This window comes from Tamandua tetradactyla, chromosome 2, assembly GCF_023851605.1.
Source record: "Tamandua tetradactyla isolate mTamTet1 chromosome 2, mTamTet1.pri, whole genome shotgun sequence".
NCBI classification, from domain to species: Eukaryota; Metazoa; Chordata; class Mammalia; order Pilosa; family Myrmecophagidae; genus Tamandua; species Tamandua tetradactyla.
In genome coordinates, this window is record NC_135328.1 from 204,452,637 (window position 1) to 204,593,305 (window position 140,669).

Sequence of the window (140,669 nt, forward strand, 5' to 3'; positions counted from 1 at the left end):
CTCCAGGCCGGGTTTGGCGGGGAGCCGGGCTGGGCCGGGGCCCACCGGGAGGGGGCTGGGGGCCCAGACAAAGGCCCAGTGGGCTGAGCAGCCCGCTGGAGCGATCGGAGCCGGCGGTCCGGGGGCGGGGCCTGGCGTTCGCGGGCGGGGGGAGTGGGCGGGGTCTGGCGCTGCGGGGGCGGGCCGGCTGGCCTCGGGGGCGGGGCGAGGGCGGAGCGGGGGCGATGGGGCGCGGGCCTCGCCGTCCGGGACCCAGCAGGCCAGCGAGCGGGCCGCTGCGGGCGGGCGGGCGCTGAGCGAGCGAGTGAGCCGGGCCGGCCGGGCCATGGGGCTGCAGGCGGCGGGCGCGCGGCTGCTGGTGCTGCTTCTACTGCACGGGCGGCTGCTCGCGGTGAGTGCGCGGGGCGGAGGGGCCGGCGGGGTGGGGTCCTGGCCCGGATCGCCGCGCCCGCCAACTTGGCCGGGCCGCCCTAGACTGCGCGGCCGGGATTTCAGCCTGGGACGGCGGCGCCCGCTAGGGACCCCTAGCCAACTCATGCCGGCGCCACCCTGTACCATGGGGCTCACCCGGGGGGTACTCGGGGGACCCTCTGTGGGGCTAGGGCTGGCCCGCGTGGGAGCCCGTGGGTGGCCCGGCCACGTTGCCGAGTCTCTGTTTGGCGCCGGGCATGGCCTGGTCTGCCATTCCTGGGGACCAGGCGGAGAAACTTACAGCAGGGTGGGAACTTGGCAAAACCGGGACACCCTTTTCTGTGCCGACTTGGCAGAAGGGACTCTCAATGGCAATGGGGACCCTATCAGTCCTCAATGGAACTTTACAGCCGACTGTCTCCTTGGAGAGCTTGTAACAGGGCAGAAGCAGTTTACCTACATTTTAGAACAGAACTACTAGTCATAAGCCCAGGAATTGAATCACTGCCTTCGCTGAATATCTGTGTGACTTCAGGCAAGCTAGTTAACTTCTCTGAAGCCAGCCCTGCCTGTCTCCCGTGTAGACAGAACTCAGGGCGCGTAGCCTCAGAGCACAGAGCCGTGGGGTGGTTGGGAGAATCGGATGGAATGCCTGTGAAGGTGCCTATTGGGGGCCTGTTGTGCACTCGTGGATCTGAGTTTTCCCAGCTTTGCTCTTTCCAGATCTGCCACGTGCAGAGGGAGGCCTGTCTCTATGGCCCAGGCCCCTGCTAGAGCTTGGATTGGCTCATTTGGAGGCAAAGGATTCTTGTAACCAGGAATCCCAAGGCCTGCCTAAAAGGCACGTGGCCTGGAGAGGCCCAGGGACCTGAGTGAACTCCAGGAGGGTGGGGTGGGGTCAGTGGACAGGGAGCTGGTGGCAACTGTGGGTGGGGACACAACTGGGGATCTGGGCCTGTCCTTCATGGTGAGCCACAGAGCTTTCCCCAACCTTTGAGGTGGTCCTGGGTGGGCCCTGCTGCTACCCTGCTGTTCTCAAAGCCAAGAAAGGAACTTTTCTAACCAGGTCAGTGTTCACTTAGTGACTGAGGCGATCCCCACCATTCACTCCCTGTCCTTGCCTTGCTGGCTCCCTTTCACCTCTGCCCTGCAGAGTCCCTCTTTAAGCCCCCAAGCCCCTCACCCTCCTTGCCCCACTCACTCAGCACCTCTCCTCCCCTACTCCCCATCTGGGCAGCCACCTTAATCCTCTGTCTCAGCCTCACACCTGACAAGTCGGTCCTGCAGCTTCCATCCAGTTGCTTCCCACTCTGGATCTGAACTTGCAGCTCCCAACGCTGATTTTCACTTTTAACCAAGGTCCCCGACGTGCCCTCAACCCACCAAGCACGCGGAATGTCCTTAGCAGCCCTCCCTTCCTCCTATCCCGACTTTTCCCTGGCACTCTGCCCCCAATGAGAGACTCCTGGTGGAATGGGCTTTATGAGGGTGGGCGTAGGGAGTGGGGGTAGGGTGGGGGGTGCTGTTTGCTGTATGCCTTAGGAATTCCCCCAGAAATTCCCAGACTTTAGCCCATCATCGTAGTCACTTGTTCATTCAACAAATATTCATTGAGCCACATTCCAGACACGCCATGGAAATACAGTCGTTCATTCATTTGGCAGATGTTTGCCAGGTACCTACTGCGCACCAGGCACCGTGCTAGGGGCTGGACTTGTGCCGGTGAGCAAGGACAGGCCCTGGTCTGTGCTTTCCCAGAACTCACAGGTTTGCGGGCCATAATTCAGACAGGGGTGGGAGGTGAGGGAGGTACGTAGGCAGCTCCCATCCTGTGGGATTACAGACCCTCCTTGGTTCCACACTGCAGGAGGCACTTTCTCCCGCCCTGGGCTGCTGGTGCTGGACTGGGAAGAGCTCGGCCTCTGGAGTCTAAGAGACCTGAGTTGGTATCCCCACTCTGCCATTTACCAACCATGTCACCTGAGGCAAGTCTCTCTCTCTGGGCCTCAGTTTCCTCATCTGTAAAGTGGGGGTGAGTCTTAAATAAATCTTAAATAAGATCGAGTTCCTATTCCTGTGCTGCAGGCCTCAGGCTTCTCTTTGTCTGCTGCAGTCCTCCAGTTCAGTTCACGGCCAGCAGCCAGGGGTGAGTGGGGGAGGGTAGGACGCGAGAAGAGGGTCGGGTGGTCCTTAGGGAGCTCAGGACCTCACTGGGGGCAGGAGGCAGGACTGCAGGAAATGGTGGTCTGTGATTAAGTGTGGGAGTGATTCCAAGTCAGAGGAGATGGGGAGGGTTGCTGGGGGAGAGGGCCATTGGCCTCAGTGACTCAGGGCCTGCCTTGGCCTGCTGACCCCTTTTCTTCCGGCTGGGGCCTTAGCCCTTCCTTTCTTGGGGCCAGCCCTGCCAGGAGACAGGAATCTTGAGGGGCCACTGTGATTACAGTATTTTCCAGGACTAAGGAGGGAAGTCCGTGAGATACCTGTTTCCTGCCTGGGCCAGGGCTCCTAATTGGGGAGGCTGTGGACAGGAACTGGAGGACCCTCCCCTTCCTGGCTGCCCCTCCAGGCGTTATTATCTCAGCCCTCCCCTCCACATAGCTGGCTGCCCTAGTCCTCCCCCCTACACAAGCCGTTGCCCCCCCCCCCCCCCTTGCTCCAGATCTGCCACTGGTCCCACTTCTGAGCGTGTCTTGGGGATTCCCAGAGTCCAGTCCACAGAGGGAGGCAGAGGCTGGAAGGGGCAGAGATAGAGCCCCCTCCCTCTCCACATCTTTTAGCCGAGCTCCCCGTGTTTGGGGAGTCATAGCCCCTGCCTGGCTTGGCCTGGGCCTGTTCTCACTCTGAGCACAGGCAAGTTGTGACCTGTGGGTCTGAGGCCTGCCCCAAAAGGGGGTGGAAGGAGGGTGGCAGGTGACTGGGTTCAGCTGTGTGAACAGGATGGTGGGGAAGGAGGTTTAGGGTTCAGGGATCAGATACTGACAAAGAAATATGGGAAATCACATTTATCCAGTAGCCACAGCGTGCCAGGTACCAAGCTTCTCCGTGAATCCTCACATGAACCTCATCGTTCTGCAGGTTCTGTAGAACCTCATGTGCTCCCCACGTTGCTCAGAATCAGACCCAACCCCCTGACTTTATGTGTCCACAGGGCCTGCGGGAGCCCCCTTCCCCACCTCCCGCCCAGATCGCGCCTCGGGCCAGTTTCCCCACTGATCATTTTGCTCCAGCCACACTGATCTTTTGTTTCTTGAACCAGTTCCACCTTAGGGCCTTTGCACGAGCTGTTCCTTCTGCCTGGAATGCTTGTCCCCCAAATATCTACATGACCCGCTGCCTCATTGACTCCTCTGAGCATCACTCTCTCTCCCCTTATGCTGCTTTGTTTTCCTTCTTGTCACTCTCTGACATGTATCTGTTTACTTGCTTGTTATCCCCCCGCCCCCTTTTAAGCTCCATGAAAGCAGGGCCTTATCTGTTCTTGTTCATTGCTGTATCCCTAATTCCTGGCCCGTAGTAAGTGCTCAATAAATATATTTATTGGCTGTATGAAGCTGTAGCTATTTGTATGGTCCCCATTCTGTACACTTAGGAAATTGAGACACAGAGAACTTAGGTAATTTGCCCAGTTACTTGCATTCGCATGTGGTCAGTGGTGCCGCAGGCTCAGTTTTGAAGCCAGATTAGGATCTTGCTTGGAGCGGGCTGTCAATGGAGGTAAGCTGCTGTCACTGATGTTGATAAGAGTGAGAACTCAGATCCCAGGTAACATAGGGGCTGCCTCGGGCAGGGAATCCAGGAACGGGCTACAGGGACGGGCACAAAGATGGGTGTCCCAGGCATCCTTGGGCTTCCTGGAGAGGCACGAACTCTTAGGCAGTCATTTGTGGGATTACCCATTCATTTGTAGGTTTGTTGCTTTCCCCCTCAAATATTTTCTGAATCTTTATAGACAGTTAAGTTAACGAAGCAAGGGGCCCTGTGCCCTGCCGTGCTGCTGTGGGAAGAAGGAGCTGCCCAGCTAAGGTCAAGCTGCCCTGCTCTGTAAGGAGCCCTCACTGGTCTTCCCTGGCTGTTCCCTGGGGGCTCCGAGGTTTAGGATGAGGGCTGCTGGCCTTGGGTGGGGAGGGGTGGGGGTGGGGGTACTCTCAGGAGGGAGGGTTGGAGGGGCCGGCCAGACTGGAAAGATCTGAGGCCGATGATTCAGAGGCTGCCTGGAGGCCAGACTTGTGGGTTCTGGACCCTAGGCCCCTCGGGGTGAGTTCCTCGGCCTGGCCTGTTACCAGCCTCCCCAGCACAGTCTCGCTGTGAGGGGTGAGGCTGGGGGAAGAGAGGAGTGAGCCTGGCCTGATCTCCTAGCAGCCATCCAAGGATCTGCTGATGCTGAGCTCACTACCCCCTCCTTCCAGGGTCCCCTCTGCACCCCCCCTCTCCCCCCTCCCACCCCCCGGTCTTCCTCCTACCAGGAGGCTGGGCTGAGGGTCCCGGCCCTGCTGGAATGTGGCTACAACCCAGGTCTTGGCCTCTTTGGTCCTGCCACCCCCTCCTGCTCCCAGGGCCTGGCTGGGGCCGGCCGGCGCCCCACCGCCCAGAGCTGGCTGACTGAAACCCAGAAGTATGCGTGGAACTCGGGTTTGCGGGACCGTGTCAATAGCGGCCTTGAGAGGGGAGTGGCTCACCACTCCCGGGGTGGGGGGGGGTGGCTGGGCCGGGGGCAGCAGCATGAAAGCCCTGCAAACAAGGCGGCTCTTTGAGGCTGGGAATGTGGGGCCTTCACATCTTGGCCTTCCCAGAACCCACCCTTCCCTCCTCTCCACGCTCTGGTCTGGGCCAGGTCTCAGGGCCTCAGAGCCTCCCTGGGGCAGCCGTGGCACCCCTGGGATGCCCTTTGCACCAGCTCCCCACTGCTGACCAGAGTCTTGTCCTAGGTATAGAGGAAGGTGCCCTGTTTCGCTGTTGCTCTGGATTTTAGGGAATTGCCTTGTGCACAGAAGCTTGCAGTATGTGCTGAATGAATAAATGATCTGTGTGATTCTGTAAACTGTATTCTGTAAACTTAAGTCCCCTACAGTTGTGTTGTGTTCAACTTAAAATTCATTTAACAAGTATTTGTCAAGCAGCTCCTGAGTATCTGACCCTGTGCTAGCTGCCGAGGTTACAACAGAGAGCAAAAAAGTCCCATTTCCTCTGCTTAAGGAGTTTGCGTTATATCTAGGGCAGGAAGACAGGCAATAAATATAATTTGTCATGTAGTGATAAGTACTAGGAAGAAGAAATAAAGCAGGGAAGAGGATGGAGAATAATGAAGTGGGATGGAGGGGTCAAGAAAAGCCTCTAATAACATTTGGACGGAAGGAGAGCTGAAGTAAGTGTTGGTGTGAACCCTGCAGATGTCTAGGGAAAGGCTGTTCCAGGTAGAGGGAACAGCCAGTGCAAAGGCCCTGAGGTGGGGGTGTGCTTGGTCTGTTTGCAGAAAAGCAAGGAGGCCACTGTGGCTGGAGCAGCCTGAGTAAGGGGGAGCATGGTGGAGGATGTGGCTGGGGTTGGGTCAGGGTAGATCAGACAGAGCCTTGGCCTTGGATAGGACTTTGCATTTGATTCTAGTGAGTTAAGTTGTTGAAAGGGCCCAACCTTTAACAGTCTCACTGTAGCTGCTGTGTGGCGAAGAGAACATGGGGTCAAGGGCACACAAGCAAGGAGGTCATCATCCAGGCCTAGCAGATGAGGGCTCTGATCAGAGATGGAGGTGGGGAGAAGTGTTGGGATCTCTAATATATTTTGCAGTTCAGGCCCGTTGGATTTCCTGATGGATTGGGTGGGACAGAAAGAGGGACTCAGACATACCTCCTTGACTTCTGGGTTGAGCATCCAGAAGGATGGAGCTTCCACGGAGATTGGAAAACTCGAGGAGGAGCAGACAGGAAGGTCAGAATGGCAGGCGTAGAGTTGGGAGCCAAGGTTGTTGAAGCCCCGGACCTTCTTCAGCCAGCAGCCCTCCCCCCACCCATGCTGGGGCCTCTACACTGGCCTGTGCCAGGGTAGGGGGTGGAACTTGCTGAGTGGACATTTATAGAGCTACAAACACTGGTCTGTCAGAAACCCACGGCCTGTGCTCATGCTTACATATTTCTGTGTTGTTTGGAACAGGCTGTCTTCCTCCCAGCTAGAATGGAAGCCCCATGAGAACAGGGGCTTAGTTTTGCTGACTCGTTTCTTTTGTACTTGGCAGATAGTAGGTGCGCTGTGAATATTTGTCCAGTGAATAATCAATGGCCTCTAGGAAACCAGCGGGCCAAGAAGGCCAAGGCTCCTTGATGAGGATTGGGGAGGGACTCTTTGGCCCCTGGTCTCACGGGAGCTGTCCTTTCCGACTATTGCACAGCCAACAAGTGGGACAAGCTTTGATGCCTAATCTCCTGTCTTCCATTTGTCTGCTTTCTAACTGGACTCAGAGTCCATTTCCCTAGGCAGTGTGGTCAAGTAAAAGATATGAGCTCGGAGGGCCCTGACTTCAAATGTTGGTTTGGCTCCAGTGGGCTGTGTGACCTTAGGAAAGTTGCTTTATCTCTCTGAGCCTCAGGTTCACTGTGAAAAGGGGATTATGAGGTGGCCAAGTGCATGCACCTTGCTCAGTGCCTGGGCTGTGATAGGTGTTGGATTATCAGTAGCTGCCTTGTTAGTCCTGTTCCTGCTGAGGCAGGGCCAGTGTGGTATTGACTCTGGGCTCCCAGTGCCTGGCCTGGCTTCCCACTGTTGCTCAGCAAATGCTTGTTGAATGAACGCCCAAGTAAAGGTATCTTCCCTGCTCCCTTTTTCACAGTTTGGAAACCTTGATGTAACTACATCTGATCCGTCACAGCTCCCCTCCCCCCGCTGAAGGCCACAGCTGCAGGACAGAGTCCACTCTTCCACCCTGCTCCGCTTCTTCCTGGAGGAGGAGAAGGAGGGGGGCACACCCCAGGGTGTGGTCTGGGAAAGGCTGGAGCCTGGAAGCATTGTCCCCTTCCCAGATGTGTGCAGTTGGTGGGTTCTGAGCAATGAGAGGTGTGGCCAAGTGATTCCCATGAGTGCAGAGAGGCTGTTCATGCATCTTAAGGGGAGCAGAGGAGAGGAAGGGGGGCTTCCTAAGGCCCCATCCCAGCCCCATCCTCCCTTGGGCCCACACTGGAGGTGGCAAGGCCTTGCCCAGGGAAAACCCTGTTGCAGGTCCAAGTTTGCCGGGCTGGTGGGGCTACCCTGCACTCATGTGGCACCCACAGGCTCTCGGAGAAACAGCAGGACCAAAAAGAAAGAGACCACGCATCCCTCTCACTCTGTCCCATGCCCATTCCCCACTAGGGTCATAGCAGGTGTTTTATTTTTGACATTTGGCATTCTTTCCCTATCTCTCCCCTGTTCCTGTTGGAGACTGGGGGTGGGGGAGGGAGGAGAGGGAGTGTAGCCTTGGATTGAGCAGGGGGAGAACTTCAGAGGTAGCCCCAAGTGACCCCACAGATGCTTCTCCTGGGGTGGAGCTAGGAATTCCCAGCTGTCTCTGGCCTCTTCCTAGCCCACCTCGGGGTCCCTTCCCCCGGCTCTCCCTTTCCTGCCTCCCCATGCCTCTCCCCTAAGGAGCCAGCTTTGGTCCTGGCCTCCCCTCCTCACCCCAGCTGACTCATCCCTCTCCTTGTTTGGCGTTTCCAACTTTCAAATAGCTGGGAACTGGGATCATGCCTCTCTTGGATTCCTCACTGGGCTGGCTGGATTGAAATTCTGGCCTCATAAATCCTGGCCCTCGTGGCCTCTAAATCACTCTAGCAGTTCCCCCCCTCCCCCGCCTTTGACTTCCTGTGACCCTTGGGCCAGAAGATCGGAGACCTAGGCGCTTCCTGAGGACAGACCAGGCTCTTTTCTGCCCCAGGACCTCCAGGGTCCCCTCCCACTTTCCTCAGTCAGGCAGGTCAGCAGCCAGTGCTCAGCAAGTGCTCACACCATCTCCTGATCAAAACCGCCCCCATCTCTCGAGCCAAGCACTGGAGTCTTTTTGGGCATTATCTCATGCAGTGTCTGACACGGTCTTGTGACGTTGGCATTACTATCTCCATTTTACAGAGGGGGGATCTGAGGCACAGCAAAGGAGAATGGCCAGCCCAAATTACCCATCCAGTATACTGCACAGCTGGGAGGGAAACTGAGGTTATCTGACTCCAAAATTGTTCCTTCCCTAGTGGGCCTAGGCCGTTGGATCCAGAGAGAGGATGACCTGGGAGGGCTGGTGAAGTCATGGCAGGCTACCTGGAGAAGGTGCTCGTGGGCTGGCTTTGGCAGAGGGTTACAGCAAGCTGCTTATCTGCCACATGGGCCTGTGGCAGTTCCTGGTTCTCAGACTTGGGTGCCTTTTGCCCCTTGGTTTCCTTTCCAACTAGTGATAGTGTCTCCCAGGGAGATGGATATGGCTTTCCCTGGGACTGAGAACTTTAGGAACCTGGAACCCTCTTGGGCAGGTCTCAGGCTCCCTATGGTTCCTGCAGGTTTTGCCCTGTGGGAGTGCAGTGAGTTTTAACTGAACAGGGTCTTCTCTGAGCCCACCCCGTGCCCACCTGGATATAGAAGCACATGGCCCAACTGAGGGGTAGAATTCACATGCGATTCCCAAACTGTCATTTAAACGTCCCTGTGCAGTGAAATTCAAGAATCCGTCCAGCCATCCAGCCATCCATTTATTCATTCATTCTGCTAACATTGCCTGAGAACCTACTATGTGCCAGACATGGTGCTAATTTTTTTTTATCTGCATTACCAACTTTCCTGAGAGGTTGGGAATATGCCTCCATTTCCAGATGGGACACAGTTCAGAAGAGAGCAGTGCCTTTCCCTAGATCACACAGCTGGATGCAAAGGCAGGTGGGAGCCAAATCCAGCTCTACTGGTCTTGGAAGAAATTCGAGCCATGGTCCTTCCTGTTTGGAAGGGTTGGCTCTTGTGGGGGAGGCAGGACCCATGAATCATAAATACCCGCACAACTCAAAATCCAGACAATAACAGATTGTCAGGGAAGGAAAAGATCAATTTGGCTTGAGTTACCTGGAAAGGCTTTTTAAAGGAAGTGGGGCTTAAAGAGTAAGGAGGGTTTGCTTGTGGAGGGGGGAGGTGTTCAGGGGCCGAGGTCAAGGAATTGTCCCCATTGTCTCTGGATTCCTCTCGTCTTATCCACATTGTTGTCTGGTGTGTGAGCAGGAAGGCCCTTGCCAGCTGCTGGAATCATTAACACTGGGGAAAGAATGCAAGGAAATCCCCAACGTAGCTGAGATGACATCCATCCCGCCACCCTCCACCCCCCCATACCTGGCCATACCAAGGAGGCAAGAGGTCAAGGCTTGGGCCTCCACTTGAGTGCTAACCAACTGCTGACCTTGGGCCTTACCTTTCCCATCAACAGAATGGGTTCCTTTTTTGCTCTTTGGCCACTTGCCAGTGAGAGGGAAGGGATTCTGAATTATTGGAGAGAATTGCTCGCTTCCGTTCAACAGCTGATTACATGCCATTCTTTGGGGTGGGCATAGAGCGGTATCCACCTTGAGCCCGCTATATTACCAGTCACATATCTTCCTTCATTGATGCCACCTGCCCACCTTTATCAAGTGCCAGGCCCTGAGCTAGGAAAACAGATGGAGATTGCTCTCTGCTCCCCTAGATCACCTTAAGGTCTGTCCTGTCCTCCCGTGTGGTCCTGGGATGACCTCTGTAGTGGTCTGCTCACACTTTCACCTTTGTGTGCCTGCTGCTGAGCTAACTTCCAGGGGCCCTGCAAACGTCCCTTTAGCATATGAGCACTGGACTGAGAGCCATGCCATTCATATTCTCCTCTTAACTATGTGGTCCAGGGCAAGTCCTTTAACTTCTCTGAGGTCGGTTTTCTCCAGATGCAAAATGAGATCATTCATACATTCATTCAGCAAACATATTCTGAATGCATTGAGTGCCAGCTCAATTCATACCCTGTGTTGGGTGTGAACACCAGCCCTGGCATGAAGGAGCTCAGGGTCTGATGGGGATGACAAACTCCGTGGTGGACTAGTCAATTTAAGACCGGGGACAGGGAGGAAGAAGGAGGCTGCATAAAAGGAAGAGACTGAGGCCTGCAGAACAGGTTTTCTTTCAGGGCCACAAAAAAGATAACCCGGAGATATCTTTAGGCTTTGTGGCTTTGTCCATTAGTTGTAATAGTCACTGCACAGTGTGTTTCCCTCAGCAATTAGTTTGTGGGAAGAGGGGAGCCAAGGAGACAGCTCCTTCCAGGCCATGTCCCTGGCGGAGTGGACCCACCCAGGTAGAGAGCAAAGCAGACTGGTTTTATTGTGAGTCTCAGATGAGCTCATGGATGTAAAAAATAGCAAGGGCTGTTTGTACTGAGTCTGGTTGTTTTAATTTAGGAGAGATGGAAGCTGACCGCAGAGCTCAGGTTTGGGGTTCAGTGGCATTGAATGAGTTAAAGGCACTGAGCTCCTGCTTTCTACTCTCCTTCCTCCTCTCCCCATCTTCATGGGGTGGGGTGGGGGAGGGGAGCAGGGCAGGACTAAGGGAGCTCAAGCCCGGACTTTGGCTTTAGGAAATGGGAGGAATGGGTTAAGTCGGCCAGGTTTCCCCCTCCCCCTCCCTGGTATGGGGAGAGAGAACTGGGATGCTGGGGAAGGAATGTGTGATAAGATCAAAGCTTTCAGCCTGCCTGGGCCTCACCTAGGTTTCACCTGAGTAATTGAGGGGAATTCTCTAAGCAGCTGGGAGATGGTGGCCTCCTGGGAAGCAGGAGTGTGGGTCCCACCTCCTCCCTTCAACGCTCCAAGAACCCCAGCTCACTCAGGCCTCGGTCACCCCTTTTCTCCCCTCCCGTCTCCCAGAAGGCCTATCAGGTGCTAGAAGCCCCAGGAGCCACTTTTGCTTGACGCTTGGAGATCAGCAACATCTCCCTCGCAAGCTCTCTGGCCTTCAGGAGCGCCAAGCCCAGGACATTTTTGTATGTAGAAAGACCAGGGCTCAGACTGCAGAGCCAAAGGGCTACAAGGCCGCCCAGAAGAGAGCTCAGAGGTTTCTCTGTGTGGCCTGTTAGTCCCCCAGCATTAATTGTGCAGGTTGACCTTTGAGACAGTGTCCTGGACGGAAGGCACAGCCCTGAGTCCTGTCCCAGCTCCGTCGCTTATTGCTGTGTAACATTGGGTTGGAAGCTTACCCTCACTGAGCCTTATCTGTCAGCTTGGAATGATAATACTTTGCAGGGTTCTGGTGAAGATTAGATACCACATAGCTTTTCTACATCCAGGGTAGGAGGTTGATTATTAAGAACTATTATTTTGTGATTTTCTTTTTCCCGTTTTAAGGCTGCTTCTGGTACTTGGTCCTAGATAAACCTGGGGAGTCTTGTGTTTGCTTTCACACACCCCCACTTTATCCTCCCCTCACCCCAATTTTGGGAAAACCCATAAGCCCAAAGGTCCAGTCCCCTGTCCAGCCCTTCTCACTGATGATGTCTCCATAATGTTGGGAGGAGAGCAAGGCAGGAAAGGTTGAGAGTGAAGATTCCAGGTGCTCAGAAAATACCTCTGGGCATCTGCTGGGCCACCTGTCCTTGTGACACCAGGTGGAGGCCAGGTGGTTAGAGCCACCCGTCTCTAGTACCAGGGGGCTCTCTGTCCCAGCTGTGGGAAGGTGGCCTTAGGATGCCCCAACTGGGGAGGGTCCTGGCAGGTGCCACAGCCTGGGTTCCTGCTTCAGCTCTCCACCGTGGCTCTGCCCTGGTTAATGATTACTGGAGAGCAGGGGAGGGGGCCCTTCCACCCAAGTCCTTAACCACTGGTTGCACTGGAGGTATGTCAACGGTCTGGGTGTTCCCTGCTTTAATGTGGCAGCCTTGCCCTGGGGTACATGGGGTGGGGGTGTGGGGAGCAAGAGCTTGGAGTCACAGATTGACAGGCAGCCTGGGTTCCTGGGGACAGACATAGGTGAAATGTGAGCTATGGTATAATAATAGTCCCTTATGCTGTGGCGCCAGCCGTGTGACTAGACCCCACAATAAACGGAACAAGCCTCTTCTAGGGCGAAAGAACCTCCTGCAGGTGGGAGGAGGAGCAGTGGTTAGGGCTTTGGAGCATCTGGGCTAGGCTTCCGGGACTCATCCCATCAATTCCTGGCTGTGTGACTTTGGGCAGGTCACTTAATCTTTCTGAGCATGTCATCTGAAACAAGGGACTATTATTTACAGGTATCGGTTAACCAAGGTGTGGGAAGTAAATTTAGCTCATAATTAATACCTGGGGAATGAAAACAATTATTATATTAATGTTGCCATTTTTTTTTATTAGGAGAAAGTGAAAGTTGAAGACTACTGTTGGGTAACCGGGGCAACAGTGGCCCCTGGAGACCAGCTGGAGGATTTGGGGAGTGGAGGGGGCCTGGAGAGATCTCAGGAATATGAGTGAGGGGGCGTGTATGAAAGGGCAGAAAGAATGGAAGGCACTGGGATCTGGGGTCTCCCAGGCACCCCAGGCCCATCTCATCCCTCCTGTCCCCACTTCCTCCTCGGCTCCTGAGGCTGGTGCAGGCCCGAGAGAGGGGGAGGGGGAGAATGATTCATTTTGATAACAGGGCATTTTCCCCCACTGGCAGCTGCTATTTTGAGAGCTCGGGAGAGCAGGGGCTATGGTTAAATTAGGTAATGTTGCTCCAGCAGGAATGTGTGAAGGCCGAGGCTGCAGGGAGAGGACAGTCGGTTCGCTCCATATAAAATTAAACTCCAACTTGGAAAAGAGCGGTTCGGGGCCGCTTTATAAGGCGATGGAGGGGGAGGCCGCTGGAAGCCACCTCTGGGGGAGTGGAGGTGAGGGCCCAAGGCTGGGAGGCTGAGGCCCCTCTGGGGAAGCCTGGGCCCCTGCCAGAGGCCGGGCTGGCCCAGCAAGGGGCCGGTGATGGGGCTGAGGACCGGGTCTGGTGTGTCCTCAGCCCTGCGCCTCCGACTTCTGCTCTGGGCGGGTGGGGCTTGGGGTGGTATGATGTAAGGGAAGGGTGGCTCTGCAGACTCGGCCTTGAAGCCTGCTTCTGCCTCTTTCTAGCCTGTGCTGGAGCAAGTCTTACTCAACCTCACTAGACCTCCGCGCTGTCAGTGAAACAGGGGTAATGGTCCCAGCCCCTTAGGGGAAGTTTCTTAAGAATTAAATCATGAGAAGTAAAAGCATAGCTTTTATTGCCTACTGTGGGGAAGTTGTGTCCTAATCCCTCTTTGTCCTTACAACTCAAAGGGTGTTCCACGCAGCAGCAGCAGCTTGGGCATCACCTGGGAGCATGTTAGAAATGCAGAGTCCCAGGCCCCACCTACCCCACTGAATCCCCACAGATCCCCAGCTGATTTGTGTGTGCATTAAGCCTTGAGACCATGCTTTCTATACACTGTCTCATTTTCTCTTGGAAACACCCCATGATGGAGGTATTCACTATCCTCACTTGATGGTTGTGAAAGTGCCATCAGTGTTGATTCTCTACCCAAATTCTTCCCCTTCCTGCCTCTTTTAGTCTGGGCCAGAGTTGGGGAGGTATCGAAGGCCATGGAGAAATTGGAGAAAGTCGAGAGTGTGCCCTTCTTCCCGCCACTTACCCATGGGGCCAGCACCGCTGGGTGGAGGTTGTCATCTCCCCAGAGTCTTTTCCTCAAATACCTCCGGGCCCATTCACGTCCCATATTTGGGGCAGGATGGGGCAGGTTCACAGCTGCAGGTCAGAGGGGAAAGAGAGGGGGTCAGAGTGGGGGTCAGAGCCCCAGGGCTCAGTTGAACTCACAGCAAATTTGAGGAACACCTACTGCATTCCCAGAATGTGGAAGTATCCTAAATTTCTTCCAATTTTGTAGGCTTCTCATTAGAAGGAGGAAAAAAACTAATTATAATTTACATAACATTTTACCATGTGTCAGACACTGGGCAAAGCCCTTGATTTGATCTATTTAATCCCACCCTCAGTTTTCTCTATAAAATGGGGATGATAATAATAATGATCTCTACCTCATAAGGTTGCTATGAAGGTAACTTAATATTCATCAAGTGTCTGGCACACAGTGTTTGTTAAATAAATATAATAAATGCAAACTGTTTCCCAACAAGGCAGGCACTACTATTGCCCCCACTTTACAGACGTACCGATTGAGGTTCAGAGCGGGAAGGGATTTGCCCTCTGGGATCATGGGAAATCGGGGCATTCCAGCTTTAGCACTTAGGTCCCCAAACTTCTGAGCCACTGCAGTTCAATTCAAGTTAGTAATACTTGTGTATTCACCACTAGGTGCTGGGCATCGGGAGGACTCCAAATATTTAAAATATATATAACAAAAAGATTTTAAAAACAGCAACAAGGAGCTTTGGTTCTAGCAGGAGAGTAGAGACATTGTCCTCAAGTGATTGTAATTACAGCTGGATCTGTGGTGTTAGAAGAGGGAGATGTTACGTCCTGCAGATGTGGAGGGGGGGAAGGGGGCTTTGTAGGGGAGCCCAGGAAGACTTCAGAGTGGAGGTGGGGGTTGAGCGAGGCAGTGAAGGATGAGTAGATTGGATTGGGAGACGGGAAGGCTGTTCCGGGAGGAGGGAACAGCACGCACAAGGAAGACCTGGAGGCAGGCCAGTTGCCCCGTGTTCCCTGAGAGGGATTGGTCTGGTTCTCAGGAACTCGGGGGTGAGCTGGGGAGTGGGGGTATGCATGGCGGGGGTGATGAGATGGGAAAGGCCAGGGCCAGTTTTCTTGCTATTGAGGATTTTCAGTATTCTCAAGGACTTGGCACCTCAGCCGGCTGGGACTGTTCCATCCGCGTGCTGCCCTTTCTTCATGTCAGGAAATCAAAGACTTTTATAAATGGCCAGTCAGAGCTTCTGGTCAGCGTGTGAACTGGTGTAGCTGACAGAATTCAGGCCCGAAGCAAAGAGACTCAATATCTTGATTCATGGGGCAGCCTTATCGCTTACACATGTGTGATTTCCGCTAATCTCTTCCAGCCTTGCCAATAACAGGGGTGGGAGCACAGTGGCAGGCCTGGGTTCCCATTTCACCGCTGTGGCTTACCTCGCCTGCGTGGCCTTTGTAAAATGGAGCTAGCTCTACCTCCAGGCTTGGCTTAGGGCTCAGTGACGGGGTCATCTGTACTGTCCAATATGGTAGTTGCTAGCCACATTTAAATTTAAAATGCAATTAATGAAAATTAAATACAGATTCTTTTTAAATGAGAAATTCCATTTCTCAGTTGCGCTAGCCACACGTCAAGCACTGACTAGCTGCATGCGGTCGAAGCCTCCCTTATTGGGCAGTGCAGATAGAGAGCATTTCCACCCCTTCAGAAAGTTCTGTTGGGTGGTTCTGGTGTGTGTAAAGTGTTGGGTGCAAGCTGCTTGGCTCAGTGAGTAGGTGCTGGTGTCGCCATGACGTTTCCCCTGTTCTGGTTTGGAACCACTGGGCTGTGAGAGCCTAGGAGACCCCGGGGCCTCGATGAAGGCAGATAAGATTGCCCCCTCGCCACACTGCACAAGCCCTGCTTCCTCCCCAGCAGCTGGCGAGAAGAACTCACTGTCCCGTCCCTGTGGCGCCTCCCGTAACATTAAAAAATCCATGACTTTGCTGCATTTCCCCCCTTGATTTTCCCACCCACTCCTCTCCGCCTGGCTCTGCTTATCTCACCGCTCAGCTGCTGGCATCTGGAATCTCCATGTCCACCCTCTGCGGTTCCCACTGCCTGTCCCTGGCGGTGGGGGTGGGGAGCCGGCCTCCCCTCACAGTCCCCAGCTCCCAGCGGTGGTGATAGTTTGTTGTGACGGGGTTAGTGGGCAGCCTGCCCGCTCGAACGTGTCCGTATCTGGGTGCCAGGCGTGCCGTTGGCACTTGGCTCTGGCCTCCGAGTCTGGCCCGGTGCCCGTGAGGGCCAGCCTACTCTGGCACCCCTGCTAACCAAGGCTGGTTGTGGGCCTCGTCCTGGACACGGACACAAGGAGCTGTTCCTGGGCTGGGTCCTAGGTCTTGGGGGCACAACCTGTCCCTGGAGCCCAAGAGCTGGACAGATCCCCTGGCTACGGTTGGGCCTTGGGTGCTGAGTGTGGCTGAGCTAGGCATAAGCAGGGCACAGAACTCTCAGGGGCCAGGCAGGGGTGGCCCTGGTTTCATCAGGTTGGTGGGGTCTACACTCAGCTCTCATACCTGTCTGGTTCTCCCACCTGTCCAGAGGAGGAGCCCATGGGGGAGGGTTGGGGAGAGCATCGAGTCTGAGGCTCCCCTCCCCGCGTCACACCCACCCCAGCCCTCCTTTCAGCCTCCCCCTCATCACCTGGGAAGTAGGCCGAGCAGGCCTCGCGGGTCTGCTGGCAGATGATACAGCCCCAGTGAGGCGATGTCGCTTGTCCCCATCAGGTGGCCAATATCTGTGGAGGAATCTGATGCCGGAAGGCTGGAGGTGCTTTCCTCCCTCTGCCCCTCCCCACCAGGAGCTGTTGAGAACCAGAGCGGTGAGAAGCAGAGCCCCCGGGCACCCTGATGGGCTCCTGTGCACTTGGGCAAGTTCCTTCCCCTCTCAGATCCTCATCTGGGGAATGGGGATAATTATACCTTGCTCTCAGGGCCATTGTGAGTGTGAGATAACACACTTCCAGAACATTCCAAGAATGCTCTTGCCTCAGGGCCTTCACAGTTGCCTTGCCTCGTACTTCCTCCCTGCCTGGTCTCATGTCAGCTTCCCTAACTACCCTGCACAAAACAGCAGTCCCCTACTCTGCCTCTCCCCGACCCCTCACCCTGCAGATTTTTCCTGTTAGCACTCCGTCCATTTGATGTATCTGTATTGAGCGCCTGGCTCCCGTTAGAACACCACCTCCATGGGGGCAGAGAACACTGCCTGGCTCACAGTATGCACTTGTAAAGCAAGGATTGGTTGTTCTCCCTTTTCCTTCCCAACACTCCCCAGAACCTGATAGCCACCATTTGCCGGGCCCTTACCACATGCCAGACCCCTGTGCTAAGTGGCTCACACGTGCAGATCTGTGCATTGCACAGGACCTCCATGTCAGGGGCCCATGGTCACCTCCGTCTCAGAGATGAGGCTGGGAGGTGCTGCGGGGACTTGTCCCAGGCCCTCCAGCTGGCAAGTGGCAGAACTGGGCTTCCAGCCAGTTTAGTCCTACCCAGAGGTCACGCTGGGCTGCCTTCTGCATTAGGTTAATGAGATCAGAGCCTTTACAAACTTGGGGCTCAGAAGCCGCGTTTAACAGTTGAGTGTATCAGATTTAAGGGGGGCTCTCTATTTTTTCGGGTTCCAGCCCTCTCCTCCTGTGATTGATCAGTTATGTCCATGCCCACTGCCCCAGAATAACTGGCATTCTATGGCTCGGAGACCCAGAGGGCCATCCAAGGCCCCCGGGGAGGGATTGGGAGCAGAGGTTAGGCCCAGAGCCCCGGCTGTCCCTGGGCTCTCTGGTGCAACGGACAGGATGTCCCCTCAGGCAGCAGACATTCCTGGTCCGAGGTGACAGGCAATGGGAGATTTACCATTTCCGGTAACCCGAGGCCCCAGGAGGTTGCATTGCATATTCCCTGCCAAGGACACGCACCCTTCTCTTGCCAGCCCTTCCTGCCGTTTTCTCGGCTTTGGCGACTGTCTGTCACTTGAGGGCAGGCAGGAGGGGCCGGCTGTAACCCCTAGAGGCTGAGACTGGGGTCTCTGGCTCTGAAATGCCCCCTGGCCTGAACCCTCGTCTGGGCTGCCATGTGCCCCAGCTTTGGGAGTACCTGTCTTCAAGGAGGGGAAGGAGGAGACTTTGTGGAAGGTGGGGGACCCTGTGTTAGGGGCCTGGAGACCTGGGTTCTGGGCCCGCCTCCACCACCAAGCTGCAGGGACTCTTCCCCCTCCCGTCTTCCTGGAGCCGCCATAGCCGAGCCCTTCCGTGGTGCTGACACGCTCTAGGCACGCTGCCCACATCGTCCCTGTCTCCTTAAGCTCTGCGGCGGGCCCTGCCCAGCAGCCAGTAAGCCTGAGAGATGGGGTGGAACCCAGGCCCCCCAACACTGGTTTATGTCCTTCCATCCTTTCTCTGGGCCTCAGCTTCCTTTTCTGATGACTGAGGGTGTTGGGCTAGGCGATCCCTCCAGCCCTGGATCCGGGATCCGGGAATCTGTTGGAGCCTTTTCTGTGCAAGGCTCTGCTGAACCTGACCTAGCCTGTGAGGGAACAGAGAGGAATTGTTTTCCATGTGCGTGTTGAGGGAGTGGGTGTTGGGGAGCATACTTGGGAGTGGGAGGGAAGGAAGGGGAAGTAGTGACACTTACTTTAAACCTGGTAAGTAGCAGGCACTGGGCTCAGCTCTTAGGCAGTGCTGTGGAATCCTCACAGAAGCCTCCTGAGATGCCATTTTTATCTTCAGTTCACAGATGAGAAAACAGGCTCAGAGAAGTTAAGTGACTTGCCCAAGGCCATATAATTAGGAAGTCACTGGGCTAGGGTTCAGACCCCGATCTGATTGGCCCCAAGCCGGGTCCTGAACTTTTCCCTGCAGCCCATGCACCTCTGCCTCACACAGGAAGTGGACGAGATCATACTGTCCTGTCCGCTCTAGATGGTATGGGGCGGTGGGTGGCCAATACCTATTTCCTAGGAAGCCCTTGATTTATTAAGAAAATAGTCCACACCATTGCCATGTCACCTCAGCATCCAAACTTCATCTCCCAGGCTGCCTCTGATAACGAAAGTGGCCCGTAAATCGTTTGTTCAACTGTTTCTTTTTTTTTTTTTTTGCTTTGGGAAATCTGGTCAATCGTAATTATGGGTGCGGGAGAGTTCAGAGAAGAAAGAGAGCAGCGTGGGCTGGAACGCGCTGGAAAGGTTTGGCATGGAGCTGGGACTGGCGCCAGGTCCGCCAAGATCTGAGGGGGCCGAGAGAGGCCCGGGGTGGGGCAGGGCGAGGCCGGGTTCACAGCCTCCCTTCTGAAGGGTCTGCACTGGGCCAGAAAAGTCACCAGGACCCCAGCCCACCCATTCCTGTCCACTCACCTCCCCACCAGGGCCTCAGAGGCAGTCCACGTTCTAGGCTCTCGCATGCTCAGCCCACAGACCTTTACTCCAGCCCTGCGGCTCCTTCACCTCTCCACCCCATCCCAGACTTCCCAGGAAACTAGGCAAAGTGCTGTGGGGTGGGGCAGTGAGGCCTGTGTCCCGGCCAGTGGGCCAGGTGGGGCCGGGGCACCCCGGGACTGGAGTGGCTGGTATCACATCAACTGAGATAACCCCAGACTAGCCTGCTGGCACCTGCTGTGGGGCCTCAGGCCCTGTGACCACAGTCCCAGCTGTCAGCAGGGACGGGTGAGAGAATAGGCCAGAGGTGACTTCCCAGCTTCCCGTGCCACTGCTCCCCCCCACTTTGGCCGGGCCCAGAGCTCTCATCCGCCTCTCCTTGTCAGCAGCTGCTGAGCTTCATTCCAGAGCCAGCGCAGGGGGGCCCCCCTTCCTTCCTCCCCAGCAGCACATCTTCCCACCATCCTCGCAGCCGCTGCCCCTGGGGAGGGTTTGAGGCTAATATGGGGGAACGTGGTCATATCCCTTAGTTTTTTTGATATACTAACAACCCTGAGAAGAGGGAGTTAGTGCCGCTGTTTTTGCAATAAACAAATTCAGAGAGTCTAGGTGATTTGCTCAGTCACACAGCTACTTCGTGGCTGAACTCAGACTTCTGGCTTCCAGCTCAGCGTTTTTCCCGCTGCCTTCCTTCCAGGTGTTAGGTAGGTGATAGAGATGTTGGGGTTTGAGTCCCAGCTTGGCCGTTTACTAGTTTTAAGACCTCAGGCAAGCTTTTTAAACACTTCAAACGCCCATGTTCTTGCTTGTAAGATAGGGTAATTTTATCTCTTGGGACTTTTGAGCAAATTAAGTGAGCTATTCAACATAAAGTACTTAGATTTGGTGTGTTCTGAGTGCTTGAAAATGAGAGCTGGCAATATTATCATCAAAGATACGAACCACCTGTGTGCCCAGCCCTGTGGGTGGCTCTGTGGGGGCTACAGACTCACTCTGCAAATATTTATATCAGTCAGCAAATATTTATTTGGCACCTACTGTGTGCCTGGTGCTAGAAAGAGCAGTGACAAAACAGACAAGTTCCATGTCTGCTTACATTCTACCCTACATTGTGGCTGGGGAGACATGACTTCATCTTCATTACAGAAATTTTGCATGTCTAAACCCTCCAAAGCACTTTAAGATATGCTAGTATTCTCCTTATTTGCAGATGAGACTAGGTCTAGAAAAGGTAAGTGGCATAGCAGGGACCAAGACCTAGCTCTTCTGATTCCCAGGGATTATATCTAAGTGAGGGTCTTAGGCAGTTCTTCCCAGCCTGAAGAGCTCATTAGGGGGCAGCCCTTTGGGCTTCCTGGAGGAGGAAGCACTCTTGCTGATTGCTCAGAGACTGGCAAGGGAGGTTGGAAAGAGTATGGGACCCAGCCACCACCACAGTCTGGGCAGCAACAATTTCAGGAAGGTCTTGAGGAGGCAGGAGTCTCTTGTTCCCCAGGGAGGAGGCCCAGCCAGAGCTTTAAATACCCCATGCATCCCAAAATAGCCCCCATTGTCTTGGCCTGCAGCTGGGGGACCCAGGGAGGAGTCAGCACCGGTGTGGGACAGAATGGAGGATCTTGAGAGAGGCTGAGCCTGGAGGTGGGGAGCAGGGATGAGGTCTTTGGGCACTTCCCTATATGGCGTGGTGGTGCTTCTGTGAAGACTTTTCCATTTGCCTCTCCAAGCAGGCCCGCCTCCTAGAAAGGGTGGAGCACAGCCTGGGTCCTGCGTGTGCAACGTGTGGCTGAGGGGAAGCCTGCTGGCTGGGGGGCCCGAGGGAGGGCTGTGCCTGTGTGAAGGTGCCCCTTTGTGCACCAGGGGTGTATGTGCGCTGGCCCACTGGCCCCCCACCGTGGGCAGGCCTAGCTAGGGCCCCCACCCTGGGCCTCCTGGCACCCTCTCCTGGTCTGGCTATTTTGGGAACTGGCTGTGTTCAGGCTTGGAGAGGGATGGATAATCCTGCCCAGACCAAAGATGCTGTGGTGAGGTTTGTTGGGGCGCTCCCTGGAGCTGCCTCTCTGGATCTTTGATCACTATAATCTGTGCCTCTGGCCCCAGCCAGTGGACTCCGAGGGAATGCTGGCCCCACTGATAAGGCCAGAGAAGGGCTTTAGACAGACCTTGTCCTTCGGGACATTTCCTGCTTTCAGGGTCAGAAATAGTTGTTGTTCTTCTAAGCAACGGTTTGTTTTCACCTTCTGGGACACAGGATCCATGGATAGTCAGGTTTCCTTCTTCCCATTGGCCACTGGAAAGCTTAGAGCCAAATGAGTGGCCCCTTTCCCAGATCTCTGGGATTTGACCCGTGCTTTCTGTGTAATCGTCTCACTCTGGGCTCTGTCTGCTTTTTTTCTTACATATATTTCATTTTCTTTTGCTGAGATATGCACATCTTTGTAAACTGCCCTGAATTTTTTTGGAGCAGGGTGGGAAGGGGAGGTATCAATAAATAAAAGATGATAACAGTTTGCTGGGCAGTTCCCCACAGTCTCACTACTTGTGGTTTAGTTCAGACCTTGTAATTCCCTTCTATTGCCCCACTTCCTTTGCTGGTGGGATTCACAGCCTAGAATTTTAGAATCCTAACATTTCAGGGTTTCAGTGTTCAAAAATGTCAAAGCCAAGGAACCTTTGGGACCATCTAAATTGATAGCTTTCAGACATTATTATTATTATTGAACGGTGAAATCCTTATTTCACTCAGAATAACAGTAACAATCACAGCAAAGGCTTACAGAGCATTTATTGTGTGCTAGGTATCACTTATAGCATTTTGTATTTTCATTTAATCCTCACAACAACCCTATGATGTAAATATTATTACTATTAAGTTTTGTGCCCATTTTACAGATGAAGAAACAGGCTCAGAGAGGCAAAGTGGCTTATACATGCCCTCATAGCCATTAAGTGGCTGAATCAGACATATTTTGTAGAGGAATAGGATACAAGGTGGGAAAAGGCAGGTAAGTTTTGTGAAGTGTTAGGGGAGGCGGTCCCAAACTCTCCCTTTCTCCCTCTTCCACCTCACCCACCCTCCGAAGTGGCCCCCGAGGTTGCTGAGGACAGGCTGGAAACCACTGACCTAGGCCTGTGTTGTCATTTGACATAGGGCCCTGAGGCTCAGAGAGGAGAAGGGATTTGCCCAGGAGAATTGGGTGAACTAGAAATCCACGGCCCACGTGCTGTTTGGAAGAGCTCCTGCCCCGGGGTCAACCCTTCCTCCAGCAAGCCCTGGACCCATTCTCTATACTCAACAGCTGAACCCTCCTGAGAACACTCGGCTCCTCCCCGTCTGGCATCTTTGGCCCTCCGGATGGTCCTTAGGGACCAGGAGTGACCAGGGATTGGGTCACCCTCTCTGGCCTCTCCAACATGACTCGCCACCCAAGAGGACAGGCTGATGGCCAGAGTGGTGAAAGGGGAGGTCCCGGCTGGGGTTGCTCAGCTGATAGAGTCTCAGAACAGAGGTGGCCTCCCCAAGGAGAAGCTATCCCCTGCCGCCACCAGCTGGCCTGTCATCTAGCCTGATTTTTTTCCTCCACTAGCACTTGGCTCCGTGAGGTCTTGTGGCTTTTCCGTTTTTAAGAACCCCTGGTGATGGGGAGGTGAGGGTGGGGAGTGGCCATAGCTTACATCTAAAGCCTACTTAGGGAGAACTAATTGGCAGCTAGCTGGGGGAAAGGCAGTATGTGCCAGGGCGGGTATTCCCAAAGGATATTCTGTGGCACCCTGGTCCCATGAGCTCTGCATAAGGAAAGTGTTCAAAATTAAGCAAGTTTGGGAAACATTTAATAGTTGCTGCTGTATGCTGTACCCACCCCCCACCCCCGCTTTCCCCATCATGGTGTTCAAGATATTTAAGACTTAGGAAACCTTTCCCGGATGTGTTTATCTATAGGGCCCCCCCCCCACCACCAAGTTAGTGAACCCTAGAATAGATATTAGCCACAAGGGAAGGAAACAGGGATCACTTCACAGGGAAGGGACCCTTCCTCCTATTTCCAGCTCTGTTGCCCACAGGCCTGTCTTCAACCAGGAGCTCGGTCCTTCCTGCCCCTCCAGGAGACAGAAGAGGAAAGCCCTGGGGGGCGGGGGGTAGGGGGAGCTGAGCTGGCCTGCTTAGCTGCAGCTGTTGGGCTGCTGTTCCAGCCTGTTTTTTCCTTTTGCCGATACCCACGGGAACAAGCCTGAGTGGAGTCACCAAGGCCTAACTTGGCTGCTTGCTTCTGTGCTCTTGCTTCTGAGGCCCCCACCCACCCCTGGGATGCTGGACTTGGCAGGTGGACAGTTCTCTCCTCAGCGACAAGGGGCAGCTTCTTGTCCCTCCAGAGACAGGCCTCCTAGCAGGAAAGCTCTGGGTGTCAGGGGACAAAGAGATGGGAGGAAGGGGGATGGGGAGGGATTGGGTCATGCAGAGTTCTGGGTGTGGAATCTTGGGTTCCAGCCCTGGCTCTTCCATCTCTATGCCCATGAGCAAGTCACTTCTGTGAGCCTGTGTTTCCTCATTTGAAAACCTTGTTCATTAATCAATTCTACAAATATTATGGAGTGTCTACTATGTGCCAGGCACTTTTAGGTACTGGGGATACAAACATAAGCAAAATGGACAAATTTCCTGCCTTTGTGGAGCTTATATTCTAATGGAGGAGGCAGTTAATAAACAGGTAAACACATAAATATAGACTAAAATGTCAGTGATGAGTTGCTGTGAAGAACGGTCAAGTGGGCTAAGGGAATAGGGAGTGATGGATGGTTCAAGGTAAGCCTCTGCAGAGATGACACTTGAGCAGGAACCAGAGGAAGTGAAGGTGTGAGCCATCAAGCATTTGGGACAGAGTATCCCAGACAGAGAGCAAAGCAAGTGCAAAGGCCCTGAGGTTGGAAGGGGCTTGATGTATTTGAGGACTAGCAAAGAGATGGATATGCCTAGAAGGTAGGAATTAGGGAGCTTGTGGTAGGAAATTAAGTTGGACAGGTGTGTGTTTGGGGTTGGGGAGTGGAAGGACATATGCCAGATGATATAGAGTCTTGTTGCTCAGAATAAAAACTTTTCTTCTAACCCTTTGAGGATTGAGAGCAAGGGAAAAGTCTCGCCTGGTGGGTTCAGAAAGTTAGCGACACCTCATTTTAATAGAAAGTTGTGGAACATTCCCCCATTGTCCCCTCGGGCCTGGTGCCGTGCTTGGGTCTTCATTCATGACGTGTGTGGGGTGACCCAGGAGGGCACAAGCAGGCCCAACCAGGCTGGCCCACCTTGAGTTTGATGTGGCCTTGAAGCTGGACAGACCTGCTGGTGCTTCACAGCAGCAGAGCCACCCCAGGAGCCAGAAAACCTGAGAACCAGGCCAGGCTGCAAGGCAGGAGGCAGGCACGTGAATGCCGCAGGCACCATTGGCACTGACAATGCTTGCCAGATAATGTTCAACCCCCAGAGACCTTCTTGTTGATTGGACCTGCCCAGAAGCAGCTCCCTTGTGGGCCCTGCATCGCCTTGGCTACACCTGGCACATGGGTGGGGTGGGAACATTTCCCAGTGGCTGCTTCCCTTTAAGCTGGCAGGCAACTCACTCAGCTTTGGGGAGACACTTCCTTGGGGTGTCTGTGGGGCAAGGGGAGAGTGCAGGGACTCTGGAGAGGGACTGAGAAGAGTGGTCCACAACTAGCACCCTGTCAGTAATACAAGCAATTGGCACAGCACTTTAGGTGGAAGAGCACGTTTGGGGGTGCTCCCTCCTGGCTGCCCGGCCGCCTTGCACACCACATCCCACTGCACACAACTTCTTCCAGTCCCTGCAACATGCTGTGAACTCTTCCCCCTCTAGGCCTTGGTTGTGCCGTTCTTTCTGCCTGCTACACGCTCTCTTCCCTTCTCCTCCTGACTTGGGTGAATTCATCTCCCACACCCCGCTGGGAAGCCTTCCCTGACTCCTCCCTGTCCCCCAGTGAGGGACCCTCCTCTGGGCTCTCATAGCTCCCTGTCCTTCCTCGTCGGAGCTCCCTCCCCACTGTGCTGTCATCACTGGGTTTCATGGTACGTCACCCCCAGGAACATGGAGCCCCATGTTCGTCTATGTCATTATTTCATTCTAAGACCCAACCCATAAATAGAGGCTGAAGTGACTTGCATTGGGCCTTCTGGGCAAGTATGGTGGCTTCTCCCATTTTTGCAGCTAGGGAGCTGAGGCTGCACAGCGAGGCAGTGGTGGAGGGACCTGGAAGCAGAAGCGTTCAGGGCCGAAGTCTGGCCCTCTCCACACTGCCGGCCGGCCATCCCTGAGACTCAGAGATAAAGTGGTCTTGCTCAGCCCCGCATAGTGGCAGCCCCAACTAAGTCTTGGGGATCTCCGCAGCAGAGGCCTTGGCAGGTACACCTGAGAAAGGACTGGACGGATTCGGGGTTCAGGAAAGAGTTCGTGCATGTAAAAACAGCCACCACGTGAGTGTCGCCAGCCTTGCATCCCGAAGCAGGCCCACCCCCTCGTTCCACTCGCTTCTCCCTCCAGCCCTGGGAAGGAGCAAAGCCGAGAGGTCTGCTACCATTTTATAACTGAGGAAACTGAGGCCCCGAGGGATTGCAAGGGCAGAAGATATCTAAGAATGACCTTCAGGGATCATGTGATTCAACCCCCTCCTTTCCTGGGGATGAGGTCTTATGGCCGCTGTTTTATCCACGGGGAACTCAGGCCCAGAGATAGCAGTGGCACTTTCTAGCTGTGTGATTTGGGTCAAGTCCTTACTTTTTCTGAACTTTGCTTTCTTCTTCTATAAAATGGACTCATTCCTACCTCAGTATTGTTGGGCAAGTCATTATTCAATTATTCAGTTTGTCAGATATTTACTGAGCACCTACTATGTGCTAGGCACTATATTCAGTTCCTGAGACACAGCAGTGATCAAGACAGGTAAAAGTCATGGCGCATACTTTCATATTGGCTGAGATGACCTTCGTGGAGCCTGGCACATAGGGACTCACTGTAGTTGGCTGAAAGGGACTGTCCAAGGCTGCAGGGTGAGTTAAGCACAAGAGTATGAGCCCAGCAGAGGGGACCCTGAGGTTAAACCCAACTCTTACTGCCTTGGCTGTGTGACCTTGGGCAGTTGACTTCACTTCTCTGAGCCTAGTGTTTGACTCACGATAGTGGGATGCCACCAGTATCTACCTCATGGGGTTGTTGTGGGTTTAAGTGAGATAATCCTTGTAAAGACCTTAGCTCAGCACCTGGCATGCAGTGAGCACCTGATGAGCACCCGCTGTTCTCCTTACTTTGGGGATCCTTATTCTTCCTGACTGACCGGCTGATGAAGGTCCTGCCACCATGGGACCTGGATGTGGGAAGCTGGCAGTCCTCCTGAGTGGCACGGGCAGTACAGGCATGCCAGAGGAGGCTGTGGCCCCCTCCTTTCCGGCTCGGCTCCCCTCTCAGACCGCAGGGGATTAAAGGCCTTGTGGCCTTTGTGTGGGGCTCACCCACCCTTGACAGTTTACACAACAAAGTGCTGTCCCGACAGATTCCTTCCCCTTAGCCGTCTGCTGCCCGTGGACAGGATACTAGCAGGCGGCCTGGAGGGCTGGGGCAGGGGCACCTTGACCCTGTCTCTGGGGCCTGGGTTGCAGCAGAGTACGGGGAGTGGCCTGCATCGTGGCACAGTGGGAGGGGGCAGCAAGCCCAGGTCCTTGTCCTTCCTTGGCAATCTGGGGGCCAAGGGTTGCGTTGTCTGCTGGTTCCCCCACTGTGGGCATGGAGGCAGAGCCTGTGCTGAGGGATCGGCACGGGGGTGGGATGGGGAGGCAGGTGGGCGGGCAGGGGCCCATTTGTCTCCCACCCCCACACTGTCTCTGGATTTTGATGGGGTGAGCTCACTCCGGCCCAGATGCCTGGAGTCTTGCCCTGGGCAGCTGCAGCACCCCCCCTGGGGCCATGCTGTGCTCAGACCTTCCTGACCAGCTGCGGGGGCGGTGGGGGGCTCAGCCCCAGGCCGGGCCACGGGGAGGGAGGGAGTGGGCTGGCTGCCCAAGGCATGTGAAGAATGTCTTTGGGGCTGAGCCCGCGTAGGAAGCCCGCAGCCCTGGGGTCTGTCCCAGAGTCAGCCTCAAAGCCATCAGATAACTTGAGCCAAGCCCTGTTGTCCATCCCCAGCCAGGGCTCTGCCTACCCAGCCAACCCAGGGCCTCCCCTCATCCCAACCCCACAGGCTGACCCCAGCCCTGAGCCTGTACCTCTCACGGCCCCCACCCCTGCCATTTATCAGCCCTCTGCACCCACCCCACCCTGCTACCTTGCACCACCCTCGCCCCACGGTACTAATTCTGTTGTTTATTGAGCCCTTACTATATACAAGATACTGCACTGGATGTCTACATACTTGATCCCACTTACTCAAATGACCCTCTCTGGGCCTCAGTTTCCTCATCTATAAAATGGAAACAGTAATTACACAAGTTCACAGTCCCTTAACAGAACCCCTTGGGGTTGGATGCATTTTGAAATAAAGACATTTTCGTATTGAGAGAGGCGATGCAGAGCAAGTCAAGCTGAGATGTGACACCCTCAGAGGAGTCTGAGACAACATGCCATAATCAAAAATATTAATGTTTCTGCAGCAAACCGTACGATTCTCCCTCCCAAGTGAGGTGCATAAGCTATTAATAGCTTCATGGGTTCGGATCAGGAGTTAGTACCAAATAAGTTTGCTATAAATGTATTTTTTAAAACTCTTGGTTTTCAGAGCTCTTTAGTTTTCCTTATTGCACTGAAGGCTAGTTGGCTCTGATCACCAGCCCTCCCAGGTTACAGCAAGGAGTGACTGAGATGGTCTGTGTACGGTGTTAGGACAGAGCCGGGCATGGAGAAAGCCCCCCATGGATCTTGCCTGCCCCAGTGAATGTCATCTCTTCACTGGACTCCTGGCTTTCTACGGCTTTGGTTTTAGCCATACCAGAAACTCTCATCTTCATGCCTTTGCAAGGCCCACAGTCTTCACTTAAAAATACCTTTAAAAACTCTAAACCCTATATTCTATACCCTATATCTGTATCTGTGCCTCTTCCCCTACCCCAAATCTTCTCTACCTTCTGTACCCCTCTCTTACAGCCTGACCCTTCACCCCTACGCTAAGTCCTTTCCAGCCAGCCTTGGCTCTCTCTGCATCCTCACTCCAGCCAAGAGAGGAGGGTCCAGACTCTCTCTCTTGTCCCCGGGGGCCTGAGCACAACCTAGCCTCGGGGGTGGGTGCCTCCCAGGAGTCCCTTGCCTGTCGGGGCCCTGTCTATCTGTCCCGCCTGTATTCAGGGAGTGCCTGCCTACTTGGGGGCCACCCTGCCCCCCACTTCCGCCCCAAACAATTGTTCCCAGCATGCTAGAACAGTCCTCTGGCCTTGACCTGGGTGAGTCAGCCCCCCACGCTGCCTTTTCCCCGACTAGAAAACCCCCTTCTCTGCCTGGCTCCTTCCTCTGTGGCCCAGGCCTGCCTCTGGACCCCTGCTCTCCAGCCCCACCATCCTGCTTCCTCTGAGAGGAAGCTGGGCACCCTCCCGGCTGGAGACAGACTGGGGCTCAGGAAGCCTGGGATCTATTTCTGCCTCTAGCCGTGGAGCCACTGGTGGGCTTCTTTGGGACTTCAGGCACAGCCTGCACGGGTCCAGACCACCAGCTTGGACATCCTGTGGGGCGTCCTAGGAGCTGCCAGGCAGGTGTGGGGAGCAGCCAAGCCTGGGCTTCCTGGCACTGCCCCTCTGCCTAAGCCTTAGGGCCAGCTTGGAGGTCCAGCCCAGCCCTCCACCCTCCCTCGGCAGAGGACTTGGGGTGGGCAGCTGGGAGGTCCTGGGCCAGTCCTGGCTCTACCAGCCACTCCTGTGATCTTGGGGAGTCACTTCTCCCGGGCCTTAGTCCCCTCCGCTGTAAGGGGGATGCATTCACACCGACCTCAGAGGGTTGTTGTCCCTGGGGCTGCGGAGAGGCTTTGGAAGCTGTGATGTACAGCGAGGTGGGATAGCGTAGGGGTAAGAACTCGGGCATTGGAGCCAGATCACCAGGGTTCAAATCCCAGCTCCACCACATGCTGTCATTATCTTCCAACCTGACTCTTTTTCTTTCATTTCCCATCTTTACAGTGGGGCTGTTAATAGTGCTGAGCTGGGTTTTAAAAAATTTTAATTTTAATGCAATTTTATTGATGCATATTATATGCTCACATACTGGGTAATCAACCAAAGTGTGCAATCAGTGGTTCACAGTATCATCATATAGCTGTGCTGGTTTTAACATCTATAAAAGTACGTACAGTAGCGCCTGCTGCCTAGTAAGGATTCGGTAAATGTTAGCTCTTCTTATTCCCTGAGTAGATTCCAGACTTTCCAGGTCTAGATCCAAGTTCCCTTCTATGGTCAGGTCTCAGGCTCCTTTTGGCTCTTTTCTGGCTGGCTCCATCTCTCTTCCCAGATGTAGAGTACAGCTGCTGGAACCTTTTGATCTTCTGCTTTTTGCAAATGCGGTCTCTGCTCTTGCTGACTTGTCCTCTGCTAAAGACCTTGATCCAACCCTGGGGCCTTGGACCCTGGGGAGGGAGTTGTAAACAAAAAGACTGGCATAGGGAGAGCTCCCATTTCCTGGGGTCCCCAGAAGAGGGGAGCTTCTTTCCAAGGCTGGGACATGCTCTGGATTCTCTTTCCCTTCTCACTGCAGATGTTGTGTTCCTGAAATTTTTTCCAAGTCGAATCTCACTTTGCTATTTCCTGTCCGGTCCCAAGCTCCCTGCACCGTACCGCCCCCCCCCCCCCACCAGCCCCATCCCCAGCTCCTCCCTCCCTGGGAGAAGCTCTGCATCTGTTCTCTGCAACAAGATGTTCCATTTCAGGCAGTAATGTCCAGAGGTTCCAGAAACCTCTGTGCCCCATGTATGCCCTCCAAAGCTTCTCTTACGTGGGTGGTGAAGGTGGGAGGGGGTGGCAGTGACCGAGAGAGTCTTCCCCAGGTGGGGTGGATCCAAGCCTATCCCCTGTAACCTTCCCTGCCTGGACTGCCTCCTCTGCTCAGTGTCAGTGTCCCTGCACCAGCCCTAGCCTCATACTCCCCTTGGTTCGGTCAGGGCCTGCCCGGGACTTGAACCTCACCCCATGGGAACATTGCTCTCTGTCCCTGGCCTGGGAAGAAGGCAGATCCCCTGGTGGGGGGCTGAGCCTGAGGCTCTTAACCAATCTCTGTCAGGGTCCCTTGGGCATATGAAATTGTAACTCTCTCACCTGCTGTGGAGAGAGCCTGACTCAGTAGCTCTGAGAAGGGGCCCAGGAATCTGTATTTCTGACAAACTCCTGGAAGTCTAAAGCATACCTCTGAACGTCAACCCCATGGACACGACCCAGAAGACGTACCTATCGCCTCCAACCCTCCCTAGCTGGGCTCATCGATCGTGCCCATGGGATTGACGGGTGGCCAACCAGGACAGGGATGGACACTTGTCCAGAGGGAGAGGGGAGGGGATTAGAAGAAGAAGCAGGAGAGAGGATGTGCCCATGGGTTACAGAGGGGAAGGGGTCTTAGGCCGTAGCAGGAGATGAGATGTGGGCAGCACGGTCCTTGAGCAGGGCAGGCAGAACTGGGAACACAAGGATGACCATGTGGTCCCTAGACTCACCCTCCAGGAGCTCACGGCCTAAGAAGGAAGGTGCAGTAGGCCATGTGGGGATGGGTAGCACCTCCAAAGAAAGTCGTCTTCAGGAAGCAGCTGAAATTAATAGGCAAATGACATTTTTGTCCATCTGTCCATCCATCCAGTCACCCACCCATGCAAGTGTTTATTGAACATGAGGTGCTGAGAAGGGAGAGATTAATCCATTACCATCCCTGCCTCTAAGGTACATCTATTGCACTGTGAGCCCAGGAGGGGGGCACAGAACCCAGCCTGGGGGAGGAGATATTTGTGACAAGCAAGGAGTCAGGACAGACTCTTCCAGAGATTTTTTTAGTCATCTTCATTGAGGTTATAAATTGCATGTAATAAAGTGCACCCATTTAATGATGAGATAGGCACACCTGGGGACCTACCACCCTAACTAAGATCCATTACCCCAAAAGATTCCCTGGTGCCTCTCCTCTTCCCAGTTTACCCCTCCTCACCACTGGCCCCAGGCAACTACTGATCTTTTGGTCACTCTGGGCCAGATTTCCTTCCCCTAGAATTTCATGTGAGTGGCATTATATAGTAGGTACCTTTTTTTTTTTTTAAGAGAAGTTGTGAGTTTAGAGAAATCATGCACAAAATAGAGCTCTCATATACCAGCCTATTATTGACACCTTGCGTTATTAATGTGGTGCGTTGGTTACAATGGATGAAAACACATATTTGTACTTGTACTAACCATAATCCATGGCTTATCTTTGGGTTCACTATGTTGTATCGTCCCACAGATTTTTTTTTTTTAATTTTTATTCTAGCAACATATATACACCCTAAAATTTCCCCTTTTAACCATTCCAATATAAAGTTTGGTGTGCTCATTATGTCACCAATGTTGTGCTACCGTCAGTTCCATATACTACCGAAGCTTTTCCATCATCCCAAATAGAAACTGTACAGTTTAACCATTACCTCCCCATCTCCTACTCTTTCCCCAGTAACCTGTATCCTGGGTTCTGAGTCTGTGAGTCTGCGTATTCTCATTACTGCACAGCAGTGAGATCACGCAATATTCGTTCTTTCGTGCCTGACTTATTTCACCGGGTATGTGGTCTTTTTCTGCTGACTTCTTTCACCCAGTGGAATGTGTTTGCAATTCATCCGTGTTGCTGTGACTATCAGCAATTTGTTCCTTTTATTACTGAGTAGTTGAAATGATGTTGAAGCTGAATTTTGGAGAATGAAGTGAAGTTAGCCAGAAAAACCGAGGGAGGAAGGGCATTCATTCTGGCAGAGGGACTGGCTTGAAAAAAGACACAGAGATGCAAGGGAAAGGTGGATATGGGGGGAAGGACAGGTTGCCCCAGAGGTGTTTTTCTCCTCCTTGGGCCTCTCTCCTGCTGCCACCACCCGGCCAGCCAGCAAGGGCTGGGTTTGGTTTTCACTGGCAAGACCACTTCCTTCTGGCTGGGCCGGGCTTCTTAGATAGTGCCAAGGCCAGGGCAGCGCCTGAGACCCTTGTGCCAAGCCATCTGGGTCTGGAAACGTAACGGGCTACAGTGAATCCATGCCCACCGGGCTTGAGGCTTCTGGAGCTCCCTTGAATTCCGCCGAGTTTATTTTCCTCTAAGTTACCTGATAAAACTGTGGGAACCTCTCTATCTTGTCTAAGGGGAAAAGGCATTCATTGCTTATCCCACACCTGGGAAAGGCAAGTTGACGGCTGCTGGGGTTGGGAGCAATTCTGTTTGCACCTGCTGGAAAAGGACCCTCCGCAGGCCCCCCATGGACCAGGAGCCTGCAGCGGGGCTTGTGCTAGGTTCGGCGTTAGCCTGAGGTCATCCTGGGTTGACCCCATGCCGGTCCTGCCCCCATTCAGCCCAGCTGCCAGCTCCACCCCACCGCCTGGTACACATATGAGCTTGTCAGTGTGGCTGCAAGTGCCAGAGCTCATTCTCCAACGTGGCTGGAATGCAGTCCCTGTGGACTGAGGCTGGAAGAGGTGGCCAGAGCGGGAGAGGAGGAGCTGCATTGGAGGCAACAGCTTTGATAGACGCAGCCTTGGTTTCAGCCTGTGTCACCCATCTATGCAGACCTTGGCCTGGGTCGCCCCTTTACCTGCTTGTGTCCCCCTGCCCACTGACTCATGTCTTGGATGTCCCCTGCCTTCTCCAGAACAAGAGGAGTCATCACTTACCAAAGTGGTTTTAATTTTATTGTCTGCTTTCATTCAGGCTTGGTGAATTTGCAGGGTTGGGTTCTGAGACGTTTGGGGACTAATGAGATTTGGGAAAAGACCAGAAATCACAGTTCAACTTCGGCCTGGCTCTCTTAATCAATCCGAGTCTGATTTAGCCACTGGTGGGGTGTGGGACTTGGTGGGTACTAAGGGGCATGACGCAGTCTGATGTGGGGTCTCCTGCAGGTGATCCATGGGCTCAGGACAGATGATGGCTTGTCTCTGCCCGAAGATGCAGAGCCCTTCACGGCGGGCCGGGCTGGCTGGAGCTACTCGGACCTTTCTGATGACGAGGACCTGCTGGCTGACGATGCCTCCGGAGGTGAGCAGGTGGCCAGGTGCTGGGGGTGAAGGGGCTGAGGGACAGAACTGTGGTTCTTCCCTGGGGTGCACAGCTGGTGCTTCGAGAGGCACAAAGAAGCTTGCCCAAGCTGGCTCCTCAGTAGACGGGCTGAGAACTCTGTATCCTGAGCCCGGGTTCCGTTGACCCCAGGTATCCTCCACTTATAACCGGGTGACCCTGCACCGCTCACCGCACCTCCCTGCCACAAGCAGAACTGATCTGGGGGAGGGGGCTGGCAGCGCCCAGCATGGGACAGTTACCTGACTCCTGCACCACCTTCATTTGCCCGATCCCCCTCACCCTGGCCATATGACAGATAATTGAGTCCTGGGGTTTGGGGCCTTGGTCCACACCCTCTCTGATGGCCGAGTTTTACAGGCCACCTCCCTAGCAGGGGGGAAAGGAGGGTAAGAGTTCTGTGTGTTCATTTCCCTTTCCCACTGGGGTGTCGGGAGCCTAGAACAGTGCCCGATGCCCAGTAAGGTGCTCAGGGAATATTTGTTGCTGCTGAATGAGTTTTCCCTCCTTTGCTTGCAGATGACCTGGGCAGCGGGGACCTGGCTAGTGGAGACTTTCAAATAGGTAAGTGGCCGAGGGTGTCCCTCAGAACCTGCACCCTGCCCGCCTCCTGGGGGAAGCCCAGAGCAGATCTGCCTGGCCCCAGAGGCCCCATCTCTTGGATTGAGGGTCTCAAGGGTTCCTTGGGCCAGCCCTGGGGTGAGCTGCAGGGGGAAGTGGGGGTGTTCACCTACCTGCTGAGTGATGGGATCCCATGCCTCACCTGTGCCACAAGGATGAAGATCAGGGCAGTGTCCAGGAAATGCCCAGTTCCGATAGGGACTGAGAGCCAAGCCCTCAGCCCTCAGAGCTGAAATTCTCACCCCCCATGGCAGCTCAGTTATGAAGTCTTTCCCTAGAGCCCTTCTTGGGGGTGGCTACTGCAGAGTAGAGGGGCCTCAGGCAGGGTTGGATAGAACCAAGGGACTCTGTGGAATAGGGGACCTGGACTTGGGAGGGAACTGTGCTTCGTTTAAGTTGCTGATTGGAAGACCAGAGTTCCTGGTTTGGGGAAAAAGGGCTGGACTTTGTAGAGGGAAAAGAAGTTGAGCTTCCTTCAGCTGCCACTCTGCTGGCACCTAAACTGCACAGCCAGGGTGGAGACTGGCCCAGCACTTGGACAGGGATTCTGAGTCCCTGCTTCATCCCACCCTGGGACCCTGGTTAGAACCTGAACTACCCTATGAACGCCCCATATGGTTCCAGCTGCCCCTGCTGGGAGCCAGCTGCCTGGGGCACTCTGTGGTCAGGGCTAAGAATGGAGTGGGGACTCAGCTCAGGCTGACCACCTGCAGCTTCCTGCAGCCAGTGCTACCCCTGTCAGCGGGCCTTGGGTGAGTCTGGCCTGGGCCTCTCTGGGGTGAGGGTCTCCTGCCCCTTCACTGATGTGTCAGGGGCATCCACATGCCAGAAGGTGGCATCTGAACAGGGCTGCTGCAGACAGGGCATTAGTCCCTGGGTAGACTGGTCCTGACTGATCTCCCAGCACGTAGGGCTTGGTGACCCTAGAGGAGCCTCTGGAGGGGCCTGAAGCTTCCATGTACAGGTCACTGCAGGGTGCAAGGTGCCTGGGCCCAGCAGTGGGAGTGTGAGGTCTGCCCCCTGCTCACGCCCATACCCCAAGTTGGCCCACACTCGTGCTGCCCTAGGTGCTGCCTCTTGCCAAGCCAGGCCTGGCTGCTGGCGCCCGCTCCAGTCCCCCCTGTGCTTTGGGAAGCATCTGTGGCCCTCCCACTGTGGCAGCTCTGCCGGCTCTGAGCATCCCTGCCAGTCCACCCCCCCTCCCTGAGAAGTAGCTGTGAGGTCAGGAAAGGCCCAAGGTAGGGGCAGGGGTGGGGAAGGGAGAGCAGCAGCTGGGGAGGGCCAGGGACCAGGGCAGGTGCCTTTTCATGTGGGGTGGGGAAGCAGTCTGTGAGAAATGGACCTCAGGCCCTCCAGATCCAAACGCTGGCACCCACTGATGGCCCTTGGGGCGGGTCCAGGCAGCTGGGCTGAATCCGAGCCCGGGAGGCAGCAGGTGTGTCTCCTCGAGTCCCAGGGCGTCCGAGTGCTGGCTTCAGCCTTGCCCAAGGGCAGTGCCCTTCCCGCACTGGCAAGCACAAGCCCCCCTGCCTGTAACGGGGCCACGCCTGGGCCATCCCTCTTGCCTGGCTCGTGGCCTAGCCCCAGACCCCAGATGAGATAACTCTTCATCTCTCCCTCTACCCATCTCCTCATTCTTGGGCAGGGCGTGGCTTCCCAACAGTATCCCTCCCGGCAGCCTCGGATTCTGCCTCCGCCTCCCAGGTTCCCCTCCCACAGCCCCGCATCCACTTCCGTTCTACCTTCTGACCTGTCTTTGTGTTTCCCACTCTTGTTTGTCCTGCTCTGACACATCTTCACATCCCTTCCCCTCCTTGCCTTGGGCTACCCCTCTCCTCTTTGAATCTCTGTCTGACTGTGCCTCACCCCTCTGTGGCTTTCTGTTTCTCCCTCTGACTCCTTGGTGCTCCGTCTCTGCCTCCATCTCTCTTGACCGTCGTTCTGTTCCTGCTTTCTGTCTGCATGCCACCTTCTCTCTATCTCTCTCTCTCTCTGTCTTTCTCTGTTTCCTTCTGTCATTTCCTCCCCTCTCTGTCTCTTGGTCACCCACCCTGTCTCTCTCCTCCATGCCTCTGTCCCCGTCTTGGAGCCTCTCCATCCCGCTTCTCACCTTGTCTCCCTCTCTGTTGCTGGCTCCGCAGGCTCTGGACCCCCCCTGGGCCTCCCCCCCGAGGCTGGCGTGATGGTCCCGGAGCTTGACGAGGAGTCTTCTCTCAGTAAGTGACCCAGGTCCAGGCCAGGTGAACCTCTGGTCCCTGTGCCCTCTCTCCAGCTCTTCCTTTCTCTCCTTTCCCCCAACCTGCGCCTTGCCAAGGGTCACACAGGAGACTCCGAGGCACCTCCCTGCAGAGTCCAGGGGCCAGGCCAGCCACCCCTCCCCGATAGCCTACCTTCTCCACCCCCGCCTCCCACCCAGGACTCTGCCCGGGCCCATCTGGGCTTATGGAGCTAAATGCAGTTTGGGGGCCCTGATTCTCCTCCCCACAGGGTGCTGGCTGGGTGGGACTCCTCGGGAAACAAGGCCCTAGAGTTTGGAGGCAGCTTGTGTCCATCTCGGGATAGGCTGATCCTGGACCCACCCAAGGGACCCAGGGGAATTCAGGGCCCTGTGTGTGTAGGGTGTGGAGTTCTTTTGAGCAGGGAGTGGGCAGGGGAGCTGGTGGCTAGCCTGCTCCTGGGCTAGGGATGATCAGGTGTGCGCCCTACCCTACCCTGGGTTCAGGGCAGCTCCGGACCACCCACCCCTCCCCCCATGTAAGTCTTCCCAACAGGTTGAGAATGAGGGCCTGATAGGTGGGGCTGGGCAGGGCAAGTGTCCAGACCGCACTTCCCCTCACGCCAGCCTCACTCCCTTCTAGCCGCCCTCAGCTCTGCGGGGCAGGTTCCGGGGGCAGACACAGCCTCACTTTCTGCCCGGCCCTCCAGCACCGGCCACGGGGAGGAGCTCAGGGTGGGGGCGGGAGGGTGCTCGCCCAGACCTGCCCCTGGTCTAGGAGAAGGAAAGGGGGTGGGGTCAGCCTGGAGGGTCTGTGCCCTTCCCAGGCCCTAGTAGAAAGGAGCTTTGTGGCGCCCTGGCCCCCTCCCCCGGGAGAGGCGCATTCCTGGGCAGAGGCCCGGCCTCCTCGCCTGCGCTGGGCCGTGGGGCTGAGGCCACGGGCTGGGGTGGGGGCCTCTCAATGGGCCTCTGTGCCGGCTCACAAGGGGCCTCTGTGGCCCAGCTCACGACCCCCACGCGCCGCCCATGGGGCCCCACCCACCTGGCCTCCCAGAGGCTCGGCCCCGCCTCTTGGTTCAGAGCAGGCAGAACTGCCCTCAAAAGCATCATCGCTGTCGTGCCATTTGGGGAAGGAGGCGGCTCCTAGGCCTTGCTCGGCCCACCCCATTCTGATCCTCGCACCCTAGGGCTGCTTTAGCCCAAGCCACAGAGAGAGTGGCCCTGGGCCGCACTCCCAGCACTGCCACCTACACGCTGGTCATCTGTCACTTCTTTGAGCCATTTTCTGCCCCATGGACTTTGCACTTTCTGTCCCCTCTCCCTGGGATGCTCTGTCCCCGGATTCTCCACAGGGCTCCCTCTCCTTCTTCAAACATCCACTTGCAGGGAGCTTTCCCTGAACAATCTGGAAAATGGAACCCACCTTACCCCAACACACCCTCTCCCACAACAAGCCTTGTTTTTCCCCTAGTGCCACTGACTCCGCACTTATTTGTTCTATTTTCTTTCTCACCCTACTAGAAAGTGATCTCCACAAGGACAGGGGTTTTCATGGTCTAGTTCAGTGGTGAATTTCCTGCCCCTAGAACGCTGACCAGCATACAGTAAAAATTTGTTAGAGGAATGAATGGATGCCTCTCTCAGAAGGAAAGAAATGAAGCCAGACCCATTCCTTGGGTTTGTTGCAGAGTGCGGGGATAATATCAGCTAGCCCACGTGGCCCTTACTGTGCACCAGTCGCTTGCATTTATTAACTTATATTTAATCCTCACAACAGCCCTCTGGTGGGTGCCATCATTATCCCTATTTTACAGATGAGGAAACGGAGGCTCAGAGAGGCTGAATAACTTACCCATGGTCACAGGGCTTGTAAGTGGCAATTTTGCTCCAGAGTCTGGGCTTTTAAACTGTGCTAAAAGCACTAAACTGTGCTGCCACTTATATAATAGCTCATATTATACTGTACCTACTATGTGCCAGTATTCTAAATACTTTATATTAACTCATTTGTTGCTCATATTTATAACTTACCCTTTAATTCATGAATATTGTGAGATATAATGCTTAAAATATCTTGTACATAATAGGTACTCAAGAAATGATTATTGTATGTGCGTGTGTGTGTGTAGGGGGGAATGGTGGGTATACCAGCCTATGTATACTGTAGGTATATGGTATAAATGGATTCAGCCATCATTTATTCAGCATCTACTATGTGCCAGGCTCCATTCCAAGCACTGTCTCTATATAGAATTCATTTGAAACTCATATGAACTTTGTAACTTATAGATGAACTCAGAAACAGTACAGCATTTAATACATAAAGAATATCCTGTACCTATCAGGGATTAAGAAATGATTGTTGTGTATGTTTTGACACCAGTCTTGTATGACTCCATCCATTACCACTTAGTAAGAACCTACTATGTGCTGTGCGCTGGGAACGCAGGGATGGAGGAGACCAGGGTTCCCACCCTCATCGAGCTCCTTCTTTGGTATAGAGACCGGCCGAGGGACGAGCAACAACAGCTTCCAATTCTCCAGCACTTATGCCTGGGCTGTACCTTAAGCAGGATATCATTTACTCCTCACATGATATCATTTAAGGCCAGTGTGCTTCATACAATCAGTATTTCCATTTTACTGCGAGGTCATTTGCCTGAGGGGTGGCTGACCTCAAAACCCGCAGAATCTATGCCATGTGGGGTGGGAGGTGCTTTGATGGAGGAGGCAGCAGGGCTCCAGAGGAGGGGTCTCTAACTCAGGCAGCGTTGGAGAAGGGCAGTCCAGGCAGTCTTCTTGGAAGAGGTGATACTGAGCTGAGCCCAAGGGATGTATAGGCCCTGGCTAGGCCAGTGTAGACTGTGCCAGACCAGTCTCCTTTGGAAGCTACCCCCACCTGCCCAGTCTTCTGAGTTGCTGCGATGTGCCATCATCACCTGATTTCTGGATCAAGCCATTTTCCCAGTTAGTGGAAGCCCCTCACGCAAGGGCAGGGCGTTGACTTTGACCTGGTATGCCTGCCAGGGGCCGCCATGGCATGTGCTCACAGAGGCAGTGCTGGGAGTTGACGCCTTAGGCTTCCAGGGGCCCCCGCGTTTCCCACCCACTCGTCCAGCTGCCTGAGCCATGCTATGCCAGTCTGGGCCCCTCACGGTGACTCGTCCCTTCCTTTCCGCAGTTTATTTCCGGGCCCTGGTGAACTTTACTCGCTCCATCGACTATAGCTCCCGGTTGGAGGATGCAGCCTCTGTGGAGTTCCGAGAGGTGTCCGAGGCCGTGGTAGACACGGTGAGGCGAAGGGGGTTGGGGGAGCTCCCCGGGTATGGTGGAGCAGAACTGGAGAGGGAGGTGAAGGGGTCTGGAGGCTGATGGTGCTGGGTCCCTCCCCAGCTGGAGTCAGAATACCTGAAGATCCCCGGAGACCAGGTTGTCAGCTTGGTGTTCATCAAGTAAGAAGGGCCCCTCCCGAGACTGGTGAGGGGTTGGGAGGCAGCCTCAGGGGGTGCTGGTGAGGATGGGGAAGAGAAGCCAGGGTACTGGGAAGGGAGAGACTTTAATGGCACGAATCTCTGTTGGTGGAAATTCAGGACTCGATGTGGGGGTAGTTTGGACCCTAAGCAGGCCGTCCTGGGGCTCAAGCCTGAGCATGGGACAGGGAACTAATGAAGAAACTGAGATTAGAGGCGTGTTCTCACCATGCTCCCCTGCCCCGTCCCCACCCCCAGGGAGCTGGATGGCTGGGTCTTTGTGGAGCTGGACGTGGGATCAGAAGGGAATGCAGACGGGGCTCAGATTCAGGAGGTGCTGCACAGGGTTGTCTCCAGCGGCTCCATCGCCTCCTATGCGACCTCTCCCCAGGGTTTCCAGTTCCGACGCCTGGGCACAGGTGAGCCCGTCTGGCGCCTGGGGTCACTTCGTCCAGTTTCTCAGACTCGTGTGGTCCCCTTTCAGTGTCCCCACCATGGGCTTGCACACCACCAGGGATGGGGAGCTCACTACTTCTGAGTCTGCTCCATCAATCTCCATGCAGTCTTGGCATGGGTAGAGTATAATCTGTTTCATCTAATAGATACCCATTAGACCCAGTTTCTGGCCTATTTGTATCACACTCTGTATGTTGGAAAATAGATAATTTCTTTCTTCATATGGTGCTTTGGGTCCAAAACATTTTCATTTAATACTAGCAGCCATTGTTTTTTTGAGCACTGACTATATACTCTATGCCCTTAAGTTCAGCCTCCCATTTCATCTTCACAGCAATTGCTATAAGGTAGATATCATCCTTCCCATTTTACAGATGGGGAAACTGAGGCCCAGAAAGGAAAAGTGGCCATCCAGAATTCACATAAGCAGATATCAGAAAAGCCAGAATTTAAATCAAATCCTGTGTCTGTACCAATCTTGCCAGAACCTGTGCAGGAAGCAGAGCCGAGAGAAGTCCCATTTTACAATTGAGAAACAGGCTCAGAGTGATCAGGAAGCTGGACTAGGTCACACAGCTGTCATGTGTGCAGGCCTGGTCACTGTACTCGCTGTTCGCCCAGGTTCCTTTGTACTGCACTGTCCGAGTCTTTTCTTCTTTAGACCAAATGGTTCCAGTTCCCGTAATTGCTCTTCACAGGATAGAGTTCTCTGCCCAGGCCTCATCCCAGTCCTCCCTAGATGTCATGGTCCATGACTTGCTGGAACCCAGAACTGAACAAACGCCAACCCTACCATAGCATAATTAGGAAATGTAATGATGCCAGGACCTCCTTTGCTCTGCACACACAGCCTCAATGAATGCACCCAAAGATCAGGTTTCCTCCTTTGGTATCTCCAGGCCCAGCTGTCAAGACTGCTGGGGGTCCAGCCTCCTGCTGCCCCTGCTTTCAGTGAGTCCTCTTGAGTGGGAGATGCCCTCCCCAGTTCCCTGCAGGTAGAACTGAGCCCACACCTGCTGGCCCCCAGGTGGGGCGGCTGCTGACCACAACTTCCTTTCCAGCCCAGACACCCCCGCCCCCCCTGGCCGCTGTGGTGGCCGCGGTGACACCAGGTGAGACTGGAAGCCTCGCCGGGCCCAGCCGGTACTAGAAAAGTGCCTGGATGGAGGGGAAGGATGGATGAGGGCAAGACGGCCGGACTCAGCCACAGGCCTGCCCTCCTCCCCTCCTTCATCTCCCCTGGGCCAGGGTGTGGCTTGCATGCATGTGGCATGCCCACCGTCTGTGGGGTCTGTGAATGAGGTCTAAGGGTTGGGTGAGGCCACGGTCCTGTGTCCCATGTGTGTCTGGATGCGTGTTTACTGTGTGCTCTTCGCCTGTGCCATGTCCTCCAGAAGTCAAGTGGCCTAGCACAGAGCACCAAAGCCTGCTTGCAGCCACGTGGCGCCTGTGCCCTCCCTCGGACCTCCCACCAAGCTCCTGCCTGCTGCCTCTGACTCCCCCCGGCCCCCACCATGCCCCAGTTCTCAAGGTCTGCACGTCTGTCTCTCCCCCCACCACAGTGCCCCCGCCCTCAGGGAGGGTCTGCACCAAAGCTGAGTTCGCCTGCCACAGTCACAACGAGTGTGTGGCCCTGGAGTATCGCTGTGACCGGCGGCCTGACTGCAGGGACATGTCTGATGAGCTCAATTGTGGTGAGGGGCTGTCTGGGTCACAGGTGGTCTGCAGGTTCCAGGGCAGGGCCAGGGGTCCATCGGGGGGCAGAGGGTTTGTGCAGGCAGAGGGGCATAGAAGGGTGATCACGGGGTCAGAGCTGCAGTGGCGGTGGGTTGGGTTCATGAATAAAACAGGAGGAGTGGTCCTTGGGGTCCAGGGTGGTCCTGGGGAGTGTGGAGGGCGAGGGGTGAGGGGCCCACCCTAGCTGCCGGCTCAGAGCAGGCTCTGTCCACAGAGGAACCAGTCCCGGAGGTCAGTTCCGTGCCCCCCATTCTGGTGGAGACACCCCCTCCTCCACCCCAGCCGGAGGCAGCCATCACGCAGCGGCCCCCAGGCCTCCCCGTCCCCAGGCCGCCGCGCCCCGACGAAGGCAGGCCCGTGCCCTGTGGGCCCCACGAGGCCGCGTGCCACAGCGGGCACTGCATCCCCAAGGACTACCTGTGCGACGGGCAGGAGGACTGTAAGGACGGCAGTGACGAGCTGGACTGTGGTGCGGCCCGGGCTGGCCCCGGGGGGCGGGGGCCGGGCTGGGGAGCCGGCCGGGCTGGGGGCGGGGGGCTGACCCCCACCTGGCCCCCCCAGGCCCCCCCGCGCCCTGTGAGCCCAATGAGTTCCCCTGCGGAAGCGGGTCCTGCGCCCTCAAGCTGTGGCGCTGCGACGGCGACTTCGACTGTGACGACCGCACCGACGAGGCTGACTGCCGTGAGTGTCCCCCGGCCCCGGGCCTGGAGCTTTCTCTCCCGCTCCGACCTGAGCCGCAAGGGCTCCCGCCTCTGAGCTGGCCCTGCCCTGCGGCCACACTGCCTGTGGTTAATGTCCCTTGGTTTCTTTGCTTTATTTCTGTTCCCATTACACTTCTTAATGCTCACGCGGGGGTCAGACCCACGGCTGAGAGGGCGTGATTGGCTAGGGGGCCTTGGTGATGGGGTCCTGGATTTACGTGTGGGCCGAAGCGTTGCCCTCATGGTAGAGCTGGTCCTGAGTTATTTGTTCATCCGTCTGCCCAGCCACCCTCCGTCTGTCCATCTGGGCTCTATCCAGCATCCTCTCTCCCTCCCATCCATCTGGCCACCTATCCCACTATCCAACAATCTATCTGTTGTTCGTCTGTCCAGCTGTCCATCCATCCATCCATCCATCCATCCATCCATCCATCCATCCAACATCCTTCTTCTCTCAGATCCATCTTTTCTACCCACCCATCTGCCCATCCCTTGTCTGTCTGCCCAGCAATTTATCCATCTACCCATCTGTCCAACATCCTTCTTCTCTCTCATCCATCTGTCCACCCACCCATGTGTTAAGGCTGACAGTTGAATAGGTGAGGGGTGGTGAAGAGGCCAGAGGCCATCTCAGGAAGCACCCTGTGTGTCCTGTCGTGGGGTGAAAGCTGGGGCCTGCCAGGCCAAGCTGGAGGATAATCTCCAAGCCATTTCTCTTTGATCCTGGATCGCATCCCTGAGTGCTGACATTTTTGCTCTCAGGGCCAGCTCTCCTCTTCACCTTCCCTCGCCCTTCCCGCTCCCGTAATAAATGCTGGGGAAAGGCAGCATCGTACCAGGGACTGGCAGAGTCTGACAAGGCCCTGCCTGTGCTCTAAGCCTGACCGATTGCCTGACCCCTGGGGAGGGAGAAAGTAATTGAGGCTTCAGCTGAAAAACCCTTTTGGGAGAAAAATAGGAGGGCCGAGTCCTTGTTGAGTGCCAAGGGGCCTTGGGGCCTCCTTAGGGTGCCAGGAACGGAAGCCCTGAGAGGCATCAGGAGATGGCTCCTTCATGTCCTCCATTAGGTCCATACCTGTGGATGTGTGGCCTCTGCTACTGCACCATTCTGCCTTCTGTCCCTGTCTGTGTGTCTCTCTCAAGCTCGGTCTGTCCGATGGAGAGCACTGTGTGTCATCCAGAAACGGTGCTCCGTTGGAGCCCAGCCTGGAGCCAGTCCTCCCCCTGGCCTCTGGTCAGCTGATTGTGGCTGCTCTCAGGTCAGGTGCCATCCCCAGGCCAGCCAGTGGGGCCCATGGTGGCAGGGCCTGTGGTTCAGAGCATTGAGCCCTGCCAGCCCCTGGCAAGGCCGTTCCAGGAGAGAGAACCAAGTCAGGTGTTCCCAGTGTCCAAGGGCACTGGCTGCTTGGTCTGTGCCTTTGATGGACAGCTTGTCCCTGTGTGCAGCCTAGTGCTTCTGTGACTCTGTGAAGGCAGCTGAGTGTGCACGAGGCTGAGTGGCGCTGTGGCTGTGATTGTTACAAGACAGATGTAGCCCTGTCTGAGGAGTGGAGTGGAGTGGAGTGGCTGGTGGGGCGGGGTATGGTGATGGGTTTTTGACAGCAGACTTGGGGCTGTGCCATCGCTGAGTGTGAGGTGTGGATGATGTTGTGGCAGCAGCATAGCATGTGGGCAAGAGCAGGTGACCCTGGGGACACCTGGAGGAGGTGAATTGAGTGGGCTGCTGGGGGAAGGTGAGGAAAGGGGGTCCTGAGAGCGGTGCCCCTGTGCCCACTCCTGGCTCTGTCCCCAGCCGCCAAGCGGCCAGAGGATGTGTGCGGGCCCACTCAATTCCGCTGTGTCTCCACCAACACATGCATCCCGGCCAGCTTCCACTGTGACGAGGAGAGCGACTGTCCCGACCGCAGTGACGAGTTTGGCTGCAGTGAGTGGACAGCTGGGGGACGGGATGAAATCTGGACCCTGGGTGCTTCTCTCCACAGCCTCAGGCCTAGCTTCTCACACCCCTCACGTCTCCCCAGTGCCCCCCCAGGTGGTGACCCCACCCCAGGAGTTGATCCAGGCTTCCCGGGGGCAGACGGTGACCTTCACCTGCGTGGCCATCGGCGTGCCCACTCCCATCATCAACTGGAGGCTCAACTGGGGCCACATCCCCTCTCACCCCAGGTGCAGGCTCTGGCCCGGGCCGGGGGTGGGACCGCAGAGAAGTGTGAGTCGATGGCCCGGACCTGACCCCACCTTGTCACTGTGCCCACCCAGAGTGACAGTGACCAGTGTGGGTGGCCGTGGCACACTGACCATCCGCGACGTGAAGGAGGCGGACCAGGGGGCCTACACGTGCGAGGCCATGAACGCGCGGGGCATGGTGTTCAGCATTCCCGACGGTGTCCTGGAGCTCATCCCTCAGCGAGGTACGGGCGGGGACGGGGGGCCCCTGGCAGCGGGGAGCAGGGAGGGCCTGCCCACCAGTGGCCAGCTATCGTCTACTCCCACCCAACAGGCCCCTGCCCCGATGGGCACTTCTACCTGGAGGACAGCGCCTCCTGTCTGCCCTGCTTCTGCTTTGGGGTCACCAGCGTGTGCCAGAGCAGCCGCCGCTTCCGGGACCAGATCCAACTGCGCTTTGACCAGCCCGGTGACTTCAAGGGTGCGCAGAGAGCCGGGTGGCCGGGCAGGCGGGCGCGCTGGTGGGAGAGAGGCGGGCACTAGTCTCACCCCCTCCCGGTGGGCTTAGAGAGAGGCCGTATGTGCTGGGCAAATGAGGTCCAGGTTGGGGGAGAAACCCTGTGCCCTGTAAGAAAAGCATTTCAGGGGAAAGCAAACATTTTTAGGAAAAACCAAACCCACACTTGATATTTGTCCACTTCAGGTTACAAAGAGCATGGACTCTGGAGCCAGATTCCTGGTCCAGATCTGGCTGTGACAATTAATGCCCATGTGCCCCTGGCTACGTCACTTACTGTCTTGCATCTCAGCTTTCTCGTCTGTAAAGTGGGAATAAAGTAATAACTACCTCCTAGGTTGTCAGTACTTAGAGAGTTAATGTGTGAGCACCGCTCAGTCTAGGGCTTGGTTTATGGAAGCATCCAGTAAGTGTCCACCAGTGTCACCGTCACGATCGTCCTATTCTGAGAGATGGAGAAATGCCAGTATCCCCAGAGAGTTAGAGCACGGGCTTGGCTGTCTCTGTCGCCTAGGTCTGACCTCTGGCTGCACCACTCACTGTTCCTGTGACTTTGGGCAGATCTCTTGGCCTTTCTGAGCCTCCGTTTTTACAAACGTGGAAGTAGGCTGTTGGACACAGTTCTGCTGGCTCTGGGAGCTGGAATGGCAGGGTAGCCATGCCTGCGGGCCCGGGGGTCGAACGGACGGGGCTCCCGCTCTGGCTCTGTGATTTACCAGCTGACGCCAGGCAGCCCTCCTCTCTCGGAGCCTTCACTGCCTTTCTCACAGGACAGCAGTGCATGCACGGGATGCTTAGTTTCCTCCCAAAGTTGTCCCCAGTGTATGTGGAACGCCGATGGTCATGGCACTGTCTATTGAACGCTCAGTCTGCACAGTGAAGGTGACATACTGTCACTGAATGACCAGCAATCCTTGTGAGGTCAGGGCTGTTGTCATTATTTTGCTATGAGAACCCTGAGGCTCCAAGAGGTTGTGGGGCTTTCCTGGGATCCTACAGCTGCTTTAACACTGAGCTGGAGTCCAGGCCTGCGTGCCACGGTGGATGGTCAGTGCGAGCGGGCAGGGATTCCAGGAAGAGAAGGTGCCCTGTGCATAAGCAGTGACCAGGAAGGAGGGCGTCTGAGAACCTCGGAGGGAGGGAGGCCAAGGAAGATACTGGACTTGAGGACTGTCCGTGGTCAATTTGCAGAAGAGGGGCTGGATTCCTTCTCCATGGCAATAAGACATTCAGGACCAAAAAGGGAAACTCTTGGCAGACAGAGGTAGACTTGGTGTCAGGAAAGACTTATTGAGAGTCAAAACTGTCCAGAGTTGGGAGGGACTGCTTTAGAGGTGATGAGCTCCCCGGCCCTATGTACTGCGTGTCCAGTGCAGTAGCCCTTAGCTGTGCAAGGCTGTGAAAGTTGAAATTAACTAATTTAGTTCTTCAGTCATGCTAGACACATTTCACGTGCTCAGCCACCACAGGTGGCTATAGAACATCTCCATCATTACAGAAAGTTTTCTCGGGTGGTGCTGCCTTAGAGATCTGGGAGGATACTGTAGAGGTAATTTTTTTCTTTTTTGCATGGGCAGGCCCCGGAAATTGAACCCAGGTCTCGGGCATGGCAGGCGAGAACTCTGCCTGCTGAGCCACCGTGGCCTGCCCTGTAGAGGGAATCTGTGTGTGTGTTGGGCTAGGTGATTTATTAAAACAAGAGTCACAATGAAAGCTAACTACTTTACGAAAGCTGCCTTTGTGCTATACTCTGTTAAGCATTTTACGTTCATTTTATCTTCATAATAACCCCATGAGGCACATCACTATCACCCCCATTTTACAGAAAGGGAAACTGAGGCCTTTGCCCATGCTTGCACATCTGGAGGGTGGAGGAGTCACGACTTGGGCACTCACTGTGGCTCCAGCCTCTGCCCTTCAGCCCCGTGTAGCTCTCTGCTGCCCCCACGGCCTCTTCATGCCCTCACAGTTCATGACTCCGTTAGCAAACAAAATGCCCTGAGAAGTCCTGCTGCAGAGAATCCGCTTGACTTTTCTTTGACCTGTGATTCCCAAAGGGTTCCCAGCCACCAGTCCACAGTTTCCCCAGAGCATGCTTTGGGAGGAAAAAAACAAACAAAAAAAAACCTTGGCTTTTACTCACCTTCAGGAAGGAGGTCCAGAGTTCTCTGTAAATCAGATTTCCCCCAGAGCTTTCTCATCTTGCTGGGTCGCCACCCATCAAGGTGGGTGTCATGGCCTGTCACGGGACCTGCCCGGCCCTCACCGCCCCTCTTGCCACCCCCAGGCGTGAACGTGACGATGCCTGCACAGCCCGGCACGCCGCCCCTCTCCTCCACCCAGCTGCAGATTGACGTGGCTCTGCAGGAGTTCCAGCTGGTCGACCTGTCCCGCCGCTTTCTCATCCACGACTCCTTCTGGGCTCTGCCCCAGCAGTTCCTGGGCAACAAGGTGAGGGGCTGGATGGGGGAAGGGCTGAGTCCCTCACCACATGCCCAGAACCTGCCTGGGCCTTACTCCCTCGGAAGCTAGAACGGGCAGCAGGGCAGACTCAGCTCTGGGGGAAAGGTACTGGCATGCCCCAGCACAGCCCTTTGAGAGCAGTGGCTTGTTCATTCAGAGCGGGGTCTCTGCCTGCCACTCTCGGTGGAGAGAATGCTGAATGAACCTTCTCAAGTATCACTTCCTCCAGAAAGCCCTCCCTGATCTTTCTCCCACACCTGGGCTGGGCTCAGTACCCTGCCTCTGGCGGCCTCAGGCACCTGTTGCACCACATTATCATACTCCCCCCAGCAGACTGGGCACCCCAAATGCAGAGCCTGAGTCTCATTCACTTCTTCATCTCTGTGCCCAGCTCAGTGTTAAGCCTGCAGTGAGCTTCAGTAGCAAGTGGGCAAGGAGGCAGAGGAAGGAGGAGTACAGGGGCATCAAGTGTGCTCCCAGCTGCTCTGCCCTGACCCACCCTGCTTGGCCAGGTGGACTCCTATGGTGGCTCCCTGCGCTACAAGGTGCGCTATGAGCTGGCACGTGGCACGCTGGAGCCGGTGCAGCGGCCAGACGTGGTCCTTGTGGGTGCAGGATATCGCCTGCTTTCTCGAGGCCACACACCTACCCAAGCCGGCGCCCTGAATCAGCGCCAAGTCCAGTTCTCTGAGGTGGGTGGTACCTGAGCCCTCAGGACTGGGGGGTGGAGGAAGGGTTGCCATAGACTGGGTGGGTGCTGACCTGGGACTTTTCCACCTTCGTCCACGCCTAGGAGCACTGGGTCCATGAGTCTGGCCGGCCGGTGCAGCGGGCAGAGATGCTGCAGGTGCTGCAGAGCCTGGAGGCCGTGCTCATCCAGACAGTGTACAATGCCAAGATGGCCAGCGTGGGGCTGAGTGACATCACCATGGATACCACCGTCACCCACGCCACCGGCCACGGCCGTGCCCACAGCGTGGAGGAGTGCAGGTGCCTGACCTGGCACGTCTGGGGAACGCAGAGACCCTGGCCAGGGTGGGGAAAAACAGCAAGGCCTCGTGGTCCCTGCAGCCACTCTCTCGGTTCTGCCCCTGCAGATGCCCGATCGGCTATTCTGGCTTGTCCTGCGAGAGCTGTGAGGCCCACTTCACCCGGGTGCCAGGTGGGCCCTACCTGGGCACCTGCTCTGGCTGCAACTGCAATGGCCATGCCAGCTCCTGTGACCCTGTGTATGGCCACTGCCTGGTGAGTAGTGCCAGCTGGCACTTGAGCACCAGATGGTGGCACATGGCAGGGACTGTGTGGGAGGCACAAGCTGGGGCTCCCTTGTGTCCACAAGCTTCTAGAATGACTGCAGTGGCTGCCAAGCTGGCATGATCTCTGCATACATTGACAGGGTATTATGTCCCGAACAAGGGAGGTGAAGATTGTATATTCTTCCACACTGGTTAGACCAGTCCTGGAAGGCACCATGTTAAGCATGGCCTGTAGGAGGGCAGACCTGGGGGAAAGGGCCTAGAAATCACAGCTTATTTGTGAGGTATGTTAGAGAGAGCTGGGATCGTGAGCTAAAGAAGAAAAGTCTCAAGCAGGGCAGAACTGTCATCTTCAGATCTCTTGAGAGCTGTCACGGTTATAAGGAACAGATGCAGAGGGCAGAAGCTGCCAGTGGGTGCAGATTGGCAGAGGGAGGCAGTTTTAGGTCAGTATAACGCAGGCATCTGGAACTATCTCTGGGACACGCTGCCCTGTGAGGTGGTGAGTCCCTGTCATCACTGAGAAGATACAGCCGGATGCTCCCCTGCCTGGAAAGTGGTGGTATAATTCCAGCAAGATGGGGAAGGCTAAACCACAACAGCTTCCAGGGCCCACCCCAGAGCCTGTCCTCTCGTCTGTCGGGGACTGGGAGACTGCTCTGTAAAACCTGAGCTGTTCCCTTCCCCTGCTTCCAGAATTGCCAGCACAACACAGAGGGGCCACAGTGCAACAAATGCAAGGCCGGCTTCTTTGGGGATGCTACAAAGGCCACGGCCACTGCCTGCCGGCCCTGTCCTTGCCCGTACATCGACGCCTCCCGCAGGTCAGACCCAGCTCAAGATAGGGTGGCTCTGGTTGGGGAGGTGGGGGGGCAGCGCAGTGGGCTGGGGTCATACTCTGGGCAAGGGAGGGGGAGACCTGGGTTCAAATCCCTACCTGTTCACTGAGTTCTCTGACCTTTAACCTCGCTGGGCCTCAATTTCCTCTTCTATATAATGGGCCCCTCTGTGTTCAATTTCCTCTTCTATATAATGGGCCGCTCTGCCCTCCAAGGGTTGTTTTGAGGCTACAGAATAAGGGTAAGTGGGCATGGAGGTGACATCATGCCTCATCGCATACTGTGCCAACGGGGGCCACAGGTGTTTCCCAGAGTGGGAGTGTAGGGCCTGGCCTGGACCCCAGCTGTGCCCCATGCCCTGCCCACCTGATGCCCGCAGGTTCTCAGACACTTGCTTCCTGGACACAGATGGCCAAGCCACGTGTGACGCGTGTGCCCCAGGCTACATTGGGCGCCGCTGTGAGAGGTGAGGAAGAGCCAGTGGGGCCTGGGGGAAGGAAGCGCAGCTGGGTGGGGGCCAGGAAGGGCTACTCATGCTACTCTCCCCCACAGCTGTGCCCCTGGATATGAGGGCAACCCCATCCAGCCGAACGGAAAGTGCAGGCCCATCAGTGAGTACAGCGGCCACCATCCGGGTGGGTCCACCTGCCCTAGCCCCAAATCCTGGAGCCCAGCCCGACCCCATGATCTTTGGGACACCCCACCCCAAACTGTCATCCTTTTCCCACCTGCCCTGCCAACACCTACTCTGTGCCTCAGACCAGCAGCTGGTGCGCTGTGACGAGCGAGGCAGCATGGGAACCTCCGGGGAGGCCTGTCGCTGTAAGGTAAGCATTTTGCCCCCACCCCACCCCAGGGCCACAGCTGGCAGAGAGGGAGGAGGCGCCGTCCCCGGAGAGGTGGTCTGGCATCAGGGAAAGCACCAGTTGGAGGACAGATGACCTACGTTCAAGGCCCAGATCCTTTGCCAGTCATTCTTTGTGCACCCGTCGTATCTGCGCTGCATCTTTGCTTTCATCATAGTTTAAACCTCAGGTCAATGCAGCGATGGAGGAATCAGTATCTCAGAGGCTCTGAGAAGGGAAATCACGTGCATCCAGTCAGTGGGAGAATCAGCTGACAGTGGAAGAAAGTATTGGGCAGATTGGGAGTCAGACCATCTTGATCTTAAATCCTAGTGTGGATTAGCTAATGAATGACCTTGTGCAAGTTATTTCACAGTCCTGAGCCTCAGTGTCTTATCTGAAGCACAGAGATAGTGTGTACTCTCAACATACTTAAGGGAGTTAAATAAGGTGATGGTTGTATAGCAACCAGCACAGTACGTGAAATGCTCCATAAATCGTAGCAGCAATTTTTACAAAGTTGCTATCTATATTTGAAATCTAAGTTTATCTGTGAGCATCCTGGCAGCCAAAGAGAAAAGGGGCCTAAGTGCACATGAACTGGGAACGATTATTCAGATGGGACGCCTCAGAAGTGTGGCCTCTCCCAGGCCTTGGGTTCCCATCTAGAATGTGGGCAGACTGGGCTGAAAGCTCCGGGCAGTCCCTCCCGCAGCCCATCCTGCAGCTCCCAGCTCTGTGCCTGCAGAACAACGTGGTGGGGCGCCAGTGCAATGAGTGTGCCAACGGCTCCTTCCACCTGAGTACCCGCAACCCCGATGGCTGCCTCAAGTGCTTCTGCATGGGTGTCAGCCGCCAGTGCACCAGCTCCACCTGGAGCCGCTCCCAGGTACCTGCGTCATCAGGCGGGGTGGGTAGGCGGGACTGCTGAGTCTGGTTCTGGAAGGTGACAGATGCCTGGCCCAGGCCCTAGACGTGGCCCCCATCCCAACCCCCTCTCCCCCTTCCAGGTGCATGGGGCCTCTGAGGAGCCCACAGAGTTCAGCCTGACCAATGCTGCAGGCACCCACAGCACCAGTGAGGGCATCTCGTCACCTGCGCCTGGGGAGCTGCTGTTCTCCTCCTTTCACAGCCTCCTGCCTGGACCCTACTTCTGGAGCCTCCCCCCACGCTTCCGCGGTGACAAGGTGAGCAAGGGGGGGGGGAGGAGAAAGGGTGGGGCATCCACGCAGCGGGAACAGTACAGGCAAGAGGCCGGGAAACAGGAGCGTCGGGGTGGTTTGGAGGAGAGTGAGGCATGCGTGGACGCAGTGGCTGGAGCCGTGGCAGGGCCTGGCTGTGGGCCCAGCTGAGCCTGTCCGCTCGGTGTCCCAGGTGACCTCCTATGGGGGAGAGCTGCGCTTCACTGTGACCCAGAGGCCCCGGCCTGGCTCCGCGCCCCTGCACGGGCAGCCGCTGGTGGTGCTGCAAGGCAACGGGATCGTCCTGGAGCATCATGCCTCCCACGAGCCCAGCCCTGGCCAGCCCCACGCCTTCACTGTGCCTTTCTGGGAGGTGAGCAGCACGGTCCTAGGAGCCATTCCCGGGCAGGGGCGGGCCCAGGCTCCCCTCCCGCGGGTGTGCCGAGACTAGACTCTCAGGGGTCGCGGCACATGTGTCCTTCCTTGGCAGCAAGCGTGGCAGCGGCCTGATGGGCAGCCGGCCACGCGGGAGCACCTGCTGATGGCGCTGGCTGGCATCGATACCCTCCTGATCCAGGCGTCCTACACCCAGCAGCCAGCCGAGAGCAGGTGCCTGCGGTCGGGGCAGGAAGGCAGAACGGAGCTCAGCTGGAGGACCCGGGCTTAGGGGTGGTGCACTGGGGTGAAGCCAGAAGGCCAGCTCTGCCACCTACAGACTTGGGGCCTTGTTGTGCCTCAGTTTCTCTGTCTATAAAGTGGGGATGATAATGCCCTCATCACAGGGCTTGTCTTAGGCAAGCAGAGCGTGAGGTACATGCGATTCATGTGGGGGATGCTCTTCAGGAGACCTGGAAGGGAAGGGGGAAGCAAAAGGGGAGGTGGCTGAGTCTAGCTTCAGCCCGATCCCACAGGCTGCTCTGGAGTATGAATTGCCCACAGAGTTGTCCTGCCAAGGGGCTTTGGGTAGGGCAGGCCACGGTGGCTCAGCAGGCAAGAATGCTTGCCTGTCATGCCAGAGGACCCGGGTTCGATTCCTGGTGCCTGCCCATGTAAAAAAAAAAAAAAAAAAGAGTAAAAGAAAAAGGGGCTTTGGGTCACCCCGGAGAGCAGGTGGTAGAGCCCTTCTGGAGAAGGAAGAGCGATTTTCCAAGGCAGCTTCAGGTGTGGGCAGTTAGCCACAGCACTTGCAGTGGCTGGGGGTGGACAGGCCCCAGCAGCATCCGGGACAGGGCTGTCGGGAGGACTAGTGAGATCAGCCACACAAAGGACTCCAGGGTCGCCTGCCTAGCTCAGGGCGAGCGCTCACTCATCGTGGGCCTTGTCACGCCCAGGATCTCTGGCATCAGCATGGACGTGGCTGTGCCTGAGGACACCGGCCAGGACCCTGCGTTGCAAGTGGAGCAGTGTACCTGTCCCCCTGGGTACCGTGGCCCATCCTGCCAGGTGAGCCCTGGGTCCTGGTCAGCTCCCTCGATGCTGCTCCCTAGCTCCTCCTCCCCTGGCCCACCCTAGTCCTGGCCACCCTGGGCCCCCTGCCAGGGACTGGCCCTGCTGGGGAAGCTCCTCCCACTGCCGTCTTCCTGCCCCCAGGACTGTGACACAGGTTACACACGCACGCCCAGCGGCCTCTACCTGGGCACTTGCGAACGCTGCAGCTGCCATGGCCACACGGAGGTCTGCGAGCCCGAGACAGGTGCCTGCCAGGTGAGGCCCGCCCTGCCTCTTCCCTACCCCGAGAGCTGGAGCCTTCAGCGGCCCTGCAGTCACCCACGCTCTGCTCCTTCAGGGCTGCCAGCACCACACCGAGGGCCCTCGGTGCGAGCAGTGCCAGCCGGGATACTACGGGGACGCCCAGCAGGGGACGCCGCAGGACTGCCAGCCGTGCCCGTGCCATGGAACCCCTGCTTCTGGCCAGTGCGTCCAGCCCCTGCCTTTTCCTGTCCTCCCCTGAGATGGCCACTGCCCCCTAGTTGAATCCTGGCCTTCCAGCTTCGGCAGTGTGTCACCTTGGCTAAGATACGCGTTACTCTCTGAGCCTCGACTTCCTCATTTGTGAAATGGGCTAATGACGTGGCCATGTCACTTCCTCGAATGGGAGTTGAGCAAGATATTGCCCATGGGGCTCCGAGCTCAGAGTCCGGCTCTTGGAAACTCTTCGCGTGCCCTGCTCTGCCTCCCCCTTCTGTCCTGGTGCTGAAGGGATGGGAGAAGGAGGCACAGCTGACCTTCTCACCTGGAATTTGTCTTCGTACTTTCAGGGCTTCCCACACTTGCTTTCTGGACACAGATGGCCACCCCACCTGTGACGCGTGCTCCCCAGGCCACAGCGGGCGTCACTGTGAGAGGTGAGGGGGTGGCAGGGAGGTGGTCCTCAGGCCGGATCCAGCAGGGATACTCCGCTCCCCTCCTTGGGAGCTTAAACCCAAGCCTAGGCTGGCCTTCGAAGCCCTCAGCAGCCCCCTGCCCCAGCCAGCCCAGAATCTTCTCACAAATCACTCGTTTCTGCTGAAGGCCCTGCATTCGAGACCCGGTCTTGCTACTAACACATGGCTGTGTGGCTTTGGGCACGTCCCTTCTCTTCGCCCACTGTTTTCCCACCTGTAAAACGGATGAGGGGAGCTGCTGGGATTTTCCTAGCTCTGACATCCTCAGGCCCCAGCACAGACCCGGGTTTGCAGTCAGCTGTCCAGGGCGCTGTGCTCCTGCCCTCTGTTCCTCACTCATGTGCTTTCTCTCTCTGCAGGTGTGCCCCCGGTTACTATGGCAACCCCAGCCAGGGCCAGCCGTGCCGAAGTGAGTAGGGTTGGGGAGGCCACTGGGGTGAAGTTAGGAAAGCCTTGGCTCTCTTTGGCTGTGTCTCTGAGCTTGTGCTTCCTCATCTGTAGAGATGGGGATAGTAATAGGACCCAGCTCAGAGGGCTGTGGTGAAAGTGTGACATGCCTCACATGTGGTAGGCTCCCAGAGATAAGCTCTCCCTCTCTCAGTGGTGAGTTGGATGCCTAGAGGATGAGAATAGGGGTGCTGGTGGCAGGTTTGGGACTCCAGTTGTGGCTTCTGTCCATTGCAGGAGATGGCCAGATGCCAGAGCCGATTGGCTGTGGCTGTGACCCCCAGGGCAGCGTCAGCAGTCAGTGTGATGCAGCCGGCCAGTGCCAGTGCAAGGTCAGTCCAAGCCCTGCCCTCTGTGAGCCCCTGGATGGCAGTCACAGGGCCACCCGGCCGTCCTTCTCGCCAAGCCCAGGGTCCTCCTGGTGGGAGGTCAGGCCACTTCTGATGGGAGCTGGGGCCTGAGCCTGGGGTGGGCAGGGGCCACTCCCCATAGCCCCTATGTACATCCCTCCCTTTATCCTCCACAGGCCCAGGTGGAAGGCCTCACCTGCAGCCGCTGCCGGCCCCACCACTTCCACCTGAGTGCCGGTAACCCTGACGGCTGCCTGCCCTGCTTCTGTATGGGTGTCACCCAGCAGTGCGCCAGCTCCTCCTACAGCCGCCACCTGGTGAGAGCCTGCGGCCTGCTGCTGGCTTGCCCTGGTCGTCATCAGGGCAAGTCAGGAGTGCGGCCCCAGAGGGATCCCCTGTGGGACACCTGAAGGCATTGCCTGTTACCCATCTCCTTGCCCCCATCACTGTCCATCCAAGCACGTCCCAGCGACTACCCTGACACTCCCTAGGACCCCTCTTGCTCATCTCAGCACTGAGCCCGGAGCCTCCCATCCCCCCCCCCATGCCCTCCTCTGCCCCCATCCCTCGCCAAGGTGCCTACCCCAGAGCCCACGTTGACACCGATCCTCCCTCTGCTGCCAGATTTCCACCCACTTTGCCCCTGGGGATTTCCAAGGCTTTGCCCTGGTGAACCCGCAGCGTAACAGCCGCCTGACGGGAGGCTTCACCGTGGAGCCCGTTTCCGAGGGTGCCCAGCTCTCTTTTGGCAACTTTGCCCACCTCGGCCACGAGTCCTTCTACTGGCAGCTGCCGGAGATGTACCAAGGAGACAAGGTGTGACACGCAGCTCAGGCTGGCAGACCCTCCCTGAGTGCCAGCTCTCAGCCAGGCCCCCGCTGAGCATGAGGTCAGGGGCAGCTCAGCCACAGGCAGCTTAGAGTAGTCTTGGCCAGAAGGCTCGCATCTGCCGTGGCTGGGCCAAGTGTATAGTGTTCGGGGCCAGCTAGACTGCCTCAGTCGCAGCTCTGCACTTACCAGCTGGGCTGTTAACAAACCTCAGCTCCAGGATGGGTGGGAAGAGCTGGGATCGTGACTGGCCCATCGTAAGTGCTCAGTCATGAGTACTTATTAGCGTTCATGCAGTTACATCAACACGCGGCAGGTCCCAAGCGAGGCCCTGAAACGCAAGGAAAAATGCGACCGTGTCGGCTACATTCATCTGCTTGCTCAAAATTCCCTGGTCTGTGCTCTGTGCTTGGTGTGAACCGTTGTACTGATTATTAGCATAGGTCATATTAACCGAGCACTTATTATGTGCTAGACACTGTTCTAAGCAGTTTGGCATGCCATAAATCACAGCCCGTTGAGCCAGGTACTGCTGCTGCCCTGTTTTATGATGGAGGAAGCTGGCAAAGAGAGGGCAGCTAATAGGCAGCAGTAGGCAGCAAAGCTGGGACTCAAACCCAGGTCAGAGGTTGCCCTTATATATACTACACTTGTCAGAAGCGAACATATCTCTGCTCCCCAAAACTCGTGACAGAGCGGGAATGTAATGGTGATGGGGGCAGGGTCTTAGGGACAGCTGAAGCCGCGTGGTGATGTCCAGGGAAAATGGGTCTTGATATAGGAGTTCCCTGCTGCTTGAGGCCAGGGCCAGCAGGTGGGTCCCTGGGTCAGAGTTCCAGTTAGGTCAGGGACACATGAAGGTTTGCTCTGGGGCTGTTCCTCAGACCCAAGCATCTCAAGACTCTTCCCGGGCTGGCTACCTTCTGGTCTCTTCTCCCTTCTCGATTCCTTCTCTCCTGGCCTCCCCACTGCCCTGTGCCCTCAGTTCTCAGATCTTTCTCTCTGATACCCTCCCCTGGCATATCCCTGCACCCCACAGAGGGAGGCATATTTTGCACGGATGCGCCGGGCTCACCAGGTAGGCTCGTGGTCTGAATGGTGTGAAGTTGGCGTGACGTGGGCATGGTGTGTTTTTGGACACCCTCAACCCTGTGTGTGACAATGCCCAGTGCCCGAGGCCTCTGCACGAGCCTGGGTAGTGACCGATGGCCCCCACAGGGCACTGCTGTGTCCAAGCCCTGTGATGCCAGGAGGGGCGCGTCCTGCTGTGTGGTCTGGTCCTGGTGCCAGCTGTCTATGGCAAGAGTGATGACAAGGCTGTAGTTGGTTTCCAACCTTGTACACTAGGTGACCCCAGCACCGCCTCCCAGGCAGCCTCCATTAACCCTCTCTGCACGTCCCTCCATCCCACCCCACCCCACCCCACCCCGTGCAGCCTGGGATTAACTCCTTTGTGCCAGCGGGAAAGAGGATCATGCATCTGGGTCCCTAATTGCTGTGGGCCTCTTTGGCCATCATATCCATGGGTGGAGGACACTGCCCATGGCTCCAGCTCTGGGGCCATGGAAGGTCTGAGCTGCCCTGTGTCCTCCATCCCATCAGAACCGCACGTCCCTCTCAGAGGCACAGTTGCGGGCAGTTGTGGCAACCGGGAGGAGCCCAGGGCCCCCAGAGGGCAGGGGCTGGGCCCAGCGGACGTCACAGGTAACAGAGGGCCTGGCCTGGCCAGGCCGCGTCTGGGCCCCCAGGGAGGAGGCAGAGAGCTTAGTCAGAGCAGGAGGCCCAACCTCCTGGGCCGTTTCCCTCCAGGCCAGCCCCAGCCCCAGCCTCTGCCTGGTCCACTCGAGTGTTGCCTTTGGGAAACACCCCCAGGTCCTAAATGGCAGAGGCTGGTGCCGCAGGCTACTGTGGACAGAAGCCCAAGAGCCCAGGAAGCCTCGCCGTCCCTCACCATACATGCCGCTGGGGCTGCCTCCAGTTGCTCTGGCCTTAGCTGGACGGAGCTGTCTCTGCCGCTTCTTGTCCACACCCTCTGTATGGGCTTCTCCCCGCCTGTCATGGCCTGTGGTCAGCTGAGCCCCTCCCAGGACAACCCCCCAGTCTCGTGAGGAGCAGGAGGGCAGTGGGTTTAGGGCCAGGGTGTCAGGCATTGGCAGTTACCGGGGCTGGGGCAGGGCCCGCGGGAAGCCTCACCCGTGTCCTTGCTGTCTTTTCTCTACCCCTTCCTTCTGTCCTTCCTCTCCTGGTCCCCCAGGTGGATGAGGCCCAGAGGCGGATGGATACCGAGATTTGGCAGCTCCTTGCCAGCTTCGCTGCCCGCCCCCAGCCCCCTCCCCCCCACCCCCAGCCTGCAGCTGCTCTGCCAGTGGCTCCACCTTCCTCCTCCTCCTCCTCCTCCTTCTCTTTTCCCTCCTCAGCTTCTCGGTCTTCCCTTGCAGGCTCTCAGGTACGTGCCCAGGCACCCACTGAGGGACCCCACCCACTGTGCTTTCTAGACTTGAGTCATTTCTGAACCAACTTCGTAATTTTTGCTATTTCCGCACTCTACCTGGATGATTATTTGCTTTAACTTTTCCTTTGAATCAATCACTAGTTATACATTTTTAAAGACACATTTAAAAAATCTTTGTTGATGGGTCACATAAATCATCTTGGGATCCACAAGAGGGACACATCAGATGTGAGACACTGGCCCAGGCCACGCCCAGACAAGGGGATCTGGTCATCCATAGGGCAGGGCTCAGGACTGGCTGGCGGGGTGGGGTGGGGAGGGTGAGATGGGGTGTATCCCTCTGTCTGGCTCCTGGGTCTTCCTCCAGCATCTCCCCACCCCTGTCAGGACCTTCTCTGCCCTCTTGGTCCCCTACCTACTCCCCTCAGCTCTCACCTCCTGTCCTTCCGTCCTAGTTTTCTCTCTCCTATGAAGGCTTCTCTCTGCTTCCTGAAAACCTCTCTTATTGGCAGCTGCCCCGGGCCTTCCTGGGGAACAAGGTAACAGGGAGTTGGTGGGGGTGCTGGGGTGTCATAGACTCCAAATATACCAGAGAACTCCTCGTTAAAGTCCCTTAAGACACAGATGGGTAGACTGAGGCCCAGATTAGAGAACAGATTTGCCCTGGCTTCTACATTTAGGACAAGGGAGAGCCGAGAAGGGAGAGCCAGCCCTGCTCTTACCCTCCAGCCAGGCACTGGCACTAGACAGAGCAGTTGTCTCTCCTGGGAGGGTTTTCCCAGCACCTCTTATCTGGACTCCCTGTACCTGGATCACTGGCCCAGCTCTTGGCATTGCACTCATTCATTCATTCATTGATTTACTCATCCAAGAAGCATTAATTAAAACCATAGTGTGCTGTCACAAGGCCCCCCCACCAGCTATAGTCTGATTATCATTCCTATCATTAGCATTTATTATTGGCATTGATGTTAATATTAGTATTGGTATTGATGTTGTCAGCATCTTGTTCCCAAAATAATGTAGAGTGGCTCTTAAGAATACACATAATATGCTATAAAACGGCGTTCAGAGAAGTAGACAGGATAGGGGTAAAGGGGGATGAAGGTGGGAAAGAGCAGCCAAAGCCAAGGATGAAGCTGGGAACAGGGATGAGTTATCAAGTACTGAGCCGTGCACAGGGTCCCTTGCAGAGTGCAGTTCATGCCCTGGTGTTATGTAATCCTCACGATACCCTGCAAGGCAGGTTTTGGTTTTACTCCCATTTCCATTCAGACTGGCCCCGGGCTGTCCAGGCAATAAATGGCAGAGCTGGAAACTGACCCCTGCAGGCTACAGTCTGCTTGCTCCCTTAGCCCCTCTTCTGGATGTACGCGTAACTCACTGTGAAAGTTGGCCCTGGACATGGCTTTGAGCTTCCTGGATCCAAAGCAAACAAGAAACTAGTTGTTTCACAGTTTGGATTTTGCCATTGAATTCCTCACCATGCCCTGAGCTTGTGGAGGACACCTCTGGGCCCCCTGGAGCTGCATGTGGTCAGTAAGCACTTAGCAAAGGTTCACCGACTGGGTGAACACATGAATGAGCAAATGGGGTAGGCACAGCGGTGATGTAGATCTGAGTATCTGCCATGTGGCAGAGGAGAGAAAGTAAAGTCTGGCGGGGCAGAGCCAGGGCCTTGGCTGCCTGTGTGGTAGCAGCTTGCAGCAAGCTTAACGACTCCTCTGCCATCCTGAGCAACAGAAAACCCAAGTTCAACTGCTTTGTCTGCAGCAAAAAAACACAATGGCTCATGTAACTATGAAGTCCAAGGATCTGGGTATCAGGCATGGCTAGATCCAGGGGCTTGTTAGGACCTTATCTTGATTGGCACCATTCTCTGACTTTTCATGCTGTGTGTGGGCTTACCATCTGAGTAGAAAAGTGTGTTTCACTGTCCTGGTAGAAATAGCAGAGCTCTTGATTCAGTCCCCTTGGGAGAGCTGGTTCACAAGTCCATCCCTTCAAGAAAGGGAGAGAGAGAGAGTAGTTGAACATGCAGATTGCCAGGCCAGGGTCCTGTCCCCATTATAGGGAAGGGGCAGGGCCCTCAAGCCACATGGCCTGCATGGACTGCAGGAGTCCTTTCAAGGAAACGCGGGCTGCTCCTTGTAGAAAGCCAGGGTGTGCGGTGGATTCTGAGCATACAAACCCCCCTGCCCAGGGGGGAGGCCTCTGCGGGCCCACCCTCAGCCCTACCCCCCACGACTGAGAACCTCTGAGCTTTCCACGCCTTCCCCCACGATGGTTGCTGCTATTACCCCTGTCTCATTTATGGGAAATTCCTTAAAATGAACGAAGACTTGGAGCTTGTTTCCTGAGACCAGGGGGGAATGGAGAGCCTCCCCAAAGAAACAGAAAAGAAGCTGCTTAGGATCACCACTGGCATGTCTGCAGCTGTGGAGGAACTCAGTGATGTCCTGTTTCCTAGGCAACCACAGCCTCTGCATACCTGCCTCTCGTGGGGTGGGGAGGGCCGCAAGGTGCACAAGCCTGGCGCAGCCCCGCCCCACTTGCTTATATGGGGACACACCCCCCCAAGGAGGGCAGAGGCAGGATGGGACTCCCGGGCTTGCCTCTTTCAGGTGGCGGCGTACGGCGGGAAGCTGCGCTATACCCTCTCCTACACAGGCGGGGCGCAGGGCAGTCCCCTCTCTGACCCTGACATCCAGATCACGGTGAGCACGTGGCTCCACGCCGGCTGGGCAGAGGGGATGGTGGGTCCCGGGGGCACCCTCAGCCCTTCTGTCATTTCTGTCCGGCGCCGGGTAGGCCTGACATGGGCTGGGGAGTTAGGCCCCAGCCTGACGCCTTTGGGCCCAGAGTTTGGGAGATGGGAACAATGGGAGGCTGGGTGTGATGGAGAGGCCCAGACGGGGGGAGGACTCTGCTGTCCCCCTGAGCCCCCAGTTCCCCTCTCCCAATCCCACCAGGGTAACAACATCATGCTGGTGGCCACCCAGCCGGCACCGCGCAGCCCTGAGAGGCAGAGCTATGAGATCATCTTCCGAGAGGTGAGGGGTACGCGGCCGCACCCCTCTGCCCCTACCCGCCCCCCCCCCCCCCGATTGGGAGCCCAGCTCTGACCCCTGCCACCCTCGCTGGTGTCTGGAAGGCAGGACGTGGGGAGCAGGGAGCTGCAGGAGTGACACCCAAAGCCCGGCACCCCCGCTCATGCTTGCGTCCCCCCCGCCCCAGGAATTCTGGCGCCGGTCCGACGGGCAGCCGGCCACGCGCGAGCACCTGCTCATGGCCCTGGCTGACCTGGACGAGCTCCTGATCCGGGCCACGTTCTCCTCGGTGCCGCTGGCGGCCAGCATCAGTGCCGTCAGCCTGGAGGTGGCCCAGCCCGGACCCTTGGACGGGCCCCGGGCCCTCGAGGTGGAGGAGTGCCGCTGTCCACCGGGCTACGTCGGCTTGTCCTGCCAGGTGAGTGGGTGGCCGACCCAGTGCCTCTGCTCTGGCCCGCTGCGTCAGAAGCTGCCCAACTGCATTTCCATGGCCAGTGACCAGTGTCACAGCTCTGACAACCGCCTGTGCTCTGTATTCTCATTTGTCCCTCGCAGCAGCTCTGAGATATGTGTAATTATCCCCTTTTAATAGATAAGGAAATGGAGGCACTAAGGGGCACATGACTTACCGAGGACACTCAGCCTATGGGGCAAAAACTAGTTTGAACCTGGGGCTTATTGACCCGAAAGCCCCCTGTGTCCGTAGCTGCTGGGCAGCACTGCCTCGGCGCATACCCTCTGGAGGATGAGACCCAGCTTGTGCCCTCAGCGTGCCCACCTGAGACAAGGGGGCAGTACAGAAACACGACGTAGCCCAGCCCCAAGCAGCATGTTCAGTGGAGGGGGCCGGGCTCTAAGCAGGAGGGCAGAACAAGTGGAGGCTCAGAAGGGGGCTCATGTGGGCACACAGCCTGCGAGGCAGCAGGGTCTCCCCTGCCAAGTTGGGGAGCCCCCTACTTTGTAAGGCCTGGAGCAAGGCTTCATTCAGGAGTGGATGGGAAGCCACTAAGGGAGGACTGTGCTTGTAGCTGGGCCCAGGAAAACTCATCCAGTGATGGTACGATGGATGGGGCTGGGGGAGCAGGAGGGAAGGGTCCTGTCTGGAGGGAAGCATCGGCCAGCGCCTGCAGGGCTCCGCTGGAGACCCTGAACGCTGCCAGGTCACGAAGGGTCCCAGGGCCAAGTAGGGTCACCACTGAATTCCCAGGCACCCAGCGTACGTTTGATGGGTGACTAGAGCTGAGGGAAGGAGGAATCATGCAGGAAGGAGGGATGGCAGGGTGTGGCCAGGCTGAAGTGCCAGGTGGACATCTGGGCGGTCAGGTGTGGGCTCAGCAGCTTCTGCCCTTGGGGCCTGCTCAGTGGGATATCCCCATCCATGTGTTGTACATCTGTGCGTCTTTTCTGAGACCCTGAGAATTTCAAATCCAGTTATATGAATTTCGTGTTATAAAACGTAAAGCATCCCAAAACATCACCCTCGGGGAAAGCAAAATCCTTGGTGCACATTTTCTGCAGTAAAGCAAAACAAACTTCTAAACATCTCTTTGAAATGTTGGAGGGAAGGCCTGGAGAGATTCCAACTAAAGGGGAGCAAATAGAAATTAGTTGCTTTCAGAACCCATTATTACTCATGTAGAGTGGGTAAGAATATCTTTGGTTTTGTCTGTGCCGTCTCCTTTGCTTTATTTAATGAAAGAACATAGTTGTCGGGCATCTTCAAGAGCTCATTCCAAAACAAAGTCTCTTAAACTTTCTTTTTTTCCATGTAGGGGTTAAGTTTTTCAATAAAGATCCGTCCTGAGAGAAGACTTTTTAGAAATAAAAGACCAGAGAGATTCTCAAAGCAGGATGAAATACTATTTTCCTAAATGCAGAGAGGCCAGGCAGGATGGGTGGCCACCACTCCAGCTCCAGAAGGCAGAGTGTCCAGATGGGTGGGGGCTGTCAGGAGTAGATTCTGGGGTGGGGGACCAGAACCGGGGAGTAGGGCCGGGCCTGGGATTTCCCTCCGGGAGCCGATGGGACTCCAGATTGAAACACTGGGTTAGCGCTTGTATCTTGGGGGAGAGGGTGGGGGTTCTGGGTCTGTTGACCATCCCTCCTCTGTGTCCCCCAGGACTGTGCCCCAGGCTACACACGCACTGGGAGTGGACTCTACCTTGGCCACTGTGAGCTGTGCGAATGCAATGGCCACTCGGACTTGTGCCACCCAGAGACCGGAGCCTGCTCGGTGAGATGCAAGCAGGTCCAGGGTGAGGGGTGGGGGTGGTTACCTCAACTGGGCCTCGGTGGGTGGCAGGGCTGGGTGCAAGAAAGAGAGGTGGGCTTGGTCAGGTAAGCCTGGGACCCTGGGGCATGGCCTGTGGGGACCAAGTGCTGGGGTCAGCAGACATGGTGAGTGAGGGGCTGCAGGTATGACAGGGTGGCCAGATCTGTGGACTAGCGTCCTTCTTTACAGAGAAAGTGGCTCCTGTTATTTTTTATTGTCAAAGCAACATGTTCTCTGTAGAGGAGTTGGACTACAGAAATAAACCAAAAAAGAAAGTAAAAATTACCTGTAATCCTGCAGTTGGGGGTACTTTCTGTCAACACCAGAATGCAGAGCTATCCTTTTATGGGCAAATGTTTACACATATAATATATTTCTCATTTAAATAATAAGTACAGGACCAGCTTTTTCACTTACTGGCTCATGAACATCTTTCCGTATCATTAAATGTTTTTTATACCTGGACTTTTCCAGTGGGGTGTGCATAGCCCTCCAGCCTTGTGGCCAAGGGACATGCTAAACATGGAATGAGGAACGTGCTATTTTAATAAACAAGCCTGTGTTTCCTTGGAGGAGAACATAAAACCCACACATTTTTGTGAGATTACAGGTATTTAGGTGAAGTATGTAAGAAAGACAGCCAGCATCAGCCTTTTGGATAGCTGTTTGGGTGTACGTACTTTTTCAGTTTATCCAGTTCCCTAGTCTCAGCTGTGTAGTTCTGTTTCCAGAGTTTTGCTTTCATAAACACCACTGAGATGAGATCCTTGTAGTGAGATCTGCGAACCCTCCATGTTTGTTTATTTAAGATAAGATTTTAAAAAATGAAGTTTTTAGATCAAAGGATTATACAAATTGTTAAGGCTTTTGCAAGCGTTGCCAAAGGGCGGGTGGCTGATGTCCCTGTGCCCCACAGCAATGCCAGCACAATGCCGCTGGGGAGTTCTGTGAGCTGTGTGCCCCTGGCTACTATGGAGACGCCACAGCTGGGACCCCTGAGGACTGCCAGCCCTGTGCCTGCCCACTGACCAACCCGGAGAACATGTGGGTGTCCTTGCCCAAGACCCAAAGAAGAACTCCTGCTGGCGGGTGGAGGGTACTGGCTTTCAGGGCTGAAGTAGAGGGGGCAGGGAGGGGAGTGGGCTTCCCAGGGCCTGACCTTCGCCTCCCCCTGCTCCAGGTTCTCCCGCACCTGTGAGAGCCTGGGAGCCAACGGGTACCGCTGCACCGCCTGTGAGCCTGGCTATACCGGCCAGTACTGTGAGCAGTAAGTTTGCAAACTGGAGGGCTGAGGAGGGCAGGGCACATTCGGTGGACTCCCAGGTGGGACCCTGGATGGTGTCGCCCAGGAAGGTCTCGATCAGGATCATGTCCCTCTGCTGCCCCAAACCCTTGCCAGCTCTCTCCTTTGCCCTCAGGACAATCCCAAGCTCCTTAGGTGGTCTTCCCAGGGGTCCCTGTAACCCAACGTTTCATCTCATCCCACTCTTGACTCCCAAATCTATATTCCAACTGGATTTGACATTTTCTTAATTTCTTGTTGTTCAAGTCTTTGCATGCGCTGTTCCCTCTGCGTGGAACACTCCCTCCTACCCTTCCCTTCCTGGCTAACTCCGGCTTAGCTTTCCAGACTCAGCTCATTCATTTATTCAGCACATTTTTATTGAGCATCCATTGTATGCCGTGCAGTGTGCCCGGGTACTGGAGATAAAGTGGGGGACAAAACTGATTCAGTCCCACTACCTGTGATGAGAGACAAGACAGAGAAAAAGCAATCATGCATACATGTAATTGAAAACCGTGATAAGTCCTCTAAAAGGAACTTATCGGAACGACCTGTTCCGAGGGAGTAACTCAGCTCAGAAGCCCCATCCTCTCAGAAGCCCCCTTGATTCTCAGAGTTGGCTTAGGGGACCCCCTCTGTGTGCTTGTAGCTCTCTACACTTCCCTCACTATTATTTTACGTAGAGTTTCCATATTGGGTTCTCGACTAGGTCATGAGTTCCATTATCATGACTTCATCATGTTCACTGTCGTATTTTCAGCCTCTGACATAGTCCTGGCACGTAGAGGTTGACTATAAACGTCTGTTGGAGGAATTTCCCTTGGAGAATGCAACCCTTAATGCCCCCCATTCCCCAGCCTGCTGTGTGTGCACTCTCCTCTCAGCTCACAAGGGCCTCTTTGGTCCCTGAGGTCCTTCCAAAGCTCTGAGTCTTTTTGTCCACACTGGGCAGTAGGATGGGCTTCTGCCTCCCCAAGCCCACCAGAGGCAGTGGGGCCCCTGGAGCCTGACAGAGCCGGTCCTTGTTCTTCCTTACAGGTGTGCCCCGGGTTATGTGGGTAACCCCAATGTGCGGGGCGGCCGGTGCCTACCACAGAGTGAGTAGAACCATGGCCACGGTGGGGGTGCTGGGCAAGGCATAGAGTCTGGGGAGTTCTGGTGTTTGGGGGATACCAGGTCTGGGGGACAGGGTGGAGAGTAGAGTCCCCAGTCCTGGGGAGGGCAGAGATATCGGAGGCAATGCTCCATGCTGGGGTCCTCTCGCCTGAATGGCCTCTTTTATCTCCCCCCACCCCCACCCCACCGGCAGACCAGGACCCCCTGGTGGTCCAGATCCACCCTGCCCGGAGCGTAGTGCCCCAAGGTGGCTCCCACTCCCTGCGGTGCGAGGTCAGTGGAAACCCACCCCACTACTTCTACTGGTCTCGTGAGGATGGGCGGCCTGTGCCCAGCAGCACACAGCAGCGACATCAAGGTACCTGTGGCTTTGGGCCCCTCAGCCCTGGGAGCTGCCCCAGTGGGAGAGGAGGCACAGGCCCGCCTCTGCCCTGCTGGACACTTGTCCTTGCACACAGGGCTAAGTGGCCGAAGAGGTGTGCTGGTCTGACCAGCTCCCATCCCCTCCCCACCAGGCTCCGAGCTGCACTTCCCCAGCGTTCAGCCCTCAGATGCCGGCGTTTATATTTGCACCTGCCGGAATCACCAGCATACCAACACCAGCCGGGCAGAGCTGCTGGTCACTGGTGAGTCCCTGTCCCATTCCTGACAGCACCTGCATACCCGGCTGGTAGCGCAGTCATCTACCAGGAGGGGATGGTGTTGCCTGAACTAGGGCATGGGCCATGGAGATGCGGAGAAGTGATTGACTCAAGACCAGTTTTAGAGGCAGAATTGGTGGAACTTGATTGTGGTCAGCGAGGGAGTATGTCTGAGATGATGCCCTGGGGTTTGGATTCCAGCAACTGGTGGGTGAAGGTACCATTTACTGAGACGAGAGAGGAGCCAATGGGAAGGTGTCTTCATTTAGGCCCTCAAAAAGCAGAGCCTGAGACAAGTAGTTTATTTGGGAGGTGATCCCAGGAAACACCAATGAGGGATGGGAGACACGAGGGAAGGCATCCAAGAAAGGGAGCTATCAAGCAAGTTACTGCCATGGGCAGTTGTTGCTGATTCAGGTAGAGGAAACTCTGAGCCTATGAAAAACAGGACCCTTAGAGTTACCCCACCCCAAAATTGGGATATGTGCATACCAGCACATGGGTCATTGACTGGCGCCTGTTCCAGAGGCTTCTTTCCCACCACATGGGCAGGCAAAGTGGGCTTCAGCAGCCTGAGAAAGCTCTGGGGCAGAGAGTTGCAGGGGCTGGTTGTAGAGGTCAGGCAGGTGGACATGCACTGAGCAGTGCGGGAGGAGCTGGGCAGCCACTGGCAGCACCAGGCGGGTCATAGGGAGTCAGGAGCTTGGTTTGGGACTTGTTAAAGTCTGAGATATTTGGGAGAACATGCAAGCGGATATGAGAGGCAGGCACGTGGATGTGTGAGTCAGGAACTCAGGGAAGAGGCCAAGGCCCAAATGTGGGAGCCACTGACCTAGGATAAAGCCACGGGGCAGGATGGGATGACCCAGGGAGAGGCTGGCTAGAGGACAGGCCAATGCGGAGCCCTGAGGAGCCAGTAAGGGCAAAGAATCCTTGGAGGTTGTGCGTTGACAGGATGGTTGTCTGTGGAGAGCATAGATAGAACCATTTTGAAGTGAGGTAAAGAATGTTTGGGCAATGAGAAAACGAACAAAAATAAATTTTAAAATGACAAAAAGATGCAAAAATAAAAATAAGAAAAAATAAACCAAAAAATGAATTTAAAAAAGAATAGCTGGGAACACAAGAAGCGCAGATCGCAAGTGTAGACAACGCTTTCAAAACCCTTGGACCTGAGGGGAGCCAAGAAATGGGGTAGTAGCTGTGGGGAGCGTGCGGGGAAGTACAGAGGGTCCAGGATGCATTTTTTTAGAGATGGGAGATTCTAAAACACATTTGTCAGTGGAGCAGAGTGATCCTAAGGAAAGGGAGGAGAGAGGCTGATGCAGCAAAGGAGGGAAGACTATCGTGGCATTATTTTTAGTTGCCAGAAAGTGGAAGCAACTCAAGATGAGTCAACCAGTGAGTGGATCAAGTAAATGTGGTACAGCCAGACTGTGGGACATTACTCAGCCTTAAAAGGGAATGAAGCTCTGACACATGCGACAGCATGGATGAATCTTGAAGACATCATGTTGAGTGAAATAAGCTAGACACAAAATGACAAATAGTGTAGAAAAGTCTCTTATATGGAATACTTAGAATAAGCAAACGTATAGAGAAAAGCAGAAAAAAATAGCAGAATAGTGGTTACCAGGCACTGGAGGAGGGAGAAATGAGGAGTCATTGCTTAATGGGTAAGAGTTTCTGTTTGGAATGATGAAAATGTTCCAGAAATAGATAGTGGTGGAAGTTATACAGCAGTGCCAGTGTGCTTAATGCCACTCAAAAATGGTTAAAATTATTTTTGTTTGCATATTTCCCCACAATTTTTAAAAAGTTAAAAAGCATGCTAAGTGAGGACGTCTATGGGAAGGTGATCCAGGGCCCAGAAGGTGGAAAGGTGGGGGCAGGAGTGGAAGGGAAGGTGGATAGATTTAGGAAGATCTACCAATTCCTGACCTGTAGTTTCCGTTTTCCCAACAAGCTTGAGTCTTGGCCATTAGCTGTCAAAGTGAGAAGGGTGGGTTGGCGAGCTTTGTGGAGATGGGAGGAGACGTGAAGCAGCTGTCTGGGAAGATAGGAACCTGAACCACAAGGGGAAAGCCTGTGGGGGTGAGCAGACCTGTGAAGAGCCCATGTGAGGTCTGTGGTCATGAACTTGAGCCAAGTGGACTCAAGGCATGATGTTCTCCAGTCCCATCCTGCTGGCTGCTCGGAGGGACCAGATGTAAGAATGCGCTCTGAGCTGGACCAGGGAGGAAACGAAGCCCCGAGAGGGTGACAGGGAGGGGAGGAAGTGGCGCCAGAACAGGGGCCTGGCCAGCACCCAGCTCACGGTGATGGGGGGTGGGTACCTCCCCTCCCTGCAGAGGCGCCAAGCAAGCCCATCACGGTGACAGTGGAGGAGCAGCGCAGCCAGAGCGTGCACCCCGGGGCTGATGTTACCTTCATCTGCACGGCCAAGAGCAAGGTGGGCAGGCTGGGGGATGGGGTCGAGAGGGGCTCTGTCCTCGGGGGTCTCTGAGGCCACCCCTGAGCCCTGCCCTGCCCGCCTTGCCCCACAGTCTCCAGCTTACACTCTGGTGTGGACCCGCCTGCACAATGGGAAGCTGCCTGCCCGCGCCATGGACTTCAATGGCATCCTGACCATTCGCAACGTGCAGCCGAGCGACGCGGGCACCTACGTGTGCACCGGCTCCAACATGTTTGCCATGGACCAGGGCACGGCCACCCTGCATGTGCAAGGTGCGCCCCTCATCCCTGAGCCTGACCCAGCCGCCCCTGGCTTCCCCCAGGGCCAGGGCACCGCTTCTTCAGTCGGCAGCCAGTTTCTGAGCATCTGTGTACATCACATCCTCCCTGGGCTCCGAGAAACAGGGAGAAAGGGGCATGTAGGAGCTCTGCCCTCCCAAAGTGTGTGTCCTAGTTGGGAAGACAACAGCATGGGATCAAATGAATGAGCAAAATAATTCCACATGGTAACAAATGCCAGGGCAGGAATAAACAGTGATGAGAGGGCAAGGACCAACGTGGAGGAGGGCTGGACTACTGGACTTTTCTGGATGGATGGTCAGGGGGGGGCCTCTCTGCAGAGATGACATCCGAGCTGAGATCTGCAGAAACAGAGTGTCCTGCCATGTAACACATCGGCAGAGAGTGTTCTTTGTAGAGGGAGCATCATATGCAAAGGCCCTGAGGCAGGAGCATGTCTGTGTATTTCAAGAGCTGCAAGGCCACTTTGGTTGGAACTGAATGGGGGAGGTGTGAGCAGAGGCGAATATGCAGGGTATGGTAGACCACAGTTGTGGGTTTGGATCTTATCCTAAAAGCAAGAGGGGGCTATGAACAGGTCCCAAATGGAGAAGTGACAAGATCCCATTCATGTTTGAAAAGCTCCCTTTAACTGCTCTGTGGACAGATGGCCATGGGGGGGGGGGAGGGGGGAAGCAGAGAGAAAAGCTAGGAGGCTCTTGGCCATGAGTCATACAGCACTCCCCACCTTGACCATGTATTCTTTCCCCTCTCCCATCAGCCTCAGGCACGCCATCCGCTCCGGTGGTCTCCATCCACCCACCGCAGCTCACGGTGCAGCCTGGGCAGCTGGCCGAGTTCCGCTGCAGTGCCACAGGGAACCCCACACCCACCCTTGAGTGGACAGGTGAGGCCATGGCAGGGACGACGTTCGGGGCCTGCCTTTCTCCTGTAGGGGAGGGCAGGGACCAGGCTCTTGGTTATGGGGTCTGCATCCCTTGGGTGCCAGCCCTACTTCTCCACGTCAGGGGGTCCCGGTGGTCAGCTCCCGCAGAAGGCACAAATCCACGGTGGCATCCTGCGCCTGCCAGCCGTGGAGCCCTCGGACCAGGCCCAGTACCTGTGCCGCGCCCACAGCAGCGCTGGGCAGCATGTGGCCAGGGCTGTACTCCACGTGCACGGTGAGGGGCTACGGCTGGGGCTGGGGGGATGGGGGTGCCCGGGGGAGGGGTACACTCACAGGGCTCTGTCTACAGGGGGCAGTGGGCCGAGGGTCCAGGTGAGTCCGGAGAGGACCCAGGTACACGAAGGCCGCACCGTCAGGCTGTACTGTAGGGCAGCGGGGGTGCCCAGTGCCACCATCACCTGGAGGAAGGAAGGGGGCAGCCTCCCCCCACAGGTGAGGAGACCCAGCCCACCCAGGTCCCCAGGCTCAGCAGAGTCCTGGCACTTGCTTCCCACCTCTACTTCCCACCCCATTTCCTCCTTTTCTGGTTCCCCTCACTTCCTCGCATGCATCCTGCCAGGTAGCAACAGTTTGCCTCTTGCCTTGCTGCTAGGCTGTGACCTTCTTGGCACCATATTAGGCCTTACTATTGACTCTGCCTCCCTCTACCTTTGGGGCTCTTTACCCACATTCAACCTTTGTCAGACCCTTGGTCTTTTCCCATAGCCACTCTTGACCCTCTCCCATGGCTGAGTCCTCTCCCGTGGCTGTCCCCTCTCCCATGGGTGTCCACTGTCCCATGCCTGACCCCTCTTCCATGGCTGACTGCCCTCTCCCCTGGCTGATTCTCCATCCTCTCCTGTGGCTGACCCCTGTCCCGTGGCTGACTCCTTTGTGGCAGGCCCGTTCGGAGCGCACTGACATCGCCACGCTGCTCATCCCAGCCATCACGGTCGCCGACGCTGGCTTCTACCTCTGCGTGGCCACCAGCCCTGCGGGCACCTCCCAGGCCCGCATCCAAGTGGTCGTCCTTCCAGGTGCGGGGCCTCAGGGGGCTGATGGAGTGGGGAAAGCAAACTGTGCTCCCCTAAAGCCTCCTTACACCTCCTGCGGCCCCCAGCCTCAGGTGCCAGCCCTCCGCCGGTCAGGATTGAGTCCTCGTCACCTTCTGTGAGTGAAGGGCAGACTCTTGACCTCACCTGTGTGGTAGCCGGGCAGGCCCACGCCCAGGTCACGTGGTACAAGCGAGGGAGCAGCCTACCACCCCACACCCAGGTATGAGGGTTCCCAAGCCTAGCGTGGGCCATGTCGGGGTGCAGGGGCTCTGGCCGGGGCTGGTCCCTGTGTACAGGGGGAGGTTTTACCTTGCCAGGGCTCTCTCCACGACCGGAAGCCAGGCCTTCCTTCTCTCCATTCCCAGCTTATGATGCAGGGCAGCTCAGAGCGGAGGCCAGAGGTGTTCAGTGACTGAATCACTGAGGCCTGAGGGAGTGGCCACCACAGCCCTGCCCTTACGTACCTCTGCCCTTGCCTCGCCAGGTCCACGGCTCCCGGCTACGGCTTCCCCATGTTTCACCAGCTGATTCTGGCGAATATGTGTGCCGAGTAGAGAGTGAGTCGGGCCCCAAGGAGGCCTCCATCACCGTCTCTGTCCTCCACGGCACCCACTCGGGCTCCGGCTACATCCCAGGTAAGGCTTCAGGTGGGGCTGGGCAGGAACCAAGCCCTAGGATTGCCCCACTGCTCCAGGACTGGTGCCCAGTTTAAATGGCAGGGCGTCGATGGGAAGTACTGGCTGAGCACGTGGTAAGCATTCCCTGGAAGGGAGTTATAGTTAGCACCTGCCTCTTTGGGCCCATCCTGGGCACTCGGGGCCCCTGTTACCTGCAGACCAGACCAGCCTGTCACAGATCATAAAGTGATGGGTGACAGGACCTCTGGCTGCAGATTGGTGATGGGAGAGACAAGAAGGGGCCTGGCTGGCTTTGCTGGGGCCCAGGAGTGTGGTCCCGGACCCAGAAACACCCGTCCCAAGCTAGGGCCCATCCAGGGCCCCTGCCCCAGGGCTGCGAGACCAGGGCTTGGGAGCCCAGGCCTCTGAGCCGCCCCTCTGTGCCTCAGTCCCTGGCGGAGCCCCTGCTCCAGGCAGTTCCCAGCCCATCCGCATCGAGTCGTCCTCCTCGCGTGTGGCCGAAGGGCAGACGCTGGATCTGAACTGCGTGGTGCCCGGGCAGGCCCACGCCCAGGTCACGTGGCACAGGCGTGGGGGCAGCCTCCCCGCCCGGCACCAGGTACAGCGGCCCCCCAGGCCAGCCTGTGGAGGGGGTGTATCAGGCTGCACCGCCCCTCCCAACCCACCCTCCTCTCGCCCAGGCCCACGGCTCCCGGCTGCGGCTGCACCAGCTGTCCCCAGCCGACTCGGGCGAGTACGTGTGCCGCGTGGTCCTTGGCTCCGGGCCGCAGGAGACCTCCGTCATGGTCACCATCGAGGCCTCTGGCTCCAGCGCTGGTTCCATCCCTGGTGAGTGGCTCCCAGGGACACGGAGAGCTGGGCGAGGCTGCCAGCCTTCCCGGGTGGTGAGGTCCGTGACTCCACTCCTGTTGCAGACTCGGGGGCAGGAGGCCCATGTTGCGTCCGGCCGAGGCTCTCCCCGCTCAGCCTGTGCTTCTCCGAGTAATGCACCATCTCCCATCACTCTCCTCTTTGGCCACCTCACCCCTCGCGTTCCTACCCCTGCCTCCCCTCCCTTTCTCCCAGCCGCAACCACCCTGACTCTCCCCTGGGGTTCCCCAGATGAAGACATCAAGCCCCCGAAACGTGGGCCTGGCCTCCAAAGACGAGGCTGAGCTAGCTGCGGGGTGGATAGTTCCTGCCCTCTCTTGAGGGGGCATCTACCACCCCCGACCGTGTCCCCACAGCCCCCGGACCCGTCCCACCTGTCAGGATTGAGTCCTCATCCACCACGGTGGCCGAGGGGCAGACCCTGGACCTCAGCTGTGTGGTGGCAGGGCAGGCCCACGCCCAGGTCACGTGGCACAGGCGCGGGGGCAGCCTCCCCGCTCGGCACCAGGTACATGGCACCAGGAGGAGGGGAGGCGGCTGGCCAGGGCCGAATCATGGGGAATGGGGTGGGTGGGGTGTGGGGGTCTCCGTAGCCCCTGAGCTGAGGGACTGGTGGTTTCCAACTCAGGGAAGCAGGAGCGGGGCATCTGCTGGGCTCTGGAAAGCCCCCTTTCACCCCTGTCCTCTGCCGCCCAGGTCCGTGGTTCCCGCCTCTACATCTTCCAGACCGCCCCGGAGGATGCAGGCGAGTACGTGTGCCGGACCAGCAGTGGTGTGGAGGCTTCCATCACGGTCACAGTAACTGGGACCCAGGGAGCCAACTTCGCCTTCCGTGAGTGGGGCCAGCGGGCTGGGCTGGGAGGGAAGGAGGGATGGGCTGGGGCAGCTCCCAAGAACTAGAGTGACTGGTGACCGTCTTATGCCCGCAGCCCCTGGAGGTACCCAGCCCATCCGCATCGAGTCCTCCTCCTCGCGTGTGGCGGAAGGCCAGACCCTGGATCTGAACTGCGTGGTGCCCGGGCAGGCCCACGCCCAGGTCACGTGGCACAGGCGCGGGGGCAGCCTCCCCGCCCGGCACCAGGTATGGGGCTGGAGGATGGAAGGGTCAGGAGGAGGAGAAGGGGGGGCCTTGGATGGTGAAGGTCAGGGGTGGGGAGAGCTAGAGATTCCTCTGAGAGAAGGGGAGGCCTCGGACCATTGCCAGGGCAGATGGTGCAGTGGTTAGAACCCATTCTCCAGGCTAGCTTAGGTGTGAATCCTGGTTCTGCCATTTATGAACTGTGTGACCTTGGGCAAGTTTCTCAGTTTGTCTGTGCCATATTTCAGTCACTGTGAAGTGGGAATAGTGGAATCTACATTATAGAGTTGTCTTAAGGATTAAGTAAATTAATAAATAGGCAAAGCTCTCAGGGTCCTGGCTCATAGAATGTGCTATGAGCTATTATTGTGATAACACCCTTAGCTATTATTATTACCCTACTTTATAGAATTGAGGATGCCATCGATTGCAAGATGCACTATTATTTCATATACTTAGGTGTCACTTCTAATTGTAAGACTCTTAATTGTAGAATGCATCTTGATTTCAGAGACATTAAAATGTATGTCGTAAACATGGTATTAGCGTGTTTGCTCCATTCACCATAGCCCTGGCCCATCACTTGATTCCTGGAATGAGGTCCCCACTTCCCTGGCCCTAAGCAAGTCAGGAAGCTGATCCAGAGCTGATGGCTGGACTCAGGGGTCAGCAAGTAAGGCAGGGTGGCAGGTGCAAGGATCCCACACAGGCTTCCTCTGACCTTGCCCCCCATTCTGGCCAGACCCACGGCTCACTGCTGCGGCTGTACCAGGTGTCCCCAGCTGACTCAGGCGAGTACGTGTGCCGTGTAGTGGGCAGCTCTGGGCCCCTAGAAGCCTCTGTCCTGGTCACCATCGAGCCTGCAGGTTCCGGCCCAGGTAGGTGGCGCTGGCGGGAGGCCTCAGCACTCCACCCCGGACATGGCAGGGTCAGGAGGCCAAGCCTGAGACTCCACCCCACCTGACACCAGTAGCCCCTCCTCCATTCACACCCATCTCTTCTCCTCTCCCAGCTGAGGATTGACCCTCTGCCCTCTGTCCCCAGCACTTGGGGTCACCCCCCCAGTCCGGATCGAGTCATCTTCCTCCCACGTGGCCGAAGGGCAGACCTTGGATCTGAACTGCCTTGTCTCTGGGCAGGCCCACGCCCAGGTCACGTGGCACAAGCGTGGGGGCAGCCTCCCTGCCAGGCACCAGGTAGGAGGTGGGAGCCAAGAAAGGACTTTTCTAGCTACAGAATAAAAAGTACAGGCTTTGAATTCAATCATGTTTGAGTTCAGACACTGCCCTGCTACTTGCCTGCTGTGTGCCCTTATGCCAGTCACCTGACTTCCCTGATCCCCACTTTGCTCGCAGTGTGGGCTCACACTGCCAACCTACCTCCCCATAACATGTTATAGATGCTGGATCCTCCTTCTTCTCCCTGGTACCCACTCCCAAGGTCCAATTGCTCACTCTTCCTTGGGAGAGGGGAGATGAAAGGTGATGGATGGATGGTGGTTCTCCCTAGAAGAGTGTCCACTGAGCTCTAGCTGGCAGGTTCGGGCTGGGAGGGGGCCCAAAAAGGAACCAAAAGCCTGGTCATGAGCACCCAGTTCCTAGTGTCTGAGCCGGCCTCCCTCCTGCCCCTCTCAGGTACATGGCTCACAGCTGCGGCTGCCCCAGGTGACCCCAGCTGACTCCGGGGAGTATGTGTGCCGCGTGGTGAGCAGCTCAGGCACCCAGGAAGCCTCAGTCCTGGTCACCATCCAGCAGCGCTGTGAGTGACGCAGGAGCCATGGCAAATGGTAGGGGCTGCTCAGGAGCTCTATCTTGGCAGCTTCCACACCCTGGCTCCTGTCTTACCTTCCCAGCCCAGAGCGTGGTGTACCCTGTCCGCATTGAGTCGTCCTCGGCCTCCCTGGCCAACGGGCATACCTTGGAGCTCAACTGCCTGGTGGCCAGCCACGCCCCTCACACCATCACCTGGTATAAGCGTGGAGGCAGCCTACCCAGCCGGCACCAGGTGTGGAGCCAGCGGGCGAGGCAGGGAAAAGCAGGGCACACAGACGCTGATGGGAAGTCCGGGGATGGAGGTGGAGGTCCTCAGCACGTTTTGTGTTCATTCAGTCATTCAACAAACATTGAGCATCCTGGCTGGCTGGACACTGGTCTGGGGCTGAGGATACAGAGATAAGTCTCACTGACCTCAGTTGGATCCTGTATTTTAGCATCTGGAATTCACCCTTTCATTAAGTTGCCCTGAGAACCTGCTCTGTAACAAGTCCCAGGCCTGGCACTGAGGCTTCAGCATGGAATAAGATCCAGGATCTACCCGTGGGGAAAACCCAGGATGTTCCCAGCAGGCTTTCTGGAGGGGTGGTGGGTGGAACAAGCCAGAGGCTGGAGATGCCCCACCACAGTCCGGAGGCTAGCCGTGTAGGGCTCTGAAGGGGACTGTAGGGTCCCTGCCACCAACACCTCCTCCCCCCAGATCATGGGCTCCCGGCTGCGGATCCCCCAGGCGACGCCCGCTGACTCGGGCGAGTACGTGTGTCATGTCAGCAACGGTGCTGGCTCCCAGGAGACCTCTCTTGTCGTCACCATCCAGGGCAGCGGCTCATCCCATGGTAAGAGCACCAGGGCTTGGTGTCCGGGCTGGCGGAAGCAGAGGGAGGCAGAGAAGCCCCTGGCACTGTCTCCGGTGTCTTGACTCTGGCCATACCGACCATCCCCACCCTGTTCCCAGGGCCCAGTGTCTCCCCTCCTCTCAGGATCGAGTCCTCGTCCCCCACGGTGGTGGAAGGGCAGACCTTGGATCTGAACTGCGTGGTCAGTGGGCAGCCTCACGCCGTCGTCACGTGGTACAAGCGTGGGGGCAGCCTTCCTACCCACCACCAGGTACTCAGGGGAGCCGGGGCAGTGGGAGGGGGGCTCTGCCTCCTGGGGTGGTCCGTGCAGGGCAGCCCCGTGGGCCAAGAGGCCAGAGCATTAGAGGAAGGCTGGACCGTTGTCCCGCCTGCCCTGGAAGTCCCGGCAGGTTGGGCCCCAGGTAGACGGACATGCCTGGCGGGTCTGACCAGGGAGGCCTGGGAGCAGGCCTGAGCCAGCCACGATGCTGTGGCCCCTCGATGATCCGTCCCTCCTCCCCATCCCCGCCCAGGCCCACGGCTCCCGCCTGCGGCTGTACCAGCTGTCCGTGGCCGACTCCGGCGAGTATGTGTGCCGGGCCAACAACAACATCGAGGCCCAGGAGGCCTCCATCATGGTCTCGGTCTCCCCCAGCCCCAGCAGCGTCCCCGGTGAGTCCGACGAGGGGTGGGGAGGCGCGGGGCACAGCGTGTCCCTGGGGTGGCAGGAGCACTGCTGTCGGGGTCCTCAGATGTGGGTTGTGGTCCAAAGCAAAGGGTCCACGAAAACCTGCGAATTCAAATCCCAGCCATACCGCTAGTGATGGGAATGAACCACCTCCTCTCTCGGCCTCAGTTTCCCCATCAGTGAAATGGGGATACCAGTCGTTCCAACCTCCCAGCACTGTGCCGTCCAGTATGATGGCCGCTTGCCATGTGTGGCCATTCAAATTCAAATTAAATCAAGCTTAAAAATTCAGTTTGTCACATTTCAAGTACAATAACCACATGATTTCCATGATCACAAATAGTCCTTGGGTGGTACTCTGTTTAAATTGGGTGAGGCTTAAATGAGTTCATACATGTGAAGTACATAGAACAGTGCCTGACACACCATACGTGCTTAATAAATGTTCACTACTATTATTATTACACTAGGGGAAGGGAGTTTCTAAGGCTGGGGATCCCAACACACAGCTCCCAAATATGACCATGGCTAAAGCCTCAACTTGCCCATCTGTGTCCCTAGAGCCTGGCGGTGCCATGCCCATCAGAATTGAGTCGTCTTCTTCACACGTGGCTGAAGGCCAGACCCTGGATCTAAATTGCGTGGTCCGGGGCCAGGCCCACGCCCAGGTCACTTGGCATAAGCGTGGAGGCAGCCTTCCCAGTCACCATCAGGTACCCGAGGCAGGGCATGTGGGAGGGCTGCTGGACGTAGGGGCCCTGGCGAGAGGCCCCGGTCCCAAGCTCTGCCTAGGAAGGAGGTCTGGGAGGTCCCGCAGGTACAGTGTCCACCCTAGTCAGAGGTCAATGCTGGCCCCCGGCCCACGGGGATCCCAGATGGCATCTCACCCTGCTCCTCTGTCCCCCCATCTCTTCCCCGCTCAGGCCCACGGCTCCCGGCTGCGGCTGTACCAGGTGTCGCCAGCCGACTCAGGCGAGTACGTGTGCCGCGTGGTGGGCGGCTCCAGCCCCCTGGAGGCCTCTGTCCTGGTCACCATCGAGGCCTCCGGCTCCAGCACTGTTCATGTCCCAGGTGAGCGTCTGGGCAGTGGGTCTGGGAGGAAGGAGGGAGGGAGACCCCAGGCAGAGGATGGGTGGCAGGAAACGCTTTCCGGCACGTGCTGACAACGTCCCCTCTGACCCCCGCCCTCCAGCTCCTGCCCTCCCTCATGGCCAGTCTGGCCGGGGCGGCTGGGGAGACTCGGGCCGTGGCCCACTGGGTGACCTCTGCTCGTCTCCATGGCTGAGAGCGTGGACCTTGGGTCTGGCTTAGGGGGCTTAAGCCCCAGCTCCTCTGCCATGCTTGGGGAGGTGGCTGGAGGGACTCCCCCACTCCGTGCTTCACTTTCTGCACCTGTAAAGTGGGGAGAGTTGAGCTCTTCAGTGGCTTTTCCAGACCCAGGAGCAGCACCTCTGGGGTGGGTGAGAGGTATTTGAAGTGGCACCCTGATCCACGTCTTTTATTTTAATAATAGGGTATTAGAGGGAAAGCAGAGCAAACCTGTCATGGCCTCATGAAAAGCATTGCTGATGATGGGGCTGAGTATTTAAGTTTTTTCAAATGAATCAATTGAGAGGGAAACATCAGGCACTGAATAGCACAGGAGACATGCGGTTGGAGCAGAAGTCATGATCTTAGTACATGATTACCGAGTAGGAAATGGCTGAAGCACTTAGAGGTGCTGGGCCATGTTACATTTACACGTATTAACTCATTTCATCCTCATCACCAGCCTTGAGGTATGCATGATTACTCTGCTTTACAGGTGGGGAAACTGAGGTACAGAAAGGGAGGTAAAGTAACTTTTCAAAGGTCACATAATTGACAGTGGCAGAGCTGGGATTTGAACTCGGGCAGTCTGGCCCCAGAATCTGCTCTTGGCCACACACTCCCCAAGTCTGGAAAAGGTTGGTGGTCTGTGGTGCGGCCGTCCTGAACCCTCGTGGCCAGCGGTACTGGGCACAGAGGCGGAGAGACGGGGGAGCCCTGCCTGGGAAGGGGCCTGGACATTGAGGCCCCACCTAGCCTGGCCGTAAGCAGCACACCGTAAGTGGCTAGCCTGGCGTGCACCAGCCTCAGAGCAGGGGCAGTACGGGCAAGTGGGCGGAATTGGGCCCTCTCCCCAGGTGGCCTCTTGTCTGAACATCTGGGCCACCAGGGCAGAGGGTACAGGGGGTGGCGGTCCCAGCTCACTGACCTCTCCCTGTGCCCCAGTTCCTGGCAGAGCCCCACCCATCCGCATCGAGACCTCCTCTTCCCGAGTGGCCGAAGGGCAGACGCTGGATCTGAACTGCGTGGTGCCTGGGCAGGCCCACGCCCAGGTCACGTGGCATAGGCGCGGGGGCAGCCTCCCCGACCGGCACCAGGTATGGGGCTGGAGAAAGCAGAACACGGGCCCCCGTGGGGACAGTCCTACCTGAACCCCGCGCAGAAGGGACGGTGGCCCCGCGAGCCGAGGCTTGAGGAGAGTCGGGGCAGAGGGTCACCGGGAGTCAGGAGATCGGGGACAGGCCAGGCACAGCCCCACCGCCAGCCATGTGGTGCCTTGGCGTGACTTAGAGAAGGACGCCTCTTACCCGAGGTGGTGGCTTCCTTTTATTGGAAACGAGGTTGTCATGAACCGTTTGGACATGGTGCCAAAGGTGCTCCTTGTCCGAGGTGCCAAAGGGGAGCACCTTGGACAGGACGTAGCCCACGTAACTACCCGGCAGTCTGGGCACCTGAAGGCCTTGGCCGCAGCCCCCCACCTCACCCATCTTGACTCTCGCCCCCACCCCGGCCAGGTCCACGGCCCCCTGCTGAGGCTGAACCAGGTGTCCCCGGCCGACTCCGGCGAGTACTCGTGCCAGGTGACCAGCAGCTCGGGCACCCTGGAGGCCTCTGTGCTGGTCACAATTGAGGCCTCCAGCCCAGGCCCTATTCCTGGTGAGTGACAGGGAGCAGTGGGTGATGCTGGGACACAGGCTTGGGGCCCTTTGCTCTCAGCTCCACGGGAGGACTCCAGCCCCCACCCCACAAACCAGCCAGTGGAAGCCTGGTGTGGGTCTCAGCTGGGCATCTCAGCCCTAAGGAGAGGGCAGTCAGCCACACCAGCCACCCACAAGCCGCCGCAGCCCCAGGAGGACCCTGCTGGCATTCACTGGCGACCCGAGGTCCTGGCCTCTCACCTCTGGGAGCTTTGCTGCTCACCCACCCCTGTGCCCACAGCCCCAGGACTGGCCCAGCCCATCTACATTGAGGCCTCCTCCTCACACGTGACCGAAGGGCAGACTGTGGATCTCAACTGCGTGGTGCCCGGGCAGGCCCACGCCCAGGTCACGTGGCACAGACGTGGGGGCAGCCTCCCCGCCCGGCACCAGGTACAGGGCCCGGGACAGGGAGGGTTTGGGGCAGATGAGTTTCGACCTGCAGTGCCTTCTGCACCCCAAACTTCAAGCAACCCTAGGGACCAAAGGATAAAATATTTTTGGGGACAAGTTTACCAGGCTGAGAGATGAGACACATGGGTCTTTTCCCTGGCTCTGCTGCTGGGTCACCTCCTGTGCCTTAGAGAAGGACGCCTCTTACCCCAGGTGGTGACTTCCTTTTATTGGAAACGAGGCTGTCTTGAACATAGGCCCCACGATGTCCGAGATGCCAAAGGGGAGCACCTTGGGCAGACGTAGCCTGCGTAACTACCCGGCAGTCCGGGCAGTCTCTGTAAAGTCGGGGGGTTGGACTTCCAAGGATGTGTAAGCAAAGCTTCTCCACCCCCACCAGCTGGAGCCTGAGCTCCTGGAACTCATGAAGAGCCTTGGGTGCTGGCTGAGCGGGGCTTGGGGACTGGCCTGTTCCCACGTGCTTTGGCCTGATGGCTGCCCCATCCTCAATCCAACAGACCCACGGCTCCCGGCTGCGGCTCTACCACGTCTCCCCCGGGGACTCTGGCGAGTACGTGTGCCGCGTGGCTGGCGACCCGGGCCCCGAGCAGGAGGCCTCCTTCACCGTCACGGTCCCCTCCAGCGCAGGCTCCTCCTACCGTGAGTGGCCCATGCCACGGGAGGGGAGAGGTGGGGAGGCCCTGGTGCCCGCTGCTTGAGCCGCCCTGCTGAGCCCAGCCCTCCGCTCCAGGCCTCAGGAGCCCTGTCATTTCCATCGACCCACCCAGCCGCACAGTGCAACCGGGCCAAGACGCCAGCTTCAAGTGCCTCATCCATGACGGGGCAGCTCCTATCAGCCTCGAGTGGAAGACCCGGAACCAGGAGCTGGAGGGTGAGATGGGCAGGGAGGTGCCCGCAGGCAGGCACAAGGACATGGTGATGCCACCCAGGCAGGGGCAGCAGGCCAGGGACAACACCAAACTCACTGGCCCAGGGGAAGACTCTTTCCCTCTCTGGCCCTGGTGTCCCCATCTGAAAATGGTGAAGGGGCTGGAAAGAGTCCAAGGACACTTGCATCGTCTCCCATCTGTGGCTCTGAGCTGGACATACCCAGGCTAGAAGGGTCAGGGGCGTGGGGCGGAGATGTCCCATGTGCAGTGGCAAGTCATTGTAAAGTGGGAAGGCAGCCTGGGGCCAGCTCAACCCTCCTGACCATGTCCTGCCCCGACACCAACCCCACAGACAATGTCCACATCAGTCCCAACGGCTCCGTCATCACCATCGTGGGCACCCGGCCCAGCAACCACGGCACCTACCTCTGCGTGGCATCCAATGCCTACGGCGTGGCCCAGAGCGTCGTGAACCTCAGTGTACACGGTGAGGGGCGCCCCCACGGACCTCTGCCTTCCTTTCCCAGCCTCATTCTGAACCCAGTGTTCAGGTTTAATCCCGGTCTTCCCCTGTGACCTTGGGCTTTTGCCCTCCCCGAGCCTCAGTTTCCACGTCAGTGTGATAGGAGGACGCTGCTCACCCAGCTGTCCCTGAGGTGGGGTCGGTGACAATGTGTGTGACCAGGAAGCCCAGCACATGTGTCAGTGGGGGTTTTTCCTCTGGTCAGGGCCCCCAACGGTGTCCGTGCTCCCCGAGGGCCCTGTGTGGGTGAAAGTCGGAAAGGCCGTCACCCTGGAGTGTATGAGTGCCGGGGAGCCCCGCTCCTCTGCACGGTGGACCCGGCTCGGCACCCCCCTCAAGTTGGAGCAGCGGACATTCGGGGTTGTGGACAGCCACACGGTGCTGCAGGTGAGCCTCGGCTCCCCTCATCAGCCTGACTGGGGCCCCAGTGCAAGGCCTGGCCTGGAGTCAATGTTTAGAGGACAGAGCCACGGTGGACAAGTAGGGGATGAGGGGACGGAGAGAGGGAGGGCTGCGATACGTGGATAGATTGGAGGTTGGGAGGGAAGAAAGAAGGGAGAGGAAGGAAGTGAAGACATAGGGAATGGGTGGGGGGATGGGTAGGTGGGTGGGAGGGGGGGCAAGTCGCTGGATGGACCAACTAATGGGATGTCATGACCAGCAGTGGGGGGGTCCCTCAAGCAGCCAGCCAGCTGAGAGAGCTAAACATCAAGAGAAGGCTAGAGGGGAAAGGTGAAATAACAAGCAAGAAGCAAAGCCTGATGCCAGGGCCCGCCCTCCCAGTGCCCACGTCACCAGCCTCCTTGCTGCTTTCTTCCAGATCTCATCAGCCAAGCCGGCAGATGCGGGCACCTACGTGTGCCTGGCCCAGAATGCACTGGGCACAGCACAGAAGCGGGTAGAGGTGATTGTGGACATGGGCACTGTGGTCCCAGGGGCCCCCCAGGTGCAGGTGGAAGAAGCCGAGCTGACCGTGGAGGCTGGGCACACAGCCACCCTGCGCTGTTCAGCCACAGGTGTGGATGGGGCCCACCCATGGGGCCAAAATCCTGAAGATGAAGTCAGCCCTGGGGTGGGGACTTTCCTGCTGGCATTTTCTGGTGATGGCTGAGATGCCCACTTAGTGCCCTCCCACTACATGGTGGGCAGAATCACCCAGGCCCCTGATTGCAATCTCTGTCCCCATGAGGTGGCCCGGTGACCTCTGCCATCTTCCACTCCACTCCACAGGCAGCCCCACCCCCACCATCCACTGGTCCAAGCTGCGCTCCCCGCTGCCCTGGCAGCACCGGCTGGAAGGCGACACCCTGCTCATCCCCCGGGTAGCCCAGCAGGACTCGGGCCAGTATATCTGCAACGCCACCAGCCCTGCTGGGCACGCTGAGGCCACTGTTGTCCTGCACGTGGAGAGTAAGGTTCTCATCCCCTTCTTTGGGCTTCCCCCTGTGCACTACCTGGAGACCCGAGCTGCCCCCCCCACACACACACACGCACACACTGGGCTCCACCCTGTGCAGACCCCCAGGCACCCCATCTGGAGGTCCCATGCAACACAGACCCTCAGAGCCTGCCCTTCCCTGAAACCCACCACCCCTCTGGGAGCTTTGCTTTATCACCTCCAATCCTCTGGGCTTTGTTGTCCTTTGCCAGGTCACTGGCTTCCCTCCTGACCTCTGTGCTGGCCACCCTGATCTCATGTCCCCTTGCCACAGGCCCACCGTATGCCACCACCGTCCCAGAGCATGCTTCGGCACAAGCAGGGGAGACAGTGCAGCTGCAGTGCCTGGCTCACGGGACCCCCCCGCTCACCTTCCAGTGGAGCCGCGAGGGCGGCAGCCTCCCTGCAAGGGCCACTGCCAGGAAGGAGCTGCTGCGCTTTGAGCCCGTGGCCCCTGAGGATTCGGGCCGCTACCGCTGCCAGGTCACCAACAGGGTGGGCTCAGCCGAGGCCTTTGCCCAGCTGCTTGTCCAAGGTGAGCACGCCAGCCTCAGGGTGGGTAGAAGACGGCCAGCTTTCCTCAGGCCCCTCACTTATCCAGCTGTGGGCACCAGGAAACCCACCCCTTCTGTAGCCCCTCCTGGAGTGCGCCTGCTTTCCCCTGCTCTCTAAGGCCTGAGGCCGGCCTGCCTCCTCCAGGAAGGTCCCCGGTTGCTCCTTTTGCTCTCATTGCTGCTTCCTTCCCCTGCTAGAATGAGGATGCTCAGAGCCGGGCCTGGATATGGGTAGCTCAGCAGCCAGAGCAGGCTGGGAAAATGCCTGAGGGTGACAATGATGAATGTGTGACAGCACAGTGTCCACCTTATGCCCAGGGCTTCAGTGACTCTACAAAGGAGCCTGTGCCTTGTGGTCTCCATGTCCACAAGCCAAACAAGGGCTGCCGGGCCCAAGATTCTAGAAGCAGAAAAGCATGGGGCCCAGTGGTTAAGAGCCTTGACCCTGGAGTCAGACATGCCTGGAATTAAAGCAGAGCTCGGTCACTCGCTAGCTGTGACTTTGGCAAAGTCTTTTAACTCTTTGAGCCTGTTTCTTTACCTCAAAAGTGGAGAAAACAATACCTGCTGTGTAGGCTGAGTTAGAATGATATCCGCATGGATAGCTTGTGGCATTTAAAAGACACCCAGTCGGTGGCAATGGTACGCCTCTGCACCCCTTCCCCTGGGCCTCTGCACCCCCTCCCTGGGCCTCTGCATCTACCTCCCTGGGCCTCTGCACCCACCTCCCTGGACCTCTGCACCCCCTCCCTGGGCCTCTGCACCTACCTCCCTGGGCCTCTGCACCTACTTCCCTGGGCCTCTGCACCCTCTCCCCTGGACCTCTGCACCCCTTCCCTGGGCCTCTGCACTACCTCCCTGGGCCTCTGCACCTACCTCCCTGGGCCTCTGCACCCTCTCCCCTGGACCTCTGCACCCCTTCCCTGGGCCTCTGCACCTACCTCCCTGGGCCTCTGCACCCCCTCCCTGGGCCTCTGCACCTACCTCCCTGGGCCTCTGCACCCTCTCCCCTGGACCTCTGCACCTCTTCCCTGGACCTCTGCACCTACCTCCCTGGGCCTCTGCACCCCCTCCCCTGGGCCTCTACACTCTCTCCCTGGGCCTCTGCACCTACCTCCCTGGGCCTCTACACTCTCTTCCCTGGGCCTCTGCACCTACCTCCCTGGGCCTCTGCACGCTGTGCCCTGGGCCTCTGTACCCTCTGCCCTGGGCCTCTGTACCCACCTCCCTGGGCCTCTGTACCCACGTCCCTGGGCCTCTGCACCCCCTCCCATGGGCATCTGCACCCACCTTCCCATCCACCCCCTGCATAAATAAATATCTTTCTGTGACCATATCCCTGAATCTTTTTATATTTTAAATGGTCTTATTTTAACTAAATAATTTTTGCACTAAAATAGTTTTTGCTGATCTTTTTTAAAATATCTAAATTTTTCCCAGACTTACCCCTCCTGCTTTTGTCTTATGCTGTCTTCCCATTCAAAAGCCAGGAGCTGGCAGAAGCACAGAGCCAGCCTCTCCATGCCTTTCTGTGGGGTAATTGAGTGAATGCTTGAGTGAGCAAGTGAATGAATCTGCCAAACTAGGGCTGCTGGACCCAAGATTCTAGAATCAATGAAATGTCTTTTTTCCTGCTCAGAGAGGCCACCAGAAGAATGTCTCTTGTGTCAGGGGTGTCCTGGGGCCCTGGGGAGGCATCAGGGACATGACAACTCACACACACACACACACACACACGTACACACATACAGACCCTCGTACATGTCCCCGTAGGCCCCGCTGGCTCCCTCCCTGCCACCTCCATCCCGGCAGGAACCTCACCCGCTGTGCAGGTCACGCCTCAACTGGAGACCAAGAGCATTGGGGCCAGCGTTGAATTCCACTGTGCCGTGCCCAGCCACCGTGGCACCCAGCTCCGCTGGTTCAAGGAAGGGGGTCCGCTGCCCCCTGGCCACAGTGTACAGGATGGGGTGCTTCGGTGAGTGGGGCAGGGACCAAGTTTGGCCTTGAGTATCCCGGCTGGGGCATGCAGTGGGGCTGAGTTCATAAATACCTGCACCTTAGGATAGGTAGTGTCTTTCCTTGGGCAAGTCACGCCACCTCTCTGAGCCTCAGTTTTCTCAGCTATAAGTTCTGTGAAACTGAAATGAGACTGTTTTAAGGACTTAGCATGGCCCTTGGCACCTGGACGATTGCTGGTAACATTGCCCATGTGTCTCTTACTATTACTGGAGGAAAGAGAAGAGGCCCTGGGTCCAGATGTGTTGAGTCGACTTCAGCCCTGCCGCTTGACAGCCGTTGAGCTCTCAACCATGAGGTCTTTGTCCACAGTGGGTGTGGGGACACTCACCCTACCTCCCTACCTCTCAGGATTCTTGGGAGACTAGAAGGATATAGTGCGTGTTGATCTGTGACAGCTCTTTACTCTCACATAATTGCAAAGCCTTCTCACATCTTCTGAGATCGTCTTATCTTTTCTTTATAGAATCCAGAACTTGGACCAGAGCTGCCAAGGGACGTATGTTTGCCAGGCTCATGGGCCTTGGGGACAGGCCCAGGCCCGTGCCCAGCTCATTGTCCAAGGTAGGAGGATAGCTTCTATCTAGCCTTGGCTAAGAGCAAGGGACAGAGATGAGAAGGAGAAAGAGGCACAGGGCTTGGACCAGTTCCCCAGGAGCCCCCTTAAATGCATAAGAATAAAGGGAATAATGTAGTTACTCAGCTGCATCTTGCTCATATCTAGCCTAGAGTAAAGGGGCTTGGTAAATATTGCAAGGAGAGGAGACAAAAGAAGGATGGGTAGAGTGGCGCATGGATAGCTAAAGTGGATGAGTGGTCAGACAAACCAGTGAATGAATAAGTGAGTATCCGTGAGGGAGAGAATGAATGAGCGAAAGGGAATGAGTATGTGTGCTCATGAATGCTCACGTGGAAAACAAACGAAGGAAGGAGTGCCCGGGGCTCTGGCCTGCCGCGCTGACCCCTCCTGTTCTCCTCTCCTTGCCCCAGCCCTGCCGGCGGTGCTCATCAACATCCGGACCTCCGTGCAGACCGTGGTCGTAGGCCACGCCGTGGAGTTCGAGTGCCTGGCGCTGGGGGACCCCAAGCCCCAGGTGACGTGGAGCAAAGTGGGAGGGCGCCTGCGGCCGGGCGTCGTGCAGAGCGGCGGCATCGTCAGGATCCCCCACGTGGAGCTGGCAGACGCGGGGCAGTACCGCTGCTCAGCCACCAACGCCGCGGGCACTACCCAGTCCCACGTGCTGCTGCTCGTGCAGGGTGAGGGCCGCGCGGGGTTCTGTGGAGGGGGGTGGGGGAGCCACGCCGGGGCTCAGGCGGCCTTGCCTGCTCTGCTCCTCTTCTCCGCTCTCTCGGGGTAGGTTTCCTAACAAGAGGCAGCGGGGGATCAGAGTGAGCGGTCCCCTGGTGGAGGCTGGAAGTTACAGGAAAAGGGCGGGGGCCTCAGGCCAAAATTAGGCGCAGGGTGAGGCATCAAGAGGAAGCAGGGTGCATAGCTCTGGCCTCCCCAAGTGCCTGCCTGGTGGAGGTGACCTGTGGTCCAATCTGATGGTAGACAGATAAACACAAAACAGAGTAAAACAAGGGCAAAGATGCAGGACCAAGAAACAAACCTTTGTTTTCTTTCAAGGCAAATCCTTTTTTTTTTTTTAACATTTTTTATTGTGAAATATAACATATATGCAAAAAAGCTGTCATTTTCAAAGTACATTATAACAAGTGATTATAGAACAGATTTCAGAGTTTGGTATGGGTTACAGTTCTACAATTTCTGGTTTTTACCTCTAGCTGCTCCATGACACTGGAGACTAAAAGAAATATCAATATAGTGACTTAGCAATTGTATTCATTTGTTAAATCCTGTCTGTTATAATTCCTCCTTCTCTTTCGATTCTTCTCCCATTTTTTAGGGATATTTGGGCTAAGCCCATTCAAACTTTTTCATGTTGGAAAAGAGTGTTGATAATATGGGATGGGGGATGGAACTAGTTGATGTTTTTGGAGAGGCTGGCCACTCTGCATTTCAGGACTTATCTGGCCTAGGAACCCATCTGAAGTTTGAAGATTTCTGGAAAGTAATCTTAGTGCATACAACTTTTGTAGAATCTCAGATAGAGCCCTAGGTGTTCTTTAGGGTTACCAGGAATGGTGTTGGTTGGGGTTTGGCAAACGGTGGCAATTAGCAGTATCTAGCTGAAGCTTGCATAGGAGTAGCCTCCAGAACAGCAAGCCAATTCCTTTTTATCCCAAACCCTGTGACTTGCCCCCAAACCTCCTGAGCCACACTGCCACTGCCCTCCCTTCCCAGGTGCCCAAGGGGTGCAAGATTTTCTGCTCAGGTGCAGGGCCTTTGTGGAAGCTATTTCCTTCTCATCACCTGCCCCACCCCAGAGGTAGTAGGTGTTATGAGGAGGGCTGTGAGTCGAATAGATCTGTCCCTGAACTCTGACTGCCCAATTCCATCAGTGCGCCTCCTCCCCTCTAAGCTGCAATTCCCTTATCTGTAAAAGGGGGACACGTTGCCTCCCCCCAGTGGGTAGCATGAGGGCTGGATCGAGGCACAGGGCTGGGCATACAGACGGTGGTCGTCATCCTGTCTGCTTGTCTCCCTCCCCCGCCTCAGCTTTGCCTCAGATCTCAACACCCCCTGAGGTCCGCGTGCCCGCTGGCTCTGCGGCCGTCTTCCCCTGCATGGCCTCTGGCTACCCAACTCCTGACATCACCTGGACCAAGGTGAGTGCTGGGCACAGAACCAGGGCTGAGTCATCTTGGCGCTCCGGGACTTGGGACAAGGTTGGGCCCAATAAGTGCTCGGAATTTGCTGAGCGGAGCCCTGGAGGTGGGCCTGCGGCGGGGATGGGGTTCTGGCCCCCTGAAAGGTGTAGGCCGAGAGCGGGGTCCAAAGTGCTGCTTCCTTTGCAGCTGGACGGCAGCCTGCCCGCTGACAGCCGCCTGGAGAACAACATGCTGATGCTGCCCTCGGTCCGCCCCCAGGACGCAGGCACCTACGTCTGCACTGCCACCAACCGCCAGGGCAAGGTCAAGGCCTTTGCCCATCTGCAGGTGCCAGGTCAGACAGCCCCTGGCCCCGAGCGCCCCCCACCCCCGGGTGGGCGTCTGCTCTGACTGTGCTCTCTGCTGGCAGAGCGGGTGGTGCCCTACTTCACGCAGACCCCCCACTCTTTCCTGCCGCTGCCCACCATCAAGGACGCCTACAGGAAGTTCGAGATCAAGATCACCTTCCGGCCCGACTCAGCCGATGGTGAGCTCGACTGGAGCCGATCTGGGGGTCCCGGCCTGGGGCAAGAATCTCTTCGGGTAGCTGCCATCACAGTCCCAGCCCCGGCCCTCCCAGGCCTGCTGGATCCCCCACTCTGGATCTCCCCTCACACCCTTCCCTCCGTTCAGCCCTTCTGTGATGTCTCCCGGCTTGAGCTCTGCACGGTGCATGGCTGTCCATCCTCCTGCCCCCTCTTCCTCTCCCCCACTCTGCTCCTCCCTTCTTTCTCTCTCATCTCTCACCTTTTCCTCCTCTCTCTCTCTCATCTGACACCTCCCATGCCTTACGGGTCTCTGACTTTCACTGCCCAGGCCTCCTCCTCTACTCGGGTGAGTCTCTGCTTCCCTCCCCACCTCCAGGTTGACCTGACAGTGTGAGGGATGCACCTTTAGCCTCTGTCTGGGGGCTCTTAGCCAGGCCCCTCTAGAGGTTCCAATCCAGAGGTAGTGAGACGGCCCCGGATGCCAGGATGTACCAAGGGGGGGCCAGGAGGCAGGAGCTGGAGAGCAGGGAGGCTCAGGGGAGGAGGGGCGTGGGTCCTGCCTGGGCCGGGGCCGAGCAGGGGCCTCGGAGCCGGATGGGAGCCCCTCACCCGGCTGTGCCCTCCCAGGGATGCTGCTGTACAACGGGCAGAAGCAGGTCCCAGGGAGTCCCACCAACCTGGCCCACAGGCAGCCCGACTTCATCTCCTTCGGCCTCGTGGGCGGAAGGCCTGAGTTCCGGTGAGACCCTTGCCCGCCCCATTTATGGGAGAAGGAGGAGCTGGGAGGCCACTGCAGATAGAGTTCTGGGCCTTGCGGGAGTGTATGTTCTAGTAGGGAAGATGAGCCATAAACCAGGAGAGCTGGGAGGTCACTGCAGAGAGGAGTGGGAGGGTCCGGGAAGCTGGAGCCAGGGGCTCATCGGAGCCTTGAATGCTACTCTGGAAAAGCTCTCTGGGAAAGGACGTGGGGAGAGAAGAAGCCCTGGGGAAGGGTCAGGGACGAAATGAGCTGGGGATGAGAGAAAAAGGTGAGGGGGACAAGGCAGCCCCAGAATGGGGAAATGGTGACAGCCCTCCTTTGATGCCCCTTTGCCCAGGCTGGGCCCCCTCCCCAGTCCTTCTTACAAACTCCACGTCCACCCTCTCCTGCCCCGGCCCTGCCCCACGGAGCAGGTTTGACGCGGGCTCAGGCATGGCCACCATCCGCCACCCCACACCGCTGACCCTGGGCCAGTTCCACACCGTGACCCTGTTACGCAGCCTCACCCAGGGCTCTCTGGTGGTGGGCAACCTGGCCCCCGTCAATGGGACCTCCCAGGTGAGACCCCACCCCGTGCCCCTGGTCCAGCCCCATCCCTACCCTCTCCTGCCCAGCCTCTGCCTGCCATTCCCGACTTCCCCACCTCCCCAGGGCAAGTTCCAGGGTCTGGACCTGAACGAGGAGCTCTACCTGGGTGGCTACCCTGACTACGGTGCCATCCCCAAGGCGGGGCTGAGCAGCGGCTTCATAGGTAAGCTCCCTCCCTACCCACAGCCACGGCCCAGCCACACCTGGGTGACTGGCAGGCAGGGCCCCAGGACCTGGGAGGACACGCAAGATGTCAGCTGGGGTTGGGCAGGCTTCCCAGGACCCTCCCCACCAAGCGCCAGCTCATCCTGCCCGTGCCCCCAGGTTGTGTCCGGGAGCTGCGCATCCAGGGCGAGGAGATCACCTTCCATGACCTGAACCTCACCGCCCACGGCATCTCCCACTGCCCCACCTGTCGGGACCGCCCCTGCCAGGTGACCCTGCACTCCGCCACGTCACCTGGCTGGCCCAGCCACTGCTCTTGGCTGGGGCTGGCCTCTGTAGGAAGTGCGGGGGGGTGCAGCGGATGCTGGGCCTGACTTCCAGGGTCCCCTTTGCAGAACGGGGGCCAGTGCCACGACTCGGAGAGCAGCAGCTACGTGTGCGTCTGCCCGGCCGGCTTCACAGGAAGCCGCTGTGAGCACTCACAGGCTCTGCACTGCCACCCAGGTGTGTGCCCCGCCCAGTCACTGCCCCCGCTGGGCGCTTACTCCTGCCCATTGCTGCCTCTTCGCATCCACCCCCCCCCCCCCAAGTGCTGCTACCCAAGTGCTTACCACATTCCATCCCTGTTCCCAAGTGCTTACCAGGTGCTTATCCCATCGTTGCCACCCAACACTCACCCTGCCCTCATCACTGCTACCCAGGTGCTCACCCCGCCTTTCCCGTCACTAATACTCAGGTACCTGTCCCCTTCCATTACTGATACCCAGGTAGTTGTGACTCCCCTCCGAGTTGTCCCCCATGCACTCACTCTGCTCCCCGGACACCTCCTGCCACCTCCCCATCTGTCTCCTCACCACCGACGCTGTCACCCAGCACACCACACACGCAGTCACTCCCCACGCGGTGACCCACTCCCTCCTCAGCCTTCTGGCCTCGCCCCGCTTCCTGATGCAGCCCCGGGGTGGCATGGGCAGGCCTTTGGCATCAAGCTGCCCTCATTTTCATGTCGACCTCACTGGCCTGTGTTCCCCATTCCTAGAGGCCTGTGGGCCCGATGCCACCTGCGTGAACCGGCCTGACGGTCGAGGCTACACCTGCCGCTGCCACCTGGGCCGCTCGGGGATGAGGTGTGAGGATGGTGAGCAGATCCGGACCTGAGACCCCCAGGGACCCTGGTGAGGGCAGGGGAGGCCGGGCGGGGGCACTCCAGAGCCATGACAGGCTCCGTGAATGAAAAGCTCATGCCAGAACCAGAAGTCCGCAAAGTCAACCTGGCCAAGCTTCTGCCCAGCCCGAATCCCTTACCCGAGGCCCCCTCAGGGGGCCCCGCCTACCTGTTGGTGACCCTCCCAGCCTGGCCTGGCCTGCCAGGAGACAGGGGCTCAGGTGTGGCTGCAGCTGTGGCCTGGCCAGTCCTGAGCCGGTGGGACTGGGCCCTGGGGTGGTGGGGTGGGGGACCCGGGGGGAAGCCCTAACAGCCGGCCCCCAACGCGGGCCCTGGCACCCCCGCCCCCGGCTGAGCTGAGGCTGCCGCAGGTGTGACCGTGAGCACCCCCTCCATGTCGGGCACCGGCTCCTTCCTGGTGCTGCCCCCCCTCACCAACACGCACCACGAGCTGCGCCTGGACATCGAGTTCAAGCCGCTGGCCCCTGACGGAGTCCTGTTGTTCAGCGGGGGGAAGAGCGGGCCAGTGGAGGACTTCGTGTCCCTGGCCATGGTGGGCGGGCACCTGGAGTTCCGCTACGAGCTGGGTTCAGGTGAGCGCCGGGATGGGTCTCTGGTTGCCAAGCTTCGTGGCCCTGGGAGGCTAGAATAAGTTTGGGAGTCAAACTCAGATCCCCTGCTGCGTCCCATCTGCCACCCTCTCTGGGCCTCCCCTTCGTTTGGGGTGCCGGGAGGCTGGAGGAACTTCTGCATCTGCTCAGGGTCCTGTGTGTGGCGGGGCAGGGCAGGGCCTCGTGTGCTCAGCCCCCCGCACCCCCGCGCTCCCCCCACCCCCCCAGGGCTGGCCGTTCTGCGGAGCCCCGAGCCGCTGGCCCTGGGCCGCTGGCACCGCGCGTCCGCCGAGCGCCTCAACAAGGACGGCAGCCTGCGGGTGAACGGCGGGCGCCCCGTGCTGCGCTCCTCGCCCGGCAAGAGCCAGGGCCTCAACCTGCAGACGGCCCTCTACCTGGGTGGCGTGGAGCCCTCTGTGCGACTGTCTCCAGCCACCAACATGAGCGCCCACTTCCGCGGCTGCGTGGGCGAGGTGAGGTCCTGCGACCGGAGGGCAAGTGGGAGAGGGGAGGGGAGCCAAACCAGGCCACTCCTGTGGCCAGCCCAAGGCTCTGGGAGCAGATGCGGCTCCTCTCTGAGCCTCAGTTTCCTCATCTGTAAAGAGGGGGTGATGTCACCTACCTTGGAGGATTGTACTGCTGCCTGTGCTGACATGGTTGCCCCTGGCCCACGGCAGGCACTCACCTTGTTTTCCTCCCTCCCTACCTTGAAGTCCTGTGTTACCACTCACGCCCCACCTTGGGTTCCCAGCTACCCTCTGCTACGTTCTTCTCTCCCTGGGCACACACCTGTGCCCCTGTTAGGCCCTCGGTGTTCCTGTGCCCACAGGTGTCCGTGAATGGGAAGCGATTGGACCTCACCTACAGCTTCCTAGGCAGCCAGGGCATTGGGCAGTGCTACGACAGCTCCCCATGCGAGCGCCAGCCTTGCCGAAATGGCGCCACGTGCCTGCCCGCTGGCGAGTATGAGTTCCAGTGCCTGTGTCTAGATGGTTTCAAAGGTGGGTGAGCCTGCCCAGAGCATCGAGAGGACAGGGCATGGGGCCTGCAGGGTGACACCTACCCACACCCACTCATCTCTGCCCCGACCCACAGGAGACCTCTGTGAGCACGAGGAGAACCCCTGCCAGCTCCGTGAGCCCTGTCTGCATGGGGGCACCTGCCAGGGCACCCGCTGCCTCTGTCTACCCGGCTTCTCTGGCCCACGCTGCCAACAAGGTAAGCAGTCCTGGCTGCTCCCTGCCTCACTCCAGGGGCCCTCAGCTGGACAGGGCACCCACAGGGTGTCTGTGCCCAACGACTGCACCTTGTCCTCCCCTACAGGCACTGGACATGGCCTGGCGGAGTCTGATTGGCATCTTGAAGGAAGTGGGGGCAACGGTAAGTACTTGCTGTGACCAGCCAGGGAAGCTGTGTGGGCTCATCTCCTCCCAGCTCCCTCTTCCGATGACACTCCACCACCCTCATTTCTGGCCACCAAGCAAAACAGGCCCATGTGAGGGGCTCACTGGGCACAGAATAGAGAAGAACACAGCCATATGGAGCCAGATTTTACCCTGTACCTGCTGGCTGGGTGACCTTGGGTAGGCCCTTTAACCACTCAGGCCCCAGTTTCTTCTTCTTTATTTGTTTATTAAGTCAACAACCATCTATTGCATGCTCAGCCTTGCCTGGGGAGCAGGAAGTATAAGATGAATAAAGCAGGAGCCTCGCTCTCAAGGATTCCACAGTCTGGTTAAAAGTGAAGATAATAAAAAATGAAGTTTGTTGAACATTTATTATATCCCAGGCACCGTGCTGCTTTATAGACTCATATCTTCTTACTTATCACTAATATAATAGGAGAGGCAGGAGATACAATTAAGAGTATGGACTCTAAAGCCAACCATCCTGGCTTCAAATCCCAGCCCTGCCACTTACCAGCTGTGTGACTTTGGACAAATCAGCCTCTTTGTGCCTTTGTTTCCTGAAGCCCAAAATGCAGATAAATATCATCCTTCCACAAGGCTGTTAGGGTTGTTGTAAGGGCCAGTGACACAGATGTGTGGGCAGTCTCCCCCACACAGCATCTGGTGCATAGTAGGTGCTCGATAAAAGTAAGCTGTTAGCCCCGTCGTTTGGTGGAAGGTGGCAAAGTGTCCCTTGCCCTTATGGCTCCCAGGCTCCCAGTGGCCAACGCTGGCCTGCAGGATGGGCCATGAGCAGGTGGAGCTGAGATGCGGGGGCCACACCCAGGGTGGACATTGGAGCCGGAAAGCCCAGGTGGTAATCCAGTGTTCCACTTCCTAGGAAAGTCATTCCATCGTCCCAAGCTTGTCTTCCCATCTGGGACCACGAAGGTTCTTAACCATTTGTTGTCCACTCTCCCTCCTTAGGAGCTCAGAACGTAGGGGTTTCTCAGGTGGTAGAACTTTCAGTGCTAAAACCAGGACAGCCAGCCAATAGGGACCCCCGCCCACTGACTCCATAAAGTAAAGCACAGGACTTCAGAGGAAACCAGTTGTACCAATATAAGGGCATCAAAAGAGTTTTTAAGTTTTCTGATATGTAATATCTGCACTTCTTTATTCAACTCTTAAATAATAAGGTCTAGTGGTGATTCTGATAGCTAATGCAGTTTCAGAATGATAAATATAAACAGTCATTTGAAATACCTGCCACTACTGAAGGGTGATGAGCAAATAGTTTTGACTCCTATTAGTGACAAAGTTGCAGGTCCTGCTACTACTATTTTTGGTTTGTTGCCTACATTTCTAATGGTAAGAACTTCAGTGAGAAGTGAGTGAAAATAAGTTTTTTCCCACATCCAGGTTCACAGACCCTGACCTCAGATGTGGGGGTCTGGGGCGCCCGGGAGCGCAGTCTTAGAGCCCCCAGTAGAAGTCCATGTGGGAGTGGAGGTGGGGACCAGGGGACTGGTGCGGGACCCCAGGTGGTGGGCAGGCGTCTCATGGGCGCATGTTCTCCCGCAGATGCCCCTGGGCAGTACGGAGCCTATTTCCATGACGGTGGCTTCCTGGCCCTCCCGAGCCGCGTCTTTTCCAGGAGGTAAGATAGGTCCCAGGAGAACCTGGGGACCCAGAGGCAGGCTCATCACCGGGAGGGGAAGGGGACCTAAGCCGTGGACACCTCTGCCCCCTGACCTGCCCCTGCCCTCTGCAGCTTGCCCGAGATCCCCGAAACCATCGAGCTGGAGGTGCGGACCACCACGGCCAGCGGCCTCCTCCTCTGGCAGGGCGGGGTGAGTGTGGCTGTCAGGCTTCAGCAGCCAGGACAGGGGGGAGGGCCAAGGCAGAGGCTGCAGCCTTGGGGACCCCAACTCTCCAGGCTGGGGACCCCAAAGACCCTGTGCTTCCTGGCAGGAGGTGGGAGAGACCGGCCGAGGCAAAGACTTCATCAGTCTTGGGCTTGAGGATGGGCACCTTGTCTTCAGGTGAGTCTTGGCACCCCGACCCTTCCTTCCCCTTCTCTGGCCCCTGATTCCCCCATCCCCCATCCCCACGGCTCTCCCACCCTGGGAAGTTGCAGCTCCATTCCCCCCACCAGCTAACACTTTCTTGGGCCTGGGTGACCCGCAGCTACCAGCTGGGCAGCGGGGAGGCCCGCCTCGTCTCTGAGGACCCGATCAACGATGGCGAGTGGCATCGGGTGACAGCTCTGCGGTAAGGCACCCCAGCCGGGCACGGGGGAAAGAGGCCCAGAGTCTGGGTGGGAGGAGAATCCTCCGGCCACAGCCCAGGCTTCAAGGACGGGGTGGAACTCCATGGGGAGGGGGCAGGGGGCAGGCCAGCACCACAGGGGATGGGGGACACCAGGGGCAGGGCAGTGGGGACAGGAAGCTGACTTGGAGGCCAGATCTCTCATCCAGTGTGGGGACCACACAACACACGGGGTAGGAGGCAGACTCTTCGGTCTGGCCCTCTGCTGAGTCGGGGAGGATGGGGAAGTTTGTGGTCAGGGGCCTGACCCAGTCCCCCCGCAGAGAGGGCCGGAGAGGCTCCATCCAAATCGACGGTGAGGAGCTGGTCAGCGGCCAGTCCCCAGGCCCTAACGTGGCTGTCAACGCCAAGGGAAGCGTCTACATCGGTAAGTCCTGGGCTGGGGTGGGGGCTGAGGGCATGGGCTCCTGCAGACTCCTGGAGCCCAGGCCGGGCAGTGACGGTCCCTCCTGTCCCCCCAGGTGGAGCCCCCAGCGTGGCTGCACTGACCGGGGGCCGGTTCTCCGCGGGCATCACGGGCTGTATCAGGAACCTGGTGCTGCACTCCCCCCGGCCCGGCGCCACGCCCCCGCAGCCACTGGACCTGCAGCACAGCGCCCAGGCGGGCACCAACATGCGCCCCTGCCCCTCATAGGCACCCGCCAGCCCCACATGGACTCCCGGGCAGAGCCCAGCCCGACAACGACGAGTATATTATTATTAATATTATTATTATGAGTTTTTTTGTAAGAAACTGAGGTGATGCCATGCTTTGCTGCTACTACCCTGGGCTGGACTAGAGGGTGGGCATGCCACCCCCACCCCCACCCCAACACACACAACCCTGGGCAAACCCACAGGCTGGTGGGCAGGAAAGGTTGTACAGGAGGGGGTGCCTCAGAAGGCTGCCAGGACTCAGGGTCAGGCCCCCACCCAGGGTGAAATGGGCCACCCATCTCTGCAGTCCTCAGGCTGCCCTATGACAACTCTCAGACACTCCAGCCTCAGCTTCCATTCAGTGCCCCACCAGCTATCTGAACAGGAGGGGGTATCAGCAACAGCCTTTGCCACCCTCCCCGTGGTTGGGAAAGTTGTCTAGGGCCAGCCCTGGAGGAAAAGGCAGCTCACTCCCAGGCAGGCAGTCCCCTACCCCTGCCAGCCCAAGTCCCAGCCCTCCTTCACCTCCTCCCCGCCAGCCAGGCCTCCTGCTCCTGGTACCCTCTCTCCCTCCCACCCAGCCCCCTGGCCTGCATCCCTCCTCCCACCCCCAACACCCAGCCCAGGGCCCCCACCCTCAGGGGCTGCAAGGGAAACCCCACCCCAAGTCTTACCAGGAGCTGCTACAGGCGGAGTCCAGCACTGAGGTCTCCCAGCCCACGCCAGGCCACCTCCCCCCACTTATCTGGAAGTGAAGGCCCAGGGGACAGTGGGGGGTGGGGGAGTGGGATGGGGTGGGAAGAGAGTTAGTGCCTTGGGTGGGAGAAGCCGGGACCCTTGACTGGGAGGGCAGGGGAGGGGACGTAACAGCCCCACCCCATCTGTGGGAGCCTGAGGGCCCAGCTGGGGGCAAGTGCCCTCCCCGTCAGTAGCCCTCAGTTTGTGGGGTCGGGTTGCCTGGCCTCTTTGTCCTAGAAGGGACCTTCCTGTGGTCTTTGTCTTGATTTTTCTTAAATAAACGGTGCTATCCCTGCCGGGGCTGTCTCCTGTGTCTCTGACTCAGGCTTCACTGGGGGGGAACCTGAGGGTGGGGCAGGGTGGGGCAGGGGAGGTCCGAGAAGGAAGCAGGACAGCTTCAGGTTGGCGTGGTCCCCACACCCTGCCGTGGGCTGAACCAGCAAAATGCCAGCCACCCCTCAATCTGGAGGGCTAGTTACCATGTGCAGGTCCCAACAGCGCTGTGAAGCAGGAGTCTTCCCATTTTCCAGAGGAGCAGACTGAGTCTTGGAGGGTTAAGTGACCCACCCAAGGTCAGACAGCAGCCCAGGGGGGCTTGGAAGCCTGGCTCTGTGGGACCCCAAGCCTGCCCTCTCCTCGGGGCCCACAGCCTCTAGGGATGGCCTCCCTGACCCTGGTGGGCTGACATGCTTGGCCGCAGACCCCCGGGGGCAACCCTGCTGGGCCCTGGGCAGCAGGTAGTGCAGGCTGTGCTGCAGCGGAGGCAGGTTCTGCGGGCACTAGCCCCCTGGGTCAGCTGGCAGGAGGAGTAGCAGCGGCACCTGAGGAGGCCCAGGAGGAGGCCGGTGGAGGCCAGGAGCAACCAGGAGGCCAGCGCCAACCCCCACAGCCGGGATCCTGAGGCAGGGAGGGGAGCCCGCACTCAGGCCTCCGTCTGAGCCCACTGCGCCCCCTCCCCATTGCCCAGAGAGAAGCACGGGTGGTCCCGGTGGGAGGAGGGGGAATGCCAGGTGCCATCCACCTTTGGCTGCCACATCCTGGGGAGCAGGGTTCCGGCCTGCAGGGGTGCTCCTCTCCGCTGCAGTCTCGAAGGGGCCTGCAGACCTGGGAGCTGAGGGCAGGGTCAGGGGCTTGGAGGCCTCGTCACCCAGGCTCTTGGCCTGGCTGGGCACCGTGAAGACCCCTGCAGCGGGAGAGAAGAAGAGCGGGAGGCACTCCACCAGCGCCCCCATGTCGGTAACCTCACAACCCTCCCCAAGGTTGTCATCAGTATCCGCTTTTGACAGATGAGGGGAGCGAGGCACACAGAGGGGAAGTCACATGCCAAGGACCCACAGCTGGAAGCGAAAGAGGAGGACCGGAACTCCTGTGGTCCAGCCCCAGGGCCCAGGGTTTCTGAATGGAGCTTTCACTGCACTCAAGGTGCAGGGAAAGGACTGAGAGGAGGCAGGACGGCAGGAGGCTGCCCTTGCAGGGAGCATTTTCCGTGCTCTGGGCTGGGCCCTTTACATACAGCGTTCCACTTAAAGTTTATGACAACTTTGAAAGGTAGGTTTATCATCCCCATTTCACAGATAAGGAAATTGAGGCATAGCGAGAAATTGAGACATATTCTACCACTCACTTGACTAGTTTCTAGCACCCTTTCTGCCCCCGGCAGTGCTTTAGGGACTGGGGATACAGCAGTGAGCAAAACAGACGAACAATGTCCCCATAAGTGCAGGAAGACAATTGTAAAATGGAAATAGGAGCTACGGAAAAAAAAAATAAAGCAGGGAACAGGGCATGCTATGTTTAAATAAAGGGGTTAGGAAAGTGCTCACTGAGGGACTGAGTTAAGCAGAGGCCTGCCGGAGGCAAAAGAATGAGCATCCAGTTCTCAGGAGAAAAGCAGAGGCAGCCCGTGCATGGCCACAGCCGTCTGCAGCTCACACTCCTCCTGTGTCACTCTGCTGCAGTTGCCCCATCCATGCCCTGCCAGTCCCAGCCAGGCCATGACCTCCCTGCACCCTGATTCTCAGGCTAAAGGAGAACAAAAGTCGTCTTATCCATTCTCCTGACCACCCTTCCCGCCTCAAGCCAGGCCTGCCACTAACCTATGTAGCACTTTTGCACACATTAGAAAAATACACTTACTCTGGATGGACAAATAGGGAAAATGCACCCCTAGAAGAAGGCAGTGATAGCTTTGCAAGTGCAGGGTTTAGCAGAGTGACAGAAACTTTGAGTGGAGAAAAAGTTAATCCTTCCTTGGGCAGATACAGCCTCCCCGCCCGACCCCTGACCCTCAACCCACACTCAGATTTGGCAAGCAGAGCAGAAACTGGATTTCAACCCTCAGCCAGCTGCCTTTTTGCAGTGAACAACCTGTTCAACCATACGTGGCAGCCCTGCCTCCTTCCCACACCTGGTGTAGGGAGGGAGACTCTCCAGACTTCCAGGAAGGACTTTCCCAGCTGGTGGTCCTCCATGTGCACAGAGGTCATTTCTGGTTATGTCACTTGCTGGCTTTGTAAACATGGACTAGTTTATCCTCTCTAGGCCTCATTTTCCATCTGTAAAATGGGAGAGTTGAACTACATCGATAGTTTGCAAAGTATGCCTCGAGGGTCATATTCAGGGCCCTTGGCGGGGGGGGACACAAGTCAGCCAGGGCTCAGAGCCCCCAACCCCATGTAAGCAGAATGTCTCTTCTTTTGATGTCTTGGGCCTCTGTGTAAGATTCCATTTTAGGAAAAAGTTTCAAACTGACATTCATTTGGAAACAGCTGGATTAGGACATCTCAAGCACTGTGCCAGGTCTACGTTTCTCTGATCCTTGGGTCCACCATCTCACCCGTTCCCGGCTGCTGTGATGAGGGTTCTGTCCCAGGGAAGGGGCGTTAGGGCCCAGCCTCCCTCCTGGTTATCACTGACCTCTACACTCAGAGGGATGCTGGGAGGCCTGGTCACTGCCATCGCCACAGTTGTCCATGTCCCAACCGTCACACACCAGGCTCGGGGGGATGCACCTGCCATTCCGACAGCGGAAGTAGCTCCCACAGGACCCTGGGGCCGAGAGGGGAAGCTGGGAATGAGGACCCTGGGGGAGGCCTGTGACACAGCAGGGTATGTAGCCCCCTAGTGAGGGAGTGTGGGAAGTGCAGGCAGAAGAGGGCTCGCCATCAAGCATGTGCAGAGGTTTGCATCTGCGTGCAGAGTATGGAGGGTGTGTTTCATGGGAGAGAGGTGTAGGGTCATAAGGATGAGGGTGATGAAGATCATGGCCAACATTTATTGAGTTCCTATTCTGAGCCAGACACGGTTCTAAACACTTCACATCCCTGCTCATTTAATCCTCGCACAAACCTATGGGGTAAGTAATTTGCTTGACCCCATTTTACAGCTGAGAAGACTGAGGTGCATAGAGGTTAAGTCACATGACCAAGACCATCCAGCTCGTAGCTAAGCAGTAGAGTAGGAATTCAGCCCCAGGAAGCCTGGTTCAGCATACATGCTCACAAACACTGAGTACACACTGGGTGTGAGTGTGTCTGCAAGTGTGCGTATACCAATAAACTGAGCCCTCCCAGCAACTCTCACTCAGGGCTTTGCACTCACCATGAGCCCTGCCTGAAATGCTCTTCCATGAGTAACTGCATGGCTCACTCCCTTCAGGTGCCTGCTCAGCTGTCCACAGGCTTTCCCTGACCTCCTATAAGATCAGCATCCCCAGCCCAGCACTCCTACTCTCCTTGCTCCAGTGGGGGTTCCTCTGCAGCACTTACTGCCATCTGCAGACCGTGTATTTACTTGTTTCTTCTCCTCCTACAAGCTCCAAGAGGGCAAGGACTTCTGGTTTATTTACTGCTGTACCCCTAGAGCATCTGGCACTTAGCAGGTACTCAATTAGTATTTGTTAAATGAATGAAAGTGCATACAGGAGAAAGAACTCTATGGCTTTGGCAGACAAGTTTACTAACTCAGAATTCCATTCTGTGGAGAAAAGGCAGTTCAGATGGAACTGACCAACGCATGGCTTAGAGGTAGGCATGTGGCTCAGGCCTGACCAATCAGAGCATTCCATTTCCTGGCTACAGGAATGGACATATGACCCACACCGTTTGGCCCCAGGACTTTTGCTAGGGCCATAAGAAAATACGCTTGCTCTCTATTTTGTTGAGTTTGGAGATGTGAACTTGGAGCTGCAGGATCATTGTGTAGCCAAGTAGAAAGAATTGCTGCCTGAGATGGACGCCAAACAGACCCACACAGGGCACATGCAGAGAGAAAGAACAAGGAGACAGAGCCCAGGTGATATTACTGAGCTCATAGATCCAGCCATACCTGAATCCACCCCTTAATATGCCAGTTATAGAAGCCCTCCAAAATTCCCTTTTGAGTTGGTTTCTTTCATTTGCAAACAAAGGTGACTACTCTAATAAATAGGAGGCATGTGGGTTGAAGAGTAAATGTATATAAGGGTGGAAACACAAACATGAGTGTGGGAATGTATGGGGAGTCATATTTGAGTATGAATGTAAAAGTGCTTGCATAAGCCAGGCAGGGTGTGCTAGCACATGTGAGCGATTGAGACTGCGTGTGTGACCAGAGGATGTGAAATGAACCTTTCCTCATTTGGATCACAAAATTGATTTAAGGAAGTCAGAACCATGACAGGGCTTCACCACTGCCACCTTTTTCCAGAGCCCCAAACCGCTGAACACAGAGCAGCTGCAGCATTCCCGACCTCCCTGGCTAATACGTGCACCTTGCAGGAGGGCAAGATGACAGGCAGGGGGAGGAAGAAGGAAGTGAGGAAGAAGGGGGCACATCCCTGATTTTCAATCAGCCAATGAGAATTGTTTGCAAAGCAACTTAACTGGCCCTTGGCAAGCTACAGCCTACTGGAGCCAGAAAGGAGAACCCAGGCACAATGGTCACCACTTTGAGAATTTAAAGTGCAAATTTCACCCTAAATTCTCATTGCAGAGCCAAAGACTCTAATGAGGAAGAGAGAGAATATAAAATCCAAAATTCAGAGCATGCTCAATTCCAGAGAAGTGGGACTTGACTAAGGAGACAAATGAGACCACATGGGGGCGCTCTCCGACCAGCTCAGGCTTGGGGCCCTGCACGTCAGTTCTTGGTAAACTCGTGCTGGCAATCCGAGACCCCATGTTCTCGTCTCGAAGTGCTCAGGAACTCATGTTTAATTCTCAAGTCTGGATATTTTGCTAGAGATAAAGCGTCTCTGTGTTTTGGAATCTGCTGGGCTTTGGCAGCTTGCCTGCTCGCCATCACTGGAGAAACCCTGCGGGGACATTAGGAGGTAGCTTCAAATCCAGGGACCTGCTGGGCCTCAAGCCTTAAACTCCATCCACGTGGGAGGACGTGCTCTAATAGTTCAATCCCAGCTGCTCCACTTACTGGCCAAGCCTGTTTCCTCATCTATAAAAATGAGGATAAGAACACTGGCAGGGCAGAGTCACAGTGAGGAACAGACAAGATCCAGTGTGATGTAAAATGTGCAATGTATGTGTGGAGTGTGTATGTGTGTACCGTGTGTGGTTGTGTAAGGGGTACATGAATACACATTTGCACGTGTGAGGGATATGTGTGCGTTGTGTGCTTGTATTGTAAGCGTGTAGATGTTAGTGTATGAGGTGTGTGTGTGTGTGTGAGTGACAGCTAGTAAACATGCTTGCCTGGCTGAGCTTAGCTGTCCACTCTCTGTACTCGGTTCCAGAAGGACCTTAACCAGACTTTCTCAGTTCTGCTTACAGGAGGAAGACGGCAGAATAGCGTCAAGAACACCCTGAGCCCAGTGAGCCTGTGACTTTCTCCTCAAAGACAAAAGTCTGACATTCCCAAGGATCAGCTAAGAAAAGAGTCGTGCAGACTCCGCACATGAGGGCTTGCACATCCACATCTAAATCAAGTCACTGAAGCTGGAACAAGACGGACTTGAGACGGCACAGGACTGAGCGATTGCTCGTGCCCTCCTCACAGCCATCCAGCATCACCACTGACCTGACAAGAGTGAATCGTGTGGACACCACCTAAGTCCTTGATCCCTATCCCTTTCCTTTACCTGTAAAAGCCATAACTCACATCCCCACCTGGAACTGGTTTAGGGAAGATCCCTCCACCTCCACACTGAGAGACATGTCAGTGTCAAGACACATGTCAGACATGCCAAGTTGGGCTTGAGGTATCATGAATGTGGGAATGGGGGTAAGGGGGAAGCACAGTGTGTGTGTGTGTGTGTGCGCGCGCGCGTGTGCACAAGAGCATATGACTGTGCATGTGCCAGGAGCTGATGGAACTATGGCCTACACATCCACTAGATTGGCTCTTTGGGTCCTTATGGCTACCCCCTGACCCTGCAATATACACCCTCTTGGGGCAGCCCCCTCCCTCTATTAGGCCCAGCCCCCTCCACCTTCCTGTGCTCACAGCAGCCAGCAGGACTGGGCTGTCCGTTTGTGCCCCCAGGCTCCATAGCCCGCAGTTGCCCCGGGCCCTGAGTCCCCCTCCTCCCTCTCCCAGAGACCCTGACATTTAGCCTAAACCCACCCAACCGGAAAGAGGTGACGTAGCCCACGAAGTCCACACGGGGCTGGCGACCTCTCGTGACCAGGCGCAGGCCCAGGGAGGGTCCTGAAGATGCCACCGAGGCTGGGATGGTCCGGCCGCAGAGAGGGACCCCCAGGGGCTGGGGCGCCCCTGGCGAGCCCTCGTAGAACTGCAGGTAGGAGCCGGGGAAGCAGCGGTCGGCGGGCTCCGGGGAGGAGGCATTGGGCGCTGGGGAAGCTGGGGTCAAGCTGTAGACCAGGAAGAAGCGGAACTGGAAGCTGATCCTGTCGCCAGAGGTGGCCGCCCGTCCCCAGAGCCAGCAGTCCGTGTCCGGGGCCACAAAGTAGAACCTGCGCGATGCCGAGTGCGAGCGCAGCAGGAGCCCGTCCCCCTGCCACGTCCTCCCGCAGAGGTCCACCAGGTTGGCTGCAGGAAAAAGCACGAACTCTGGACCCAGGCGTCTTGGTTCCAAGCCTGGCTCTGCCCTTTCTGGCTGTGCAACCCCAAGCAAGTCACTTACCCTCTCTGAGCCTCAGTTTCCTCATTGGTTAAATGGAGATGATTAAGTAATAGATCCAATTTTAGAATTTTTGGATGAGGATTAAATGGCTTGATTCAAATATGCAATCCCTTAACCAAAACCCTTGGATGTGTTTCAGAATTTTCAGATTTTAGAAAAACAGTAGGATGTATGTATAGTATATTATGTTGCAGCCTCAAATGGAATCTGCAGCAGCCCTCCAGGATTAAACACATTCATATTTCTAGAACAGTCATATGACCAGTCACCCTAAGAGCATCAAACAGAGCCAATAAACAGCAGCCTGTCCGTGCAGGTCAGATGTTGCCAATAAATTAGTTAAGAGCAATTTGTATTTCAGAGCCTTCTGGATTTTGGAACTGCAGGTAGAGGATTATGAGCATGTGTGTGTGCAGTGCACCGAACAGAGCGTGGCACTTCACAAGTATTACACAAGTGTGGGCTAGCATCATCTTATTCAAAACGGGGCAGAGAGAGATGGGTGCCTGCCCACCCAACAACCATCCCATTTCTCCTTGCTAAGAGAACTGTGATTTCCTGCAGCTATCAGGCAGAATGCACCAAGCCCCCTTGGTAACAGGTCGAAATCAAGTCTGGTAATCCTAACTCTATTTGCCAGGTTTAGGGTTTGGTTTGTAACCAGTCTGGCTAATGAGACTTACAGGGAGGTCTGCTGGGGGCTCCTGGGAAAAATTTTCCTTCCTGATTAAAACAAAAAAGAGGGTGAGCTGTGTGGTGAGGAGCTCCTTTTTCTTCCTGCTTGGGAAAGCTGTTGGCTAAGGATGTGATGTCCACAGCTGTAGCAGCCACCTTGCAAGCAAGAGGTCATGAGAATTGCAAAGTATCCCTGACATAGTTGAGCAGCTGAATTAACCATCTCTGGAACCATCTACAGCCACTCCTCTTAAGTGAAATAATAAATGCCCTTATGGTTTAAGCTCCACTTAGATTGGTTTCTGTTCCAGCCAAAAACACCCTCACTGCTACAGCGTTATTGTGAGGATTAAATGAGCTTAATGTGTACATGCTCAAATTAACTGTGAACATGCTCAAACTAGCCCTAAATTTTGTAAGTACAGACAGAGAAGAGGAATCGTGTTTCCCGGTGCAAGGTAGGGGCACCAGTGGGTGGAAGAGGACCAGTGAGGACAGGGGACCGAGGGAAGACATTTTCCATCGGGGCTTAGGATGTGGGAGCATTTCCCATATCTGTGCAGACCTGTAAAACCGGAGTCTGCCCAGGATACATGCGTAGGTAGGGGCGTAGGAGGGCGTACATCTTGAACAAATTGAGCACCTTCTATGTGCTAGGCACATGGTTATCTCATCTTATATAAATTCAAATTTATTCCCATTTTACCACAGAGACCTAGAAAGGTGAAACAATTATCGCAAATTGTACAAATGTTAGAAGAAGCAGAATGTGTGTGTGTGAACACAGGGCTGTCAGACTCTTAAGCCTGCAATATTTGGGGCTGGCAGGCATACTTCCTAAGCCTTTGTTTCTGGGTGACTCAGGTGCTAAGCAAGACCAGGTACACGGTTTCCCAGCCTCCCCCCACTCAAGGGTCCCAGCCCATCAGAGTGATTACTGATTGAGGAAGAGGCCATCTCTAAGGATGGTGGGGACCCTAGTCTCCTGTCTACTCCAGCCAAGACCCATCATGCTCACCTGTCTCCAGAGCAGTTAAAGGTAGGACGGCTGCCCCAAGCAGGAGTAGGCTCTGGGGCAGCAGCAGGACACAGGCCTCCATCCCGGCCCGACTGTGCCCAACCACCCACAGACAGACCTGCAGAACCTTCAGCTTGGGGTCTTTGGAGAAACCGGGATATGGGGTCCCAGCCAGACCAGCAGGAGGCCAACAGGAATGAGGAGCCAGGGAAAGCAAGTCCGCCAGCAACTCTGGTCTCTTCACAATGATCTTTCTGCTCCCCGTTCCTCCTCCTTCGGGTCAGGATTGTGTCTAGGGGTTGCCATGGAGATTTGAGGCTGAGGCTGGGGCTGGAGCCTAGGGCCTCAAGGCAAGAAGGTGGGAGGGCGTCTGCTTACCCTCTGCCAGACAGGAACCAGGAAACTCAGGTCCGGTTCTGCCACAGGGGAGGAGCCCACAGCCTCAGAGAGCCACTGCCTTTCTGGACAAATCGGTACCTTAGGGTCTGAGTTTGAGGGAGGTCCAGGACACTGAAAGAGCCTCTCAGAGGGCCTAGCGAGGTAGTAAGTGGTGGAGAAGCACTGACCCAGGAGTCTGCTCTATTACTAACTTCATGAATTCCTGCCTCAGGGCCTTTGCACTCGCAGTTCCCTCTGCCTGGAGTGCTCTTCTCCTATAATGTCCCCTGGCTGGCTTCTCTAGGTCATTCAGGTCTCAGCTCACATGCCACCTCCTGAGACCTCACTACTCTGACCATCACCCAACCTAAATGAGCACTCTCCCTCTTGGGCACTTGATTCCATGTCCCCGAATTTATTATCTCTCTGGAATTGTTTTGCTTATTTATTTCTTGTTGGACCTGTATGTACCCCAGAAAAACATGTTCTTAAACTTAATCCACTCCTGTGGGTGTGAACCCATTGTAAGTAGGACCTTTTGATGCGGGGACTTCAGTGGAGGTGGGCCCACCTCCATCAGGATGGGTCCTAGTCCTATTCCTGGAGTCCTTTATAAGCAGACTGAAATTCAGATAGGAGAGAAAGCCACAGGAAGTGCAGGCCTAGGAAAGCCCATGTGCGTTGCCAAGGAGCAGGGGGACCAAGGCCCAAGGATTGCTGGCAGCCAGTCAAGAAGGCTACAGTCTTCAGGGAAAAAGCATCACCTTGATGATTTTTTTTTTCTTTTTTCTTTATTGACAGATTTTTATACACATACCTTCCGTATGTGGTGTGCACACTATGATCACATAGTTGTGTACTCATCACCAAGATCATTTTTTAGAACATTTACATTACTCCAGAAAGACAGAAAAAAAAAAAAAAACAAAAAAACCTCAGGCAGACAACGGTGGTTCAGTGGCAGAGTTCTCACCTGTCATGCCGGAGACTCGGGTTCAATACCTGGTGCCTGTCCATGCAAAACAAAACAAAACAAAAAAAAACCTCATACATCCCATACACCTTACCCCTCTCTCTCATTGACCACTAGTATTTCCATCTACCTAATACATTTTACCCGTTATCCCCCCTAGTGTTTATTTATTTATTTTACTCATCTGTTCATACCCTGGATAAAAGGAACATCAGACACAAGGTTTTCACAATCACACAGTCACATTGTAAAAGTTATATCTTTATACAATCGTCTTCCAGAATCAAGGCTACTGGAACACAGCACAACAGTTTCAGATACTTCATTCCAGCCACTCCAATACACCATAAACTAAAAAAGGATTTCTATATAATGCGTAAGAATAACCTTCAGGATGGGGGACTTGTCAACTCTGTTTGAAATCACTCAGTCACTGAAACTTTATTTTGTCTCATTTCTTTCTTCCTCCTTTTGGTCAAGAAGGCTTTCTCAATCCCTTGATGTTGGGTCCCGGCTCATCCGGGATTTCTGTCCCTCACTGCCAGGGACATTCACAGCCCTGGAAGTCATGTCCCACGAAGGGGGGATGGCACTGAGTGCACCTGCCGAATTGGCTTAGAGAGGCCACATCTGAGCAACATAAGAGGTTCTCTGGGGGTGACTCTTAGGCATAATTTTAAGTAGGCTTAGCCTCTCCTTTGCAGGAATAAGTTTCATAGGGCTGAACCCCAAGATCGAGGGCTTGGCCTGTTGATTTGGTTGTCCCCACTGCTTGTGAGAATCCAGAAATTTTCCAAATGGGGAAGTTGAATATTTCCTCCTTCTCCCCAGTCCCCCAAGGGAACTTTGCAAATGCTTCTTTATTCACTGCCTAAATTACTCTGGGGATGATGCCTTTGTTAACAAAGATGGTGGATTCTTTGCCCAATGCACTCAATGACCAATTCTTGAGACACTGGGGTTTCAAAGAGAGAAAGAGTTTATTTTTTTTATTATTATTGTTTTTTACATGGGCAGGTACCAGGAATCGAACCCAGGTCTCTGGCATGGCAGGTGAGAACTCTGCCTGCTGAGTCACCATGGCCCGCCCGAGAAAGAGTTTATTGCTAGGTGTGAAGCAGGAGAGCAGATGGCCTATCCACCCAAAACTTTGTCTCCCTAAACTGCAGTAATTCTCGTAGTTTTATAGAATTAAAAGATGGGCAGGTTTTAGGATAATGGCCCCAGGTGAAGTAATTAGAGGTGATCTAATTATTGAGCATGTGCAGATTAATTTCATGCTTAATCACAGAACATATGTAAGAAAATGGCAGCTTTAATATGCTGCTGGGCATAATTTTTAGTATTATAATGAGGTATAGGTGACTTACAGGTTAAAGTCTAAGCTTCTGCATAAGTCAGGGGGGCCCATTTTGTTTAGATTCAGTTTCCATTATCAAGATAACTTTGAACTTGGGGTGGGTTAGTTCTGGGCTGACCCAAGACCCTTCATTAATAAACATTAGGGACTGTCTTCAGTGATCATAAGACTCTAAAATAAAAAAATTGGATAAATGGGTGTGCTGGTTTGAAAGGATTTATGTACCCTAGAAAAGCCATGTTTTAATCCTAATCAATCTTGTGGGAGCAATGGTTTCTTCTCATCCCTATTCAGTACTAGAGGTTAGAAACTTGATTAGGTTATCTCCACGGAGACGTGACTCAATCAATTATGGGAATTAAACTTGATTTGATGGAAATATGTCTCCATACATTCTATGTGGGTCTTGATTAATTTACTTGAATCCTTTAAAAGAAGAAACATTTTGGAGAAAGTTTCAGAACACCACAAAACCACAAAGCGAGAGTCCACTAGCCAACAACCTTTGGAGATGAAGAAGGAAAACGCTTCCCAGGAAGCTTCTGGAAGCAAGAGGCCTGAAGAGAAAGCTAACCCTTCGGGCTGAGAGAGAAACCCTGAACATCTTGAGCAACAAATGAGGTTTTCTGGGGATGGCACTTAGGCATTAATTATTAGTAGGCTCAGCTTTGCCATTTCAGAAATAAGTTTCGTAAGGGCAAGCCTCAAGGTGGAGGGTTTGGCTTATTAAATTGGGAGCCCTTATTGCTTAAGAGACCACCAAGAATTCCCCAGGTGGGGAAGTTTAGAAGTTTGGAGGTTATGCTTTTTCTCCAATCCCTCAAAGGACTTTGCAAATACTTTTTTTTTTTTTTTGCACAAAATACTCTGAAATACATCAGGGTATAACAACTTGTACAGAATATGAAGATTTTATTCTTTATTTTAGGTTTCATGTCAAATAAAACTGAGTTAGGTTGTTTAAATAAAGGGACCAGACAGGTTAAATTAGATAGTATGCTATAGAAAATTTAAATTTTGGACAAAATAACATCTCTTCTTTTGGTCTCACACAAAAGTTAAAGTTTTAAAACACAGACAATATTATCTTTTGCCCTGTATTCTGATTTACCTTAGTTTTAACCAGATTATCTTCATTCACATCTCTAATCAGAGTCTGATTTCTTTTTCACTTTCTTTAAAAGTTGCTGTATGGAGCAATGCTGACTTTCAGAGTTGGAGAACTAACTCTGAGTCTTAGGCCACACAGATACTTGTTCCAGGGAACTAGCAGGTTATACAAAGAGCAAAGCATCTCAGAATTTAGAAATAACAATAAAACTCAAGAGTAAATGTGACTGCTGTAAGACCTTACAATCTAAGCCCTTATTTTCTTATAAGCATTTTTAAATGAAGCTACTTTCAGAAATAAAATATTTAACAGTTGTCTTATGTTGACAAACCACAGCAGAGGTTTTGTCCTGTTTCACCTTTGCACATTTATAAAAGTTATGTTAATTAACAGATACAATATAACTTATAAATTTGTTCTGCTTCTCTTTTTTAATAATTTTATTATGAAACATATACAAAAAAGCAATAAATTTGTAAGTACATTGTAACAACTAGTTATAGAACAGATTTCAGAATTTTGTGTGGGTTACAGTTACACAATTTTGGGCTTTTCTTCCAGCTTCTCCAAGACAATGGAGACTAAAAGAGATATCTATATGATTCAGCAGTCATGCTCAATTGTTATATCCTATTTTCTCTGTTATAACTGCTCCTTCTCCTTTGATCTTTCTCTCAGTCTTTAGGGATATTTAAGCTATTCCCATTCTAACCTTTTCATGTTGGAAAGGGCTGTTGATAACATGGGGGATGCAACTGATTGATGTTCTTGGAAAGGCTGGTGCCTATGGTTACAGGATTTCTCTGGCCTAGGGACCCATCTGGTTGTAGGTTTCTGGAAAGTAATCTTAGTGTGTGAAACTTTTGTAGGATCTCCGAAGAGCTGTAGGTGGTCTTTAGTGTTAACAGGAATGGTTTTGGTTGGGGTTTGGCCAAGTGTGGTAATTAGCAATCTCTAGCTGAAGTTTGTGTAAGAGCAGCCTCCAGAATAGCCTCTCCACTCTGTTTTAACTCTCTTAGTCACTGATACCTTATTTTGTTACATTTCTTCTCCCCCTTTTGGTCAGGAAGGCATTGTCGATCCCATGGTGCCAGGTCCAGATTCATTCCTGAGAGTCATGTCCCATGTTGCAGGGAGACTCACACCCCTGGACATCATGGCCCATGTAGTGGGGAGGGTAATGATTTTCCTAGCAGAGTTGGGCTTAGAGAGAGAGGCCATATCTGAGCAACAAAAGAGGTATTCTGGAAGTAACTCTTAGGCATAACTATAAGTGGGATTAGCTTCTCCGCTATAGAAATATGCTTTCATAAGAGCAAGGCTTAAGATGTAGGGCTTTGCCTATTGACTTGGGAGCCCCTAATGTTTGAGACAGTATCAGGGGTTTCCCCAGTAGTAAAGTTTAATAGTTCCATTTTTTTTTCTCCAGTCCCTTCAGGGACTTTGCCAATACTTTAAAATTATATGCCCAACATACTCTGGGATATCCAGGTATTACATTAAGCTGTACATAATTACAAGCCCTCACTTCCATTCTGGACTCCATGTGTTTAAGTTGTTTAAAGGAGCTATCCAGACAAGTTTAGTTAGATTATGTGCTGCAGAAAATTTAGGTTGGGGACAAAATAAAACTTTCTTCCTTTGATCTCAGATAATAGGTGAAGTTCTTAACACAGACAATGTCATCCTTTATCCTCTATTCTGATTTACTTCAGTCCTGACCAGATTGACTTAATTCTTATCACTAATTTAAGACTGATCTCTTTTTCAGTTTCTCTAACAGTTGTTGCATGTGGCAATGCAGACTTTCAGAACTCCTGCAGAACTCCAACTCTGAGTGTTAGGTGTCACACAGGTAGCCAAAGTTCCAGGGAGATACCAGGTTGTATATATATAGTACACCATCTCAGAATCTAGGAATAACAATCACAGCTCTGGATAAATACGACTATTACAGAAGCTTACAATCTATACTCCAATTTTCTTCTAAGTATTTACTAAGACAATACAACATTTGTTCTTTTGTTTCTGGCTTATTTTGTACCACATAATGTCCCCAAGTTTCATTCACCTCACTGCATGCCTCATGACTTTTTTCCTTTCTGTAGCCACATAATATTCCACCATATGCATGCACCACAATTTGCCTTTCTACTTCTCAATGTATCCTTCAGCCACCACCGTCTATTGGGCATCATGGATAACGTCCAAAGGAAACAGTCTATGTCTCTCGATTATCCTCACTGAGTTGTACAATCATCAACACTCTCAATTTTAGACAATTTTCATTGCTCCAAAGAGAAAAATACAGATAAACACATCCACAGCAAACAGAAAATCCAAATCTCCCCTTTACTCTTATCCTTCCCCACCAATTCTTTACCCCTGGCATTGCTGTGGTACTGTTGATGTCTTCCTGTTAAATATAGGCCATAGTATTGTCTTGTTTCTCTTTTAAAGTTCCTGTTTGTTGTAGGTGAGGTTCTGACTTATAGCTGACCACATATACTTTTAGAAAAGCATTAGAGCCAAGTAGTGGGACTGACAAAAAATATGATTGTTCCAGGAGTAGTAGCTTTTTCTAAGAATAAATGAAAACTATGGCTAACAATATAATACTGTTGTCTAACATACAGCTCAATATCAGGATATAACATGGATAGTGAAAACATTGTCAGGTCTTTAAGAATTTTTACACAATCTCAAAATACATGAACAATATTTTACCAAACAAATTTAGCTAACAAATGATAGAAAATCCTTTTTTAAATTATTGTAATACTTCCAAAACACCTTCTCTGTAATACGTTAAACTATTTTAGCACCTCACTTTTACAAGATGAAAGAACAAATGCTTTGTAACAGTTTTCCTTTAAAAGTAAGAAGAAGCGTCTTCTGAAATAAATGTTGATTAAGTCAGTAAAGACATTAACAAGGAAATTCTGATACAAAATTTTTGTCTTCTAGGCAGATAATTCAGATGGTTGAGAAAAACCTTTCATAACTTTTCATTAAGAGCTGACTAACAATTTACATTACTTTAACAGAAAGCAAAGTAAACTTTAGTTTTGTATGAATACATAGTTTGATGCAAAAACTTAAAAAAAATATTATAAACAGGCTTATCAATTTTTGGTCAGTATTTATGACTTTTATAAACCTTCTATATTCATTCAGGGCTTGCAGTCAATAATGACTACAAACAAAATTTACTTTCTCAGACACTATACAACTTTCCATATCCATTCCACCTACAATTTTTATTTATCCAGATTGTCTATAATTAGAAATAAATTTGATTTAAAAATTCACAAAGCTCTTTGAACATGCATACTACCTTCCAATAACAGTATGCATGGAGGGGTGGGGGTAAGAGACAGAGATACTACAAAATAATGGAAGAAGGAAGAAATTTTTGCTTGGGTTTGGAACACAGCCAGGCATTTATATACTTTATACTCACTACACACAAATGACTGCTTTACAATGTGCCTAAAATTTCTCAGTTCAATCCAGCACTTCCGTAAAAGGACAGAAGAGCCTAAATTTGAAATATGATCAGCTTTCAATAAGGGATTTATATCCAGAAAAAAACACAAATTTTTCTTAACATTATCCTCGAGTGCTAAATAATACCTGGAATATGTTAGTTCACATAATTAAGTTATGGCTTCAAAAAGAAAGCTAGTTCAGAGCTCTCTTTATTCAAATGCTACTTTCTTATTTAAAGGTCTTACAAGCATCATCTCTTCTATGAGGTCTTCTTAGGTCATTCTTTGTCTGCTTTTTAAATTCTTCCAGCACTCTTATTCCTTTACTACTATTGTCTTATACTTCACCCTAGTACAAATATATTCTAACTAGAATATAAACTGTTTTAATTATGTCTTTCCTATTCATGACAGCACTAACAAAAATATACTGATTGACACTAACAAAGCCACTACAAATTCAAATTCTTCCATATACTGAAGTAACAAATGGCCATATTTTAAAAAGCCAGATTTTTTGGAATCCAGGTAATCAAGCCTAGAAAAAAATCTCATTTATATTTTTTACTACACTTAAATGATTTTTGAAATAGGATATATTTGAAGTATCAGCATATTCTCCTTTTATTATATTATATAAATATAATTCTTACCAGGTACATTGTTCAGTTTATGCAACCTCTCTAGTTAGGCTATTTTTGAGGGGCATTTTGATAATGTATTTATAATACTAGCTTATTTTATACAAATGCCTATATAAATTGAGGGAGAACATACCTAAGCAGAATAAAATTGAATTTTTTCTATTAAAAAATACAATATAAAAACATGAAACAGACTAGAATTTGCCATTGCAAATTTCACAGCTGTATTTGCTTTTCCCCCCTCCTATTGGAGGTATAAAAAAATCTCTTTATTTTTATAATATTCTAAACATTTGAATCACCTTTAAAGTATATTGACTATCAAGCTCTGGAAAATATACTGCAGTTGTTTAATTTCTCCCAAGCCAAAATCCAGGGAAACTTTTCCATATCTCTCAAAGACCTTTCATTCTATTTATTGAAATTTGGTAATCAGATTACATTCAATTACTCCTATCCTAAGATTAGTCTTTTTTTTTTTTTTGGCATGGGCAGGTTCCAGGAATCATACCCAGGTCTCTGGTATCACAGGCAAGAATTCTGCCACTGAGCCACCATTGCAACCCCAGTTATATTTTAATAATGATCTGAATATTAGGGTTACCATGGAAAAGGTATTGCTGAAAAAATTTTTTTAACAAACATGGACAATTCCACAGCATTTCTTCTATGCTTACTATTTTTAATTTCCAGGCCCAGTGAAAAAGAATTCTAAACCATCTTTCTGCACCCACTGCTCCTCTGATAGCTGCCATAAGTGCTTAGGCCCTGGGGGCAGAGATAAGTGAGACAGAAAGAATGAGGACTGGCCTGTTGAATTAAGTTTTAGGTGAAGATCGTGGAATTTGAGAGTTCCTATGCTCTTCTGTTAATTATTTGATTTATTTAATTATTTTAAATACTCTTGAGGATGTTTGTAATTTCTGGATATAATGAAATCAAAGAGTTTTTTTTAACCTCCAATAGAAGGAATAAAAAAGCAAATACAGCTGCAGAACTGCAGTGGCAAAGTCTAGTCCAACTCCTTTTTTTTTTTTTAATTTTGTACCAAATAAACATTTTTTGCTTTAGTCTCACACACAAGGTGAAATTTTAAAATATTAATTACCATCTATTTTCAGCACCCTGTAGTAATGCCATTCCTTTATCCTTCCTCATGCAAAAACATTTTTAAAATTTGTACATTTAGTCACTATCATTATACACTCTAGGCATTCCTAGATTACACCATCTCAATCTTTATCATCTATCTTTCTTTCTGATTTCATTTATGCCTTCAGCCCTCCTCCCTCTATCATTTGCACATTCAGCTTCATTCAGTGTTTTAACATAATTGTATTACAGTTAGATAGCATTGTGCTGTCCATTTCTGAGTTTTTATATTCAGTCCTGTTGCACAATCTGTATCCCTTCAGCACCAATTACCCAATATCTTACACTGTTTCTATCTCCTGATGGTCTCTGTTACCAACAAAATATTCCAAGTTTATTCGCTAATATCAGTTCACATCAGTGAGACTGTACAGTATTTGTCCTTTTGTTTTTGGCTAATCTCACTTAGCATAATGTCCTTAAGGTCCATCCATGTTGTTACATACTTCATAACTTTATTCTGTCTTACAGCTGCATAAAATTCTATCGCATGTTGTATTAGTTAGGGTTCTCTAGAGAAACAGAATCAACAGGGAACACTTGCAAATATAAAATTTATAAAAGTGTCTTACGTGACCACAGGAATGCAAAGTCCAAATCCACAGGGTAGGCTGTGAAGCCGACGACTCCGATGGAGGGTCTGGATGAACTCCACAGGAGAGGCTCACCAGCCGAAGCAGGAATGGGGCCTGTCTCTTCTGAGTCCTCCTTAAAAGGCTTCCCATGATTGCATTTAGCATCACTAATTGTAGAAGACACTCCCCTTTGGCTAATTACAAATGGAATCAGCTGTGGATGCAGCTGACATGATCATGACCTAATCCTATGAAATGTCCTCATTGCAACAAACAGGCCAGTACTTGCCCAATCAGATAAACAGCTACCACAACTTGGCCAAGTCGACACGTCCCTAACCATGACATATGTATATACCACAGTCTGTTTAGCCACTCGTCTGTTGATGGACAATTTGGCTGTTTCCACCTCTTCGCAATTGTAAATAATGATGCTATAAACATTGGTGTGCAAATGTCTGTTTTTGTCCTTGCCCTCATATCCTCTGAGTAGACACCTAACAATGGTATTGCCAGCTCATATGGCAATTCTATACTTAGCTTCCTGAGGAACCACCAAACGGTTTTCCACAGCAGTTGTACCATTTGACATTCCCACCAACAGTAGATATGTCTCTTTCACCACATCCTCTCCAGCACTGGTCGTTTTCTGTTTTACTGATAATGGCCATTCTGGTGGGTGTGAGATGATATCTCATTGTGGTTTTTATTTGCATTTCCCCAATAGCCAAGGAATTTGAGCATCTTTTCAGGTGCCTTTTGGCCATTCGTATTTTCTCTTTGAGAAGTGTCTGTCCAAGTCTTTTGCCCATTTTGTAATTGGGTTGTCTGTCTTTTTGTTGTTGAGTTGAACAATCTCTTTATATTCTGAATACTAGACCTTTATCTGATATGTTGTTTCCAAATATTGTCTCCCATTGTGTAGGCTGTCTTTTTACTTTCTTGATGAAGTTCTCTGATGCACAAAAGTGTTTGATTTTGAGGAGTTCCCATTTCTTTCTTTCTTTCTTCAATGTTCTTGCTTTGGGTGTAAGATCTAGGAAACTGCCTCCTAGTATAAGATTTACAAGATATTTCCCTACATTTTCTCCTAACAGTTTTATGGTCTTAGATCTAATGTTTAGGTCTTTAATCCGTTTTGAGTTAATTTTTGTATAGGGTGTGAGATATGGGTCCTCTTTCATTCTTTTGCATATGGATATCCTGTTCTCCAGGCACCATTTATGGAAGAAACTGTTTTGTCCCAGGTGAGCTGGCTTGACTGCCTTATCAAAGATCAATTGTCCACAGATGAGAAGGTCTATATCTGAACACTCTATTCTATTCCATTGGTCAGCATATCTACCTTTATGTCAGTGCCATGCTGTTCGGACCACTGTAGCTTTATAGTACACCTTACAGTCAGGTCGCATGAGACCTCTGACTTCATTTTTTTTTCTCAGGATATTTTTAGCTATTCGGTGCACCCGGTCCTTCCGGATAAACTGATTATTGGTTTTTTAATTTCTGAAAAGTAAGTTTTTGGGATTTTAATTGGTATTTATTGCATTGAATCAATAAATCAATTTAGGTAGAATTGACATCTTAACTATATTTAGTCTTCCAATCCATGAACACGGTATGCCCTTCCATCTATTTAGGAAGATTTCTTTTAACAATTTTTTGTTGTTTTCTTTGTATAGGTCTTTGGTCTCTTTAAATTTATTCCTAAATATTGTATTCTTTCAGTTGCAATTGTAAAAGGAATTCTTTTCTTGATTTCCCTCTCAGATTGTTCATTACTATAGAAACACTACAGATTTTTTAGTGTTGATCTTGTAACCTGCCACTTTGCTGCACTCATTTATTAGCTCTAGTAGTTTTGCTGTGGATTTTTTTTAAATTTTTTATTAATTTAAAAAAATTACAAGAAGCACAAACATTCCCAACACATACACTCAGCAATTCACAATATCATCACATAGTTGCATATTCATCATCATGATCATTTCCCACATATTTGCATCAATTCAGAAAAAGAAATAAAAAGACAACAGAAAAATAAAACAAGAACAGGAAAAAAAAATTTTACATACCATACCCCTTACCCATCGCTTTCATTGATCACTAGCATTTCAAACTAAATTTATTTTAGCATTTGTTCCCCCTATTATTTATTTTTATTCCATATATTCTATTCATCTGTTGATAAGGTAGATGAAAGGAGCATCAGACACAAGGATTTCACAATCACACAGTCACATTGTGACAGCTGTATCATTATTCAATCATCTTCAAGAAACATGGCTACTGGAACACAGCTCTACATTTTCAGGCAGTTCCCTCCAGCCTCTCCATTACATCTTGAATAACAAGATGATATCTACTTGATGCATAAGAATAACCTCCAGGATAACCTCTCGACTCTATTTGGAATCTCTCAGCCATTGACACTTTGTCTCATTTCCCTCTTCCCCCTTTTGGTTGAGAAGGTTTTCTCAATCCCTTGATGCTAAGTCTCAGCTCATTCTAGGGTTTTCTAGCAATTCCTTGATGCTGAGTCTCTGCTCATTCCAAGATCTCTGTCCCACGTTGCCAGGAAGGTCCACACCCCTGGGATTGCTGTGGATTTTGGGGGGGGGTTTGACATATAGTATCATATCATCTGCAAACAGTGAGAGTTTTATTTCTTCCTTTCCAATTTTAATGCCTTGTATTTATCTTTCTTGTCTAATTGCTCTGGCTAGAACTTCCAACACAATGTTGAATAGCAACGGTGATGGTGGACATCCTTGTCTTGTTCCTGATCTTAGGGGGAAAGTTTTCAGTTTTTCCCCATTGAGGATGATGTTATCTGTGGGTTTTTCATATATTCCCTTTATCATTTTGAGGAAGTTCCCTTCTATTCCTATCCTTGGAAGTGTCTTCAACAGGAAAGGATGTTGAATTTTGTCAAAGGCCTTTTCTGCATCAATCGAGATGATCATGTGGTTTTTCTGCTTTGATTTGTTGCTATGGTGTATTACATTAGTTGATTTTCTTATTGTTGAACCATCCTTGCATACCAGGGATGAATCCTACTTGGTCATGATGTATAATTCCTTTAATGTGTTGCTGGATTCGATTTGCTAGAATTTTGTTGAGGATTTTTGCATCTATATTCATTAGAGATGGGTCTGTAGCTTTTTTTTTTGTAGTATCATTGTCTGGCTTTGGTATAAGGGTGATGTTGGGCTTCGTAAAATGAGTTAGGTAGGTTTTCCTCCTCTTCAATTTTTTTTGAAGCGTTTGAGCAGGATTGGTACTAATTCTTTCTTGAATGCTTGGTAGAATTCACATGTGAAGCCATCTGGTCCTGGCCTTTTCTTTTTGGGGAGCTTCTTAATGACTGATTCAATTTCTTTACTTGTGATTGGTTTGTTGAGGTCATCTATTTCTTCTTGAGTCAAAGTTGGTTGTTTATGCCTTTCTAGAAAGTTTTCCATTTCATCTACATTGTCATATTTATTAGCATAAAATTGTTCATAGTATCCTGTCATTACTTCCTTTATTTCTGTGGGGTCAGTGTTTATGTCTCCTCTTCCATTTCTGATCTTATTTATTTGCATCCTCCCTGTTCCCCTTTTTGTCAGTCTTGCTAAGGATCCATCAATCTTATTGATTTTCTCATAGAACCAGCTTCTTGTTTTTGTTGATTTTCTCAATTGTTTTCTTGTTCTCAATTTCATTTATTTCTGCTCTAATCTTCATTATTTCTTTCCTTTTTGTTTGCTTTAGGGTTAGTTTTCTGTTCTTTCTCTACTTCTTCCAAGTGGACAGTTAATTCCTCAATTTTTGCCCTTTCTTCTTTTTTGATATAGACATTTAGGGCAATAAATTTTCCTCTTAGCACTGCCTTTGCTGCATCCCATTAAGTTTTGATATGTTGTGTTTTCATTCTCATTTGCCTCGATATATTAACTGATTGCTCTTGTAATTTCTTCCTTGACCCACTGATTGTTTAAAAGTGTGTTGTTGAGCCTCCACATACTTGTGCATTTTCTGGCACTCTGCCTATTATTGATTTCCAACTTCATTCCCTTATGATCTGAGAAAGTGTTTTGTATGATTTCAAACTTTTTAAATTTATTGAGACTTGCTTTGTGACCCAGTGTATGGTGTATCCTTGAGAATGATCCATGAACATTTGAGAAAAAGGTGTATCTTGCTGTTGTGGGCTGTAATGTTCTATAAATGTCCATTAAGTCTAGCTCATTTATTGTAGTATTCAAATTCTCTGTTTCTTAATTGATCCTCTGTCTAGATGTTCTGTTCATTGATGAGAGTGGTGAATTGAAGTGTCCAACTTTGTGGTAGATGTGTCTATATCTCTTTTCATTGTTTTCAGTGTTTGCCTCATGTATTTCAGAGCATTCTGGCTCAGTGTATAAATATTTATGATTGTTATGTCTTCTTGCTGAATTGTTCCTTTCATTAATACGTAGCGTTCTTCTTTGTCTCTTTTAACTTTTTTACATTTGAAGTCTAATTTGTTGGATATTAGTATAGCTACTCCTGCTCTTTTCTTGATTGTTATTTGCATGAAATATCTTTTCTCACCCTTTCACTTTCAACCTATGTTTATCCTTTGGTCTAAAATGTGTTTCCTGTAGACAGCATATAGATGGGTCTTGTTTTTTAATCCATTCTGCCAGTCTATGTCTTTTGATTGGGGAGTTTAATCCATTAACATTTAGTGTTATTACTGTACGGGTAGTACTTTCTTTTACCATTTTGCCTTTTGGATTTTATATGTCATATCTTATTTTCCTTCTTTTTACCTTTACTGATAGTCGTCATTTCTACACTCTTCTCCACACCTCTGTCTTCTGTCTTTTTGTATCTGCCTATAGTGCTCCCTTTAGTATATCTTGCAGAGCCAGTCTCTTGGTCACAAATTCTCTCAGTGATTTTTTGTCTGAAAATGTTTTAATTTCTCCCCTATTTTTGAAGGACAATTTTGCTGGATATAGAATTCTTGGTTGGCAGTTTTTCTCTTTTAGTAATTTAAATATATCATCCCACTATCTTCTCACCTCCATGATTTCTGAGAAATCAACACATAGTCTTATTGGGCTTCCTTTGCATGTGATGGATTGTTTTACTCTTGCTGCTTTCAAGATTCTCTCTTTCTCTTTGACATCTGACATTCTGATTAGTAAGTGTCTTGGAGTATGTCTATTTGGATCTATTCCCTTTGGAGTATGCTACACTTCTTGGATCTGTAATTTTAAGTCTTTCATAAGAGTTGGGAAGTTTTCAGTGATAATTTCCTCCATTAGTTTTTCTCCTCCTTTTCCCTTCTCTTCTCCTTCTGGGACACCCACAACATGTATATTCGTGTGCTTCATACTGTCATTCAATTCCCTGAGTCCCTGCTCATATTTTTCCACTTTTTCCCTATATTTTCTTTTGCTTGTCAGATTTCAGATGTTCCATCCTCCAGTTCACTAATTCTATATTCTGCCTCTCAAAACCTATCATTGTAGGTTTCCATTGTTTTTTTCATCTCTTCTACTGTGCCTTTTATTCCCATAAGTTCTGTGATTTGTTTTTTCAGACTTTTGATTTCTTTTTTTTGTTCATCCCTTGCCTTCTTTATATCCTCCCTCAATTCATTGATTTGATTTTTGCTGAGGTTTTCCATGTCTGTTTAAACATTCTGAATTAATTGTTTCAACTCCTGTATCTCATTTGAATTGCTGGTTTGTTCCTTTGATTGGGCCATATCTTCAATTTTCCTAGTGTGATTCGTTATTTTTTGTTGGTATGTGACAAAGCTTTTTTTTTCAGTGCAAAATGCTTGACATTTTACACTTATTTGCAAGTTCACATTCATTTTTATTATATTCTTATAATGAGAACATTGTAGATTCGAATACAATTGTAAGAAAAACAGAGAGATTCCATGTACATTTTATCCAATTTACCCAATGGTAATATCTTGTAAAAGCATACTACAATCTCACAACAAGGATAGATTTCCCATTTTTTCATGTACTAATTTGTGTGTGTATGTTTGTATATGTATGAGTGTATATTACCTTCTGCAAAATTTTACCACATTGTAAGTTTGTGTATCTACCACATCAATCAAGTTACAATATAGTTCCATTACTATAAGGATTCCTCAAGTTAACCTTCTATAACCACACCCACATCCCTCCAGTTCTCCCTCTATCTTCCATTCTAAACCCCAGACAATCATTAATTGCAAAATTAATGCAAAAAAATGCATTCCCAATTGCAAACGTTTTTCTCCTTGAACAATTTTATGATTGGAATCGTATAATTGGTAATATTTTAGGACTGGCTTTTGCATTGTGTATAATTCCCTTGAGATTCATCCATGCATGTACCAATTTTTCATTTATTTTTATTCCTGAATCATGCGTGGATGTAACACAGTGGGATGTAACATTCACCACTGAAAGACAAACTGGGATAATTCCAAATTTGTGTTATTACAAGTAAAGAGGCTATTTACATTCATGTTCAGGTTTTATGTGACAAAGCTTTTTGAGTTAATAAACAAATTCAACAAAGTGGTGGTTAAAAGATTAATGTGCAAAAGTCAGTAATGGTTCCATATATAAGAAATGACCTAACTGAGAGGACAATTAAGGAAAAAATTCCATTCAAATTAACAACTAAAAGAATCAAGTATCTAGGAATAAACTTAACCAGGGAGTAAAGGACCTGTGCATAGAAAACTACAAACATTGCTAAAAGAAATTAAAGAAGATCTAAATAGGTGGAAAGACATCCCCTGCTCATGGAAAGGAAGGTTAAATGTGGTTAAGATGTCAATTCTACCCAAACTGATATAAACATTCAAAGCGATACCAATCAAAATTCTAACAACCTACTTTGAAGATTTGGAAAAGCTAGTTATCAAATTCATTGGGAAGGGAAAGAGATCTTGAAGACCTAAAAATGTTCTTAAAAAGAAGAATGAAGTGGGAGGACTAACACTTCCTGACTTTTAAAGCTTAGTTTAAAGCTGCAGTGGCCAAAATTACAGGGTACGGGCACAAAGACAGAAGTACTGACCAATGGAATTGAATCAAGAGTGCAGAGATAGACTATCCAATCTATGGTCAATTGATCTTCAACAAGGTCCCCAATCCACTGAACTGGAACAGAATAGTCTTCTCAATAAATGGGCATGGGAGAACTGGATATCAATAGCCAAAAGAATTAAAGAGGACCCTTACCTTACACCCTATACAAAAATTAACTCAAAGTGGATTGAACACATAAACATAAGAGCTGGTACCATAAAACTTCTAGAAGAAAATATAGGGAAACATCTTCAAGACCTAGTAATTAGAGGTAGCTTCCTAAACTTTGCAACCAAAGCACAAGCAATGAAAGAAAAAATAAATAAATGGGAACTCCTCAAAATCAAATGCTTCTATGCTCAAAAGACTTTATCAAAAAAGATGAACAGACAGCCAACTCAGTGGGAGAAAATGTTTTGAAATCACATATTGGATAAATGTTTGATATCCTGTCTACATAAAGAAATCATACAATTCAACAATAGAAGAACAAACAACCCAATTATAAAATGGGCTAAAGATATGAATAGGCATTTTTTCTGAAGAGCAAATACAGATGGCTAAACGCACATGAAGAGATGCTTTTTCATTAGCTATAAGGGAATTGCAGATCAAGACTACAATGAGATATCACCTCACATCTATAAGAATACCTACAAATAAATAAACAGGAAACTACAAATGTTGGAGGGGATGTGGAGAAACTGCAACACTTATACACTGCTGGTGGGAATATATAATGGTACAGCCACTATGGAGGACAGTTTGGCAGTTCCTTAGAAAACTAAATATCAAATTGCTCCATGACCTGGCAATATGACTACACTCAGAAGAGCTGAAAGCAATGAAATAAATAGACATTAGCACACCGATGTTCATAGCAGCATTATTCACAATTGCCAAATGTTGAAACCAATCTAAGTGCCCATCAACAGTTGAGTAGATAAACAAAATGTGGTATATACATACAATGAAATATTATGCAACAGTAAGACAAAATAAGGTTCTGAAGCATATGACAATATGGATGAATCTTGAGAACATGATGCTGAGTGAAATAAGCCAGACACAGAAGGATAGATACTGTATGATTTTGCTTTTATGACCTTGGTAAAGGTAAACTTATATGCTTATAATATAGAATACAGGGGACCTAGAGATACACAGAAGCTAGAGATGGGTGAACGGTTAACTAATGAGGCTGAACTTAAATGTAAGGGAATGGATAGAAGTGAAGGCAGTTCATTAGTGGGTTTAGAAGTAATATTGCCATACTGAAGGTGAACGTGATTGAAAGGGATTGTATAGAGCCATATATTCCACCAATTAACACTACAAATATAAATAAGTTTTTGCATGAACTACTTCAAAGGTATGAATCTTTTTAAAATTTATTTATTAATTAAAAAATTAAGAAACAAAATAAAACAACATACATAATCAGTAATTCACATCATCACTTATTTGCATATTCATCATTTCTTAGAACATTCGCATTAATTCAGAAAAATAAATAAAAAGACAATAGAAAAAGAAATAAAATGAACACAGGAAAGAAAAAAAAAGATTATACCTATCATACCCCTTACCCCTCGCTTTCATTGATCACTAGCATTTCAAACTAAATTTATTTTAGCATTTGTTCCCCCTATTATTTATTTTTATTCCATATGTTCTACTCATCTGTTGACAAGGTAGATAAAAGGAGCATCAGACACAAGGTTTTCACAATCACACAGTCACATTGTGACAGCTGTATCATTATTCAATCATCTCCAAGAAACATGGCTATTGGAACACAGCTCTACATTTTCAGGCAGTTCCCTCCAGCCTCTCCGTTACATCTTGAATAACAAGATGATATCTACTTGACGCATAAGAATAACCTCCAGGATAACCTCATGTCCAACGTAGAGAGGGGTAGGGTGGTGAGACTGCTTGTTGTGTTGGCTGGAAAGGTATGAATCTTGAACAAAGAGTCAATAATCTCGGAGTATAGAAGAAAACTGATATTGCATGCTATGGTCTCTATTTAACTGGAAGACATCAAATGTTCCACAACAATACGAGGGGTAAATAATTGGTGGAGTAAGAGTTAAGGGAGGTTTGGATTTTCTATCTGGGGAGGGGATGCTTATTGGTTATTTTTCTCTTTGGAGCAATGAAAATTGTCTAAAATTGAGAGTGTTGATTGTACAACAAAGAGAGGATAATAAGAGACATGGATTGTTGACTTTGGACATTATCCATGAAGCCCAATAGATGGAAGTGGCTGAAAGATACACTGACTGAGAAGTAGAATAGCAAACTCAGATGTATATATATGATCAAATATTGTGCAGCTATAGAAAGGAATGAAGTCATGAGACATGCAACGAGGTGAATGAAACTGGGGGACATTATGTGGTACAAAATAAGCGGGGGGGGGGGAAATTGTATGTCTCTTTTAGAAATTACTTATAAGAAAATTGGGGCCTAAATTGTAAGCTCTTATAGTAGTCACATTTAATCCAGAGCTGTAAATGTTATTCTAGATTTTGAGATGTTGTGCTATATATGTATAACCTGTTGTGCCAGTTTGAATTTGTGGACTCCAGAAAAGCCATATTCTTAAATTCTCATTCAGTATTGCTACCTGGGAGCTTTCTGATTGTTTCCATGGAGATATGACCCATCCAATTGTGGGTGGTAACTTTTGATTAGATGGTTTCCATAGAGATGTGTCTCTACCCATTCAAGGTTGGGTTGCTTACTGGAGCCCTGTAAGAGAGAATAATTTTGGAAAGAGCAATGAGAGCCCAAACAGTCAGGGACCTTTAGAGACGAAGAAGGAAAATGCCCCCAGGGGTGCTTCATGAAACAAGAAGCTGGGAGAGAAAGCTAGCAGATTTCCCATGTGCCCTTCCAACTGAGAGAGAAACCCTGAACTTCATCAGCCTTTCTTGAGTGAAGAAAGTAACCAACAGCTTGTTGGTGCCTTACTTTGAACATTTTCATAGCCTTCTAGAACTGTAAACTTGCAACTAAATAAGTTTCCGTTTTTAAAAGCTGTTCTGTTTCTGGTATATTGCATTTTGGCAGCTTGCAAACTAGGATACTTGATATCTTTGGGACTTTGGCTACCTGTATGACACCTAAGTCTCAGAGTTGGGGTTCTGCAGCTCTGGTATGACACCTAAGTCTTAGAGTTGGAGTTCTGCAGCTCTGAAAGGCAGCATTGCTACATACAACAACTGCAAAGGTGTTCTAGTTTGCTAGCTGCTGGAATGCAATATACCAGAGATGGAATGGCTCTTAAAAAGGGGAATTTAATGAGTTGCTAGTTTACAGTTCTAAGGCCGAGAAAATGTCCCACTTATAACAAGTCTATAGAAATGTCCAATTTAAGGCATCCAGAGAAAGATTCCTTGGCTCAAGAAGGCTGATGAGGGTGGGCCACGGTGGCTCAGCAGGCAAGAACGCTTGCCTGGAATGCCAGAGGACATGTATATTAAAAAAAAAAAAAAAAAGAAGGCCGATGAACGGTTACTTTCTTATCTGGAAGGGCACATGGCAAACACAGCATCATCTGCTAGCTCCTTCTCCTGGCTTCCAGTTTCATGAAGCTCCCCGGGAGGCATTTTCCTTCTTCATCTCCAAAGCGCTGACTGATGGACTCTCTGTTTCGTGGTGCTGCAGCATTCTCTGCTCTCTCTGAATCTCTTATTCTCCAAAATGTTTCCTCTTTTATAGGACTCCAATAAACCAATTAAGACCCACCCAAATGGGTGGAGACATGTCGTCACCTAATCCAGTTTAACAGCCATTCTTGACTAAATCACATCATCCAGGAAGATGATCTGATTACAGTTTCAAACATACAGTATTGAATAGGGACTACTCCACCTTTATCAAATGGGATTTTGATCAAAACATGGCTTTTCTAGGGGGCATACTTCCTTTCAAACCAGCACATAAGGAAACTGAAAAAGAGATCAGGTTTCAATTAGAAATAAGAATGAAGATGATGTAGTCAGAACTTAGGTAAATCAGAATATAGAAGTAAGGATGATATTGTCTGTATTTTAAAGCTTCACCTACTATATGAGATCAAAAGAAGAGAGTTTTGTTTTGTCCACACCCTAAATTTTCTGCAGCACATAATCTAACTCAACCTGTTTGGATGGTTCATTTAAACCACCTAAACACTTGGAGCCTAGAATGGGAATGAGGATTTGTAATTCTCTATAGCTTAATATAATGCTCAGATACATCCCAGGGTTATTTTGGGATGATGTGTTAGTTAGATTCAGTTGTCAACTTGGCCAGGTGAGCATACCTAGTCTTGTTGCTGCGGACATAAGCCAATGGTACGTGAACCTCATCTGTTGCTAATTACATCTGCAGTTGGCTAGGAGGCGTGTCTGCTGCAATGAGTGACGTTTGACTTAATTGGCTGGTGCTTAAATGAGAGAGCGCAATGTTGCACAGCCTAGCAGCTCGGCATTTCTCATCTCAGCACTAGTAGCTCAGCCCAGGCCTTTGGAGATGCAGAAAGTCACCCCGGGGAAAGTTGTTCGAACCCAGGGGCCTGGAGAGAAGACCAGCAGAGACCATCTTGTGCCTTCCACGTAAGAAAGAACCTCAGTGGAAAGTTAGCTGCCTTTCCTCTGAAGAACCAACGAAATAAATCCCCTTTTATTAAAAGCCAATCCGTCTCTGGTGTGTTGGATTCCGGCAGCTAGCAAACTAGAACAGATGATAAATTAAAAGTATTGGCAAAGTCACTTGAGGGACCGGAGGAATAAAATGTTAAAAAAAATGCTATCAAGCTTCACCAACGGGGAAATCCCTAATACTGTCTCAAACAGTAAGAATCCCCAAGCCAATATTCCAAGACTTTGATCCTGAGGCTTGCTCTTGTGAAGCTTATTTCTGTAGCAGAAAAGCTAAGCTTACCTATAGTTATGCCTAAGAGCTACTTCCAGAATACCTCTTTTGTTTCTCAGATGTGGGCTCCCTCTCTCTCTGTAAGCCCACTCTGCAAGGAAAATCATTACCCTCCCCACTACATGGGACATAATGTCCAGGGGTGTGAGTCCCCCTGGCAACGTGGGGCATGACTCCCAGGGATGAGACTTGCCCTGGCACCATGAGATTGACAATGCCTTCATGACCAAAAGGGAGAAAAGAAATTTTACAAAATACATATCAGTAGCTAAGAGATTTCAAATAGGGTTCAGAGGCTATTCTGGAGGCTACTCTTACTCAAGCTTCAGCTAGATATTGCTAATTACTAGTTTGCCAAACCCCAACCAAAACCATTCCTGTTAACCCTAAAGAACACCTAGGGCTTTATCTGAGGTTCTACAAAAGTTTCACACGTCAAGATTACTTTCCAGAAACTTACAACCTCCAGATGAGTTCCTAAACCAGGTAAATCCTGAAACCCAGAGGGTTTCCATCTCTCCAACTTGTTCCATCCATCCTCCAATCCCATAGTACTGACAGCCCTTTTCAACATGAAAAAGTTATGTTCTAGTTTGCTACCTGCCGGAATGCAATATACCAGAAACAGAATGGCTTTTAAAAGGGTGAATTTAATAAGTTGATAGTTTATAGTTCTAAGGCTGAGAAAATATCCCAATTAAAACAAGTGTATAGAAATGTCCAATCAAAGGTATCCATCCAGGGAAAGATACCTTTATTCAAGAAAGCCGATGAAGTTCAGAGTTTCTCTCTCATCTGGAAAGGCACATGTTGAACATGGTCAGGGTTCCTTCTCATCTGGAAGGGCACATGATGAACATGGCATAATCTGCTAGCTTCTTCTCCTGGCTTCCTGTTTCATGACGCTCCCCAGGAGGCATGTTCCTTCTTCATCTCCAAAGGTCGCTGGTTGGTGGACTCTGCTTCTCATGGCTATGTCATTCTCTGCTCTCTCAGAAATCTCTCATTCTCCAAAATGTTTCCTTTTTTATAGGACTTCAGAAACTGAGACCCACCCAAATGGGTGGAGACATGGCGTCACCTAATCCAGCTTAACAACCATTCTTGATTAAATCACATCTCCAGGGAGATGATCTGATTACAGTTTCAAACATACAGTATTGAATAAGGATTATTCAGCCTTTATGAAATGGGATTTTGATTAAAACATGGTTTTTCTAGGGGACATACATCCTTTCAAACCAGCACAAGTTAGAATGGGCATAGTTCAAATATCCCTACAGATTGGGAGAAGTATCAACAGAGAATGAAGAGTTATAATAGAGAAGATAGAATTTAACAAATGAGTATGATTGCTGAATTATTATATTAATATTTCTTTTAGTCTCCAGTGTCTTAGAGCTTCTAGAAGAAAAATACCTGAAATTGTGGAACTGTAATCCATACCAAACTCTGAAATCTGTTCTATAACTACTTGTTACCATGTACTTTGAGAGTTATTGCTTTTTTGTAACTGTAATATTTCTCAATAAGAAACGTTTAAAAAAAAATGGAAATGAAAAGATTAGTCCAGAGTTTCTCTTTCACACGGGAAGGCACACGCCAACATCTGCTGTCCTTCTCCCTGGGCTTCTGCTTTCAAATGGCTCTCTCAGCACCTCCAGGCATTGGTTGGTTTCATCTTTCTGACTTTTATTCTCTTCATATAGGGAAAAGGATTAAAATCCACCTTGAATGGGTCAGGTCACATCTCCATCTTATCAAAAGGCTCAACCACAATTGGATGGAAACAACCTAATCAAAAGTCCCACTCAACAATAAGGCTGCCACCACAAATTGGATTAGAATAACAAGGGTTTTCTAGAGTACATAACAGTTTCAAACTGGCACAAGAAGTAAAAGAAACCCCAGGTCCACTGCTATCTCACCTTGAGAGTAGGGGATGGGGTTAATCATGTCAAACTGCACTGCCTTGGCTGCTAGGTCAAACTCTTGGGTGTTGTGTGGTTGGGTAAGACAAAAATTGTTCTTTCTGCAATAATTGATAAGATATAATTCCACATATGCCAAAACAATTAATGGCTTTCTTTGGGGTTATTATTTGGTATTGGAAACCCCTTTTCCTCAGCCCAAATGTTAGAGACTTTGTATACGCTAATTAGAAAATGTCATGCTTGGAAATGGGAGGACCTCCAGTAGGCTGTTTTTGTTGTTGTTCTTTTTTTTTTTTCATGGGCAGGCTCTGGGAATCAAATCCGGTCTCCAGCATGGCAGACGAGAATTCTGCCACTGAGCCACCATTGTCCCATCCCAGCAGGCTGCTTTTGAGAAAGCAAAAAGGGCAATAGCATGGGCACAAGCACTGTAGAGGGTAGATTCAGACCTACCAGCTGAACATAGCCAGCACTGATACTGGCTTTGGGTAGGGTCTGTGGCAGAGGCAAAATTTTGAACGATGTCCCTTGGATTTTGGTCTCAATTATGGAAAGGGACAAAACTGAGATATAGCCCCCCAGGAAAGCAATTGTATCCTTCATATAATGCCTTATTGAAAGTGGAGAAACTGATGCAAAGATGCCCAGTTACTTTGAAAGCAACCATCCATATTCAGGTGTGGATCAGCTGACAAGACATCAAAGCCATGCTCTGGCAGTGTTCAGTTGGGCACCCTGGCCAAATGGAAAGCCTACCTGCTACATTGCAGCATTTTCAATACCAGTTCTCTGAGTGCAAAAATGCATGAGATTCTCGGACCAGTGTTTCATAGAGAAGATTTCACAGCTAAAGACACTGCACCTAAAATAGCTGTTAAAATGCCCACTACAGAAGGAACAGGTACCATTCCCAAGTCCACACTAATGGATCCACCAGCAGGCAGCCTCCCACATGGACAGCTGTGGCAGTACAACCCAGTAATGACACTATGTGGTGGGAGACTGGTGCAATGCAAAGCAGTCAATGGGCTGAATTAAGAGCAGTATAGATAAAAATAATGCATGAGCAGAAAATGTGATAACTGTCTGGACTGACAGCTTGGCTATTTACAAAGCCTTTCAACCTGGATGGCAATCTGGAAGCAGGAGCAATGGGCAGTCATAGGTCACCCTGTCTAGGGGCAAGAATTGTGGAAAGACAACTGGATGCCTGCCAATGATGAAAGGTAACTGTCTATCATACACCTGTCCACACTCCCAACACGTTCCCCAGGAATGTGGAAGCAGATGCATTTGCATGGGTTCTGAGCAGTGCAGCTGAAGCTAGGAAAGCAGCAGAATGGCTTCATCAGAAAAGTGGACACTGAAGGTATCTAACCCTGTGGTGTCTGACCCAGCAGTTCCAGCTGCCAATCACATGCCGGCAGATAGTAGACATCACTAGAGAGTGCTCTTCATGCTCCTGGCATTGGCCATGTAGGCTATCACACCAGATGAGACACATCAGTTGTTCACAAATCCCAGCATGGAAAGTGGATTACATCAGTCCCTTTCCACTCTTGGAGGGCGAGGTATTCTTTAACTGCTATAGACACAGTTACAGGACTGTTGCAGCTTTCCCAGTGGGTAAGGCAAACCAATAGGCCACTGTCCAATGTTTGGAGAAAGTGAGTGCTCTGTAGGAAGTGCTTGCACAAGACAGTGATCAGGGGACCCCTTTCAATGGTCAGATAACCCAATCCTGGGCCATGGATGAGGACATCATGTGGACATTCCATCTACCCTACAATCCCACAGGTGCAGGCCTTATTGAAAAAAATGAATGATTTGTTAAAGTAACAGCTAAAAGATGATAAGAGGTCCTTGCAATAGTGGACTGAAAGTCTCTATCAAGACTTAACTTGCTTGTATGCAATGCTGAGGGCTGCAATCCAAGCTCCTATTGAAATTCTAACAGCAAGACTTATCAGTCTCTGAGAATACAAATTAGAGGGCCAGCTGTTTTACAGCCAAAAAATGGAGAATGATAATAATTTGTTGTTGCTTATGCTTCAGACCATACAAACAGGGGAACATAAGGTTCTTTGGCTTTGGTGTCGGCCTATGCAGCCACACTGGTTGGGAATCTTAAGCCCATGAGGAGTACGAGTCAGCCAAAATATTGTTATCTGACCTCATTTATTTAAAAAATGCCTGTTAAAATTTTTATCACCAATCCAGGGCCTCCTATTCCCAAGGGGACTTTATGTGTAACTATGTGGAACCTTCTTATGCCTAGACTAATAACTGATGTCACAGTGGGGGACTCAAAATTTGCCAGGGGAGAATATCTGGTATTTAAAACCTCCCCATAATGTTCCTCTGCCTGATACCTTGTTGTCAGCCAATGGAGTGCTAGCACGTATATTGTTAGATCAGCAGGAATTACCCCTTATTGTTCCCCATAAACACCTTTCTCTTTGCTCAAGGGCAATCAAGCAAACACCTTCCCACACTGGGCTTCAGTAGTAACTCATGCCCACAATTGAGCCCACTGTTGGGTTTGTATGGACTTGCCATCTTAGGTGCTATGGGCCTTCCTTGGACTGTGACCCTTGTGAATGCGACTGAGTGGAATACCTGGATGATCCGGCAGAATTAAGTACATTGTAAAATCTGGGAAAGAATCTTCTCAACTAAGATCCTATAACTGTACAGGACATTGTACGTGAGGAGAGCCCTATGTCCTTGCTACCTTATGTGACTCTTTACCCCATAGTCCTAGTAATTGGGAAATAGTTAAAGCTAAATGTAGAATAAAACACACTCCCGGGTGTTATCATCCTTTAGCCATTCTTGCACAAGGTGGAGCTGCATTAGTTATTGAAGAACATGTGGCAGCTTTAGCCAATCACATTGCCCAAGTGCTTGATGATTTCAAAATAACTATATCCTTCTTATATGAAGAAACCACACAGTTTAGAAAGATAGTTTTACAAAATAGGATGGGCTTAGATAGCCTCACTGCAGCACAAAGGGGTGCCTGTGCCTTAATTAACATGCAGTACTGCATACATATTCCTGATTATTCACAGAATTGTTTCACAAGTTTTGAGCCATATGCAAGAGCACTACATAGTGTTAATTAATTATCAGTAGCCCCCTTGTCTAAGTAATTCCCTTTCTTGACCATGGTAGCATCTCTTTGTGGGGTTGTTATCTGTGTGGGGGGGACTCCTGGAGTTCTATTGTCTCTTATATTGTTGTTGTGAAATATGGATGCAATATCTGTCCTGGGGGTGGATTGTGGAGAGTCAGGGCCAGGTCCCCCCTCCATATTGAGAATAAGTTATAGTATGCAGCCTTCTACAATGAGACAGGAATTAAAGGTCATCAGATCTCAGACCAGGGGAGTAGGGGAGTAGTATGGAAAGAATATACAGATGGTTTCATAAATAAAGTTGTTTTGTTTTTTTTTTTTACTTCCCTCCCTTCATCATTGATAAAAAACCTGCAGGCCCCTGTCATGAGGCCCCACTAAAGCTCTGTTGTCACATCCTTGTCTTAAACCCTTATAAACTATCCTGGGCACTCCCTGCCCTTTGTGGAACACTGACTTCCATTTTTTGGATGGGTGCCAGTGGGAAAGAGCTTCTCCTGTGCACAAGTCCTAATAAAAGCCATGCCTCTCTGCCTAGTGTATTCTTTGGTTTTAGGGATGCACTAACGCAAGGTCTTCAATAGCTGGGTTGGAACACCTGGCTTTCAAAGAATATGGTTTTTTAGTTACTACGCCATTTGTTACCTCAGTATGTGGAAGGATTTGAATTTGTAGTAGCTTCGCTAATGTCAGTCAGTACATTTCTGTTAGTAAGTGCTGTCATGAATAGGAAAGACATAATTCTTAGCTTCAAAGAGTTTATATGTTAGTTTGAATATACTTGAACCAGGGCATAATTTAAGATAGTAGTAAAAGGGAAATAAAAATATTGGAAGAATTTAAAAAGCAGATAGATAAAGAATGACCTAAGAAGACCTCATGGAAGAGATAACACGTAAGAACTTTAAATAAGAAAGTAGCATTTGAATAAATTAGAGTTCTCCTTTTTTTCAAGCCAGAACTTAATTTTGGAACTAATATATTCCTGGCATTATTTAGTACATGGGAATAATGTTGAGAAAAAAATGCATTTTTTTCTGGAGATAATCCCTTAGTTATTGAAAAGCTAATTATATTTCAAACTTTGGCTCTTCTGATATTTGAAGGTAGTGCTAGATTGAACTGAAAAATTTTACACATATGGTGAAGTAATCATTTATGTTGTAAGTATAAAAATTCCTGGCTGTGTTCCAAACCCAAGGATAAATTTCTTCTTTCTTCCATTATTTTGCAGTATCTCTGTTTCTTCTCCCCTTCATGAGTACTGCTATTGGAAAGTGGTATGCATGTTTATAGAGATTTGTAAATTTGTTATCAAATTTATTTCTAATTGTATGCAGTCTGAATAGGTAAAAACTATAGGTAGGATGGATAGAATTTTTATACTAAGATGATCATTGTTTTGGTTTTTAATGCTTCCATAATGCAACATGCCAGAAACAGATGAGCTTTTACAAAGGGGATTTATTAGGTTACAAATTTACAGTTCTAAGGCTATTAAAATATCCAAATTAAAACACCAAAAGGATATCTTCACTCAAGATGAGCTGATCATGTCTGGGGCTATTCTGTCATATGGGAAGGCACTCGGCAACATCTGCTGGCCTTTTCTCCCAGCTTTTGATTATAAACAGTTTTCTCAATTTCTGGCATTTTCCAGAGCTTCTGGTGTCTTCTGCATCTCCAAATGTCTACGTCTTGACTACATCTCTCTGCTCTCCATGTTGGCTCTAAGTTCTCCCTCATAAAAAAGGATTAAGACCTACTTTAAATGAGCAGAGTCACAGCTTCATGAAACAACCTAATAAAAAGGTCCCACCCACAATCAAGTAGGTCACATCTCCATGGAAACAACCTCATCAAGAGGTTCCACCCAATAATAGGTCTGCTCCCTCAAGATTAGATTAAACGAACATGGCTTTTCTAGGGTACATAACAGCTTCAAAACAGCACAATCATATTCTCTGATTAAAATGAATTTTGTTTGTACACTGACTACAAGTCTTGAATGGATATGGAAAGTTATAGAAAGTTTATAAAAGTAAATTCTGTCTGTTATAGTCAATGCTGACTAAAAAAATTGATGTCTGTTTATCATATAGATTTAAAAAGCTTTTGTGTCAAACAGTGTGCATTAGTTTGCTAATGCTGTCAGAAAGCAAAATACCAGAAATGGAACGGCTTTTGAAAAGGAAATATGATAAGTTGCAAGTTTACCATTCTAGTGCCAAGAAAATGTCCAAACTAAGGCAACAACAAGAGGTTACCTCACTCAAGAAAGGCTGATGTCGTCTGGAACACCAGGCATGTGGCTGGCATCTGCTGGTCCCTTGCTCCTGGGATCCATTGCTTTCAGCCTGTTTCCTTTGTGGGTTCCTCCCTTGGCATCTGTGGGCCTTCACTTAGCTCCTCTAGGACACAACTCTGGGTTCTGGCTTACTCAGCATCTCATGGGAAGGCACATGGCGACATATGCTGGTCCCTGCATCTCCAAATGTCTGGGTCTCATGTTGGCTCTGTTAGCTGTGAAGCAACTGTTCTCCAAGCATCTGCATCTACTCTGAGGTTTCTTTAAAATATTTCCCTTTTTAAATGACTCCTGTAAACTAATCAAGACTGTCTTTGAATGGGTGGAGCCACATCTCCATTTAATCCATGGAGAAAGATCAAAGGAGATGATGGAGTTATAGAGAGAAGGTAGGGTTAACACATGGACATGATTGCTGAATCATTATATTGATACTTCTTTTATTCTCCAATACCTTAGAGCAGCTAGAAGCGAAAACCTAAAATTGTGGAATTGTAACCCATACCAAACTCTGAAATCAGTTCTACAACTAATTGTTGCATTGTGGCTTGAATTTTATTTTGTATATATTATTTTTCACAAAAAAGAAAAAAAAGTCAATTGTTATGATAAAAAATATATATATTCCTTCTAGCCGCCAATATTCTAGAGCATCTAGAAGGAAAAATCTGAGATGATGAAATGGTAGCACATGACAAACTCTGGTATCTATCCTGTAACTACTTGTTGAAGAGTGCTTTGAAAACTATTGCCTTTTTCTTTCTTTGCTTTGTATATATCTTATATTATACAATTTAAAAAGTTAAAAAAAAAAGTCACACCCACAATAGGGCATGCCACATCTCCATGGTGATAATCTAATCAAAAGTTTCTGCCCTACAATACTGAATCAAGATTAAAAGAAATGGCTGCCCCCACAAGATTGAATTAGGATTAAAACATGACTTTTCTGGGGTATATAGTACCTTCAAGCTGACACACCATGTATTCATACAAAACTAAGGTTTTTTCCTCCCCGATAAAATAATGTGGTTCTTTAGCCTGCTTTAATGAAAAGTTTTTAAAAGTTTTTCTTAACTATCCGAGTACTCTGTCTAGAAGACAAAGATTTTACATCAGAATAATATCTTTGTGAATGTTTATGTGGGCCTTATCCTTTATTTCAGAAGACAAGTCTTCTCACTTTTAAAGAAAACTGTTACAAGGGACGTGTTCTTTCACATTGTAAAAGTGAAGTGCTAAAATTGACATATTACATAGGAAGTGTTTGGGAAGTATTACAGTGGTTAGAGGATTTTTTCTATCCTTTTATTAGCTAAATTTTTATGGGTAAAATGTTATTCATGCATTTAGAGATGGCATAAAAATTCCTAATGACTTGACAATGTTCTCACTGTCCGTGTTGTATCCTGATACTAATCTGTAGGATGTTAAGCAATGATAGAATAACGTTAGTCACGGTTTACGCTATTCTTAGAAAAAGGCTACAGATAATGGAAAGCGCCAAATTTATTTGTCAGTCACATTGCTCTGCTCTAATGCTTCTCAAAAAGTATATGTGGTCAACTATAGTTCAGAGCTTCATCTACAGCAAGAAGACACTTCAAAAGAGAGGCAGGCCAAACATATAAATTATATTTCATCTGTTAACTAACATAACTCTGGTAAATGTGTAAAGGTGAAACAGGACAAAACCTCTGCTATAGTTTGACAGTATAAGATAACTATCAAATATTTCTATTTCTAAAAGTAGTTTCATTTTAAAATGTTCATAAGAAAATTAGGGCTTAAATTGTAAGCTCTTAGAGTGGTTACATGTACTCCTGAGCTTTAACTGCTATTTCTAAACTCTGAGATGTTTTACTCTTTGTATAACCTGGTAGTTTCCTGAAACTTAAAGTTTCTATGTAATACCTGAGACTCAAAATTAGAGTTTCCTAGTTCTGAAAGTCAGCATTATTCCCTATCACAACTCTTAAAGAAACTGAAAAAGAGATCAGATTTCAATTAAAGATGTGAATGAAGCTGATCTAGTTAAGACTAAGGTAAATCAGAATACAGGGCAAAAGATAATATTGTCTGCATTTAAAAATTTTTACTTCTGTATGAGAAGAGATCTTTATCTGTTTATTTAAACAACCTAATTCAGCTTTATTTTATGTGAAACCTGGGATAAGGAATAAAATCTCAATATTCTGTACAAATTAATGTTATATCCTGATGCATTTCAGAGTATTTTGGGCAGAAAATGAAAAAGTATTTGCAAAGTCCCTTAGGGGTTGGAGAAAAAGTAAACCTATTAAACTTCCCTACCTGGGGAATTTTTTGATATCCTTTTAAGAAATAAGGGGTCTCAATTTCATAAGTCAAGCCCTCCATTTTGAGGCTTGCCCTTATAAAACTTCCGAAATGGCAAAGCTGAGCCTACTATAACTAATGCCTAAGAGTCACCCCCCACCCCGCCCCAGGGAACCTGTTTTGTTGCTCAAATATGATCTCTCTTGCTCTAAGCTAAACTCTGACCTCCCCCTATATGGGACATAATTTCTAGGGGGTGTGAGTCTCCCTGGCAACATGGAACATGACTTTCAGGAATAAGCCTGATCCTAATAATGTGGGACATGACTCCCAGGAATGAGCCAGGCCCTGGCATCATGGGATTGGTTGACCAAAAAGGGGAAAAGAAATAGAGTTTCAGTGGATAAGAGATTTCAAATCAAGTCAAGAGGTCATTCTGGAGGTTGTTCTTATGCAATTTCAGCCAGATATTTTAAACTGCGATGGTATGACAAGACCCAACTAATAGTATTCCTGAAAACTCTAAAGGATACCCTGGACTTTATAAAAGTTTTACTTATTAAGTTTGTTTTTCAGAGACCTAAAGCCTCCAGATTAGGTATCTACCAAAGCCTCTCCTATGGTAGATAAGCCCTGCCATAATTGAAATACTGGAAAAGCCTTAATTCTCCAGCAAAAGCCTGAAGTTGAAGAATACATACAGACTTCTGGGAAGATGGCAGAGCAGAGTGGAATGAGTTCATTCCTGCTCCATTGAACAAGATAGGGGATGGGCAGAAAACGACTAGGACTGCGATTAAATATAAAAACAGCAAATCTCACAGAAACCAAATTAAAAATATACCATAGAAACCAGATATAAGATTTGAAGAAGCCAAAGGAAGAATAAGTGAGCTAGAAGACAGAACAATTGAACTGGAGTGCACAAAAGGACAAAAGGCAAGAAAGATGGAAAAATGCAATTGGATCTTAGCAAAATGATGAACAACAAAAGGCACACAAATATAAGAATCACTGGTGTTCCAGAAGGAGAAGAGAAGAATAAAGGGCTGAGAAAGTTAGCTGAAGATATAATTGGGGAAAACTTCCTGACTCTTTTAAAGACATAAGTAAACAAATCAAAGAGACTCAATGGACTCCAAATAGAATAAATCTGAACAGGCCTACTCCAAGATATGTACTAATCTGTCAAATGTTAAAGAGAAACAGAAAGTCCTGAAAGTAGCATGAGAAAAGTAATCTGCTCCATACAAGGGAAAACACATAAGACTGACTTCAGACTACTCAACAGGTACCATGGAAGCAAGAAGGCAGTGGTATGATATATTTAAGATACTGAATGAGACAGGCTTTTAGCCAAGAATTCTTTATCCAGCCAGGTTATCTTTCAAAATTGAGGAAGAGAATAAAATCTTCAAAGAGAAAGATTGAGAGAACCAGACAACAAGAGACTGCTCTACAAGAAGTACTAAACGGAGTTCTAACATCTGGAAAAAAAAGACAGGAGAGGGAGATCTGGAGGAGAGCACAGAATTGAAGAATATGAATGATGATAATTTAAAGGATAAAAAGAGACAGAAGGAAAAGAATATACGGCTCTGACAAAAAAAAAAAAAAAAAACTAAAGGATAATGGTGGACAATGGTGGCTCAGTGACAGAGTTCTCGCTTGCCATGCCAGAGACCCAGGTTTGACTCCTGGTGCCTACCCATGTAAAAGAAAAAGAAAATGAAAAACTAAAAAATAATATGGTAGACTCAAGACTGTTTTGCAGTAATTACTTTGACCATTAATGGACTAAACTCACCAATTAAAAGAAATAAACTGGCAGGATGGATTAAAAAATCTAATCCATCTATAGGCTGTTAACAAGAGTAACATCTTAGACTCAAGGAGACAGTTAGATTGAAAATGAAAGGGTGGAAAAGGATCTTCTATGCAAGCTGTAGCCAAAAGAAAGCAGGAGTAGCTCTGCTAATATTAGACAAAATATATTTTAAATGTTAAAGACATCAAAAGAGACAAAGAAGGATGCTACATATTAATAAAAAGGAAAATCATCAAGAGGAAATAACAATCATAAATGTTTTTGCTCCCAAAGAGCTCTAAAGTAAAGCAAAACTGAAGGCAGCTATAGACATTTCAACAGTAATACTGAGAGCCTTCAATACACCACTCTACACTATAGATAGGAAAACCAAACAGGATCAATGAGGAAATATAGACCCTAAAGAATGAGATAAATGAATTAGACTAATAGACATATATAGATCACTACATCCCCAAACACCAGGATATACATTCTTTTCTAGCACACATGGAACATTCTCCAGGATAGATTATATGCTGGGACATAAACTGAGTCTTTATAAATTTAATAATATTGAAATTGTCCAAAGTACTTTTTCTGATCACAGCAGAATAAAGTTGGAAATTAA

General features: G+C 52.2%; 2 protein-coding genes across 6 annotated transcripts; one reads left to right on the top strand and one right to left on the bottom strand.

Annotated features, from left to right (window-relative positions):
• Positions 1-296: 296 nt before the first annotated feature.
• Positions 297-98,383, top strand: HSPG2 (heparan sulfate proteoglycan 2). Of its 5 annotated transcripts, none has more exons than XM_077150930.1 (100): positions 297-391; positions 33,540-33,675; positions 34,234-34,278; positions 36,477-36,551; positions 39,732-39,841; positions 39,944-40,002; positions 40,279-40,439; positions 41,538-41,588; positions 42,039-42,170; positions 42,428-42,682; positions 42,775-42,894; positions 44,707-44,838; positions 44,936-45,080; positions 45,174-45,325; positions 45,415-45,561; positions 47,885-48,048; positions 48,573-48,752; positions 48,854-49,050; positions 49,158-49,305; positions 50,013-50,140; positions 50,535-50,621; positions 50,708-50,766; positions 50,915-50,982; positions 51,749-51,889; positions 52,011-52,187; positions 52,375-52,554; positions 52,672-52,790; positions 53,513-53,624; positions 53,772-53,885; positions 53,968-54,095; positions 54,440-54,526; positions 54,925-54,974; positions 55,250-55,344; positions 55,539-55,679; positions 55,987-56,178; positions 61,267-61,359; positions 61,615-61,695; positions 61,880-62,110; positions 63,812-63,925; positions 64,881-65,008; positions 65,145-65,231; positions 66,288-66,346; positions 66,559-66,723; positions 66,881-66,991; positions 69,358-69,458; positions 69,553-69,733; positions 70,521-70,646; positions 70,768-70,920; positions 70,996-71,138; positions 71,587-71,722; positions 71,806-71,960; positions 72,225-72,375; positions 72,807-72,976; positions 73,059-73,206; positions 73,605-73,756; positions 73,945-74,080; positions 74,178-74,329; positions 75,069-75,204; positions 75,371-75,522; positions 75,961-76,084; positions 76,179-76,330; positions 76,799-76,934; positions 77,054-77,205; positions 77,468-77,606; positions 78,184-78,335; positions 78,546-78,693; positions 79,876-80,027; positions 80,445-80,586; positions 80,869-81,020; positions 81,539-81,680; positions 81,772-81,912; positions 82,263-82,397; positions 82,639-82,820; positions 83,254-83,449; positions 83,664-83,843; positions 84,146-84,406; positions 86,199-86,403; positions 86,911-87,008; positions 87,435-87,701; positions 89,065-89,174; positions 89,364-89,511; positions 89,587-89,703; positions 90,033-90,050; positions 90,332-90,443; positions 90,878-91,022; positions 91,116-91,215; positions 91,377-91,486; positions 91,613-91,721; positions 92,257-92,355; positions 92,754-92,975; positions 93,222-93,466; positions 93,823-93,994; positions 94,089-94,211; positions 94,317-94,373; positions 95,966-96,041; positions 96,156-96,234; positions 96,356-96,426; positions 96,572-96,655; positions 96,976-97,079; positions 97,174-98,383. In XM_077150930.1, exons 1-100 carry the CDS (start codon positions 326-328, stop codon positions 97,344-97,346), a joined length of 13,344 nt encoding a protein of 4,447 aa, XP_077007045.1. In that variant the 5' UTR covers positions 297-325; the 3' UTR covers positions 97,347-98,383. The 5 variants fall into 5 exon arrangements, with proteins under 5 accessions (XP_077007045.1, XP_077007046.1, XP_077007047.1 ...); XM_077150931.1 differs by having other exon boundaries at positions 42,428-42,679; XM_077150932.1 differs by lacking the exon at positions 90,033-90,050.
• LDLRAD2 (low density lipoprotein receptor class A domain containing 2) lies at positions 93,368-107,113 on the bottom strand. The gene is made up of 6 exons (XM_077150939.1): positions 106,858-107,113; positions 104,645-105,070; positions 101,003-101,134; positions 99,108-99,269; positions 98,566-98,983; positions 93,368-98,429 (listed from the first exon to the last, which is right to left on the bottom strand). The coding sequence occupies exons 1-5, from the start codon at positions 106,937-106,939 to the stop codon at positions 98,739-98,741; spliced, it is 1,047 nt and encodes a 348-aa protein (XP_077007054.1). The 5' UTR covers positions 106,940-107,113; the 3' UTR covers positions 93,368-98,429; positions 98,566-98,738.
• Positions 107,114-140,669: the final 33,556 nt, after the last annotated feature.

Bases quoted from the DNA above. Each gene is read 5' to 3' on its own strand.
- HSPG2 (XM_077150930.1), top strand. From the start codon at position 326: ATGGGGCTGCAGGCGGCGGGCGCGCGGCTGCTGGTGCTGCTTCTACTG. The intron at 82,821-83,253 runs GTGAGCCTCGGC...GCTTTCTTCCAG, and splicing joins ACAGCCACACGGTGCTGCAG to ATCTCATCAGCCAAGCCGGC. The intron at 83,844-84,145 runs GTAAGGTTCTCA...CCCTTGCCACAG, and splicing joins TGTTGTCCTGCACGTGGAGA to GCCCACCGTATGCCACCACC.
- LDLRAD2 (XM_077150939.1), bottom strand. From the start codon at position 106,939: ATGGAGGCCTGTGTCCTGCTGCTGCCCCAGAGCCTACTCCTGCTTGGG. The intron at 105,071-106,857 runs GTGAGCATGATG...TTTTTCCTGCAG, and splicing joins TTTAACTGCTCTGGAGACAG to CCAACCTGGTGGACCTCTGC. The intron at 101,135-104,644 runs GTGGGTTTAGGC...TCTCGGCCCCAG, and splicing joins CGTCACCTCTTTCCGGTTGG to GGTCCTGTGGGAGCTACTTC.